The following is a 144,179-nucleotide window of genomic DNA, read 5'->3' as shown; positions in this document are numbered from 1 at the left end:
AATTTTATTTCTATAGAAAAATTTTCAAAAATTTAATTTCTATAGAAAATTTTGCAAAATTTTAGTTCTATTAAAAATTTTGTCAAAATATTATTTCTATTGAAAATTTTGTCAAAATTTTATTTCTATAGAAAATTTTGTCAAAATTTTATTTTTATAGAAAATTCTTGCAAAATTTTGTCAAAATCTTATTTCTATAGAAAATTTTGTCGAAATATTATTTCTGAAAAAAATTTTTTTAATTGTATTTATATTCAAAATCTTTTTCAAATTGTTATTTCTATAAAAAATTTTGTAAAAATTTTATTTCTATAGAAAATTTTGTCTAAATTTTATTTCTAAAGAAAATTTTGCCTATATTTTATTTCTATAGTATATTTTTCAAAAATTGTATTTCTATAGAAAATTTTGCAAAATATTAGTTCTATTAAAAATTTTGTCAAAGTATTATTTCTATTGAAAATTTTGTCAAAATTTTACTTCTATAGAAAATTTTGTCAAAATTTTATTTCTGTAGAAAATTTTGTCAAAATATTATTTTTATAGACAATTTTTGCAAAATTTTGTCAAAATTTTATTTCTATAGAAAATTTTGTCGAAATATTATTTCTGGAAAAAAATTTAAATTGTATTTATATTCAAAATTTTTTCAAATTGTTATTTCTATAAAAAATGTTGTCAAATTTTTTTTCTATAGTAAATTTTGTCAAAATTTGATTTTTATAGAAAATTTTGTCAAAATTTTATTTCTATAGAAAATTTTGTCAAAATTTTATTTCTATAGAAAATTTTGTTAAAATTTTATTTCTATAGAAAATTTTGTCAAAATTTTATTTCTGTAGAAAATTTTGTCAAAATATTATTTTTATAGACAATTTTTGCAAAATTTTGTCAAAATTTTATTTCTATAGAAAATTTTGTCGAAATATTATTTCTGGAAAAAAATTTAAATTGTATTTATATTCAAAATTTTTTCAAATTGTTATTTCTATAAAAAATGTTGTCAAATTTTTTTTCTATAGTAAATTTTGTCAAAATTTGATTTTTATAGAAAATTTTGTCAAAATTTTATTTCTATAGAAAATTTTGTCAAAATTTTATTTCTATAGAAAATTTTGTTAAAATTTTATATCTATAGTAAATTTTGTCAAAATTTGATTTCTATTTAAAATTTTGTCAAAATTTTATTTCTATAGAAAATTTTGTCAAAATTTTATTTCTATAGTAAATTTTGTCGAAATCTTATTTCTATAGAAAATTTTGTAAAAATTCTATTTCTATAGAAAATTTTGTCAAAATTCTATTTCTATAGAAAATTTTGTCAAAATTTTATTTCTATAGAAAATATTGTCAAAATTTATTTTTATAGAAAATTGTCTCAAAAATTTTATTTCTATAGAAAATTTTCTCAAAAATTTTATTTCTATAGAAAATTTTGCAAAATTTTACTTCTATTAAAAATTTTGTCAAAATATCATTTTTATTGAAAATTTTTCAAAATTTTATTTCCATAGAAAATATTGTTAATATGTAATTTCTATATAAAAATTTGTCAAAATTTTAGTTCTATAGAAAATTTTGTCAAACTTTTATTTCCATAGAAAATTTTTGAAAATTTTATTTCTATTGAAAATTTTGTCAAAATATTATTTCTGAAAAAAATTTTGTTAAAATTTTATTTATATTAAACATTTGGTCAACATTTTATTTCAATAGAAGATTTTGTCAAAATTTATATCTATAAGAAATTTTGTCAAATTTTTTATCTATAATTTTAAATTATAGATAAAAATTAAATTTTATCAATATTTTACATCTACAGAATATTTTTGTCAAACTTCTATTTCTATAGAAAATTTTGTCATATATTTTTCCTATAGAAAATTGAAGTACCTATTAGTGGGAGAGGAATACAAAATCTACCAAAATTTAACCAATCTACACAACAGTTAAAAATCTAAAAATTTTGGTAGTATTCTGCCAAATGTGGCAACTGTGAATGTGATACAGGACAGTATGCGTTAAGCATACAAATCATGAAGTTGAGGAGAACACTACAAAAAAATTTGGTATGGGATATGAGACCATCCAATAATGGTTATAGCCATTAGCCTTTGAAACAAATTAAGCATTTATATATTTTATGTCCCCATTCTACCAATAGATGGCAATAGTTGCAGCTATCACGGTCCGCTAGATAGTTCTAAAAAATTATTAAGTCCGATTTATGTGACGATATCTATTGGAATAATAATGAATTTATTTTTACTACGTCTAATATATAAAAAAAATTATTTCAAAAAATGTATGTTTTCGATTTCCATTCCATTTTAAATAAAAACATATGCACTAACTTATAATACCCTGTTCCACAGTGTGGCGCAGGGTATAAAAATAATTTACATGTCGACGACATTAAAAACAGTAACATTTGCCGGCTCTTTAAACCAAGCAAAAAAGAATAACCGCATTCAGAGATCCTCCAATTTGATGGCATTGGTATTCCATGACAACGACAGAAGGTGACACATGCCAATATGCGTTAAGAATACAAATCATGGGGCCAAGTGAAACATCAGAAAGAAAAACGAACGGCTTATTCCAATGGTATCTCCACCATTGGAGTTATGTTTATGGCAAATATTTCGAATTTCTGATATTTTCGTTTTTTTTTTTTTTTTTGAATATTTTTATTTTTGCTTCCTGCCCGATGTCGTATGGTCGCGTGTCATATAAATATCAGGCACACTCTTAGGATATTGCCAAGCACCAAGTGCCCCTCGTCACTTTGCCATCGTCATCATGACCAATATTTGACCATCATTGTTGTACATAAAGGTTGGCATGACAGTTTGTTGGTTTATTTTTTAGCCCCCTTGTTAACTAAAATCACTTTGGGAGGAGTGAGTAAAAATGCTAATGGGAATAATATGTAAACGCAACGCGTTTCCATGTTTGCCTTTTAGAGCGTGTATGAAAGTCAAATACATCAATGAAACCCAGTCCAAGTGACTCCCTCTTTTGTCCACAAAAAAAATTTTTTTGTTCGTTTTTTTTTTTTTTGCAACAAACGTTTAAACTTGTTACGTGCAACATATTCACGAAATCACCTCAACCGATAAAGAAAAAGTCCATGGCTAACATGAAAAATATTCGATATACAAATTGCCAACGACTTTAACCCATGGATGTTTCGGGATATTTGTTATTTTTTTGCCTGTCCTAACAAAATTGTTTTACGATATTCGAAAGCAGCGAAATTTACGACAGACTAATATCAAGCTAACCTGGAGCACATATTGTCTTCGTATTGTAAGGTGAAATAATCTAGGAGATAGTATAACACTAGGAAACATTCATATTCGTATTCGTAAAATTCATATTTTCGGATTGATATTTTTCTTATTTGAGATCTACATAAAAAAAAAAACCTGCAAATATTAACAAATTTTGGATATCCATAAAGCGATGGATGTCCGTCCGTGCATAGCTACATAGAGTTTTCCAGAAAAGAAACAAGCTTCCAAAAAAAACTAATTTGGATCCCTAATTGGTGATCCAGAAAGAGGGAAAGTTTTGATCATCTTTGATGAATTTTATATGGATTTATCATAAGACTGAAATATCTCCTTTTTTGGGTCCGACAAAATAAAGCGCTATAATATTTAAATTTTTGTTTTATTTTTATACCCTGCTCCACACTGTGGAACAGGGTATTATAAGTTAGTGCATATGTTTGCAACACCCAGAAGGAGACGAGATAGACACATGGTGTCTTTGGCAAAAATGCTCAGGGTGGGCTCCTGAGTCGATATAGCGATGTCCGTCTGTCCGTCTGTCCGTCTGTCCGTGAACACATTTTTGTAATCAAAGTCTAGGTCGCAGTTTTAGTCCAATCGACTTCAAATTTGGCACAAGTATGTGCTTTGGCTCAGAATAGATCCCTATTGATTTTGGAAGAAATCGGTTCAGATTTAGATATAGCTCCCATATATATATTTCGCCCGATATGGACTTCTATGGCCCCAGAAGCCAGAGTTTTATCCTAATTTGCTTAAAATTTTGTACAAGAATAACAATTAGTATTATAGCCAAGTATGCCAAATTTTATCGAAATCGGTTCAGATTTAGATATAGCTCCCATATATATCTTTCGCCCGATATGGACTAATACGGTCCCAGAAGCCAGAGTTTTACCCCAATTTGGTTGAAATTTTGCACAGGGAGTAGAATTAGCATTGTAGCTATGCGTGCCAAATTTGGTTGAAATCGGTTCAGATTTAGATATAGCTACCATATATAGCTTTCACCCGATTTACACTCATATGACCACAGAGGCCAATTTTTTGCTCCGATTTAGTTGAAATTTTGCACAGGGAGTAGAATTAGCATTGTAGCTATGCGTGCCAAATTTGGTTGAAATCGGTTCAGATTTAGATATAGCTCCAATATATAGCTTTCGGCCGATGTACACTCATATGACCACAGAGGCCAATTTTTAGCTCCGATTTAGTTAAAATTTTGCACAGGGGGTAGAATTAACATTGTAGCTATGCGTGCCAAATTTGGTTGAAATCGGTTCAGATTTAGGTATATCTCCCATATATAGCTTTCGCCCGGTTTACACTCATATGACCACAGAGGCCAATTTTTAACTCCGATTTAGTTGAAATTTTGCACAGGGAGTAGAATTACCATTGTTGCTATGCGTGCCAAATTTGGTTGAAATCGGTTCAGATTTAGATATAGCTCCCATATATAGCTTTCGCCCGATTTACACTCATATGACCACAGAGGCCAATTTTTAACTCTGATTTAGTTGAAATTTTGCACAGGGAGTAATTTTCCTATACTTCTAATACATATAAATCATAAATAAACTTTTTCGAAGTTTCCTTATAATTGCTTCAGATTTAAACGTTTCCTATATTTATACCCTGCTCCACACTGTGGAGCACCCTAGTGCATTAGCCTACTTAAATTTTGAGTCTATAGATTTTGTAGAAGTCTATCAAATTCTTCCAGATCGAGTGATATTTAAATGTATATATTTGGGATAAACCTTTATACATAGCCTCCAACACATTTGACGGATGTGATATGGTATCGAAAATTTAGATCTACAAAGTGGTGCAGGGTATAATATAGTCGGCACCGCCCGACTTTAGACTTTCTTACTTGTTTTTTTTAATTTATTGTTTAAAGGCAAAAAAAGCAAATCAGTTAAAATTTGCTCGCATTGGCATAGCACCTTCTTGAGATGATCGACTTTATTTACACTGACTTAGGCTCACTTAGACTAATCAGCCCTTTTTGGTATCATAGGTGGTTAACTTCTCTCTTACCAATGAGTGCTGCCAGATTCTATGTTTAGCTCAATGACAAAGGTCCTCCTTTTTTGTAGCCGAATCCGATCCATGGTTGCCACTGTTGGTAGAATGGTCGATTTTTTTATTGTATGGTAGTTTGGTAGAATTTTTGATGTTTTGGTAGATTTTGCAAAATATTCCTCTCTAATTGAGAGATTTCACAAATTTTCTATTAAAATAAAATTTTGAAAAAATTTTCTCTAGGAATAAAATTTTGACAAAATTCTCTCTAGAAATAAAATTTTGACAAAAATTTCCATAGAAAAAACAATCGACGAAATTTTTTCTAGAAAAATATTTTGAACAAATTTCCAAAAAAATATCGACGAAATTTTCTATAGAAAAAAATTTTCTATAGAAAAAAATACTCATCAAATGTTCTATCGAAACCAAATTTTGACAAAAATTTTCTACCGAAATAAAATTTTGACAAAAATTTTCTCTAGTAATAAAATTTTGACAAAATTTTCTATAGGATACAATTTTGATAAAAGTTTCTATAAAAAATGACAATTTTTTCTATAGAAAACAAGTAAGGAAAGTCTAAAGTCGGGCGGGGCCGACTATATTATACCCTGCACCACTTTGTAGATCTAAATGTTCGATACCATATCACATCCGTTAAATGTGTTGGGGGCTATATATAAAGGTTTGTCCATAATACATACATTTAAATATCACTCGATCTGGACAGAATTTGATAGACTTCTACAAAATCTATAGACTCAAAATTTAAGTCGGCTAATGCACTAGGGTGGAACACAATGTTAGTAAAAAAATATGGGAAACGTTTAAATCTGAAGCAATTTTAAGGAAACTTCGAAAAAGTTTATTTATGATTTATCGCTCGATATATATGTATTAGAAGTTTAGGAAAATTAGAGTCATTTTTACAACTTTTCGACTAAGCAGCGGCGATTTTACATGGAAAATTTTGGTATTTTGACCATTTTTGTCGAAATCAGAAAAACATATATATGGGAGCTATATCTAAATCTGAACCGATTTCAACCAAATTTGTCACGCATAGCACCAATGCTAATTACTCCCTGTGCAAAATTTCAACTAAATCAGAGTTAAAAATTGGCCTCTGTGGTCATATGAGTGTAAATCGGGCGAAAGCTATATATGGGAGCTATATCTAAATCTGAACCGATTTCAACCAAAGTTGGCACGCATAGCAACAATGGTAATTCTACTCCCTGTGCAAAATTTCAACTAAATCGGAGTTAAAAATTGGCCTCTGTGGTCATATGAGTGTAAACCGGGCGAAAGCTATATATGGGAGATATACCTAAATCTGAACCGATTTCAACCAAATTTGGCACGCATAGCTACAATGTTAATTCTACCCCCTGTGCAAAATTTTAACTAAATCGGAGCAAAAAATTGGCCTCTGTGGTCATATGAGTGTACATCGGCCGAAAGCTATATATTGGAGCTATATCTAAATCTGAACCGATTTCAACCAAATTTGGCACGCATAGCTACAATGCTAATTCTACTCCCTGTGCAAAATTTCAACTAAATCGGAGCAAAAAATTGGCCTCTGTGGTCATATGAGTGTAAATCGGGTGAAAGCTATATATGGTAGCTATATCTAAATCTGAACCGATTTCAACCAAATTTGGCACGCATAGCTACAATGCTAATTCTACTCCCTGTGCAAAATTTCAACCAAATTGGGGTAAAACTCTGGCTTCTGGGACCGTATTAGTCCATATCGGGCGAAAGATATATATGGGAGCTATATCTAAATCTGAACCGATTTCGATAAAATTTGGCATACTTGGCTATAATACTAATTGTTATTCTTGTACAAAATTTTAAGCAAATTAGGATAAAACTCTGGCTTCTGGGGCCATAGAAGTCCATATCGGGCGAAATATATATATGGGAGCTATATCTAAATCTGAACCGATTTCTTCCAAAATCAATAGGGATCTATTCTGAGCCAAAGCACATACTTGTGCCAAATTTGAAGTCGATTGGACTAAAACTGCGACCTAGACTTTGATTACAAAAATGTGTTCACGGACAGACGGACAGACGGACAGACGGACAGACGGACATCGCTATATCGACTCAGGAGCCCACCCTGAGCATTTTTGCCAAAGACACCATGTGTCTATCTCGTCTCCTTCTGGGTGTTGCAAACATATGCACTAACTTATAATACCCTGTTCCACAGTGTGGAGCAGGGTATAAAAAGTTGAGAAAACTTTCTATAGAAATAAATCTTGACCATAATTTCTATAGAAAATTTTCTAGAAATAAAATTTTGACAAAATTTGCTATAGAAAAAGATATTGACTATATTTTCCATAGAAATAACAAAACTTTAACAAACTTTTCTGTTGAAAAAAATTTTTTTAATTTTTCTATAAAAATAAATCTTTACAAAATTTTCTATCGAAAAAAATCTTTGGACACAAATTTTCATCCAAATAAAATTTTGAAAAAATTTTCTATGGAACTAAAATTTTGAAAAAATTTTCTATAAGAATAAAATTTTAATATTTTGTTTGTTCATAAACTGAACAATTCGGAATAGTTTTTTGTTGGGGAAAACAAAATTCGGTAGCTGGCCACATTCATGCTAGAGAAGCAACTCCCAGACCCTTTCCAATCTACCTTTGTTTGTTAGTCGATAAGCTCTTGCACTTTGTGGAACTGCAATGGGTTTAGCCCAAGCTCATTTTTCAGCACACGAACAAATGTTCTAATATTGCGGCATGGGATTTGATCAAATCAGGCCTATGCTTTTTATATCATTTCCAGTGGTTTTAGGGGTTACGTTTATGAGCAAAACAGAAGAGTTATTGACATTTAAATGTTTGGAGGGCTCTAACCATAGCCACTTGCACTGAAAAAAATATTTACGTGATATTAAAGATTATTAAAGATTACAACCTCAATTTTAGGATGCGCAATTTACATACTATTAAGGACAATTTTCTTTAAAATAATGAAATTTTAATTAAAAGAAAGTTTATAATCTTTGCTTAAAAATGTTTTTCATTAAATTGAGGACACATATTTTGGAAATTTATGTCCCTTCGTTAAAGTTGCATGTCTTTAAACTAAGGCAAATTTTCCTTAAAGTAAAAAAAAACATTTTTGATCTAAAAAAATCGTCCTTAAATTAACTGAAATATTGAATTTTTAGATTTAAGATAAAAACGGATGGCTAAGACCTATTTTGAGGATTTAGCATCTTTGGTGTAAAGTTTTTTTGGAATCAAGAAAAAAATTTTTACTTCGAAGATCCGTTCTAATTTGGATTTTTAAATTGGCATTTATTTGTACGTGAATATCTTTATTAATATACCGGAAAAATAGAATGAAAATTCGATAAATGAGATCGATATCCTAATTTTAATTTTATAGATCCTAGATTTAAAGCCACAAAAAATTTCCTTATTTTAAGGAACCTGCATCTTTGGCTCGGAATCAATACCAAAATCCTTAAAGGAAGGTCAAAATCTTTGGATCCAAGTAAACTTTTGTTTGAGTGTGTGGTCTTCAAGCCATACATAAAACAATCACACTATCACTCCTGAATTCCATCACGTTTAAATTTATTCTGAATGCAATAGATCAAAATGCTTTTGTAAGCTTGGAAACAATAGATTGAACTGTAATTGGAATAAAAATATCTTTGATGTCAAAACACCGGTTTAGAAATGGTAGCAACTGAAAGGAATTCGTTGCAATACGTACCAGCCACTCTATCCACAAAATTCCAAAACTCCCCAAAATCAACCAAATCCATTATTTGTCTCTTTATTCCTTGTATTTTGAATGTTACAAATTTTCATATAACTCCTTCAGTTTATCTCCCATACATTGCCACTACAGTAAATAATTCACACTTTATTTTTTATTGGTGATAATTAATGGATCTACCTAAAGCAACCAGCAAGCGAGCAAGCAAATCTCAAACCCAATTGAGCCTGACAACACTCAATGGTAAATGGTTTCTTGTTTGGATCCTTTTGATCTTTACAATTCATCAGCGGCAGAAATGGACTTGGACTCATAAAATAGAAATGCTCAACTCACACGCTATACTCGTACCTCTAGCACCATAATAATGATTGGCCAAGAATAAGAAAAAGGATCGGACTTGTTGTGCGACTTTATGTGGGGTAATAGATTCACCACCTCCTTCTGCTCAAGGTGCTAGTCATCGAGATGTAAACAAGAGGACTATGCTATTTGATTGTGGATGGCGTATGCTCGAGGAGTACTCGTATTGTAAACGCTTGGACAATCGGAATGACTAAATAAAATTTACAGCCTGCCGCCTTTCAAATACAAATACGAAGGAGTCTATAGGGAAACTCTCAGTCCAATGGATATGGAGTAGTTCAGTTCAGTTGAGTTGAGTGGAGTTGATTGCAATTAAATTATTGCTTAGATTGACACGCGCTTTATCCACCACCTCTCAGCCATTATGGAAAAAATATTTGGTGTGGATGTGCGCGCATGGTCATTTGGATATGAACATGGATTCATGAACTAGCCATGAATACTATGTGGCATTATTTTAATTTATCCAGCCAACTTATCGAGACTCCATAGCTGAAGTTATAGGTGTATCGAATGCGAGAGAAGTTACTGTGTTTTCGAAGCCATAATTAAATTAAATTTAATTTAAAGGTTTTATTCAATTACATATATGAGACTGTTGACTCTCTCACGTCAAGAGAAAATCCGTATTTACCGTTATTGTATGTATAGTTTCATGAATTTTATGAAAGATACCATGTATATTATTAAAATGTTCATAATTTAAGTATTTACGAAATTTTATATGTAGGTTCATCTGCTTTTCGGAAAAATTAACAAGTTTATGAACAAATTCGTATTTTATTTTTTTTTACAAAAGAATTTTGATCTATTGCATTGAGAAAAAAAAAGTTATTTATGATGAATTCAAGCGTGATATTATGATGCCTTTATATTTAGCTAAAAAGTGACTCTCGTTAGAGCCCTTCTGCATTTAAATGCATGTGCGCCTGAGGCATTTTGGAGAGTAAGATATGGAGTCGATCATCTCAAGACCGAGCTTTGACGGTAATGGGGAAAATACCGTAAATAAAATGTTGAAAAATTTTTTATATAAATAAAATTGTTACAAAATTTTCTTTAGAAATAAAATTTTGACAAAATTTTCTATAGAAATAAAATTTGACAAAATTTTCTATAAAAATTACATTTTGACATAATTTCTATAGAAATAAAATTTTGACAAAATTTTCTATTAAAAAAAAAATTGACAAAATTTTCTATAGAAATAAAATTTTGAAAAAAAATTATAGAAAAAAAATTAACAAAATTTTGTAAGAAATAAAATTTTCTATAAAAATGAAATTTTCTATAGTAATAAAATTTTGACAAAATTTTCTATAAAAATGAAATTTTCTATAGTAATAAAATTTTGACAAAATTTTCATAGAAATAAAACTTTTACAAAAATTTTCTATAGAAATAAAATTTTGAAAAAATTTTTTATTTTCTAAAATGAATTTTTCTATAGAAATAAAATTTTCTATAAAAATGAATTTTTCTATAGAAATAGAATTTTATCAAAATGTTCTATAGAAATAAAACGTTGACAACATTTTCTATTAAAATAAAATTTTGACAAAATTTTCTATAAAAATAAAATTTTGACAAAAATTTTTTTAGAAATAATATTTTGACAAAATTTTCTATAGAAAAAAAAATTTTGACAAAAGTTTCTATAGAAAAAAATTTGACAAAATTTTCTATAGAAATAAAATTTTGACAAAATTTTCTATAGAAAGGAATTTTTTTAAAAAATTTTCTATAGAAAGAAAATTTTGACAAAATTTTCTATAGGAAAATTTTGGCAAAATATTCTATAGAAATAAAATTTTAACAAAAGTTTCTATAAAAATGAAATTTTTACAAAATTTTCTATGGAAAGGAAATTTTAACAAACATTTTAAAGAAATAAAAATTTGACAAAATTTTCTATAGAAATAAAATTTTGACAAAATTTTCTATAGAAAGGAATTTTTAACAAAATTTCCTATAGAAAGAAAATTTTGACAAAATTTCCTATAAACATAAAATTTTGGCAAAATTTTCTATAGAAATAAAATTTTGACAAAATGTTCTATAGAAATAAAATTTTGACAAAATTTTTTAAATGTGTCTATAGAAATAAAATTTTTTCAATAGAAATAAAATTTTGACAAAATCTTCTATAAATCAAAATTTTGGCAAAATTTTCTATAAAAATAAAATTTTGACAAACTTTTTTAAAACAACAAAAAACTTTCTGTAGAAATAAATTTTTGAGAAAATTTTCTATAGAAATATAATTTTGAAAAATTTTCAATGGAAATAACATTTTAACATAATATCTATAGAAATAAAATGTTGACAAAAATTTTCTACAAAATTAAATTTTGACAAAATTTTCTATAGAAAAAAAATTTACAAAATTTTCTAAAGAAATAAAATGTTAGCAAAGTTTTCTCTATAAATAAATTTCAGACAAAATTTTCTATACAAATAACATTTTCACAAAGTTTTCTATAACAACAAAACTTTGACAAAATTTTCTATATAAATAAAATGTTGACAAAATTTTCTATAGAAAAAAAATTTTGACAAAATGTTCTATAGAATTAAAATGTTGACAAAATTTTCTATAGAAATAAAATTTTTGAAAAAATTTTCTATACAAATAAAATTTTGACAAAATTTTTTATAGAAATAAAATTTTGACAAAATTTTCTATAAAAACCAAAATTTTGACAAAATTTTCTATAAAAATAATATTTTGAAAAATTTTTCAATAAAAATGAAATTTTTTATAAAAATAAAATTTTGACAAAATTTTTTAAAACTATATTTGCTTAGTTCGGCTTGAGGTCATGTGAATAAAAGCAGATGTTGTTGTTTTTTGAGTTGTATTTTTATATTTAAAATTTTCCAATATTTCGAGACATCTCCGATGATCGTCTTCAGGGAAATTACTTTAAACAAAAAGAAAAAACATTTAACACATTAACAAAAAAATATATCATTACATGAAAAACACAGATAATTACATTTAAATTTAAAGAACAGTGAACTTCTTTACAAGGGAGTATATTTACAACTAAAAGCTAATCTGTCTTTCTATATTTTTGTACAATATTTCTATAAATATGTGCACAATGGTCCGTATCAGTCTTAAAATTCATTCGTCTTTCTGCAGGTACATTTATAATATGTAGCATCTCCAGAGTAAATCTCCTTTTATAATTGGTTTCTTGCGTCAAAATATCTACGTCCTTAAAGTTTGGTTTGTGTCCTGTTAAAGTGCAATGTGCTGCAAGTGCCGTCTTTTGCTCCAAGGGCTTATCAGTGGCTTTCTGATCAGATTTATGCCCTGAGAGTCTAGTTTTTAATTTGGTTTTCGTTGTACCAATATATAATTTTTGGCAAGTATCAGAGTCATTTCCATTGCATTTGATCTTATATACTACGTTTGACTTGTCTTCTTTCTTAATTTTGGATTTTGTCTTGCTGAAGAATTGATTTACTGTATTATGAGTCCTTTGTGCAATTTGAAATTTGTCCTTATTTAGCATGTTAGATGATTTGAATCTTTCCGAGAATTGGGGGACATATGTCAAGGGTTTATAAATTTTGGGTTCAATTTCGTCATGTTTGATATGTTGTTGTTCTTTTACATGTTGTATTAGGTCGTCAATCGTCTTATTCGGGAAATCATTTAATCGCAATATGGTCCTTATCTTATCTTCGTTGTCCTTATGAAATATTTTGTCGCTGATATCGTGTACTCTTCTTATAAAATTTGTAGCCGTATTCATTATAACTCGTCTAGGATGTTTGGAGTTGAAATTTATCAATCGTCCTGTGGCTGTTGGCTGTTGGCTTTTGATACCAGTTAATTTTTATTCCATTTCTGTGCCTTAGAATTATGGTATCTAAGTATGGTAACTTGTTGTCCTCTTCTGTTTCCATCGTAAATTGAATTTGTCTATCAAAGGCATTTAAAGCTGATAAAGTGGCCTGAACGTCATTTTTATTCAAAATACAGAACAGATCATCTACATATTTTGTCATTATTTTTGGTTTAATAGTCAATTTTTCCAATACTGAGTCCAAGAGTACTTCCATTACAATATCGGCGATAATAGGTGAAGCTGGTGATCCCATTGGCATTCCTTTACGTTGCTCATACACCTTGTTATCATATACAAAATATCTTGAGTCCTTTATACAAAAAGTTAACATTTCTATAAAAATATCCATCGGTATCTTCGTATAGTCCTTTATTTCGTCCCATTTTTCTTTTATAATCTTAATCGCCAAATTTACTGGAATGCTTGGAAAAAGAGATACTACGTCAAACGAGATCATTGTTTCATTGTCCTCAATCTTAATATTACTGGTTTTATTCTTAAATTCAATTGCGTCCTTTACATTATATTTGGAATCTTTCGTCAAATTTTCAAAATATTTACAATATTTTTTGATAGTTCATAAGAGGGGGAATTTATTGAAGAACATATCGGTCTTACAGGGACTCCTTCCTTATGTATCTTCGGAAGTCCATAAATTCGAGGGGCGTTAGCAGTTTTACATATCAATTTTAATTTTTCGTTGGTGTCAATGATGTTCATTCTGAATAATTTTTCCACCAGTTTGTTATTTTTGGTTTGTAGTGTTGATGTCGGATCTCTTTTTAAGCGTCTATATGTACAAATATCTCTTAAAATATTTTTCATCTTTATTTCATAATCGTCTTTATAGGGGGAAAAACCGTAGCGATGTATAAAGACGATTATGAAATAAAGATGAAAAATATTTTAAGAGATATTTGTACATATAGACGCTTAAAAAGATTTATAAACCCTTGACATATGTCCCCCAATTCTCGGAAAGATTCAAATCATCTAACATGCTAAATAAGGACAAATTTCAAATTGCACAAAGGACGCATAATACAGTAAATCAATTCTTCAGCAAGACAAAATCCAAAATTAAGAAAGAAGACAAGTCAAACGTAGTATATAAGATCAAATGCAATGGAAATGACTCTGATACTTGCCAAAAATTATATATTGGTACAACGAAAACCAAATTAAAAACTAGACTCTCAGGGCATAAATCTGATCAGAAAGCCACTGATAAGCCCTTGGAGCAAAAGACGGCACTTGCAGCACATTGCACTTTAACAGGACACAAACCAAACTTTAAGGACGTAGATATTTTGACGCAAGAAACCAATTATAAAAGGAGATTTACTCTGGAGATGCTACATATTATAAATGTACCTGCAGAAAGACGAATGAATTTTAAGACTGATACGGACCATTGTGCACATATTTATAGAAATATTGTACAAAAATATAGAAAGACAGATTAGCTTTTAGTTGTAAATATACTCCCTTGTAAAGAAGTTCACTGTTCTTTAAATTTAAATGTAATTATCTGTGTTTTTCATGTAATGATATATTTTTTTGTTAATGTGTTAAATGTTTTTTCTTTTTGTTTAAAGTAATTTCCCTGAAGACGAGCATCGGAGATGTCTCGAAATATTGGAAAATTTTAAATATAAAAATACAACTCAAAAAACAACAACATCTGTTTTTATTCACATGACCTCAAGCCGAACTAAGCAAATATAATTAAAAGTTTAAAGGTTAACTAATTAAAACTACAATTTTTTAAAACAACAAAAAGTTTTCTGTAGAAACAAATTTTTGAGAAAATTTTCTATAGAATATAATTTTGAAACATTTTCTATGGAAATAACATTTTAACATTTTAAATTTTCTAACATTTTTAATTTTCTAGAGAAATGAAATTTTCTATAGAAATAAAATTTTAATAAAATTTTCTATAGAAATAAAATGTTGACAAAAATTTTCTACAAAATTAAATTTTGACAAAATTTTCTGAAGAAAAAAAATTTTACAAAATTTTGTATAGAAAACAATTTTACAAAATTTTCTAAAGAAATACAATTTTATCAAAGTTTTCTATATAAATAAATTTGAGACAAAATTTTCTATACAAATGAAATTTTCACAAAATTTTCTATAACAACAAAATTTTGAAAAAATTTTCTATAGAAATAAAATTTTGACGAAATTTTCTATAGAAATAAAATTTTGACAAAATTTTCTATAGAAATAAAATTTTGACAAAATTAAAAAATTAAAAAAATTTGAATTAAAATGATAACAATATTTTCTAAAGAAATAAAATTTTGACAAAATTTTCTATAGAAGTAAAATTTTGACAAAATTTTCTATAAAAATAAAATTTTGACCAAATTTTCAATAAAAATGAAATTTTGACAAAATTTTCAATAAAAATGAAATTTTCTATAGAAATAAAATTTTGACAAAATTTTTTAAAACAACAAAAAGTTTTCTGTAGAAATAAATTTTTGAGAAAATTTTGTATAGAAATATAATTTTGAAAAATTTTCTATGGAAATAACATTTTAACATAATTTCTATAGAAATAAAATGTTGACAACATTTTCTATGGAAATAAATTTTTAATAAAATTTTCTATAGAAATACAATTTTAATAAAATAAAAAAATAGAAATTAAATGTTGACAAAAATTTTCTACAAAATTAAATTTTAATAATACAATTATTTTTCGAGCTTTATGAACAGATATAGATTAAGGAACATGGTTAATAGAGCCATTGAAAAGAAAACGCCAGATACAAATCTATACACGCCTGGACTGTACATGTTTCGGTTCGGGCGAATGAACCTTTCCACAGCCTTTAGTATAGATCTGGCTGGGAGAGATAACTCAATTTTGGGCCCTTTATGCTAACTCCTTATGGAGAAAACATTTGGGAATTTTCCTCTTACAAATTGAATCATCTTTTCTCCCACTGTACATCATCTTTTCATATAACTTACAAGTCCCTTAATCTTATTTTTATTTCGTTTTGTTACATAGTAATGCAACAACACGAAGTAACATTTTGACAAAATTTTCTATAGAAAAAATTTTTTTCAAAATTTTCTAAAGAAATACTATTTTAGCAAAGTTTCGTATATAAATAAATTTTAGACAAAATTTTCTATACAAATAAAATTTTTACAAAATTTTCTATAACAAAAAAAGAATTTTGACAAGTTTTCAATAGAAATAAAATTTTGACAAAATTTTCTATAGAAATAAAATGTTGGCAAAATTTTCTATAGAAATAAAATTTTGGCAAAATTTTCTATAGAAATAAAATTTTGAAAAAAAATTCCATAGAAATAAAATTTTGACAAAATTATCTATAGAAATAAAATTTTGACAAAATTTTCTATAGAAATAAAATTTTGACAAAATTTTCTATAGAAATAAAATTTTGAGAAAATTTTCCATAGAAATAATATTTTGACAAAATTTTCTCTATGGACAATGTTGACGAAATTTTCTATAGAAATAACATAAAATTTTGATAAAATGTTCTATAGAAATAAAATTTTGACAAAAATTTTTATAGAAATAAAATTGTTACAAAATTTTCTATAGAAATAAAATTTTTACAAAATTTTCTATAGACAAAATAAGATTTTTTTATTGGGTAGTTTTTGGGTAAAAGTTTCCCAATATTTTGATAGAACCCCTGTTCGGGTTCTAGCATTTCCCTCTTGGTTTCGCTTCCTATTTTTCCTTCCGTTATAATCGTGAAATAAATTCGGAACTTCGATGCCATCGTTAAACGCTTTTAAGACCACTGTCTGCGCTTTGATATCGATAGCAGGATCAGCAGTTTGGACACAGTGGTTGGTCGACTGGTCAAGTCAAATTATTTGCTCATAGTTGGAGCATTTTATCGTTTCATAGAATTCCCAAATGGAATGATCTCGGTGTCGTAAAGGTGTTGGCGAGACAATGCAAATCGAAGTGCAGTTGGAGAGCCATCGTTGATTGTGGTGGCAGTGTGATAGGGTTGGGTGCGAAATGCACTAAATCGAAAGTGTGATTTAAATAAATTATATAAGTTGTGGTGGTGGTCAGCAAGCCAGTAAAGGCCTATATGGAGTCCAACAAAAAAAAAAAAACGACTCCCATTCGCCATTCATCCAGGGTCTGGCACAGCAGTCACACACAGCGTTGGAATTTATGCAGGAACTAATGGTGGTTAAATTGCAACAACACCAAGTCATAATAATGCCAAGCTTCCATACAACAACAACAAAGGCAAAAAGGTGCCACAGTGCAACATATGTTGGAGCATATGTTCATCGCTTGATCAACAACAAAGGATTGCCAGGTTGGAGAGCGGCAGCAAAAATCAATAATTAATACGCGGTCGAATTGGCCAGTTGAACTTGTTGTTGTAGATCACAACTACTACTGCTGGGCTCACGCTGTTGCATGCCACAACATGTTGCATTTCGATTGGTAATAAAATTGTGTCCGTCCATCCGTATGGGGTCTTTTGGGATTTGCTATTTGGTAAAACCGTGTTCTGTTTTTTTGTTATCCCTGTGGCTTTGCTGATAATGATGGAGGTGTTATGGCCATGATTCACCCACCGTATCAACTTTAAATTCGCGTAATTTAATTTCTTTTAAGCGATACTTTTAGATGCCATTATTTTTGTGGTTGTCGGAGAAGGTTTGCTGTTGTTGTTGGTGGTGGTGTGGTATTGTCGACATTAAGGATTCCAACAACCAACATGAACTTAAGATTTGACAAAAGGACAGTTTTTATTTTTGAAATAGTCATACGTGGGGTGATGGAAGCAACGGAGTTCTTAACAACACTGAAAAGGCCTTATACATATGCAAAAGGGCCCTTGGGATGGGCTTGACCATAAGTAAATCTCAGAAAAAGGTGAAGAACATTAAATCAGGTATTCTATGAGTATGTTTAGTAATTGATATGGACGTTAATGATGATGAACGGATAGGATGTTAGTATGATGTTACCTATTGTGATATGTATCTATGCCATGGGAATTAGGTACTAAAATGTATCCCCTATATATTCCGATCTAGGGGAGCAACAAAAATGAATTGTGGGAAATCATTTTTTATACCCTCCATACACAACGAAATATTGGTTCCAGACCCCATACATAATATATATTCTGGCACGTGGAGAAATACTGGATCGATCTAGCGATGTCCGTCTGTCTGTTGAATTCAAGTTAACTTCCCAACGAAACAAGCTATCGACTTGAAACTTTACACAAGTTCTTGACGTAGGTAGAAAACTTTTATTTCTATAGAACATTTTGTCAAAATTTTATTTCTATAGAAAATTTTGTCAAAATTTTATATCTATAGAAAATTTTGTCAAAACTTTATTTCTATAGAACATTTTGTCAAAATTTTATTTCTATAGAAAATTTTGTCAAAATGTTATTTTTTTAGAAAATTTTGTCAAAATTTTAGTTCTATAGAAAGTTTGCTCAAAATTTAATTTCTAAAGAATATTTTGCCAAAATTTTATTTCTATAGAAAATTTTGGCAAAATTTTATTTCTATAGAAAATTTTGGCAAAATTTTATTTCTATAGAAAATTTTGTCAAAATTTTATTTCTATAGAATTTTTTGTCAAAATTGTATTTCTATAGAAAATTTTGTCAAAATTTTATTTTTTTAGAAAATTTTGTCAAAATTTTATTTCTATAGAAAATTTTATCAATATTTTAGTTCTATAGAAAATTTGCTCAAATTTTTATTTCTATAAAAAATTTATCAAAACTTTATTTCTATAGAATATTTTGTCAAAATTTTATTTCTATAGAAAATTTTGTCAACATTTTATTTCTTTAGAAAATTTTGTCAAAATTTTATTTCTATAGACAATTTGCTCAAAATTTTATTTCTATAGAAAATTTTAACAAAATTTTAGTTCTATAGACAATTTGCTCAAATTTTTATTTCTATAGAAAATTTTGTCAAAATTTTATTTCTATAGAAAAATTTATCAAAATTTTATTTCTATAGAAAATTTGGTCACACTTTTTTCTTTGCATTTTTGTTTTAAACTTTCTTTCTATAGAAAATTTGCTCAAAATTTTGTTTCTTTAGAAAATTTCGTCAAAACTTTATTTCTATAGAAAATGTTGTCAAATTTTATTTCTATAGAAGATTTTGTCAACATTTTATTTCTTTAGAAAATTTTTTCAAAATTTTATTTCTATAGACAATTTGCTCAAAATTTAAATTCTATAGAAAATTTGCTCAAAATTTTATTTCTATAGAAAAGTTGCTAAAAATTTTATTTCTATAGAAAATTTTGTCAAAACTTTATTTCTATAGAATATTTTGTCAAAATTTTATTTCTGTAGAAAATTTTGTCAACATTTTATTTCTTTAGAAAATTTTGTCAAAAATTTTTTTCTATAGAAAATTTTGTCAATATGTTAGTTCTGTAGAAAATTTGTTCATAATTTTATTTCTATAGAATTTTTTGTCAAAATTTTATTTCTATAGAAAATTTGATCAAAACTTTATTTCTATAGAATATTTTGTCAAAATTTTATTTCTATAAAAAATTTTGTCAAAATTTTATTTCTATAAAAAAATTTATCAAAATTTTATTTCTATAGAAAATTTTGTCACACTTTTTTCTTTGAATTTTTGTTTTAAATTTTCCTTCTATAGAAAATTTGGTCAAAATTTCATTAGAAAATTTTGTCAAAGTTTTATTTATATAAAAAATTTGCTCAACATTTTATTTCTTTAGAAAATTTCGTCAAAACTTTAGTTCTATGGAAAATATTGTCAAATTTTATTTCTATAGAAGATTTTGTCAAAATTTTATTTCTATAGAAAAATTTGTCAAAATTTTATTTCTATAGAAAATTTTGGCAAAATTTTAGTTCCATAGAAAATTTGCTCAAAATTTTATTTCTATAGAAAATTTTGTCAAAACTTTATTTCTATAGCAAATGTTTTCAAGATTTTATTTCTATAGAAAATTTTGTCAAAATTTTATTCCTATATAAAAAATTTGTCAAACATTTATTTTTATAGATTTACTTGTTTATAGAAAAATTAATCAATTTTTTCATAGATAATTTTGTCAAAATTGTATTTCTTCAGAAAATTTGTAGAAGTACTATATAAAAATTTTGTCACAATTTTATTTCTATAAAAAAATTTTGTCAAAGTTTTATTTCTGTATTAAAATGTTGTCAAAATTTTATTTCTATATACAAAATTTTCCAAAATTTTATTTCTATAAAAAATGTTGTCAAAATTTAATTTGTATACAAAATTTTATTTCTATATAAAAATTTTATCAAACTTTTATTTCTATATAAAATTTTTGTCAAAATTTTATTCTGTACAAAAATTTTGTCAACATTTTGTTTTGTACCAAAAATTTGTCAACAGTTTATTCCAATAGAAAATTTTGCCTAAATTTTATTTCTATAGAAAATTGTGTCAAAAATTTATTTCTATAGAAAATTGTGTCAAAATTTTATTTTTATATAAAAATTTAGTCAAAATTTTATTTCTATATAAAAATTTTGTCAAAATTTCATTTCTATATACAAACTTTGTCAACATTTATTTCTATAGAAAATTTTGTCAAAATTCTATTTCTATATAAAATTTTTTCGCAATCACACTAAGAGAGAAAAATACAAAAGGAACAATACTTGAGTACAGAGAGTGAGAGAGAGAAAAAGTGAGCAAAAAATTGTTTACAAGAAGGTATTGCATTAAATGCAACGAGGTCGACGAATGGCAAACATACAGAAAAGGTGTCAGAAAACATCTTGTCGGAATGCATCTAACAAGAAATTCGTATTTTTAGCAGCAGCTAATGGACTACGACATGTTTTACCATGCTTGATGACATGAATGGGCGCGGGCTAACCTTCTTCTTCTTTCTTCCCCAACCACTTGGATTAGCGATATATAATTTTGTTTCCTCTCTGTCGTAGCTTTTATTGTTAATGTCTTTTTCTTTGTTTTTTTTTACATTATCTCCTTGTGGTGGAGAGTTAGTGAGTGTTTGTTTTCGTGTTTTGTGATACTGTTATTGTTGTTATTATTGTTTTCGTTTGTTGTTTTTGTGATTTCTCCTTGTATTCCTTAAAGGGTTGACTATCGAAGATTGTGTGTTATTGCTGCTGATTGTTTTACCTTGTAGTTGAGTTGTTGCCCGTTGGCTTTTGGATGTTGTTGGCCAACATGTTGTCTATAGCTGTTAACTGATGTTGCTGTTATAACAAACATTGTTTATGTGCTGCATTTTGTGGGGTGTTTGTTTGTTTTTTCAATGGCCACTACTTGCGCATTTGTGATGAATTAAAATTCTTTATTGGATCTTGGCTTTTAGTGATTAAAAGCAAAAAAAAAAAAAAATAACAAAACAAAAAACTGGAAAAAAAATATTTTTACTTATTTTACGTTAAATAAGTTAGAAATTATTTCGCATAATTATTTATTACTAGCGTAACCCGGCCCGCTTCGCTGCGCATTCCGAAGCATATTTGTAGGAACAATTTGCGTTAACTTAGTCAACCATATCCTTCGTGCTGAAAACAAATTCGAAAATACGGAGGATATTCATATGTAAAACGGTTCGTCTTAATAAATGTCTGGGAGAGGGTGTACCCTTTCCTCCAAATTTTTTAAATAATGTTCTGTATTCAAGTAGTTGGACAATCTTCTATATTTCTTGAGAATTTTAAGTGTGGTTTGTCAAGGAAAGGTATCCTTCTCCTCAAAATTAAGCACTATATTATAATAACATACTAAGAATTACTGTTTCCAATCCAATAAATCGGAAAAAGCAAAAGTAGTAAAAAAGTTTACCACATTAACCCTCTATGTTGGCTGCCAATTTCATGTAAATTTAAGTTCGTTACTAAAAAGAAGTCTGGCAGAAGCCTGTGCAAAAATCATAAAATTATGTACCGAGTTCCCATTTATGGACAACCCTCTACTTTCAATTTAAGAAAAAAAAAAACGGACAAAAGGGAACCCTCTCCCCACCTTCACTCCACACCGACCTGATATCGGAATTATAAGCCTAAAGGGGCGGCCTCTCTTCCGTCCAAATATCACAAAGTCAGGTATCAACTATTAATATCGTAACCTCTCCCCAGTCCTCTGTAAATTTCAAGTAACTCGGTAAAGTTTAATTGTTTCTCTGTATGTACTTAAGAGAACCCGATGTCTCCCTATGCCCCTTTGTTTTTATTAAAAAATCAGGAACCTGATATAAATTTCATTTTTGATTTTTGTCTAGATGCCAACCCCAACATTCAATGAAAATTTCAAGCAAATCGCATAATTTTGTTCCAAGTTTAAAAAAGTAGGGCAAGGGCGAGGTCCCTCTCCCCGTCGACATATGAAATCATCAGGTATCCGATATTAAGTAAATAACCTCACCGCATGTTCTCTGTAAATCTCAGATAATTTTGAGAATTTTAGTTTTTTTCACTGTACTTTAAAAAATGTCGAACAAAGGGGAGGTCCCCCTCCGCCACCAAATATCGAAATATAAAGTAGCGGATCTTTGTCTAGATGCCAACCCCAACCTTCAATGAAAATTTCAAGCAAATCGGTCAACTTTGGTCCAAATTTCAAAAAGTCCGACAAAGGGGAGGTCCCCCTCCGCGACCAGGTGTCAAAAAATGAGGTTCCCTATTTTCACTACATGAACGCCCCCTACGATCTCTGGAAGTTTCAAGTAAATCGGTTCAGCCGTTTCGTAGCCAACTCGGACCATACAAACAAACAAAAAGTCGTTTAAGGGGAGGTACCCCCTCCCGATCAAATTTCGAAAAAAAAATGTTTGCCGTAGTTTAAACATATATATTTTAATTGTTTTCTTAATTATTGTTATGGTGAAAACTTAATTTTTTTTTCACTGACAAAAAAGGAAATTTTCATGGCGATAATGAAAATGGTCATTTTTAGTACGATTTTTCAATTTATAAATAATAAATCATTGCAATAACGAAAATGTGCACTGTATTTACGAAATTATTTCTTTGGCTCAATTTTAATGAAAAATTTTGTTAATATTATCGGGCTGGTATTAGTCGGCCCATGCAATATAAAACAACAAGTAAGGAAAGTCTAAAGTCGGGCGGGGCCGACTATATTATACCCTGCACCACTTTGTAGGTCTAAATTTTCGATACCATATGACATCCGTCAAATGTGTTGGCGGCTATATAAAGGTTTGTCCCAAATACATACATTTAAATATCACTCGATTTGGACAGAATTTGATAGACTTCTACAAAATCTATAGACTCAAAATTTAAGTCGGCTAGGGTGGAACACAATGTTAGTAAAAAATGTGGGAAACATTTAAATATGAAGTAATTTTAAGGAAACTTCGCAAAAGTTTATTTATGATTTATCGCTCGATATGTATGCATTAGAAGTTAAGGAAAATTAGAGTCATTTTTACAACTTTTCGACTAAGCAGTGGCGATTTTACAAGGAAAATGTTGGCATTTTGACCATTTTTGTCCAAATCAGAAAAACATATATATGGGAGCTATATCTAAATCTAAACCGATTTCAACCAAATTTGGCACGCATAGCTACAATGCTAATTCTACTCCTTGTGCTAAATTTCAAATTAATCGGAGCAAAAAATTGGCCTCTGTTGTCATATGAGTGTAAATCGGGCGAAAGCTAATTATGGGAGCTATATCTACATCTGAACCGATGTTGACCATATTTGGCACATACAATAGTATCGTGAAATGTACTGCTTGTGCAATATTTGAAGTAAGTTAGGGCAAAACTCTGGCTTTTGAGACCATATAAGTCCAAATCGGGCGAAAGAAATATATGTGAGCTATATCTAAATCTGAACCCATTTTAACAAAATTTGACACGCTTAACGATACTATTAAACGTACCCCTTGTGCAAAATTTGAAGCAAATCACGGCAAAACTCTGGCTTTTGTGGCCATATAAGTTCAAATCGGACGAAAGATATATATGGGAGCTATATCTAAATTTGAACCGATTTCAATCAAATTTACCAAGCATTGGTAGAATGTCAATTCTACCCTCTGTGCAAAATTTCACGAAGATCGGTAGTAAACTTTGGCCTCTGTGGTCATATGAGTCTAAAGCGGACGAAAGATATATATGGGAGCTATATCTAAATCTGAACCGATTTGGCTGTTATTTTGCAAGATTTTCGAGATTCATAAAACATTTGGATGTACGGTATTTCAAGAAAATCGGTTGATAAACACGCTAACTATGACCACATCGGTGATAAATATATATGGCAGCTATATCTAAATCTGAACCGATTTTTTCCATAACCAATAGCGATTATCTCTGTCCCAAGAAACGGCCCTATGCTAAATGTGAGAACGATCGGACTAAAATTGCGAGCTGTACTTTGTGCACAAAATTACATATACAGACAGACGGACGGACAGACAGACAGACAGACAGACAGACGGACATCGCTAAATCGACTCAGAATTTAATTCTAAGCCGATCGGTATACTAAAAGATGGGTCTATGACCACTATTTCTTGGCGTTACATACAAATGCACAAACTTATTATACCCTGTACCACAGTAGTGGTGAAGGGTATAATTATTATAATCACGGTTGTCACAGTTGGTAGAATTCTAATAAAAATGGTAGATTGAAGCTTTGGTAAATTTTGCAAATATAGAAAAATATTTCTAAATATTTTATCTATAGAAATATTTTTCTATAGAATTAAAATTTTGAATAAAAAATTGTACAGAAATAAAATTTTTATAAACATTTCTATAGATATAAAATTTTGACAAAGTTTTTATAGAAATAAAATTTTTATGGAACTAAAATTACGACAAATATTTTATATAGAAATAAAGTTTGATAACATTTTTATATAAACACAATTTGTATATAGAAAATTTTTTTGACAAAATTTTTGAAAAAAAAAATTCTATAGAAATAAATTGTTGACAAAATTTTTGAAAAAAATTTCTACAGAAATAAATTGTTGACAAAATTTTCTATAGAAATAATATTTTGACAATTTTTTTCCATTGAAAAGAAAAAAAAATCTTCACAACATTTTTTATATAAATAAAATTTTGACAAAATTTCCTATAGAAATGAAATTTTGACAAAATTTTCTATAGAAATAAAATTTTGACAAAATTTCTTATAGAAATAAAATTTTGACAAAATTTTTTATAGAAATAAAATTTTGACAAAATTTTTTATAGAAATAAAATTTTGACAAAATGTTCTATAGAAAGGAAATGTTGACAAAATTTTCTATAGAAATAAAATTTTGAAAAAATCTATATATATAAAATTCAATCTATTGTTTGTATGTACCGAGTTGGCTCCGAAACGGCTGAACCGATTTACTTGAAACTTTCAGAGATCGTAGGGGGCGTTCATGTGGTGAAAATAGGGTACCTCATTGTTTGACTCCTGGTCGCGGAGGGGGACCTCCCCTTTGTCGGATTTTTTGAAAATTGGACCAAAGTTGACCGATTTGCTTGAAATTTTCATTGAAGATTGGGGTTGGCATCTAGACAAAGATCCGCTACTTTTTATTTCGATATTTGGTGGCGGAGGGGGGCCTCCCCTTTGTTCGACTTTTTTTTAAGTACAGTGAAAAAACTAAAATTCTCCAAAATATCTGAGATTTACAGAGAACATGCGGTGAGGTTATGGAATTAATATGGGGTACCTGATGGTTTCATATGTGGACGGGGAGGGGGACCTCCCCCTTGCCCTACTTTTTTAAACTTGGAACAAAATTATGCGATTTGCTTGAAATTTTCATTGAATGTTGGGGTTGGCATCTAGACAAAAATCAGGTACATTATTTTTCGATATTTGGTCGGGGAGGGAGACCACCCCTTTGCCCGAATTTTTTTGTTTGAAAGTACAAACAAAACTAAGCTCCCCCGACTGAAATTTTATGGTTTTTTAATAAAAATAAAAGGGCATAGGGAGACATCCGCTTCTCTTGAGTACATACAGAGAAACAATTAAACTTTTACCGAGTTACTTGAAATTTACAGAGGACTGGGGAGAGGTTACGATATTAATAGTTGATACCTGATTTTGTGATATTTGTACGGAAGAGAGGCCGCCCTTTTAGGCTTATAATTTGCTTGACATATTCTGGGACGTTTACAAAAGGTACGCTACATCTCTTTTCGATATTTAGTCGGGGAGGAGGTCCTCCTCTATAACTGCAAAAAACAAAAACAATAATTCTTAAGTTTTCTTGAAATTTACATAGGCAGTGGGGGAAGGTTATGAACGAAGAGGCAACCTTCCTTGCCCCACACTTGAAGGAAAGTTTCAAGAATTTTCAGGGAAGGTTAGGGGTGCTATTCACTACGGTGTTTGTCGAAAGTGACGTCTTTTTAAAACAATAGAGCAAAATTTAACATCGCCGATCTACTTGAAATTTACAGGGAACGTGGGAGGAGGTGATTAAATTTAGACATGATTTTTAAATTAGTATATGATTTTTCGATATCTGGTTGGGGAAGGGCAACATTTAAATAAACTTTGTCGATTTACTTCGATAGAATTTATAGGGACCATTGAGTAGTTGCGAAATTAATATAGGGTACGTGATAGTCCGATATCAGGTCGGAGTGGAGCGATGGTGGGGGGAGGGTTCCCTTCTGTCCGTTTTTTTTTTTTCTTAAATTGAAAGTAGAGGGTTGTCCGTAAATGGGAACTCGGAACATAATTTTATGATTTTTGCACAGGCTTCTGCCAGACTTTTTTTAGTAAAGAACTTAAATTTACATGAAATTGGCAGCCAACGTAGAGGGTGCATCATTTTCCAACATTTTGGCAAATGTTAATGTGGTAAAATTTTTTACTATTTGTGCTTTTTCCGATTTATTGGATGGGAAACAGTAATTCTTTGTATGTTATTATAATATAGTGCTTAATTTTCAGATATGTTGAGGAGAAGGATACCTTTCCTTGACAAACCACAAATAGAAATAAAATTTTGACAAAATTTTCTATCAAAGTAAAATGTTGACAACATTTTCTATATAAATAAAATTTTGAAAAAAATATTCTATAGAAATAAAATTTTCTATAGAAATATAATGTTAACAAAATTTCCTATAGAAGTAAAATGTTGACAAAATTTCCTATAGAAATAAAGTTTTGACAAAATTTGCTATAGAAATAAAATTTTGACAACATTTTCTATAGAAATAAAATTTTGACAAAATTTCCTATAGAAATAAAATTTTGACAAAATTTCCTATAGAAATAAAATTTTGACAAAATTTCCTATAGAAATAAAATTTTGACAAAATTTCCTATAGAAATAAAATTTTGACAAAATTTTCTATAGAAATAAAATTTAGACAAAATTTTCTATAGAAATAAAATTTTGACAACATTTCCTATAGAAATAAAATTGTGACAAAATTTTCTATAGAAATAAAATTTAGACAAAATTTTTTATAGAAATAAAATTTAACAAAATTTTCTATAAAAATAAAATGTTGACAAAATTTTCAATAGAAATAAAATTTTGACAAAATTGTCTATAAAAATAAAATTTTGACAAATTTTTCTATAGAAGTAAAATTTTGACAAAATTTTCTTTAAAAATAAAATTTTGACAAAATTTCCTTTAAAAATAAAATTTTGACAAAATTTCCTATAGAAATAAAATCTTGACAACATTTGCTATAGAAATAAAATTTTGACAAAATTTTCTATAGAAATAAAATTTTAAAAAAAATTTCTATAGAAATAAAATGTTGACAAAATTTTCTATATAAATAAAATTTTGACAAAATTTCTTATAGAAATAAAATTTTGACAAAATTTCCTATAGAAATAAAATTTTAACAAAATTTCCTATAGAAATAAAATTTTGACAAAATTCCCTATAGAATTAAAATTTTGACAAAATTTTCTATAGAAATAAAATTTAGACAAAATTTTCTATAGAAATAAAATTTTGACAAAATTTCCTATAGAAATAAAATTGTGACAAAATTTTCTATAGAAATAAAACTTTAACAAAATTTTCTATAGAAATACAATTTTGACAAATTTTTCTATAGAAAGGAAATGTTGACAAAATTTTCTATAGAAATAAAATTTTGAAAAAAAAAATTCTATACAAATAAAATAGAAATATATAGAAATAATAAAATTTTGACAAAATTTTCTATAGAAATAAAATTTTGAAAAAAATTTCTATACAAATAAAATTTTCACAAAATTTTCTATAGAAATGAAATGTTGACAAAATTTTCTATAGAAATGAAATGTTGACAAAATTTTCTATAGAAATAAATTTTTGACGAAATTCTCTATAGAAATAAAATGTTGACAAATTTTTTTATTGAAAAAAACTGTTTACGAAATTTTTGTATAAAAATAAAATGATAACAAAATTTTCTATAGAAATAAAATTATGACAAAATATTCTATCGAAATAAAATATTTACAAAATTGTCAATAGAAATAAAATTGTGACAAAATTTCCAATAGAATAAAAATTTTAATAAAATCTCCTATAGAAATAAAATTTTGACAAAACTTCCTAAAAAACTAAAATTTTGACAAAACGTAAAATTTGAAATACATATGACAAAATTTTCTAAGGAAATAAAATTTCATGCGTTTTGTTTTGTTACTGTTGGTTTTGTTCTTTAAGCATTGTTGTTGTTTTTTGATTTCAGCTTAACAACAACAATGCTTAAAGAACAAAACCAATAATAACAAGACAAATCGAATGAAAAAAGAGGACGCACGCTCAAAATAAACCCAGCCAACCGCACTCAAATCGATGATTTGACAGTGGCATAGGAAAAGAGATATGTTTGTACGAATTTATTTCGCCATAAGCCGGCTATCATGCAAAACCTTTTTTCGGAAGGTTCAAGTGTGGTTCATTGTTTGGTTTAATGAACTACTTGAATTTATTTTGATAATTGGTTGATAGTTTTGCTGCAAGTAGAGGATGCTGACGAGGAATGTGGTAATTTCGAAACGTGCGTCCATCCAACCATCTTGCAGTCTATAGGGCTTTGCCCAAATAAATTTGACAAACATTATTTTCCTCTATTGGTTAAGCTACACTTGTAGTTTAGTCAATGCATGTTTGCAATGCAAGCTGAAATAAAAAACAATAGAAATACAATTTTGACAAAATTTTCTATAGAAATTTTCACAAAATTTTCTATAGAAATAAAACTTTGTCAAAATGTTTTAAAGAAGTTAAATTTTGACAACATTTGCTATAGTAATAAGATTTTGTCAAAATTTTCTATAAATTCTATTCTATTTTTTCATCGAGTTGCAAGGTAACATCCTTATAACAGTTAAAATTCCACACATTTACCATTAAAGCGATATTTATACACCGAAGAAATAAATAAACTTTTAAAATAAATTTATAAAACATTTTTTTTTAAGAAAGAATTTTTCGTTTTCATACCAACCACAAAAATTTTATCAAAAACTTCAAAATAAGATTTTTTAAATATTTGTTACATTTTTGGTACAATTTTCTCGAAATTCTGGTAGATTATCTTTGGCGCGAGTGGCAACCGTGAACATAATGCTCTCAGAACATGCTTGAGGTGATCATATTCGTCCCTTCTAAAAATTCAATTCAAAGAAATTTCATAAATTTTATTTCTTAGATATAAGGATTACCCCTGGAGGACATTTTTTCACCACTGATTATTTCTTTTCCCCTCATTTGGAATGCAAACTTCTGATTCATCATCACCATGACATCATTTTTTTCTCTCCTTTGACAAATCATCGACAGTATCACCTATAATATGTCATCACAATCACACCAAAATGGTTGATATCTAAAAATCTATCAGACTTTATACGAAATGGTATGCACGAATCATTAATTAAATTGTTACCTTCATTTGTATCCTTGGATGATCCTCTTCATTTCGATACAAGACAAAGGTGTAAGAACACAGATAGTCTACCACAAAATTGTGAATAACAAAGAATGTCAGAGATTTAAATTTTTATTTCGGAAATAAATGTGTTTCACGATTTGTTCTGCATTTGGGCAAAGAGCCACAAATAAAAAAAAAAAATTGGGAACCTTAGGTATTTGGTATGGGCCTTAAAATATTCCCAAAAATAAAATAAATATAAAAAAGAAAGAAACATTAACTCACACATGCCTGGTCATATAAGCTAACCTTCTAGACATCGTTTCCATCTCGCTCTCTAAGAGGACATAAGACGATAAGGTAACTGATTGATGGCTAACAGATGAAATTTCTTTGTTTCAATAAATTTTCTTAAATTTATTACAAATTGTGTGTGTGTGGCACGGAAGAGGTTGAGGTGACAACAATCCCCCGGAATGACCCTTCCGCTGACCGTCGACTCTATAAAAAATGAATGGTAGGGGGTGATAGGAGGGCTATGGTCTTTATGGAGTCTAGTTGATGAAACTTATCCGTATGTGCTACTTTACGGATGAGCTTTACTTTGTATCTGACTGATAGTTAATGTCACAGTTCCATTCATGTCAATGATTTTAAGATTCCCAAATGGGTCTGTAAACAAACCACATCGCAAACAATCACAGAAAATATGGAATTGAAAATGGATGACGCCAGAGATCCACAGATCAACATCCATATGAAATGAAACGACAGACGACTAAGATGTGTTGATGATGGTGATTAGTTTGGTCATTCTTCCGGTAAACAGAAGTGTCAGTTGGCCAATAAATAAAAAGATAATTCCTCCATGGTATCAAGTCTAAGTGGATGGCCAAGTGATTTCTAGCATTGCCTGAATGGAAAAAGACTTGGAGTAAATGGCAAATTAGAAGAACTCAAAATTGACCCAAAGTCACAATTATTGTCTGCCATAAACAAAATCATATTCTCAATATAAACAAAAATTTAAAAAAATTAAATTTTTTGGACCAACGAGGGTGGTGTGTATGGTTTGGGAATCAAGGAAAATAGTCAGATGATAAAGTTTTCTCGATTTCCTAATTCAACTGATATTAGTACTCAGCAAGGGACTTTTTAAAATTAGGAATAAGGTTCTTAGGGTCAAAGAAAAAATCCATGGTACTCCAATTGTACCTTGGCAAGCTGGGAATTGCGATCAGATGAATGCCCTTTTTTTAATTAATTAGCCCTTAAATGTGCACTGTGTCTTTTAAGATACAATCAGAAAAAATTCTTACGTCTTAAAATTTTGATCGAATACTATGAAATCAAGTTTGTTGTATCATGGCCCTATTTTTAAAAATATGTTTTTCCCAAAAATTTTTAGTACTTTTGAGTAATCTGCAGTCAAAATTTGAAATCAAATTTTGACCAAAAATTCAAATAACTACAAATTTTAAGTTAAATAATATTTACCAGATTTGAAAGTAATGTTGGTAAAAGAAAACTTTGTAATGTAAAAATATCTCTATTCTCCACATAAATCAAATCGTTTATTTATAAATATAAACTTTACAGTGTGCATGTATTTTTTAAGATACAACCATTATTATTATTATAATTTTTTTTTTTTCAAAAAACACATAATTTTGCAGATGTTCTTTTCTACCATTTTGCATATTATATATTTGTTCGGAAAAATCCGTAATCTTGTATTTAGGGGTTAAGGACAATTTTCCTCAGTTCAAAGACATACGACTTTAACAGAGAGACTCAAATTTCCAAAATGTGTGTCCTAAATTTAATAAAAAACAAGTATATACAGCAGTAAGTTCGGCCGGGCCGAACCTTAAATACCCACCACCATGAACCAAATATTAGGGTTTCCTTTGAAATTTCAGGAGGGCTTGAGGACTTGGGGATACTTCCCGAAGATAAATTTAAAGATTTCACTTATGAGGACTATATCAGATTCTGGATTTATAAGAACCATTTTTGTTTGAGTTTTAGAGGAATCATTAACAAGAAAATAAGTGTGCAAGAAAATTATAAAATAACGTCTTGATTTGAAATCTTAAATCTGTAGAAGTAAAATCTGGAAATTTTACATAGAGTTTCAAGCAATTTTCATGATCAGTGCGCCTTCTACATCCTCAAGAAGTGAAGTCGGTTTATATGGAGGCATTACCAAATGGACCGATAGAAACTTAATCCGATACACGTTTTTGTGAGTCTAAAATACCAGAATATTTACAATTTCAGGCAAATCGGATAAAAACTACGGTTTCTACAAACCCAAAGAGTTAATCGGGAGATCTTTCTTATGGGGGCTATACTAAAATATGGACCGATACTCACCGTTTTCGGCACACTTCTTTATGGCCCGAAAATACCTCTAGATTTCCAATTTCAGGAAAATTGGATAAAAACTTCAGATTCTAGAAGCCCAAGAAGTAAAATCGGGATTTCGGTCTATATGGGGGTTATACCAAAACATGGACCGATACTCACCATTTGTGGCACACCTCTTTATAGTCCTAAAATACCTATAAATTTCCAATTTCAGGCAAATTGTATATAAACTACGTATTCTAGAAGCCCAAGAAGTAAAATCGGGAAATCGGTCTATATGGGGGCTATACCAAAATATGGACCGATACTCACCATTTTCGGCACACCTCTTTATGGACCTAAAATACCTCTAGATTTCTAATTTTGGACAAATTGGATAAAAACTACGATTTCTATAATCCCAAGACCCCAAATCGGGAGGTCGTTTTATATGGGGACCATACCAAAACATAGGCCGATACTCACAATTTTTGGCACACGTATTTGTGGTCCTACAATACCTCTAGATTTCCAATTTCAGGTAAATTGAATAAAAACTGCGGTTTCTATAAGCCCAAGAAGTAAAATCGGGAGATCGGTCTATATGGGGGCTATACCAAAATATGGACCGATACTCACTATTTTTGGCACACGTATTTGTGGTCCTACAATACCTCTAGATTTCCAATTTCAGACAAATTGGATAAAAACTACGGTTTCTATAAGCCCAAGACCCCAAATCGGGAGGTCGTTTTATATGGGGACCATACCAAAACATGGACCGATACTCACAATTTTTGGCACACGTATTTGTGGTCCTACAATACTTCTAGATTTCCAATTTCAGGTAAATTGAATAAAAACTGCGGTTTCTATAAGCCCAAGAAGTAAAATCGGGAAATCGGTCTATATGGGGGCTATACCAAAATGTGGACCGATACTCACCATTTTCGGCACACCTCTTTATGGTCCTAAAGTACCTCTAGATTTCTAATTTTGGACAAATTGGATAAAAACTACGATTTCTATAAGCCCAAGACCCCAAATCGGGAGGTCGTTTTATATGGGGACCATACCAAAACATAGGCCGATACTCACAATTTTTGGCACACGTATTTGTGGTCCTACAATACCTCTAGATTTCCAATTTCAGGTAAATTGAATAAAAACTGCGGTTTCTATAAGCCCAAGAAGTAAAATCGGGAGATCGGTCTATATGGGGGCTATACCAAAATATGGACCGATACTCACAATTTTTGGCAGACGTATTTGTGGTCCTACAGTACCTCTAAATTTCCAATTTCAAGTAAATTGAATAAAAACTGCGGTTTCTATAAGCCCAAGAAGTAAAATCGGGAGATCGGTCTATATGGGGGCTATACCAAAACATGGACCGATACTCACCATTTTTGGCACACCTCTTTATGGTCATAAAATACCTCTAGATTTCAAATTTCAGGCAAATTGGATAAAAACTACGATTTCTATAAGCCCAAGACCCCAAATCGGGAGGTCGGTTTATATGGGGACTATATCAAAACCTGGACCGATGTAGCCCATCTTCGAACTTAACCTGCCTGCAGACAAAAGACGAGTTTGTGCAAAATTTCAGCACGATTGCTTCATTATTGAAGACTGTAGCGTGATTACAACAGACAGACAGACAGACGGACAGACGGACATCGTTATATCGTCTTAGAATTTCTCCCTGATCAAGAATATATATACTTTATATAGTCGGAAATCGATATTTCGATGTGTTACAAACGGAATGACAAACTTATTATACCCCCATCACCATTCTATGGTGGTGGGTATAACAAGTATGTACGGCCGTAAGTTCGGCCAGGCCGAAGCTTCCCAGCAAAAACTAGGTAACCACATCTCATTACAATTGACATTACCAGGAGTAAAGCTGTCATTACACGTTGCATTACATTGCGGCGAGTTATAATGACTAACTTGTAATGACAAAAATAAATACTTCTCGGTAATTTTCGAATTGTTATTCTCAAATTTTTAGGCAGTTGTAGTTAATATAATTATTCACATAATCGAGCACTTACATAAAAAATCATAAAGAATATGTAATGTAACGGTAATTCTGAAGATTTTTCCGTTAGGAATTTTTTATCACAAATATTTCATAATAATTGTGTTTAATGACATTATCATATTATGCTTTAAATAAATGCTTTCTTATACCTCATTCACATTACACTTCCAAAATGCGTTTAAACTAAATTTCAAATGTCATGAACCTTATGTGAATTGGCTATTAGATATATTGTATCGTAATTCACGAATCCAACTACCTTAAACAACCTACATTTATTTCTATTTTAAGTGTGAAATTAATTTGAGTGTAATCTTATTTAGATTATTTATTAGAATTTTTGTTTATTTATACAATATTCGTTTCTATTCAAGTAGTTCTCCTATTACAGCACCACTCGCCATATTTTGATCCATTGTAATCGGCGATAGAAATCAATATTTTCGAGATTTGGTTGCCTGAGACAATAAGTGGCTATTTTGCAAGTTTTGGTGTATCTACGAATAAGTCATTACATATTAGGTGATTATATGCTTTAAATGCACTACTTATTTTATGGCCGATAGTATGCCTGGGAAGAAGTACTTCCCTCCTAGGACATACGTATGTAAATGTAATCCGAAGCGATGCCAATTAATAAGTGGTTATTAATTTTTAAATAGGCTTACCTACAAGATTACCGGGTAATGAGAGTTTTTGCTGGGTTATGTACCCTCCACCATGGATTGCGTAGAAACTTCTTCTAAACACTGCCATCCACAATCGAATTACTTAAGTTGCGGTAACGCTTGCCGATGGCAAGGTATCTTAAAACCTCCTAACACCGTCTTCTAAATTGTATGTAAGTCCATACGTGCTTATATTAAATCAAAAAAGATCGATCAAATACGTATATAATTCAGTTTGACAAAATTTTCTATAGACATAAAAAAATTTTAACAAAATTTTCTATAGAAACAAAATTTTCACAAAATTTTCTATAGAACGAAAATTTTGATAAAATTTTCTACAGAAATAAAATTTTAACAAACTTTTCTACAGAAATAAAATTTTAAGAAAAATTTTCTATAGAAATAAAATTTTGACAACATTTTCTATTGAAGTAAAATTTGGAACAAAAAAATCTATAGAAATAAAATTTGAAAAACATTTTCTATAGAAATAAAATTTTGACATAATTTTCTATAGAAATAAAATTTTAACTAAAATTTTCTATAGAAATAAAATTTTAACAAAATTTTCTATAGAAATAAAATTTTGGTAAATTATTTTTGGCTCGAGTGGCAACCATTATGAACCGATATCATATGCTGACACCACGTACCAAATTTCAACCGGATCGGATGAAATTTGCTTCTCTTAGAGGCTCCGAAAGCCAAATCTGGGGATCGATTTATATGGGGGCTATATATAATTATGGACCGATATGGACCAATTCCTGCATGGTTATTGGATACCATATACTAACACCACGTACCAAATTTCAACCGGATCGGATGAATTTTGCTCCTCTAAGAGGCTCCGAAAGCCAAATCTGGGGATCGGCTTTATATGGGGGCTATATATAATTATGGGCCGATGTGGACCAATTTTTGCATGGTCATTAGAGAACATATACCAACACCATGTACCAAATTTCAGCCGGATCGGGTGAAATTTGCTTCTCTTAGAGCAATCGCAAGCCAAATTTGGGGGTCCGTTTATATGGGGGCTATACGTAAAAGTGGACCGATATGGACCAATTTTTGCATGGTTGTTAGAGACCATATACTAACACCATGTACCAAATTTCAGCCGGATCGGATGAAATTTGCTGCTCTTAGAGCAATCGCAAACCAAATTTGGGGATCCGTTTATATGGGGGCTATACGTAAAAGCAGGGCTGTGGAGTCGGAGTCGGAGTCGGAGTCTTGGAGTCGGAGTCTGAAGATTTGGCTGGAGTCGGAGTCGGAGTCGTAAAAATTTTGCTCGACTCCGACTCCGGCTAAACCAAATTTTTTAAAACACTTCACATTTTTGTAACTAAAAAAGTTTTTACGCAAATTAGTTTCCAATGCGTTATGCATTCGATCAATGTACACCACGATTGGAAATAAAAATCAACTTCCAATTACGGCTATCATTTTATGTTTCCTAGAATGTTAGACTAGCAAATGGGCTGGATCGATCCATTTTAAACCCCATATCAATTTATTTGAAATAATTCGAACAATAATTCGAATTTATTGTTTTTAATTTTATTTTAAGGCTATATACCTACACACATATGACAGAAAAAATTGTCAAAGCTGTTTTTTATAGAAAATTTTGTCACTATTGTATTTATATGGAATGTTTTGTCAAAATTTAATTTCTATAAAAAAATTATTCGAAATATTATTACTATAGAAAATTTTTTTCCTATAGAAAATTAAGTCAACATTTATTTCTATAGAAAATAAAAAATAAAACAAGTATATACAGCAGTATGTTCGTCCGGGCCAAATCATAAATACCCACCACCATGAATCAAATATACTAATTTCCTTAGAAAATTTCATGGGGGTTTGATGACAGATCAGTTTAACCAGTTCGCATCCCGAAAATAAATGCAAAGATTTTACCTATCAGATTCCGGATTTATAAGAACTATTTTTGTTTGAGTTTTAAAGGAATCATAAACATATCCTGTAAATGTGCAAGAAAATTAAGAAAAAATACCTTGATTTGAAATCTAAAATCTATAGTACACCAACTGTTTTATGATTACGAGAAGTAATATCTGGCAAATTTACATTTATGGTAAATGCACCTTCTGTACCCTCAATATCTGAAATCGGTCTATATGGAGGCCTTACCAGCGTTGCAACAACGAATTTTTATTTTGGACCAAATTTTTCCAAAATTCGTACCAGGGGACCAGTTTTCTAATTTAAATTAAAATAATTTAAAAGTTACAATTTTTCTAAAATTTTTCTTCGAAAGAAAATTTTTTCAAAATTTTATTTCTATATAAAATGTTGACCTCATTCTATTTCTATCGAAAATTTTGTCCATGTTTTATTGCTATAGAAAATTTGGGCCAAATTTTATTTCAATAGATTTCATTTTAGCCAAAATTTCAATTTAGCCAAAATTTCAATTTAGCCAAAATTTAATTTCTATAGAAAATGTAGCCAAAGTTTAATTCTATTGAAAATTTAGCCAAAATTTAATTTCTGTAAAAAATTTAGCCAAAATTTTATTTCTATTACATATTTAGCAGAAATTTGTACAAAATTTTTGCATAATATTGTATCCCAAAATTTTTTAAGAAGCTTATTTCTATACAAAATGTTGTTAAAATTTTATTTCTATGAAAAATTTGTTAAAATTTTATTTCTATGAAAATTTTGTTAAAATTTTATTTCTATAGAAATTGTTGTCCAAATGTTATTTCTGCATAAAAATTCCATTTGGTCTGACCATCGGACCAACTTCAATAATTTTTTGGGTCTATTTTGGTCAATCGGACTAATGGGGCTACGCCAAAAACATGGAAGGATACGTACAGTATTCAGCACATCTATTGTAGTTCTAGAATATAGATCCCAAAACGGAGGGCCGGTTTATAAGGGGACTATATCAAAAACTGGACCGATGCACAATATATTCGGCACACCTCTTAATGGTCCTAGAATACCTCCAGATTTCAAATTTCAGGCAAATTGGATAAAAACTACGGATTGTAGAAGTCCAAGAAGTAAACTCGTAACATCGGTCTATAAGGGGGCTATATCAAAACTTCGTCCGATAGTGACCATCTTCGGCACGCCTTGTAATGGTCCTATAATACCTCTAGATTTCCAACTTCAGACAAATTTGATAAAAACTACGGATTCTAGAAGCTCAAGAAATAAAATCGGGAGTTCTGTCTATATGGGAGCTATATTAAAACATGGTCCGATAATCACCATTTTCAGCACTCCTCCTTATAGCCCTAGAATACCTCTAGGTTTCCAATTTCTGGCAAATTGGATAAAAACTACGGTTTTTATAAGCCCAAGACCCCAAATCGGGCGATCGGTTGATATGGGAGCTATATCAAAACCTGGACCGATCTAGCTCATCTTCGACATGACAAATTTATTATACCCTTGCCACCATTCTATGGTGGTGGGTATAAAAATATTTTTATGTAGAAAATTTTGTCAAAAATTTATTTCTATAGAAAATTTAGCCAAAATTTTGCTTCTATAGAAAATTGTGCAAAATTTTATTTACACAAAAAATTTTCCAAAATTTCTATTAATAATTTTTTCAAATTTTTTTCCATAGAAATTTGTGCCAAAATTTTGTTACTATAGATTTTTTTATACAAAATATATACAACATTTTATGTCGATAGAAAATTTAGTCAACATTTTATTTTTATAGAAAATGTAGTCTAAATTTTCTTTCTATAGAAAAATTTGCAGCATTTTATTTCTTTAGAAAATTTTGCAAAATTTTATTTACTACACAAAAAATTTTCCAAAAATTTCTATTGATATTTTTTTCAAAATTTTATTTCTATAGAAAATTTTGTCAAAATTTGTTTACTATAGTCTTTTTATAGAAAATTTGGTAAAAATTTATTTATATAGAAAATTTTCTCAAACATTTATTTATATAGAGAATTTAGTTCAAATTTTGTTTCTATAGAAAATTTTGCAAACTTTTATTTACTACACAAAAATTTTTCCAAAATTTCTATATATTTTTTTTTTAAATTTTATTTCTATAAAACAATTTGTCAAAATTTTATTTATGTATCAAATTTTCTAAAATTTTTTTCTTACTGATACTCACTGCTAAGTCGAAAAATGGTAAAAGTGACTCAAATTTTGCTATATAAAAAATTATGAATGTTTCCCAAATATTGCACGAGATTTTGTAGAAGTCTGATTTCAGATTTTATCAAAATGTAGATCTAAATACAAAGTTGTGCAGAGTATGTTACAATCGGCCCGCCCGACTTTAGACTTTGTTTGCATTTTTAATTTTTTGTATAATTGTGTTACGTCCCATAACGTTAGATTTAAATTTTAGGTACAGAGATTTTCTAGAAGTATATACAATTTTGTCTAAATCGATTCAGATTCAAATTCATGCATATGGGAATATAACCCTTTATAATAATTTTCGTCCACAAATACATATACTGTCGGTATCTTCTCATATTATGATGGGTATTTATATCATTATTTTATTTATTAAACATTGCCCTAAATTTGAAATAAAGAGTTTAATTGGTATAAATGCGAAATTAAGACCTTTCTTGCACACATAAATAAATACGATACTTTATATCGATCCATATATATACCCCATATATATCCCCTCAATAGAACTACAAATTAGTGGTACTAAAATGAGATTTAGTTATATTACCCGGAGTCGACTCCGGAGTCGGAGTCGAGCTGATGAAAAATGCTGGAGTCGGAGTCGGAGTCGGAGTCGAGCAAAATTGGCTCGACTCCACAGCCCTGCGTAAAAGTGGACCGATATGGCCCATTTGCAATACCATCCGACCTACATCAATAACAACTATGTACTTGTGCCAAGTTTCAAGTCGATAGCTTGTTTCAAATTCAAATTTTGACAAAATTTTGTTTAGAAATAAATTTTTGACAAAATTTTGTTTAGAAATAAATTTTTGACAAAAATTTCTTTAGAAATAAATTTTTGACAAAATTTTCTTTAGAAATAAATTTTTGACAAAATTTTCTTTAGAAATAAAATTTTGACAAAATTTTCTATAGAAATAGAACTTTGTCACAATTTTCTAAAGAAGTTGAATTTTGACAACATTTTCTATTCTATTTTAGCTTGCAAATATTCGCTTGTCGGAGAGATCAAGTATACAGTAAACAAACTTGTGAATTAAAATAATAAAACATTTCTTTCGAAGATACCCTTTTTTCATACTAACGAAAATTTAAATTCGACCCATCCACTAAAGCCCAGACCTTGTAATTTTTCACACTCACCTCGTTGCACCATAGGAATGCATTTTCATGGTTTGTTTTAGTCAAAATTATGCCTGTAAGTCTGTAGACCTATTCAATGGATGAAGATTGTGATAACATGGCTCTGGCAATGCTATGGTGGTTACGTTTCATCGTTGGTAAATTTATGGAATTTTCATTCATTCATACTTAAAATTGTCTCTTGATGAGCACTCTGGCTCTATGCATGGGGTGGCTCATATAAGCTTAGCATGCTGTAGCATGTTTTAGTTGTTGTCGTCTTGTTGTTGATTCTTAGCCTGCATGGCAACTTGGCAGGCAGACTGCTGTATCTGTTCTGTGTGTGTGTGTGTGCTTGTTTTAGTGCTGATAACAAAATTGAAACAATAAACATTTCCTCTTAAAAAACATACAAATCCACTTAACAGACCACCATCACCACCATCGCCACCATCTTCACCATCATCATCATCGGCAACAGCAGCAGCAGCATCATCATCATTGTCATCAGTGAATGTTTCCAAATATAAATATCTACATATAGTCTATAGAAGATACAATATTTACTCTCCTGTCTCTTGGGCAGCCCTTTTGAGAGATCCTACTCACAATTATGAATGTGTGAGTTATTCCTTGTTTGGGTGAAGAAATGCAATCTCTGGATTTTGGTTTACACCAGAGGCAACAGCAGCTAACAATTGCAACAGCAATAACAGCAATCATCACAGAGACAAAATCAATGTTGTCGACATCGACAACATTTTCAATATCATTGCAATGATGACAATATCGCCAAACAAAAACAAAATCAACCTAGCTAATAGGAGTCTATAACCCATTAGCCTCCTTTGGGTCTTGTCTTTGTCACCATCATTACCAACAAAATTGCTTGTGGTTGCGTTGGTGTTACCAGGATTTAATTTTCCATTACCATAAATTGGGAGAGTATATTTATTTTTTCAATCATTTTCTAACACTTCACAAATGTCTACTTAAACATAAGTCATGAAGTCGAGTTGAGGTAACTTTGATGTACTATAGTCGGTAAGTTCTCAATGTTTCGAAAGCAGTATGGTGATGTAGAGTCCAGGTTTAGAAAAAAATTGGAGACAATTTTACCAAAATAAAATCTTATTTTGCTAACATTTTTTCCTATAGGAAATGTTGTCAAAAATGATATTTAAGCTGAGATCAAAACAACAAATATGATTGAAATACAAACCAAGTGCCCATATGTAATAGGTACTTTTAGATAAATGTGGTATCACAATGGACTGAAAGTCTAAGTGAGCCTGAAACTTAATATGGCTGCCACTTTAACCTAACCTAAGTACAAACCAACAATAACAAAACGAATGAAGTAAGAGAAAGCACGCTCAAAATAAACCCAGCCAACTGCACTCAAATCGATGATTTGAAATTGGCAAAGGAAAACGGAAATGTTTGTACAGATTTATTTCGGCAAAAGCCGACTATCATAAACCTTTTTTTCGGAAGGTTCAAGCGTGGTACACTTTGGGTTTGATGAGCTACCAGAATTTGTTCTGATAATTGGTTGATAGTTTTGCTGCAAGTAGAGGATGCTAATGAGGAATGTGGTAATTCCGAAACGTGCGTCCATCCAACCATCTTGCTATCTATAGGGCTATGCCCAAATAAATTTGACAAACATTCTGTTCCTCTGTTTCTTAAGCTACTCTTGTAGTTTAGTCAACGCAATGGTTTTTAAGCTGAGATCAAAGCAGCAAATATGATTGAAGTACAAACCAACAATAACAAAAAAAAAATATTTTTATAATAGATTTTGTCAAAATTTATTTTTATAAAAAATTTTGTCAATATTTTATTTCTATAGAAAATTCACGAAAATTTAATTTCTATAGAAAATATTGTCAAATTTTATATCTATAGAAAATTTTGTCAAAATTTTATTTCTATAGAAAGTTATGTCAACATTTTATTTCTATAGAAAATTTTGTCAAAATTTTATATCTATAGAAAATATTGTCAAAATTTCTTTCCAAGGAAATTTTTTCAAAATTTTATTATAAAGAAAATTTTAACAAAAATTTGTTTCTGTAGAAAGTTATGTCACCATTTAATTTCTATAGAAAATTTTGTCAAAATTTTATTTCTATAGAAAATTTTCTCAAAATTTCATTTCTATGGAAAATTTTGTCAAAATTTAATTTATAAAGAAGATTTTAACAAAAATGTATTTCTATAACAAATTTTGTCAAAATTTTATTTCAATAGATAATTTTGCTAAAATTTTTATTTCTATGAAAATGTTTGTCAAAATTGTATTTCTATAGAAAAATTGTCAAAATGTTATTTCTGTAGAAAAATTTTGAAGTACCTCTTAGTTGAAGAGCAATATTTTGCAAAATGTACACACAGAAAACAAATTTGTTGTGCCAACCAATTTTTTTGCCAACCGATTTATTTTGTCCCATCTACCATCAGAATATAACCGACAATATTTGTTAGAGCAACCAATTCTTGTCTGGCACAACAATACATAAATTGTTTGGATAACTAAAATTTGAGCACATTAACACTCTAATTGGTAATCCCAACCAATAAAATTTCATTCGTTTGTTAAAATAACTAATTATTTTTTCGGACAACCTTATGAAATTAAGAAACCATCCTTTGAAGTAAGTTTAATTTATATTTAATTTTATTACATATTAATATTTTTTGTATTGATTATTGAGCTAATAAAAATCGTCATCTGTAGAACATTTTTGAACTGGAAAAGAAACTTACTTCACAAAATAGCTAGTTGCGATGTTTGCAAACCAATCTGCATAATTTTCAGGCCCAAGGAGGTCCTCGGCCTATAAGAATTCCTCTAAACCTGTTATCTCCAATTTCATAAATCTTATTGGTGGAGAGTTCTCAAAATATTTTGCTTTTAAAGCCTGAAAGAAAAAAATACCTAACGAAATTTTTTCGTTAATATCCAATTTGGCATGATCGTGGTCTGATGGCAAAATTTGTCTAAAAGTACGCGCCTTACATGATTACATATACCATTCGGTTTGAGTCGCAGAAGTAAAGCCAATGTATCCGAAACACCTACAGAGCTTAGAACGGAATGAAAATGTTTCAGTTGCGGTACTTATAATTACCGGATCGATTTTCAGCGTGACTCTGAACTCAGGCATGGATCATGAAATGTTGTCGTTACATCGGAAGTCGTCACATTTGTTGAGATATCCCTAGAGGGAAGAAGGTAAAGAGTGAGGAGTATTAATTTAATTTGATGTTTAAGTTACTTACCACTTAAGAATTCAGCTACCCAATTTAATAATATACAAAAAATCTCTCAGGCTTGGCCACTCTGAAAACCGGCACCTACCAAACGTGGACGGTTTTCTAACTGGACACCTGCCAAATGTGGACAAAAGTTAGACGACCGTTTGTGTCTTCCATTCACTGTATATGTATAACTCACAGCAATCCTTTATGGACAGAATGTTCTCTAAATTTGTGTAAACGTCATCAAAATATTGAATTGAAATTTAAAGAATTTAAAGTTGATAATTAATTAGGCAAAACACAATATATTTGTTGTTATATATGCATATGTAGCCCATAGCAACCAATTCCCTTTATAACTATCAAATCTGTTAACACAACCAACTTAGTTGTTAAACAGACCTTCAGTTGGGCATGGAAGTATATTGGCAAAAGAAGTCAGTTAGCACAACGGGGTGCAATAAATTGAAATGGTTGCTTACTTCAATATATAAATAACGACCAATACTTGGTCGTGTGTACCAACTTTCGGTCACACCGCTATTATATTGGTTATATAAACTATCTAACAAAAGAAATAACTAACAATTATTCCACACAATTAAAAATTGTGAGTCTCCACTATCAAATTGTTGTCGTAATCGAATTCCAACCAATCAACTGTGGGTGTACCAATGATTCTACCAATATACCAAACAGTAAAAGAATCTACTATTTAAGGTTAATATATAAAGAAAGGTTTTGCTTAGAATATGTTCTTCACTTCCGGTGAAGTTCTTTTTCTTCCAAGTCATAAATTCTAATGCAATGCACAGGATTCGTAAAGCGAGTACTTCCATTCTATGGGAAGCCCTTTTAAAATTCCTTGGATATGATCAAAATTTGCTTTGTATCTGCATCACAAGTACGGTTGCAATTCGAACCAAAAATAATCTACCAAAATTTGAAGAAAATTCTATCCAAAGAACTACCATATAAAAAATCTTATTTTGCAGTTTTTGAACACATCTTTGTGGTTTTAAGTATTTTTAACTTGCACTAACAAGCGAAAATTGCGACTTCTATAAATTGGGAAAATTTATCCACAATAGACTTTGATAGTATGACTTTGTAGAAAATTTTCTCAAAAATGTATATCTATAGAAAATTTTTTCGAATTTTATTTCTATAGAAAATTATGTCAACATCTTATTTCCATAGAAAATTTTGTCAAAAATTTATATCGATTGATAAGTTTGTAAAAACTTTTTTTCTATAGAAAATTTTGTTAAAATTTTATTTCTATAAAAAATTTTATCATAATTTTTAATTCTATAGAAAATTTTATCAAAATTTTATTTCCATAATTTATTATCAAAATTTTATGTCCATATTTGTCACAATTTTATTTCTATAGAAATTTTTGTCAACATTTTTTTTCTTTAGAAAAATTTATCAAAATTTTATTCTATAGAAAATTTTGTAAATTTTTTTTTTCTGTAGAAATATTTGTCAAAATTGTATTTCTATAGAAAAGTTTGTCAAAATTCTATGTCTATTGAAAATTTTATCAAAAATATATAGAAAATTTTATCAAAAATTTTTTCTATAGAAAATTTTGTCAAAATTTTATGTTCAAAGAAAATTTTATCAAATTTTATTTCTAAAAAAACTTTTGTCAAAATTTTTTCTTTAGAAAATTTTGTTAAAATTTCATTTCTATAAAAAATTTTGTCAACAATTTATTTCTATAGAAAATTTGGTAAAAGTTTTATTTTTATAGATAATGTTTGCAAAATTGTGTTTCTATAGAAAATTTTTGTCAACAAAGTATTTCTATAGAAAATTTGGTCAAAATTGTAGTTCCATAGAAAATTCTGTCAAAATTTTATTTCTACCAAAAATTTTATCAAAATTTTATTACTATAAAAAATTTTGTCAAAATTTTATTTCAACAGAAAATTTTTCAAATTTGTATTCGCCACATTTTGTTAAAATGTTATTTCTTTAGAAAATTTTATCAAAATTTTTATTTATATAGAAAATTTTGTCAAAATTTTTTTTCTAAAGAAAATTTTGTGAAGTTTTTTTTAGAAAAATTTTTCAAAGTTTTATTTCTATAAAAAATTTGGTAAAAATTTTATTAATATAAAAAATTTTGTCACAATTTTGTGTCTATTGAAAATTTTGTCAAAATTTTGTTTCTATAGAAAATTTTTGTCAACAAAGTATTTCTATAGAAAATTTGGTCAAAATTGTAGTTCTATAGAAAATTCTGTCAAAATTTTATTTCTATACAAAATTTTATCAAAATTTTATTTCTATGGAAAATTTTGTCAAAATTTTATTACTATAAAAAAATTTTATCAAAATTTTAGAAAATTTTTCAAAATTGTATTCGCCAAATTTTGTTAAAATTTTATTTCTATAAAAAATTTTATCACAATTTTTATTCCTATAGAAAATTTTGTCAACATTTTTTTCTAAAGACAATGTTGTCAAAGTTTTTTTAAAAAATTTTGTCAAAATTTTATATCTACAGAAAATTTTGTCAAAATTTTATTTCAATGGAAAATTTTTTCAAAATTTTATTTCTATAGAAAATTTTGTCAAAATTTTATTTCTGTAGAAAATGTTGTTAAAAAATTTTTGTCAAAATTTTGTTTCTATAGAAAATTTTTGTCAACAATTTATTTCTCTAAAAAATTTTGTAAAAATTTTATTTATATAAAAAATTTTGTCACAATTTTGTTTCTATTGAAAATTTTGTCAAAATTTTGTTTCTATAGAAAATTTTTGTCAACAAAGTATTTCTATAGAAAATTTGGTCAAAATTGTAGTTCTGTAGAAAATTCTGTCAAAATTTTATTTCTAAAAAAAAATTTTATCAAAATTTTATTTCTATGGAAAATTTTGTCAAAATTTTATTACTATGAAAAAATTTTATCAAAATTTTAGAAAATTTTTCAAAATTGTATTCGCCAAATTTTGTTAACATTTTATTTCTATAAAAAATTTTATCACAATTTTTATTTCTATAGAAAATTTTGTCAAAATTTTTTTCTAAAGAAAATGTTGTGAAAGTTTTTTTAAAAAATTTTGTCAAAATTTTATTTCTGCAGAAAATTTTGTCAAAATTTTATTTCAATGGAAAATTTTTTCAAAATTTTATTTCTATAGAAAATTTTGTCAAAATTTTATTTCTGTAGAAAATGTTGTTAAAAAAAATTTTTGTCAAAATTTTGTTTCTATAGAAAATTTTTGTCAACAATTTATTTCTATAAAAAATTTTGTCAAAATTTTGTTTCTATTGAAAATTTTGTCAAAATTTTGTTTCTATAGAAAATTTTTGTCAACAAAGTATTTCTATAGAAAAGTTGGTCAAAATTGTAGTTCTATAGAAAATTCTGTCAATATTTTATTTCTATAAAAAATTTTATCAAAATTTTATTTCTATGGAAAATTTTTCAAAATTATATTCGCCAAATTTTGTCAAAATTTTAGAAAATTTTTCAAAATTGTATTCGCCAACTTTTGTTAAATTTTTTTTCTATAAAAAATTTTATCAAAATTTTTATTTCTATAGAAAATTTTGTCAAATTTTTTTTTAAAGAAAATGTTGTGAAATTTTTTTTGGAAAATTTTGTCAAAATTTTATTTCTGTAGAAAATGTTTTTAAAAAAATTTTTGTCAAAATTTTGTTTCTATAGAATATTTTTGTCAACAATTTATTTCTATACAAAATTTGGTAAACATTTTATTTTTATAGAAAATTTTGTTAAAATGTTATTTCTATAGAAAATTTTGTCAAAATTTTATTTCTGTAAAAAATTTTGTTAAAATTTTATTTGCATAAAAATTTTGTCAAAATTTTTTCTATAGAAAATTGTTGTCAACAATTTATTTCTATAGAAAATTTTGTCAAAATTTTATTTTTATAGAAAATTTTGTCAAAATTTTATTTCTATAAAAAATTTTGTCGAAATTTTATTTCTAAATAAAATATTTAAAAATTTTATTTTATAGAAAAATTTGTCAAAATTTTATTTCTGTAGAAAGTTTTGCCTAATTTTTGGTCTATGTCGGTGGAAATCTAAGATATGGTATGGGTGTAATGGTCCTTTGAAATTGTTGAAATTTCTTTTTATAATTTTCGAAAATGAGAAGAGGCTATTTCAAATTCTACCACTACAAAAAACAGCAGTCATGCCGTTGATTTTTGTTTGTTTATTTGCTTTTTATTACAAGTTGTTGTTTGTGTTGTATATTTGTAGACAATTTATTGATGAGTTTATTGCGCATGCGCGACGCTTGTATTTGTTTTTTTGTTTAACGACTGGCATGGCAGCTAACTGACTTTGGCATCACATCATATGACATCTCATTGAATATGGATGCTATACTCCCTCCACCTCCCTTTGTATATTCATTAAACGGCACACTTCCATACACCCTAAGGATGGAAGGGCTCATTTTCACTTTAGCGCATGATCATCAGCGGCCAGCTCAGTTGCCTTTGGCGTGCGATATTTTTTGAAGGAATTGATTTTGCCTTTTGGGCATCGGTATCTTGTATCTGAATGTTGTTATTAACGTTGTATTATTAAGGTTGTCATTGTCAACATCATCTTTTGGTGGTATCACATCGTTGTTGCTTGCTCTCGGACTCGGTTGTCGTCTTCAGCGTCTTCTGAGCTCCTCATCTTTATTCACTTTCATGGTGGTACATTCTGTTTACCAATGATTATGATGACAATGCTGACTATGATGATTGGGGATACTGGTGGCATGGGTTGTACTAAGTGGAAATTATGTAGAGGACGAAACGAAGGATGAACATCTTTGTTTGTATATTAATGATAATAATGGTTTCTTTGTTTTGTTTCAGAGGATAATTTGGGAGAACATTTTGATAAGTTGTTATCTTGTCCGCATTCCCGCATTGCACACAAAGGGTTATGGGTTCAATTCCAGTTTTCAACCAAACATATAATCGAGCAGCACTCATTAGTAAATTTCACCACCAATGGACTGAGTAGTCTAAGGCTATGGTCACACTAGGCAAATATTTGACCAAAATGAGCGTCAAACAATTTTCCAGAACCATTTTCCAAATATCTGGATATGACTTTTGGAAAATAATCATGCCATGATGTTATATATTCAATATGAGCTAAAAATGTTTGCTGGCTTGTGTGTGGCGGCGGATTCTTTTTTGATTTCTGTCAAATATTTGCCTAATGTGACCATAGCATAAGGCTTTGATCACACCAGGCACATATTTGACCAAAATGAGTTTCAAACTTTTTTTCTGACCATTTTCGAAATATCTGGAAATCCTGTTGCGAATATAATCTGGCCCTGATGTTATATATTCGATATCAGCTAACAATGTTTGCTGATGTGACTGTGGCGACGAATTCTCTCTTTATTTCTGTCAAATATTTTCCCTGAAAAAAAAATATATATATATTGTCATGTGGAACAGAGTATTATAAGTTAGTGCATACGTTTGCAACACCCAGAAGGAGACGATATAGACACATGGTGTCTTTGGCAATATTGCTCTGGCCATGTCCGTCTGCTTGTTAACATATTTTTGTAATCAAAGTCTAGGCCGTAATTTTAGTCCAATGGACACTTGACGATACATCAGCTTAGTACTATCGTCAAGTGAGCTAAATTTTATTGAAATCGGTTCAGATTTCGACATAGCTTCCATATATATGTTTTTCCGATTTGGGCCAAAATTCCCAGATTTTCCTTGAAAAATTTACCACTGCTAAGTCGAAAACATGTAGAAATGAGTCCAATTTTCCTATACTTCTACTACTTATCTATCGACCGATAAATCATAAATACACTTTTGCGAAGTTGTCTCAAAATTTGTCCAGATTTAAATGTTTTCCATATTTTTATACCCTCCACCATAGGATGGGGGGTATATTAACTTTGTCATTCCGTTTGTAACACATAGAAATATTGCTCTAAGACCCCATAAATTATATATATTCTGGGTCGTGGTGGAATTCTGAGTCGATTTAAGCATGCCCGTCAGTCTGTTGAAATCACGCTAATTTCCGAACGAAAAAAGCTATCGACTGAAACTTGGCATAAGTAGTTGATATTAATGTAGGTCGGATGGTATTGTAAATGGGCCATATCGGACCATTTTTACGTATAGCCCCCATATAAGCCGCCCCCAGATTTGGGGTACCTATAGCCAATGGCCAATCACACGAAAATTGGTCCATATCGCCAAAAATAATCTACCAAAATTTTATTTCTATAGAAAATTTTATCAAAATTTTATTTCTATAGAAAATTTTGCCAAATTTTATTTCTATAGAAAATTTTGTCAAAACGTTATTTCTATAGAAAATTTGGTCAACATTTTATTACTATTACTATGTCTATATTTTAATCTATATAGAAAATTTTGTCAAGATTTTATTTCTATAGAAAATTTTGTCAAAATTTTATTTCTATAGAAAATTTTGTCAGAATTGTTTTTCTATAGAAAAGTTTGTCTAAATTTTATTTCTATAGAAAATTTTGCCAAAATTTTATTTCTATAGAAAATTTTGTCAAAATTTTATCTCTATAGAACATTTTGTCTAAATTTTAATCCATATACAAAATTTTGACAAAATTTTATTTCTATAGAAAATTTTGCCAAAATTTCATTTCTATAGAAAGTTTTGTCAAAATTTTATTACTATAGAAAGTTTTGTTTTTCTATAGAAAATTTTGTCAAAATTTTATTTCTATAAAAAATTTTGTCAAAATTTTATTTCTATAGAAAATTTTGTCAAAAATTTATTTCTATAGAAAATTTTGTAAAAATTTTATTTCTATAGAAAATTTTGTTTAAATTTTAATCTATATAGAAAATTTTATCAAAATTTTATTTCTATAGAAAATTTTGTCAAAATTTTATTTCTATAAAAAATTTTGTCAAAATTTTATCTATAGAAAATTTTATCAAAATTTTATTTCTATAGAAAATTTTGTCAAAATTTTATTTCTATAGAAAATTTTGTCAAAATTTTATTTCTATAGAAAATTTTGTCAAAATTTTATTTCTATAGAAAATTTTGTCAAAATTTTATTTCTATAGAAAATTTTGTCAAAATATAATTTCTATAGAAAATTTTGTCAAAATTTTATTTCTATAGAAAATTTTGTCACAATTTTATTTCTATAGAAAATTTTGTCAAAATTTTATTTCTATAGAAAATTTTGTCAAAATTTTATTTCTATAGAAAATTTTGTCAAAATTTTATTTCTATAGAAAATTTTGTCAAAATTTTATTTCTATAGAAAATTTTGTCAAAATTTTCTTTCTATAGAGAATTTTATCAAAATTTTATTTTTATAGAGAATTTTATCAAAATTTTATTTCTATAGAAAATTTTGTCAAAATTTTATTTCTATAGAAAATTTTGTCAAAATTTTCTTTCTATAGAAAATTTTATCAAAATTTTATTTCTATGGAAAATTTTTTCAACATTTTATTTCTATAGAAAATTTGTCAAAATTTTATTTCTATAGAAAGTTTTGTCAAAATTTTATGTCTATACAAATTTTTATCAAAATTTTATTTCTATAGAAAATTTGGTCAAAATTTTATTACTAGAGAAAGTTTTGTCTAAATTTTAATCAATATAGAAAATTTTATCAAAATTTTATTTATATAGAAAATTTTGTCAAAATTTTATTTCTATGGAAAATGTTGTCAAAATTTTATTTCTATAGGAAATTTTGTCAAAATTTTATTTCTATAGAAAATTTTGTTAAAATTTTCGATTGTGAATGACAGTCTTTAGTAGAAGTTTCTACGCAATCCATGGTGGAGGGTACATAAGATTCGGCCTGGTCGAACTTACGGCGGTATATACTTGTTTTACTAAAATTGTGTTCCTCACCAGGGCATTAGCCGACTTAAATTTTAAATCTATAGACTTTGTAGAAATCTAATAAATTTTGTCCAAATCGAGTAAGATTTAAATATATGTATATAGGAACAAATACCTTTATATATATCACCCAACATATTTGACGGATGTGATATGGAATCGAAAATGTGGATCCTCAAAGTGGTGAAGAGTATAATAAAGTCGGCCCCGCCCGACTTTAGACTTTCCTTACTTGCTTTTTACTAACATTGTATTTCGTTCCAGGATGTTAGCCAATTTAAATTGTATGTCTTTAGATTTTTTAGAAGAAATTTGAAGGGATCGAAAAATGTGGGTCTATAAAGTGGAGAAGGGAAAGATATAGTCGGCCCCGGCCGACTTTAGACTTTCCTTACTTGTTTTATATATTCAATTTCAGTTATTTTTTATAACCTCCACCATAGGATAGGGGGTATATTAACTTTGTCATTCCGTTTGTAACACATTGAAATATTGATCTAAGACCCCGTAAAGTGTACATATTCTGGGTCGTGGTGAAATTCTGAGTCGATCTGAGCATGTCCGTCCGTCCGTCCGTCCATCCGTCCATCCGTCTGTTGAAATCACGCTAACTTCCGAACGAAACAAGCTATCGACTTGAAACTTGGCACAAGTAGTTGTTATTGATGTAGGTCGGATGGTATTGCAAATGGGCCATATCGGTCCACTTTTACGTATAGCCCCCATATAAACGGACCCCCACATTTGGCTTGTGAGGCCTCTAAGAGAAGCAAATTTCATCCGATCCAGCTGAAATTTAGTACATGGTGTTAGTATATGGTCTCTAATAACTATGCAAAAATTGGTCCACATCGGTCCATAATTATATATAGCCCCCATATAAACCGATCCCCCAATTTGGCTTGCAGAGCCTCTAAAACCAACAATTTTCATCTGATCTGGCTGAAAGTAGGTACATAGTGTTAGTATATGGTATCTAACAACCATGCAAAAATTGGTCCATATCGGTTCATAATTATATATAGCCCCCATATAAACCGATCCCCCGATTTGGCTTGCGAAGCCTCTAAGAGAAGCAAATTTCATCCGATCCGGCTGAAATTGGTACATGGTGTTAATATATGGTCTCTAACAACCATGCAAAAATTGGTTCACATCGGTCAATAATTATATTAAGCCCCCATATAAACCGATCCCCCGATTTGGCTTGCGGAGCACCTAAGAGAAGCAAATTTCATCCGATCCGGCTGAAATTTGGTACTTGGTGTTAGTATATGGTCTCTAACAACTATGCAAAAATTGGTCCATATCGGTCCATAATTATATATAGCCCCCATATAAACCGATCACCAGATTTGACCTCCGGAGCACCTTGGAAGAGCAAAATTCTTCCCATTCGGTTGAAATTTGGTACGTGATGTTAGTATAGGGTATCCAACAACTATGCAGGAATTGGTTCCTATCAGTCCATAATAATATATAGCTCCCATATAAACCGATCCCCAGATTTGACCTCCGGTGCCTTTTGCAGAACCAAAATTCATCCGATCTGGTTGAAATTTGGTACATGGTGGTAGTATATGATATTTAACAACCATGTGAGTTGAAATTTGTGGATGACAGTCTTTCGTAGAAGTTTCTACGCAATCCATGGTGGAGGGTACATAAAATTCGGCGTGGCCGAACTTACGGCCGTATGTACTTGTTAATTCTTAAACTCCAATTTAAAATATACTTAAAAAAAATTCTTCATTCAAACTCAGAAAAATAAGTCAAAAAAACCGAATACTATTAATTGACAAACAATTAAACTTATAAACTCCCATCAATCTTTACAAAGAAAATAGTCTCGGATCTTCGCAAATAATAGAGGAATTGAGAAGAGCAAGATCCACATCGGAAAGAAAATAATCACAAGAAGAAAATCTTCTTGTAGAAATTACATCTTCAGCATTTTATTTGGGTTCCTTATCAATAATCCTCGATTTTTTTTCTTTTTAGAATAAATCTGGTAATTGTATAAATTAATTCAATATATTCGTCATTTGAGGCTGTGGTATAGCGAGAGCAAAATTGCCTTGACACAATGCATTAGCATCACTTCCCGACTTCTTCAATTGTTTTTTTTTTTTTTAATTTGTTTTATTCTCTATTTCCATATAGCAAACCCATCTGAGCTATGGCCGATGATGGGAAAAAGAAGGAGAAAGTGGACGAACGTTTGGAATTTCTATGGAACTACATAATGAAGACCATGAGACTGAAGCAGGAAAAATGGAATAAAATGATAGCCACCAATGAATATAAGGTAAGTAATGGACCTGTATGAAATATATAAGGTTGGGAAACAACAAATGGCAGAAGGTATTTTAGTAGCATGAAAAATCGAACTCTAAGGATATTTTTGGAATTACAGAAACTGCCCTCTTCCATTTTAAATAAGAAACTTAATTTTTATTGTAAATTCTATTTGTTGCAACTCTTTCTTCCCACCTCATCCCTTACCCTCTCTTATGTAAATAGGAAATCATTACTGGATTCCTTAATGAGCCCTATGAGGAACGTATTATATTTACTCTTAATGCGGCCTCATTGTTGGTACCTTCATATCAATTTCCCGATAAACCTTTAAGTAAAATGGTTTATTTTGTTCGAAGTGAAATGCCAACTACCTTGACCATGGAAAATATGAGAAGTGTAAGTTTAAATTGTGATAGGACTAAAGGGAATTAGCTCACTCATTGGATTCCTATTTCCTCTACTAAAGGCTCTGATGATAGGCGATCTATTGCCAAATGTTTTGGAAAATCTTTCAGCGATATGCGATGATGTAATTTTTCCCCTACTTAATAACCCGGTCAATCAAACCGGTTGGACGTCAGTTATTGTGAATGATATGAAGACCGAATCACAGGATCTATGCAATGGTATTGCTCAGATGAAGGGATTGTCTATAAATCGTACTATACTGCCATTGCCAATATGTATCGAAGAGGTTATGGATGCTGCACCAGCTATAGCCAGGGGGTGAGTTAAGTTTATTGGTCGAAATTTCAAGAGAAAAATATTGTCAAATGGAAAATTTTTTTATTCAAATTTTTATAGAAACTTTTCTGTTTAAAACTACAATGGAAAATTTTTGTTTAGTTGAAATTTTTCAAAATTTCTATAGAAAATTTTATTTTTTTAAATTTTCGAGAATTTTTTTTTCTTAAAATATTTGATAATTTATTTTTCAATTTTCTTTTGAAAATAATTTATCCACATTTTTTTATAGAGAATTACTTATTCCTATATTCTATAGAAACTTTTATATAAGTTTTGTGCAGAAGAATTTTCATTTATATTATTAAAAAAAATTCTTTAAGAAAAACCAAAAATATCAGATTTTGTATGGAAAATATTTTTTCAAAACTGTTTCTATTCAAAATTTCGTTCAATGGATTTATTCATTTAAACTTTTTATTGGAAAATGGTTTTCAAATTTTCTATGGTAAAAAAAAATTTAAATTATATATAGAAACATTTTTGTTAAGATTTTTTATAAAAAAAAATTTTGTTTAGTTTTCTATACATTTTTTTGTTTAATTTGTACAGAAATTTTTTTTTGTTTAAATAGAAATTGTTGTTTAAATAAAAATTATAAATTAATTTTTTGTTTAAGTTGTCTACAGAAATAGTTTTTTTTTTAATTTTTATAGAAATAGAATTTGTTGTTTAAGTTTTCTAAAAATTTTTTTTTAGATTTTCTATAATTAATTTTCTATACAAATTCTTTGTTTAAGTTTTCTCAAAAAAATTGTTGTTTAAATTTTCAATAAACAATTTTTTTCTATAAATATAGAAAAAAAATTGGGTAAATTTGATAATTTATTTTTCAATTTTCTTTTGAAAATAATATATCCACATTTTTTATAGAGAATTACTTATTCCTATATTCTATAGAAAGTTTTATATAAGTTTTGTGCAGAAGAATTTTCATTTATATTCTTAAAAAAAACAAAAAAAAAATTGTTTAAGAAAAACCAAAAAAATCAGATTTTGTATGGAAAATATTTTTTCAAAACTGCTTCTATTCACAATTTGGTTCAAAGGATTTTTTCATTTAAACTTTTTATTGGAAAATTGTTTTCAAATTTTCCATAGTAAAAAAAAATTAAATTATATATAGAAACATTTTTGTTAAGATTTTTTATAAAAAAAAAAAATTTGTTTAGTTTTCTATAAATTTTTTGTTTAATTTGTACAGAAAACTTTTTTTTTTGTTTAAATAGAAATTGTTGTTTAAATAAAAATTATATATTAATTTTTTGTTTAAGTTGTCTACAGAAATAGTTTTTTTTTAGAAATAGACATTTGTTAAAATTTAAATTTAAAAAAATTGCTGTTTAAATTTTCGATAAGAAATTTATTTGCTCCGATTTTGTTTCAATTTTCTTCCAAAAATAATTTATTAAAATTTTTTATTCCAATATTCTATAAAAACTTTGTTATTTAAATTATATTATTTAAATTATATATAGAAAAAATTTGTTAAGATTTTTTATAAAACATTTTTGTTTAATTTTCTATGCATTCTTGTTTTTTGTTTAATTTGTACAGAGAATTTTTGTTTAATTTGAAATTGTTGTTTAAATAAAAATTATAAATATATTTTTTTGTTTAAGTTGTCTATAGAAATAGTTTTTTTATTTTTAATTTTTTATAGAAATAAAATTTTTTGTTTAAGTTTCTAAAAAAAATTTTGTTTAAATTTTCAAAAAGCAATTTTTTCTATAAAAAATTTTTATTTAATTTTTATGGAAATTTATTTAATTAGAATTTCGAAATAGCATTTTTTGTTTATGTTGTCTATAAAAAGAGATTTTGTTTTAAATTTTTTTAGAAATAGAAATTTTTGTTTAAATTTAAAAAAAAAAGCTGTTTAAATTTTCGATAAGAAATGTATTTTCTCCGATTTTGTTTCAATTTTCTTCCAAAAATAATTTTTTAAATTTTTTATTCGAATATTCTATAAAAAGTTTGTTATTTAAATTATATTATTTAAATTATATAGAAAAAAATTTGTTACGATTTTTTATAAAAATGTTTTGTTTTATTTTCTATGCATTTTTTTTTAATTTTTACAGAAAATTTGTTTGTTTTTGTTTAAATAAAAATTATAAATATAATTTTTTGTTTAAGTTTCTAAAAAAAAATTTTGTTTAAATTTTCAAAAAACAATTTTTTCTATAAAAATTTTTTATTTAATTTTATGGAAATTTTTTATTTAATTACAAATTCGAAATAGCATTTTTTGTTTAAGTTGTCTATAAAATGAGATTTTATTTTAATTTTTTATAGAAATAGAAATTTTTGTTTAAATTAAAAAAAAAATTGCTGTTTAAATTTTCGATAAGAAATTTATTTTCTCCGATTTTGTTTCAATTTTCTTCCAAAAATAATTTATTAAAATTTTTTATTCCAATATTCTATAAAAAGTTTGTTATTTAAATTATATTATTTAAATTATATAGAAAAAAATGTTAAGATTTTTTATAAAAATTTTTATTTAATTTTCTATGCATTTTTTTGTTTAATTTGTACAGGGAATTTTTTTGTTTAAATAGAAATTGTTGTTTAAATAAAAATTATAAATATAATTTTTTGTTTAAGTTGTCTATAGAAATAGTTTTTTTTTTATTTTTAATTTTTTATAGAAATATAATTTTTTGTTTAATTTCTCTAAAAAATATTGTTTAAGTTTTCTATAAATAATTTTTTGTTTAAGTTTAAAAAAAATGTTGTTTACATTTTCAATAAAAAAAATTTTTCTATAGAAATTTTAAATAAAAAATTTTTATAGAAAAATTTTTTTTTATTGAAAATTTAAACAACATTTTTTTTTTTTGTTTAATTTTTATGGAAACTTGTTTATTTAATTAGAAATTCAAAATAGCATTTTTTGTTTAAGTTGTCTATAAAAAGAGATTTAGTTGAAAATTTTTTTTATAGAAATAGACATTTTTGTTTAAATTTAAAAATAATATTGCTTTAATTTTCGATAAGAAATTTATTTTCTCCGATTTTGTTTTTAAATTTTATTCCAAAAATAATTTACTAAAATTTTTATTCCAATATTCTATACAAAGTTTGAAAAAGAATTTTTATTTAAATTATCTATAAAATTTTTTCTTCGAGAAAAATAAAAAATATAAGTCAAATTTGGTATAGAAAATATTTTTGCAATATTGTTTCTATTCAAAATTTTTGCAATAGGTTTATTTCATTCAAACTTTTTATAGAAAAATTTGTTTCCATAGATTAACTACTTTTTATAGAAAAATTGTTTTCAAAGTTTTTCTACAAAAAAAAAATTGTTTACAATTTCTATAGAAAACATTTTTTTTCTACAAAAAAAAATGTTTACAATTTCTATAGTAAACATTTTCTTTAAATTTCTATAAAAAATGTTTAATTTTCTACATAATCTTTTTTAGAATTTTTTGTTTATATTTTCTAAAAAAAGCTTGCTGTTCTATAGAAAATTTATTGTTTAAATTTTGTATAGATTTTTTTTGTTTTTTCTATTTAATTTTTTTATAGAAATTATTTTTTGTTTATTTAAATAGAAATAGATTTTTTTTAAGTTTAAGTTAGTCTATAGAAATAGATTTTTTTAGTTTTCTGTGGGAAATTTGTTGTATAGATTTTCAATAGGAAATTTGTTATTTGAATTTTCCATATACAATTTGTTATTTCAATTTTCTATACTTTGTTTTTTTTGTTTTAAATTTTCTATAAAATTTTTATTTTTTAAATTTTTTTGTAGAAAATTTTCATTACAAATTTTCTATAGAAATGTTTGTATGCAAATTTTTAGTTAGTGATAAAATAAACTACCACCGACAAGGATCTGATTTTTGTCCATACTATTAATGACGTCTTGAATATGTCGAAATAAGTAGAAATATGGACAAATCTATGCAAATTTTTATAGAAATTTTTATCTTGTCGAAATTTTTTATTCACATCTTTCTATAGAATTTTGTAAAAAAAAATATTTTTTAAAGCTTTCTACAGAAAATTATTTCTTGAAAATTTCTAAAATAAAAATTATTAAAATTTTCTATAAAAAATGACAATTTTTTATTCAACTTTTTGACAAAATTTTTTTTCTATAGAAAATATTTTTTTTCAAATTTCTCTAGAAAATTGTATTTATTTTTATTTATTTTTTTTAATTTAAAAATTGTCTATAGAAAATTTTTTAATACGTTTATTTTATATTTGTTTATTATTTTAATAAAAAAAAAATTTGATAAAATGATTTTTTTATGAAAATTAATGTTGGAACCTTTTTTCTTCAAATTTTTCTCTTTATGTTTTGTTCAAATTTAATTAAATAGAAATTTACTATTATTTTTATTTTATATTTGTATTCAAAGTTCTTTATAGAGAATACAACTTTGTTATACAAACTTTCTATAAATAAAAACTTAAGAGATTTGTTTTTAAATTTTCGATTAAAATATTAAACAATTTTTATTCAAAATTTGAATAAAAAAAAAATATTTTCTAATTTGCTATAGAAAGTTTTTTATGTTTCTGTCTAACATTTATGATTCGAATTTTCTATAGAAAATTTAATTATTTTTTTTTAATTTTTACGTTTGTTCAAAATTTTGGATAGAAAATTTTTTGGAACATTTTTGTTTAAATTTTCTTTAAAAAAACAAATTGTCCTAGTTTTTCAAAGAAAATTTTTATGTAAAAAAATTCTCCGAGTTTTCAAAAAAAAAAAATCTTTTATGTAAAATCGAGTTTTTGTACATAAAAGATTTTTTTTTTGAAAAGTTTTCTTTGAAAAACTAAGACAATTTGTTTTTTAAAGAAAATTTAAACAAAAATGTTCCAAAAAATTTTCTATCGAGAATTTTGAACAAACGTAAAAATTAAAAAAAAAAAAAAATAATTAAATGTTCTATAGAAAATTCCAATCACAAATGTTAGGCAGAAACATAAAAAACTTTCTATAGCAAATTAGAAAGAGAGTTTTTCAAAAAAAAAAAAAATCTTTTATGTAAAAAAAAACTCGAGTGTTTTTCAAAAAAAAAAAAATCTTTTATGTTTTTTTGTTTTATTTTTTGTTTAGATATTTTTTTTATAGAAAATTTTTGTTCAAATCGTTTATAGAAAATATTTGGCCCTATTGTTTATAAAAAATTGTTTCTTTCCAATTAAAACAAATATTATGTGTTCTTTTCTCATTAGCGATCTTAGCAAAATCAATCACCTGATGAAACATTCTTTAGAATTTATGGTTGTAAAATGGTTAGATTCAGTAGAGAATCTTGTTCATATTAAATCACGAAATGAAATTTTCTCTAAGGAGCCTTTTCCACGGCCAGAACATTTGATCAATTTTTGGGAGACACGTTTGGAAAATCTGGAAAATTTGGCCGATCAGCTAGGAGATAAACGAATAAAAACTATAGGCTTTGTCCTGGAGAAGATACGCTCCATTTTTGAAAGTAGCTATAGGAAAATTGTGGAATTGGTATTGGAAGCTTTGTGTGAAGCCAGAGATATAACCAAATATCTAACACCTTTGGTAGGAGAACGTCTTTTAATTTTTACGCCACTTGACAAAAACCTCATCTAAATATTTCAGAAAAAAATGGTGGACAAATTTGAAACAGCTGACATGGATGAAAATCGCTCGAGTATAAGACCTCTTCTCCTAACCGTAGGCTTGGTTTGGGGTCATTCCAAGTATTTCCATACATTGGAGAATATGGTTTTGCTATTTCAACTTCTCCATAATACCCTAATCGAATGTGCTATGCGAACCATAGAAGCTGATTCAATATTTCAGGGTGATGTGGGTGAGGCTTTCAAGAGAGTACAAACCAATATAGGTCACTTGGAATATTACCGCACGACTTATAAGGAGACACGAGCATCGTTGAAAAAATTCAAAATTGGCACGACATTCAATTCTCAAGACTGGACATGGCATCCGGAGGATATATTTGGACGTTTTGATAAATTCATAGCTCGCTTAGAGATTTTGAAAACACTTTTCCAAACTGGTCAGGATTTTATGAAATTGGAAAAGGTTGTAGTTGGTGGCTTGAAAGGTCGTCAAATAACTCACAACATCGAAAAGATATTGGAAGAGTACAATGGCTACTATCGTGAATGGTCAAATATTCAATACAATCCTCTGGATCCTGATGCTCCAAATTCAACTTTTGATCGAGATCGTGCAGCATTTGAGGAGAAGACGGATGTGTTAGAGGGAAAGTTGGCCTATCAGTTTCAAAAAGCTTTGGAAGATTCCCATGATCTTATGTTGTGTGGAACCCTACTGCTGAGACCCATTATAAAAGCTCATTTGGATCCATTTATGCATATATTGGTCGATGATTTTTTGGAGGAAATTGAAGCTGTTAAAATCGCCTTCAATGCTTTCGAGAAAACCTACAATGAAAAAGGAATTTATGTGAGTAAATTTGATTTTTTGAAGAATATTAGAACTCAATTATCAGATTTCATGTGACATGAGGTGCTAATGTCAATTTGTTTTGGGGAGTGCAAATTAAAAGTCAGGGATTTTTTCAAATGTTTGAAATTTGTAACAGAATCGAAAATCGAAGCACTGTCCTTCGTTATCCGTTTCTTTTTGCCATCCAAATACTGTTCTTCAACAACCTCTGTTAGGTTTTCTGATCGTTATATAATCTAGGGTTTGGCTTTCCTTATTCGATTTTAAGACCTACGGTTTTGACTGATTGTTATACCATCCACGATAGGATGGGGATACATTAACTTTGTCATTCCGTTCGTAACACATCGAAATATTCTTCTAAGACCCCATAAACTTTATATATTCTGGATCGTGGTGAAATTCTAAGTTGATCTAATTCTGAGTCGATGCAAAAATTTATCCATATCGGTCCATAATTATGTATAGCCCCCATATAAATCGATCCCCAGATTTGATTTCCGGAACCTCTTGGAGCAGAAAAATTCATCCGACCATGTCAAAATTTGTCCATATCGGCCTATAGTTATATATAGCCGATCCCCAATTAAACAAAAATTGGTCCATATCGCCAAAATAAACCAAAATTTTGTCAAAATTTTATTGCTATAGAAAATTTTGTCAAAATTTTATTTCTATAGAAATATTTGTCATGATTTTATTTCTATAGGAAATTTTGTAAAAATTTTATTTCTATAGAAAATTTTGTCAAAATTTTATTTCTATAGAAAATTTTGTCAACACTTTGTTTCTGTAGGGAATTTTGTCAACATTTTATTTCTATAGAAAATTTTGTCAACATTTTATTTCTATAGCAAATTTTGTCAACATTTTATTTCTATAGAAAATTTTGTGAAAATTTTATTTCTATAGAAAATTTTGTCAACACTTTATTTCTGTAGGAAATTTTGTCAAAATTTTGTATGTTTTCTATAGAAAAAAAATTTGTTCAATCTATAGTGGTGGGTACATAAGATTGTCAAAAATTTATTTCTATAGAAAATTTTGCCAAAACTTTATTTCTAGTGGAAATTTATATTAAAATTTTATCTCTATAGAAAATTTTGTCAACATTTTATTTCTATAGAAAATTTAGTCAAAATTTTATTTCTATAGAAATATTTGTCAACATTTCATTTCTAGAGGAAATTTTTATTAAAATTGTATTTCTATAAAAAAATTTTGTCAAAATTTTATTTCTATAGAAAGTTTTGTTAAAATTTTATTTCTGTAGAAAATTTTGTTTCTATAGAAATATTTTTCAAGATTTTATTTATATAGGAAATTTTGTCAACATTTTATTTCTGTAGGAAATTTTGTCAGAATTTTATTTCTATAGAAAATTTTGTCAAAATTTTATTTCTATAGAAATATTTGTCAAGATTTTATTTTTACGGAAATGTTGTAAAAATTTTATTTCTATAGAAAATTTCGTCGACATTTTATTTCTATAGACAATTTGGTCAATATTTTACTTCTATAGAAAATTTTGTCAATATTTTTTATACCCTCCACCATAGGATGGGGGTATATTAACTTTGTCATTCCGTTTGTAACACATCGAAATATTGCTCTAAGACCCCATAAAGTATATATATTCTGGGTGGTGGTGAAATTCTGAGTCGATCTAAGCATGTCCGTCCGTCCGTCTGTTGAAATCACTCTATCTTCCGAACGAAACAAGCTATCGACTTGAAACTTGGCACAAGTAGTTGTTATTGATGTAGGTCGGATGGTATTGCAAATGTGCCATATCGGTCCACTTTTACGTATAGCCCCCATATAAACGGACCCCCAAATTTGGCTTGCAATTGCTCTAAGAGAAGCAAATTTCATCCGATCCGGCTGAAATTTGCTACGTGGTGTTGGTATATGGTCTCTAACAATCATGCAAATATTGGTCCATATCGTTCCACTTTTTCGTATAGCCCCCATATAAACGGACCCCCAAATTTGGCTTGCGATCGCTCTAAGAGAAGCAAATTTCATCCGATCCGGCTGAAATTTGGTACATGGTCTCTAACAACCATGCAAAAATTGGTCAACATCGGTCCATAATTATATATAGCCCCCATATAAACCGATCCCCCGATTTGGATTGTGGAGCCTCTAAGAGAAGCAAATTTCATCCGATTCGGCTGAAATTTGGTACATGGTATTGGTATATGTTCTCTAGTGACCATGCAAAAATTGGTCCACATCGGTCCATAATTATATATAGCCCCCATATAAACCGATCCCCCGATTTGGCTTGCGGAGCCTCTAAGAAACGAAAATGTCATCCGATCCGGCTGAAATTTGGTACATGGTGTTGGTATATGTTCTCTAATGACCATGCAAAAATTGGTCCATATCGGTCCATAATTATATATAGCCCCCATATAAATCGATTCCCAGATTTGTCCTCCGGAGCCTCTTGGAGGAGCAAAATTCATCCGATACGGTTGAAATTTGGAACATGATGTTAGAATGTGGTCTATAACAAACACGCAAGAATTGGTCCATATCGGTCCATAATTATATATAGCCCCCATATAAACCGTTCCTCAGATTTGATCTCCGGAGCCTCTTGGAGGAGCAAAATTCATCCGATCCGGTTGAAATTTGCAACGTGGTGTTAGTATAAGGCCGCTAATATCCATGCCAAAATTGGTCCATAACGGTTTATAGTTATATATAGCCGATCCCCAATCACACAAAAATTGGTCCATATCGGTTCATATTCATGGTTGCCACTCGAGCAAAAATAATCTACCAAAATTTTAGTTTTATGGAAAACATTGTCAAAATGTTATTTCTATAGAAAATGTTGTCAAAATTTTATTTCTATAGAAAATTTTGTCAAAATTTTATTTCTATAGAAAATTTTGTAAAAATTTTATTTCTATAGAAAATTTTGTTAAAATTTCTATGGAAATATTTGTCAAAATTTTATTTCTATAAAAAATTTTGTCAACATTTTATTTCGATAGGAACTTTTGTCAAAATTTCATTTCTGTAGAAAAGTTTGTCAAAATTTTATTTCCATCGAAAATTTTATTTCTATAGAAAATTTTGCCAAAATTTCATTTCTATAGAAAATTTTGTCAAAATTTTATTTCGATGGAAAATTTTGTTAAAATTTTACTTCTAAAGAAAATTTTGTAAAAATTTTATTTCTATAGAAAATTTTGTCAAAATTTTATTTCTATAGAAAATTTTGTTAAAATTTTATTTCGATAGGAAATTTTGTCAAAATTTTATTTCTATAGAAAATGTTGTCAACATTTCATTTCTATGGAAAATTTTGTTAAAATTTTATTTCTATTTATATATTTAAAATTTTTTATTTCTATTTAAATATTTGTCAAGATTTTATTTCTATAGGAAATTTGGTCAATATTTTATTTCTATAGAAAATTTGGTCAATATTATATTTGTATAGAAAATTTTGTCAATATTTTATTTCTATAAAGATATTTGTCAAGATTTTATTTCTATAGGAAATTTTGTCAGAATATTATTTCTATAGAACATTTTCTCAAAATTTTATTTCTATAGAAAATTTTGTTAAAATTTTATTTCTATAGAAATATTTGTCAAAATTTGATTTCTATAGGAAATTTTGTCAGAATTTTATTTAAATAGAAAATTTTGTCAAAATTTTATTTTTATAGGAAATTTTGTCAAAATTTCATTTCTATGGAAAATTTTGTCAAAATTTTATTTCTATAGAAAATTTTGTCAAAATTTTATTTCTATAGAAAATTTTGCTAAAATTTTATTTCTGTAGAAAATTTTGTCAAAATTTTGTTTTTATAGAAATATTTGTCGAGATTTTATTTCTAAAGGAAATTTTGTCAAAATTTTATTTCTATAGAAAATTTTGTCAGAATTTTCTATAGAAAATTTTGTCAAAATTTTATCTCTATAGAAAAATTTGTCAAAATTTTATCTCTATAGAAAATTTTGTCAAAATTTTATCTCTATAGAAAATTTTGTCAAAATTTTATGTCTTTAGAGATATTTGGCAAGATTTTATTTCTATAGGAAATTTTGTCAAAATTTTATTTCTATGGTAAATTTTGTCAGAATTTTATTTCTATAGAAAATTTTGTCAAAATTTTATTTCTATAGAAATATTTGTCAAAATTTTATTTCTATAGGAAATTTTGTCAGAAATAAAATTTCTATAGAAAATTTTCTCAAAATTTTATTTCTATAGACAATTTTGTCATGATTTGATTTTTATAGGAAATTTTGTCAAAATTTAATTTCTATAGAAAATTTTGTCAAAATTTTATTTCAATAGAAAATTTTGTCAACATTTTATTTCTATAGAAAATTGTGTCAAAATTTTATTTCTTTTCTATAGAAAAAAAAATTTCAAAATATTCTATATATCTATAGAAAACTTTGTCAAAATTTTGTTTCTATAGGACATTTTGTCAATGTGATAACAGTCTTTAGTAGTATTTTCTGTGCAATCTATGGTAGAGGGTACATAAGATTCGGCTTGGCCGATCTTACGGCCGTATATACTTGTTTTTATTTTTTTTTTCGTTAAATTTTTGAGAAAAGACTCATGATATTTTTCGCATAGTTAATTAGGCTCTTTCTTAGTCATAGAATCAGAGCATATTTTTATTCACCATGCACTTCAACAATTTTATTGTAATTTTATTTTTAGGCTTTACCATCTGATTTATGCCTTCCTCCAATGTCAGGAGCCATTGCCTATTTAAATAAACTAGAACATCGTATAGTATGGATGCATACCGATTATCAGCTCTATGAATATCCGTAAGATTATTATTAAAAAAAATCCACCTCAAAAATATTTCAATTGAAAAATATTTTGCATTCATCCTCAGCCTTTGGGAAGATGAACATGGACGTCATACCCTGTCGTTGTATAATCAAATGACTGGAGAAATTGATAAATTAAGACAAAAAATTCTTAAACATTGGATGGCCCAAATCAACAAGGACATAACCGAAAAAATGGAATTACATTTACTGACAAAGGATGAACAGGGTCGTCTATCGGTGAAATTTACTACAATTTTAAAAAATGCTTTGAAAGACACGAAGTACATGCAACTTATGAAATGTGAAATACCAGATAATGTTAAAGAATTCTATGCCAAAGAAGAGGATCTATGGGTAAGAAGTTTTTCAGCTATAGGGGTGAATGTTTGGTAGACACAGTCTTGCCTATGCCTATGCTCAGATTTTATTATGGAATTAAATCAGCCTGAAACTAGGCAATAATAACATTAGTTTACACTGAAAATGTACATTTGATGAGAGGTGACTTTTTTATGTATTTTGATCTCGAAAAAATATGAGCAATTCACCCACATAAAAATTTATTTTTGGGTGGCTGAGTGGCATTTTTGTGTGTGTGAGTTGCTCATATTTGCATGATTTGACATTGGATTCATTCATTCAATTACTTATAACTTTGACATTTTTCTCTCGATTTTTTTTATACCCTCCACCATAGGATGGGGGTATATTAACTTTGTCATTCCGTTTGTAACACATCGAAATATTGCTCTAAGACCCCATAAAGTATATATATTCTGGGTCGTGGTGAAATTCTGAGTCGATCTGAGCATGTCCGTCCGTCAGTCTGTTGAAATCACGCTAACTTCCGAACGAAACAAGCTATCGACTTGAAACTTGGCACAAGTAGTTGCTATTGATGTAGGTCAGATGGTATTGTAAATGGGCCATATCGGTCCACTTTTACGTATAGCCCCCATATAAACGGACCCCCAAATTGGGCTTGCGATTGCTCTAAGAGAAGCAAATTTCATCCGATCCGGCTGAAATTTGGTTCATGGTGTTAGTATATGGTCTCTAACAATCATGCAAAAATTGGTCCATATCGGTCCACTTTTACGTATAGCCCCCATATAAACGGGCCTCCAAATTAAGCTTGCGATTGCTCTAAGAGAAGCAAATTTCATCCGATCCGGCTGAAATTTGGAACATGGTGTTAGTATATGGTCCCTAACAATCATGCAAAAATTGGTCCACATCGGTCCATAATTATATATAACCCAAATATAAACCGATCCCCAGATTTGGCGTGCGGAGCCTCAAAGAGAAGCAAATTTCATCCGATCCGGCTGAAATTTGGAACATGGTGTTAGAATTTGGTCTCTAACAAACACGCAAAAATTGGTCGATATCGGTCCATAATTATATATAGCCCCCATATAAACCGTTCCCCAGATTTGATCTCCGGAGCCTCTTGGAGGAGCAAAATTCATCCGATCCGGTTGAAATTTGCAACGTGGTGTTAGTATAAGGCCGCTAATAACCATGCCAAAATTGGTCCATATCGGTCTATAGTTATATATAGCCGATCCCCAATCACACAAAAATTGGTCCATATCGGTTCATAATCATGGTTGCCACTCGAGTCAAAAATAATCTACCAAAATTTTATTTTTATAGAAAACATTGTCAAAATGTTATTTTTATAGAAAATTTTGTCAAAATTTTATTTCTATAGAACATTTTTTCCAAATTTTTTTTCTATAGAAATTTTTGTCAAAATTTTATTTGTATAGAAAATTTTGTCAAAATTTTATTTCTATAGAAAATTTTGCCAAAATTTTATTTCTATAGAAAATTTTATTTCAATAGAAAATTTATTTCTATAGAATTTTTTTTCCAAATTTTACTTCTATAGAAAATGTTGTCAACATTTTATGTTGTCAAAATTTTATTTCTATAGAAACTTTAAACTTAATTATATACGTATTTAATGGGCCTTTTCTAGTTTAATATATACACGTGTGGACTAAAGGGTGATACGGTCAAAATTTGGTCAATATAAACTTGACGTATTTCTTTCAATTTTGCATTTAAAAAACCTGAACACCCCTCATTATGAAGGTGTGTGTGTGTAGAATGTTGCTCTTATTTTGATTTTGGAATTCACTCTTCAGTTGTCAAAATGCCGTCCAAGCAAGAAGAGCAGCGTATCAAAATTTTGCTCGCGCATCGCGAAAATCCGAGCTACTCGCACGCAAAGCTAGCAAAATCACTAAAAGTTGCCAAATCAACCGTTACAAATATAATTAAAGTGTTTGGGGAACGTTTGTCGACAGCCAGGAAGTCTGGATCGGGGGGAAATCGAAAACCGGAAGCCGCTGAGACGACAAAGAGAGTTGCCGGTAGTTTCAAGCGAAACCCTAACCTCTCTCTCCGAGATGCCGCAAATAAGCTGGGTGTATCGTCTACAACCGTGCATCGAGCCAAAAAACGAGCCGGACTATCGACTTACAAGAAGGTAGTGACTCCAAATCGCGATGATAAAAAAAATACGACGGCCAAAGCTCGATCCCGGAGGCTGTACACGACGATGCTGACGAAGTTTAACTGCGTGGTAATGGACGACGACACCTACGTCAAAGGCGACTACAAGCAGCTTCCGGGACAGGAGTTTTATACGGCATAAGGAAGGGGACAAGTAGCAGATATTTTCAAGCACATTAAACTGTCAAAGTTCGCAAAGAAATATCTGGCTTGGCAAGCCATCTGTACCTGTGGCTTGAAAAGCAGCATTTTCATAGCTTCCGGGACTGTCAATCAAGAAATTTACGTGAAAGAGTGTTTGAATAAACGTCTGCTGCCTTTCCTGAAGAAACACGGTTGTTCCGTACTGTTTTGGCCGGATTTGGCATCTTGCCATTGCGGTAAAAAGGCCATGGAGTGGTACGCCGCCAACAACGTGCAGGTGGTTCCCAAGGACAAGAACCCTCCCAACACGCCAGAGCTCCGCCCAATTGAGAAATACTGGGCCATTGTCAAGCGGAACCTAAAGAAGACCAAAAAAACTGCTAAGGACGAGCAGCAGTTCAAGGCAAACTGGCTTTCTGCGGCGAAGAAGGTGGACAAGGTGGCTGTACAAAATCTGATGGCAGTTGTCAAGCGTGAGGCCCGGCAATTCGGATTTGGAAAAGCGAAAGCCTAACTGAATATTTTTTCTGAATTTTATACTAATTGAATTTGAAAAATAAATTTAATTTGATTTTTTAAATAAACGATTTCACCGATTTACACGCGTTTTCCGTTGACCAAATTTTGACCGTATCGCCCTTTATGTGGTATATATTACGGTATTAGGAAGTTTTAAGATACTTTGCCATCGGCTTCAGTGGAAGTTTCTACGCAATCCATGGTGGAAGGTACATAAGCTTCGGCCTGGCCGAACTTACGGCCGTATATACTTGTTTCTAGTTGGTCTTATTACTTAGGTTAGAGTATCATCTATACGACCATGAAGAGAGTAAAACATTATTTTTTTTTGAAAATTTGCCCGTTTTGCATCGATAAATGAATAAAATTTTTAATTGACTGTTGTTGAAAATTCAATTAAAATTTTTTTTTGGAAATTATTTGGTGAAATTTTTTTCTTTGTATATGTGTTCCTATAAAAGAATAAAATAAAATTATGTCCAAAATAACTTTAACCATATTTCATCTATTTCTGAATGGTATTTCATTTAATATCAAACTGATTTTCACTTCATTTGCTTAGGAGGCTCGTATCAAACTGGAGCGGATTGCCGAATGGTATAATGATATTAATAGCCGGGCAAAACCTTGCGAAAAGGCCTTAATACAAGCTGAACTTATGCTCTATGAATTATTTATGCAACCTTTGTTGGATACAGTAACATGGAATAATTTTGGTAAGATTTTCTCAACCAATCCCAACCTCAATTTCCATGCAAATTTTGCTTTTCCTCAATTTTCCACAGATCAAAACTTCATTGTGGACGTTTTTACCAAAATCGAATATCTTCACACACGTTTGCTCAAATGTCAATCGAATCTTGAAGACATTAAGAAAAGCATTAACTCTTGGGGTAAACAACCTTTGTATCAACGTAAAGATCGTAATCCCAAGGCTTTATTGGAAACGGAACCACGCATTGATATCCTTACGAATCGTGTAACTCAAGCTAATGATACGGCCGTACTCATCGATCGTTTGATGTATGAAAATGCCCAGCTTTTCTTTGATATACCCAGACGTTTTGAACTTGCCGAAGAAGAGGGTGAAGGTGAGGGAGAAGAAGAAGAAGGAGGAGGAGGAGAAATTAACGCTGACGCTAAACGACCTAAGGACTCAGAGAAAAAATCTAGAAAATCAACACAAGCAATTTCCTCGAAAACACCACGGCGAACTGTAGCCCCATTCCACTCAGAGGAATTTGAGGGAGAAGACGAGGAAGAGGAGGAAGAGATCATTACATCACTTCAACGCTATGAAATGCTTCAGGCTGTTACCGAAGTAGAAAGAGAACTTTTCCGTGACTATGAAAGATATGTGGATGAAGAAATTGCCAAGGAATTATTGGATGCTGTCATTACCAGTATTACCTATTTACGCATGGAAATTGAAAATCGCTATGAACACGATGCTCCAGTCTTCGAAATTCTAATGGAGCTACAGGAACCCCATGTCTGTTATTTTCCCAATTTGGATCCTACTTCGAAGGTGGGTTTTACTTTTCATGTGGAAACTTTATTGGAGGATATGTACCATATGATGGAGATACTACCAAGATGTGCCCAAGATCCACCCGAATTGACAGAGGAAACTAAAGATTTTGGTGGTAAGTGACGAAGATATGATTATGATAAAAGGATAGCTTGTAGTTAGGAAACGTTTAAGAGATGGCCAATAAATGGTCACAGTTTAATTAGGTGGTACTGACCTAATCTTGATTTCCGTTCATCTGGTCCTCTCTTTTTTGTCGCTGTGCCCCAGGTAATCTCTTCCGTCTCGTGGTCAGTCATGGTTGTAACGTCATCACTGATCCCATCTACCTTCGTATTGACCCCGTCGTAAGTTGAGATCGACCAGATTGTGATATTGACACCTTCATTTACATCACAGTCGAAATCAGATTATCTACCTCTTATCGGAGGGTGAAAAGATCCAAACCGCCCCTGAGCCTCTATCTTCTTCATACCGCTTGCCAACAAATATGTAGAGAGACTTTCTTGTCGCATTATCTTCGTCTGCAGGCATCATGTTGCCCATACCTGTAGAAGTTGTGCTTGTAACTGTTTTCTCCACAACAAGCGCCCCCACCTGCATGAAGTCTCGACGTTTCGTGACTAGTAGATGGATCACTGGCCACAGCCACGGGGAATGTCTCATATGGTCGATTCTTGATATTTTAGTAGATTTATATATAAATAAAATTTTGACAAAATTTTCTATAAAAATAGAATTTTAACAAAATTGTCTATAAAAGTAGAATTTTAACAAAATTGTCTATAAAAAAAGAATTTTGACAAAATTGTCTATGAAAATAAAATTTTGACAAAATTTTCTATAAAAATAAAATTTTTACAAAATTTTCTATAGAAATAGAATTTTGACAAAATTTTCTATAAAAATACATTTTTTACAAAATTTTCTATAGAAATAAAGTTTTAGTAAAATTTTCTATTGAAACAAAATTTTTGACAAAATTTCCTATAGAAATAAAATTTTGACAAAATTTTCTATAGAAATAAAATTTTGGGAAAATTTTCTATAGAAATAAAATTTTGGGAAAATTTTCTATAGAAATAAAACTTTGACAAAATTTTCTATAGCAAAAAAACTTTGACTAGCCTTTTTATGGAAATAAACATTTGACAATATTTTCTATAGAAATAAAGTTTTGACAAAATTTTCTATAGAAATAAAGTTTATACAAAATTTTCTATGGAAATAAAATTTTGACAAACTTTCTATGGAAATAAAATATGTCAAAATTTTCTATACAAATACAATGTTGGCAAGTTTTTCTACAGAAATAAAATTTTGACCAAATTTCCTATAGAAATAAACATTTTGACAAAATTTTCTATAGAACTACAAGTTTGAGAAAATATTCTATAGAAATAAAATTTTGACAAAATTTTCTATAGAAAAAAACTTTGACTAGCCTTTCTATGGAAATGACAAAATTTTCTATAGAAATAGAATTTTCACAAAATTTTTTATAAAAATAGAATTTTGACAAAATTTTCTATAAAAAAAATTTTTACAAAATTTTCTATAGAAATAAAGTTTTAGTAAAATTTTCTATTGAAATAAAATTTTTGACAAAATTTCCTATTTAAATAAAATTTTGACAAAATTTTCTATAGAAATAAAATTTGGGAAAATTTTCTACAGAAATAAAATTTTGGCAAAATTTTCTATAGAAATAAAATTTATACAAAATTTTCTATGGAAATAAAATTTTGACAAAATTTCTATGGAAATAAAATTTGGCAAAATTTTCTATACAAATAAAATTTTGGCAAACTTTTCTACAGAAATAAAATTTTGACAAAATATCCTCTAGAAATGAACATTTTGACAAAATTTTCTATAGAAATAAACATTTTGACAAAATTTTCTATAGAACTACAAGTTTGAGAAAATATTTTATAGAAATAAAATTTTGACAAAATTTTCTATAGAAAAAAAAAAGTTTGACTAGCCTTTCTATGGAAATGACAAAATTTTCTATAGAAATAAAATTTTTAAAAAATTTTCTATAAAAATAGAATTTTGACAAAATTTTCTATAGAAATAAAATTTTTACAAAACTTTCTATAGAAATAGAATTTTGACCAAATTTTTTATAAAAATACAATTTTTACAAAATTTTCTATAGAAATAAAGTTTTAGTAAAATTTTCTATTGAAATAAAATTTTTGACAAATTTTTCTTTAGAAATAAAATTTTGACATAATTTTCTATAGAAATAACATTTTTAAATCATTTTCTATAGAAATAGAATTTTGACAAAATTGTCTATAGAAATAAAATTTTTACTAAATTTTCTACAGAAATAGAATTTTGACAAAATTTTCTATAAAAATAAAATTTTTACAAAATTTTTTATAGAAATAAAGTTTTAACAAAATTTTCTTCTTTTCTTTTAAGTCTTATAAAATTTAAGGTACCTATTCATATTCTTAGATATGAGGAAACTTTTTATATCTCTACTCATACTACAAACTATTCCAGAAATGAGCCCATTACGCGTTCGCTTTTTGAATATAATGCTGTAAATGCTAAACTTAATTTAGACTTATCAATGTCTTTGAAAAAATTTAATGAAGTACTAGAATCTTACTACTTTTAGTTTACGAGCTAGTCTGTAAGGATTTTTGTATATCCATAGACTTAAATAAATAAATAAATAAATATTGAAAAAAAATTTTGACAAAATTTCCTATAGAAATAAAATTTTGACAAAATTTTCTTAGAAATAAAATTTGCCAACATTTTCTATAGAAATAAAATTTTGGCAAACTTTTCTATAGAAATAGAATTTATACAAAATTTTTTATGGAAATAAAATTTTGACAAAATTTCTATGGAAGTAAAATTTGGCAAAATTTTCTATACAAATAAAATTTGGGCAAACTTTTCTATAGAAATAAAATTTTGACAATAAAATTTTGGCAAACTTTTCTTCAGAAATAAAATTTTGAAAAAATGTCCTATAGAAATATACATTTTGACAAAATTTTCTATTGAACTACAAGTTTGAGAAAATATTCTATAGAAATAAAATTTTGACAAACTTTTCTCTAGAAAAAAAATTTGACTAGCCTTCCTATGGAAATGACAAAATTTTCTATAGAAATAAAATTTTTAAAAAATTTTCTATAGAAATAAAATTTTTAAAAAATTTTCTATAGAAATAAAATTTTTAAAAAATTTTCTATAGAAATAGAATTTTGACAAAATTGTCTATAGAAATAAAATTTTTACAAAATTTTCTATAGAAATAGAATTTTGACAAAATTTTCTATAAAAATAAAATTTTTACAAAATTTTCTATAGAAATGAAGTTTTAGTAAAATTTTCTATTGAAATAACATTTTTGACAAAATTTCCTATAGAAATAAAATTTTGACAAAATTTTCTATAGAAATAAAATTTGGGAAAATTTTCTATAGAAACAACATTTTGGCAAATTTTTCTATAGAAATAAAATTTTGGCAAAATTTTCTATAGAAATAAAATTTAGAAAAAATTTTCTATGGAAATAAAATATTGACAAAACTTTCTATAGAAATAAAATGTTGACATAATTTTCTGTATAAATAATATTTAGACAAAATTTTCAACAGAAATAAAATTTTGACAAAATTTTCTATGGAAATAAAATTGTTGACAAAATTTTCTATAGAAATAAAATTTTGACAAAATTTTTTCTACAGAAATAAAATGTTGACAAAATTTTTGATTGAAATACAATTTTGACAAAATTGTCTATGGAAATAAAATATTGACAAACTTTTCTATAGAAATAAACTTTAGCAAAATTTTCTATAGAAATAAAATTTTGACAAAATTTTCTATAGAAATAAAATTTTGACAAACATTTCTATAGATATAAAATTTTAACAAAATTTTCTATAGAATTGAAATTTTGACAAAATTTTCTATAAAAAACAAAATTTTTACTGACCTTTCTATAGAAATAAAATTTTGACAAATTATTCTGTGGATATAAAATTTTTGACAAAATTTTCTATAGAAATAAAATTTTGACAAAATTTTCTAAAGAATTGAAATGTTTACATAAATTTTTTATAGAAATAAAATTTTGTTATTTGAGCTTTTACTTTCTTCCTTTATTCTTCAGATGAGATAGCCGATAAAACTGAAATTCATAAACACCGTTCCGATATTTTGACCAAAGTTAAATATGGTTTACAATCAATACGTCAACATACGAAAGCCTTCAGTGAATTCTCCTATCTCTGGCTATGGGATAAGCAACAGTATTTGTCGGAAGTAAAGAAATATGGAAGACCTTTGACACCAAGCGAACGTGATGATGTACTGGATGGAACAAGTGAAATCAAACCCTTAAAGGATGAAAATAATCCTCCATTAAGTGTCTACAGAGAACAGGTAGGGGAGAGTTAAATTAATTATTAAAATTAGTTTGAAATAATTTGTTTGTCATATTTAGTTGGATAAATTTATAGCATTGGAACAACAAATTAAAACTTGGGAAACCTTTCAAGATTTCAATATTTGGTTACGTTTGAACAAGAAAGGCTTTGGGGCTGCTGTCCTCAATCAAGTGGGTAAATGGATAAGCCTCTTTAAATTGGATCTTATAAATCGTGTGAGAAATTCATTGATGGTAGGAATTTTTTTCTCTGTTTTAAGGAGAGAAGTTTATTATTAATTTTTGTTAAAAAAAATATATTTTAGGAACTAGCCCAATTTGTGGATGATGCCAATGTGGCCTTGAAAATGGAAATTACCAAAGATGATTTCGTTGGCCTTATTCAGATTATGTCAGTTCTCAATACCATTGAGGAAAAACAATTTATCTATGATTTTATGTTTGAGCCAATTAAGGAAATTGTGGATCTATTGAAAGTTTACAACTATGAGTTTAAAGATTATGAAATGCTTTTGGTTAGAATTTTCGTTATATTTTTTACATATATATGGAACTAAAGTGTTATCTTTTTAGATAACTGAATTACCAGAAAAATGGGTTAAAGTTAAAAAACTTGCTGTCTCTGTAAAACAAGTCATAGCCCCCATACAATCTTATCAAGTCGATATTATTGAGAAACGCATATTATTATGTGATAATTTGGCAAAAACGTATCGTAAAAAATTCCTTAAAAAGAAGGTAAGCTATACATATGAGATAGAAAAGGAAAATCTATAATATCGATAACACACAAAAATTCAATTTCTACTCCCAGACGAATTTTCTTTGTGGTTTTCTGAAGTTTTCTGAAGTAATTTGTATGTTGATCCGAATTTGTGTTTTTGGGTGAATACAAATACTTCTATAGAAAATTAAAAAAATTTTTTCTTTCTATAGAGAATTTTCACAAAATTTTACTTTATTCGGCAAAATTTTATTTCTATAGAAAATTTAGTCAAAATTTTATTTCTATAGAACATTTTGTCAAAATTAGATTTCTATAGCAAATTTTGTCAAAATTTTATTCTATAAAAAATTTTGTCAAAATTTTATTTCTATAGAAAATTTTGTCGAAATTTTGTTTCTATAGAAAAATTTGTAAAAATTTTATTTCTATAGAAAATTTTTTAAAATTTTTATATATGTAGAAAATTTTATTTCTATAGAAAATTTTCTCAAAATTTTATTTCTATAGAAAATTTTGTCGAAATTTTATTTCTGTAGAAAATTTTGCAAAATTTTATTCCTATAAAAAAATTTTGTCAAAATTTTATTTCTATAGGAAATTTTGTTAAAACTGTATTTCTATAGAAATTTTGTTTCTATAGAAAATTTTGTATCTATAGAAAAATTTGTAAAAAGAAAATTTTCCATAGAAAATTTTGTCAAATTTTATTTCCATAGAAAATTTTGCCAACATTTTATCTCTATAGAACATTTTGTTAAAATTGTATTTCTATAGAAAATTTTGGCAACATGTTATTTCTCTAGAAAATTGTATCAAAGTTTTATTTCTATAGAAAATTTTGTTAAAACTTTATTTCTATAGAAAATATTGTCAAAACTTTATTTCTATAGGAAATTTTGTCAAAATTTGATTTCTATAGAAATTTTTTTCAAAATTGTGTGTATAGAAAATTTTGTCAAAATTTTATTTCTATAGAAAATTTTGTCAAAATTTTATTTCTATAGAAAATTTTGTCAAAATTTTATTTCTATACAAAGTTTTGTCAAAATTTTATTTCTATAGATAATTTTGTCAAAATTTTATTTCTATAGAAAATTTTGTCAAAATTTCATTTCTATAGAAAATTTTGTCAAAATTTCATTTCTATAGAAAATTTTGTCAAAATTTTATTTCCATAGAAAATTTTGCCAAAATTTTATTTCTATAGGAAATTTTGTCAAAATTTCATTTCTATAGAAAATTTTGTCAAAATTTTATTTCTATAGAAATTTTTGACAAAATTTTATTTCTATAGAAAATTTTGCAAAAGTTTATTCCTATAGAATATTTTTACCAAAGGTTTATTATTATAGAAAATTTTGCAAAAATTTATTTCTATAGAAAATTTTGTCAAAATTTTATTTCTACAGAAAATTTTGTCAAAATTTTATTTCTTTGGAAAATTTTGTCAAAATTTTATGTCTATAGAAAATTTTGTCAAAATTTTATTTCTATAGAAAATTTTGTCAAAATTTTATTTCTATAGGAAATTTTGTCAAAATTTCATTTCTATAGAAAATTTTGTCAAAATTTGATTTCTATAGAAAATTTTGTCAAAATTTTATTTCTATAGAAATTTTTGACAAAATTTTATTTCTATAGAAAATTTTGCAAAAGTTTATTTCTATAGAAAATTTTGCAAAAGTTTATTTCTATAGAAAATTTTGTCAAAATTTTATTTCTACAGAAAATTTTGTCAAAATTTTATGTCTATAGAAAATTTTGTCAAAATTTTATTTCTATAGAAAATTTTGTCAAAATTTGATTTCTATAAAAAATTTTGTCAAAATTTTAGTTGTATAGAAAATTTTGTCAAAATTTCATTTCTATAGAAAATTTTTTTTCAAAATTTTATTTCCATAAAAAATTTTGCCAAAATTTTATTTCTATAGGAAATTTTGTCAAAATTTTATTTGTATAGAAAATTTTGTCAAAATTTCATTTCTATAGAAAATTTTGTCAAAATTTTATTTCCATAGAAAATTTTGCCAAAATTTTATTTCTATAGGAAATTTTGTCAAAATTTCATTTCTATAGAAAATTTTGTCAAAATTGTATTTCTGTAGAAAATTTTGTCAACATGATATTTCTCTAGAAAGTTTTATCAATGTTTTATTTCTATAGAAAATTTTGTCAAAATTTTATTTCTACAGAAAATTTTGTTATAATTTTATTTCTATAGAAAATTTTGCAAAAGTTTATTCCTATAGAAAATTTTTATCAAATTTTTGTTTCTATAGAAAATTTTTGTCAAAATTTTATTTCTAAAGAAAATTTTGTCAAAATGTTATTTCAATAGAAAATTTTGTCAAAATTTTAGTTCTATAGAAAATTTTATCAAAATTTCATTGCTATAGAAAATTTTGTCAAAATTTTATTTCCATAGAAAATTTTGCCAAAATTTTATTTCTATAGGAAATTTTGTCAAATTTTTATTTGTATAGAAAATTTTTGTCAAAATTTCATTTCTATAGAAAATTTTGTCACAATTTCATTTCTATAGAAAATTTTGTCAAAATTGTATTTCTGTAGAAAATTTTGTCAACTGTTATTTCTCTGGAAAATTTTATCAATGTTTTATTTCTATAGAAAAATTTGTCAAAACTTTAGTTCTATAGGAAATTTTGTCAAAATTTTATTTCTATAGAAAATTTTATTATAATTTTATTTCTATATAAATTTTTCTCAATTTTTTTTTGTATAGACAATTGTATCAAAATTTTATTTCTATTGAAAATGTTAGCAACTTTTCATGTCTATGGAAAATTTTGCTAAATTGTATTTTTATAGAAAATTTTGCTAAATTTTATTTTTATAGAAAATTTGCCCAAAATTTGATTTTTATAAAAAAATTTTCTCATAATTTATTATTATTATTATTTCTATAGAAAATTTTGTCAAAATTTTATTTCTATAGAAAATTTTCTCATAATTTATTTCTATAAAAAATTTTGTCAAAATTTTATGTCTATTGAAAATGTTCTCAAAATTTTATTTATTATTAATTTGCATGCATTGGTCAGACTAACACAAAAATTTATGGCGCTTTATTGTTTTTCATTACATATCACCCACTCTGTAAGTATATCATACATATAGGCCGATCCCTATATTTAAACATGTCTTCACCACGCTCAAGTAACCCTGAAAAGAAGTATTTAGAAGTTGGTACATGATGACGGTAGTCATCCTTAAGGAACTATACAAAAGTTGGTCGATATCGGTCCATAATAAGACGCCATACAGATTGATGTACATATTTCGTGAAATCTGAAATGTGTTGGTGGTATCACCTACAAGCAAACGCTACAAATTAATTTAATTTTTGAACCTGAATTAGAAAGTTTGCCCTTGTGCCTCGGGAGGTGTTCCCGAAGACACTTATATCTCAAGTTTTGTCCCATTTTGTCCCATTTCAAATTAATTTTTATTTTTCATTATTCTCCTCTCATCTTTTGTTTCAGTTCTTTCATTTCCCTTGCCCCAAGGTCTATGAGCTTATCGATGAAGCAGATTGTGAAATCTCCGAACTGGAAAACCGCCACGCATCTCTTTGTGATTCCGCCAAGTTGTTTGCATTACAAGGTCCTGATTCACAAAACATTGAAAAATGTCGCCGTGATTTGCAGTTAATTAAAATTATGTGGGATTTCAATATATCCATAGAATCCACTGTACAGGATTGGAAAAAAACTCCTTGGAAGAAAATCGATGTTGAAGTCATGGATCAGGAGTGTAAAAAGTTTGGCAGGGAATTAAGGGCCCTGGACAAGGGTATGCGTAATTGGGAACCCTATTTGTACGTAGAGAATTTATTGAAAAATCTAATGACCTCAATGAGGGCAGTAACTGAATTTCAAAATCCTGCCATACGCGAACGTCATTGGGTGGAGTTGGTGCAGACGACCAAAGTCAAATTCCGTATGGATGATTCGACTACACTCAAGGATTTGATCGATTTGAATCTGCACAATTTCGAGGAAGAAGTTAAAACGTTGGTGGACAAAGCTGTCAAAGAAATGGCCATGGAAAAGGTATTGCGTGATATAACGAACACCTGGGCCACAATGGAATTCCAAATGGAGGGACATGAACGAACGGGTACAAAGTTGCTAAAGGCCAGTGAGGAAATGATAGAGACTCTGGAGGAGAATCAAGTGCAGTTACAAAATATGGCCTCTTCGAAATTTGTGGGATACTTCCAGACGGAGGTGACCAATTGGCAACATAAACTCTCTAATGCTGATCAAATTATAGGCTCTTGGTTTGAGGTGCAACGCAAGTGGGTATATTTGGAGAGTATCTTCATAGGATCGGAGGATATACGATCGCAATTGCCAGAGGATTCGAAACGTTTCGATTTTATTGATAAGGAATTTAAGGCCTTGCTGCAACAAATGGGCACAGATCGTAATGTGGTCAGGTCCACAAATAGGGCTGGGAGTAAACTCTATGATCATTTGGAACATTTGCTGAAGTTGTTGCTGCTATGTGAGAAGGCCTTGAATGATTATCTGGAGACCAAACGTTTGGCCTATCCTCGTTTCTATTTTGTCTCCTCGGCTGATTTACTGGATATTCTCTCGAATGGTAACAATCCGAAAATGGTGTGCAAACATTTGACCAAGTTATATGACTCGATGGGCTCTTTGGCTCTTATACCCAACTCGAAAATGGCCCGTGGTATGATAGCCAAGGAACATGAGGAATATGTCCCTTTTCTGGAGAATTGTGATTGTTCGGGCAAAGTTGAGGTTTGGCTTAACCGAGTCACGGACAAAATGAGGGATACCCTAAGAGATCAATTTCGCAGAGCTGTTATCTCTTATGAGGGTAAGCCGCGGCATCAATGGATTTTCGATTGGCCTGCTCAACCGGCATTGGTGACCACTCAGATTTGGTGGACCACTGAAACCAATGAGGCCTTTGCCAAAGTTCAAAAACGCTATGAGAATGCCCTCAAGGATTATAATAAAAAACAAGTGATGCAATTGAATCATCTCATCAATCTATTACTGGGAGATCTAACAGCCGCTGATCGCCAAAAAATCTGTACCATTTGCACCATAGATGTCCATAGTCGTGATGTGGTGGCGAAAATCATCTCGGCCAAAGTGGAAGTGGTCACAGCATTCCAATGGCAATCACAACTACGTCATCGTTGGGATACCAAATACGATGATTGCTTTGCCAATATTTGTGATGCCCAATTCCAATATGATTACGAGTATTTGGGAAATACTCCTCGTTTGGTCATTACACCCCTAACAGATCGTTGCTATATAACTCTAACACAATCCTTGCATTTAATAATGGGTGGAGCTCCCGCTGGCCCAGCGGGAACAGGAAAAACAGAAACCACCAAAGATTTGGGAAGAGCTTTGGGTATGATGGTCTATGTTTTCAATTGTTCCGAACAAATGGACTACAAATCCATTGGCGACATACACAAGGGTCTAGCCCAGACAGGTGCCTGGGGTTGTTTTGATGAATTCAATCGCATTTCGGTTGAAGTTCTATCCGTTGTGGCTGTTCAAGTGAAATGTATCCAAGATGCCATTAAAGCCAAAAAGGTTATGTTCAATTTCTTGGGTGAAATTATTGTCCTGCGTCCCACGGTGGGTATGTTTATTACCATGAACCCCGGCTATGCGGGACGTGCTGAATTGCCGGAGAATCTAAAAGCCCTATATCGGCCTTGTGCCATGGTTGTTCCGGACTTTGCATTAATCAGTGAAATTATGTTGGTAGCTGAAGGTTTCCAGGAGGCCCGATTATTGGCTCGTAAATTTATTGCCTTGTATGAGCTGTGCCGTGAGCTTTTGTCCAAACAGGATCATTATGATTGGGGTTTGCGGGCCATCAAATCTGTTTTGGTAGTCGCTGGCGCTCTAAGGGTAAGTGAGTCATTCAACACATAGTGATAAGGAGAGAAATTGAGAGTGACAGAGAGAGAGAGAGAGAGAGTGAGAAGAAATTATTTCTCACCAACACCCACCAAATTATTATACACATATCATCCGCCGCTTGGACTCGGTTATAGGAAAAACTTCCCATAGCACTACGAAGCCCTTGTTCACATGAGAGAATTTCCCCTATGTGATTTTAGAAATTTCTCATCGACTGGGGATCATTTCCGTATTCCTTTGAATTGCTCGTAGTTTCGGGTTCTTTGGGATTGGGATCTACTATAATCCCGCGTGGTGTATCTATAACAGTTATCCTTCATTAGCAGGCGTCGATTTATCACAGATGTGCTTTCAAAGATTGACGCTAGCTCCGTGTCCCCTACTCTCCTTTCTGTTGTATTGTTTGTCGGAGTATTTATTCGCTATGCCATTTGGAGTGACTCCGAGGATCCCTATTCAAGCAGTGAAGTCTCTGCGATGGTTGATATAAAACCTTATGGGTACTTGTGATCGGACACAGGTCAGAACCTACAAAGCCTATATAATGGTTATGTGAAACAGATCGTTCTCGAAACACTGCCACGGATTCAACGGGACGGGGGTAGTTGTACAATTACCTAATGATGAGGTAACTCTACCAGACTCTCCTCCATTAACAGGTATCGCATTATCCTAGAGCTGCTTCTAAAGATTGGAATTAGCTCCCTATCGTTTACTCTCTTATCAGTTGTATTCTTTGTCGGAGTATTCATTCGGTATTGATCCCAACTTGGATCCGTTATCAATATCCGATAACTTAGTTGCCATTTGGAGTGACTCCAAGGGTCCCCATGCAAGCAGTGGGTACTTGTGGTAAGACCCAGGTTAGCCACTAATGTCAACTTAATGGTTATGTGACACAGAGTTCGTCAAGCCCTGCCATGGGTTTAACGGAACAGTTATGAAATTAGCCTGAAATTTCTTTCCATGAGATGTCAATCCCAGGTACACAGGTAACGGAATGCCACAATTGGGATTACTCTAATCCTACGTGTTGTATCTATACCAGCTTCAAATTCATTAGCTGGTATCGCATTATCCTAGAGCTGCTTCCAAAGATTGAAACTAGCTCCTTATCTGCTACTCTTCCGTCAGTTGTTTGTCGGAGTATTCATTCGGTATCGGTCCCAATTTGGAGCCGTTATCTGTGTCCGAGGGTCCCTATGCAAGCAGTGAGGTCCTCCCGTGAGGGTTGACATAAGACCTTATGGCGTGACCCCGAGGGTCCCAATGCAAGCAGTGAGGTCATCGCGAGGGCTGACACAAGTGTTTAAGGGTACTTGAGGGAGCCACCGTGGTGCAATGGTTAGCATGCCCGCCTTGCATACACAAGGCCGAGGGTTCCATTCCTGCTTCGACCGAACACGAAACAGTTTTTCAGCGGTGGATTATCCCACCTCAGTAATGCTGGTGACAATTCTGAGGGTTTTCAAAGCTTCTCTCAGTGGTTTCACTGCAATGTGGAACGCCGTTCGGACTCGGCTATAAAAAGGAGGTAGCTTGTCATTGAGCTTAACATGGAATCGGGCAGCACTAAAATAAGAGAGAAGTTCACCACAGTACTTGAGGGAGCCACCGTGGTGCAATGGTTAGCATGCCCGCCTTGCATACACAAAGTCGTGGGTTCGATTCCTGCTTCGACCGAATACCAAAAAGTTTTTCAGCGGTGGATTATCCCACCTCAGTAATGCTGGTGACATTTCTGAGGGTTTTCAAAGCGTCTCTCAGTGGTTTCACTGCAATGTGGAACGCCGTTCGGACTCGGCTATAAAAAGGAGGTCCCTTGTCATTGAGCTTAACATGGAATCGGGCAGCACACAGCGATAAGGGAGAAGTTCACCAATGTGGTATCACAATGGACTGAATAGTCGTAAGTAAGCCTGATACATCTAACTGCCACCTAACCTAACCTAAGGGTACTTGAAGTCAGACCCAGGTCAGACACTAATCTGGATGTCGTATCAACAGAACCTGCAATGCCAATTTAATAGTCATATGACACAGAGCGTTCTACAAGCCCTGCCAGAGCTTGAAAGCCATTAGCCTGAAAGCCATAACCATTTCACTCCCAGGTATTCAGGTAACAGAATGCCGCAACTGACGGCCCGTTGCTTCTATTCCGATCCATAGTTCAAATCATAGTCCGTATTCGTGATTCCTTGTCAATACTATTATACCGTGTTTGATTAGGGTGTCAACGGGGGCATCACTCCCCTTAGAGCGCCTATCTATAGGGTATCCTTGCGGGAGGATGCCTACGTAACTGAGCTCAGTCCCATTAAAATTTTCCTCTAGTCGCTTCAAGATTGCATGTACGTAAATTTCCTACACAGAGCTTCAACATCAGTCTCAATCCTCCACATGGCCAGGAACAGTACGGATGCCTCTCTCACCTCCCTTACTAAGGATTGACTTCACTAATCACTATTTGCCTTCCTTCCGTTCTTCTAGCGCGATGATCGTCATCGTCCTGAAGATCAAGTACTGATGAGAGCTTTACGTGATTTCAATATTCCCAAAATTGTCACCGATGATCTCCCTGTGTTTATGGGTCTTATTGGAGATCTCTTCCCAGCTTTGGATGTTCCACGAAAACGTAACCTAGAATTTGAAGCCATCATCAAGAAATCAGCTCTTGACCTAAAACTACAACCCGATGATGGTTTTGTTTTGAAAATTGTGCAACTTGAAGAATTGTTCGCTGTACGTCATTCAGTTTTTGTTATAGGATTTGCTGGGACCGGTAAATCGGAAGTATGGAAAACGTTGAATAGGACCTATGCCAATCAGAAACGAAAGCCTCACTATAATGACATAAATCCCAAGGCAGTTACAAATGATGAACTTTTCGGGGTGGTAAATCAAGCAACTCGTGAATGGAAGGATGGTCTATTCTCCATAACAATGCGTGATCAAGCCAATTTAGGGGGGACCGGGCCAAAATGGATTGTCCTGGATGGTGATATAGATCCCATGTGGATAGAAAGTTTGAATACTGTAATGGATGACAATAAGGTCTTGACTTTGGCCAGTAATGAACGCATTGCGTTGACCAAAGAAATGCGATTGCTATTCGAAATTGCCAACTTGAAATCGGCTACACCAGCCACAGTATCACGGGCTGGTATTCTCTACATTAATCCCCAGGATCTGGGATGGACTCCCTTCATATTGTCGTGGCTGAATACACGCTCCAATCAGTCGGAAGTGGCTACCCTTAATGTGCTCTTCGACAAATATGTTCCACCCATGTTGGATGCCTTCCGGGTGCGATTTAAACGTATTACGCCCATATCAGATATAGCCATGTTGCAAATGACCTGTTTCTTGTTGGGAAGCCTACTGACACCTCAGAATGTTCCAGCGGATTGTCCCAAAGATTGGTATGAAATTTATTTTGTATTCTGTGTGGTCTGGGGTTTCGGTTCCACGCTTTTCCAAGATCAAATCATCGATTGGCGAAACGAGTTCAGCAAATGGTTTATGAATGAATTCAAGGCGGTCAAGTTTCCAGATTCGGGCAATATTTTCTCATTTTATGTTGATCATGAAACGAAAAAATTTCGTCCTTGGACCGATTTGGTTCCCTCCTTTGAATTAGATCCCGATGTCCCGCTACAAGCCAACCTCGTACACACTTCAGAGACCACACGACTACGTTATTTCATGGATGTTCTCATACAAGATAATTATCCTATTATGCTAATTGGAGCTCCTGGTTCTGGAAAGACCATTATCATGAATTCCAAATTGAATAGCTTACCCACTGAGAAATATGCTGTGACCAATGTCCCGTTTAATTTTTACACAACTTCGGAAATGCTTCAGCGTATACTGGAGAAACCTTTGGAGAAAAAAGCCGGCCGCAATTATGGCCCTCAGGGTAATAAACGAATGTTGTATTTTGTTGATGACATGAATATGCCAGAGGTAGATAAATATGGTACGGTCCAACCCCACACATTGATACGTCAATTCATGGATTATCATCATTGGTATGACCGGGTAAAGATGACCTTGCGTGACATTCACAATTGTCAATTTGTCTCTTGTATGAATCCCTCGGCAGGTTCATTTACCATAAATCCAAGGCTACAGCGTCACTTTTGTTCATTTGCTGTCAAGTAAGTAAAAAGTATATAAATAATTGTTTTGGTCCAGGTTCTCCATAGATGTGGAATATATAAGCAAAATATATAAGCAAATATACTGAGTGTCACTTCGTCATATGATGCCCATGTATTCCTATAATCCATGTTCCAATAACTTTGTTGCTTGATCACATTTATTTTATTTGATAAAGTGCCGTTTTGGACCACAAAAACCACCACACTTTATAGGATGAGAGACAAGATTTCTCTACAGATGACGTACATCGCTACATATAGGACATGAGTACCATTTTTCGAGATACCATTGAGGAATCCTTACTCAGGGCCGTTGGGACTAGTCCTAACCCCACACCTAATTCGGGAACGAAGGCGATTCTACAAACGCCTTCCCAGAATCGTATGCGATTTAGCTTTGCAGTGGTTGTTGTTTCTTGAGACACCTTCGTGGTCTGTTGTTGACTCCGATTCTAAGCCCTTAGACAGACATGTTAGGAATTCCGTTGGGTCCTAATCCGACTCTTTATTCTGCAAACCGCTTCGCAGAATTGCAGATGTGGGAAGACATCCTTTGTTCGGATCGACATAGAAGTTCATGGGTACCATTTGTCGAGATACCATTGAGGAATCCTTACTCAGGGCCGTTGGGACTAGTCCTAACCCCACCCCTAATTCGGGAACGAAGGCGATTCTACAGATGCGTTTCCAGAATTGCATGCGATTTAGCTTTGATACTGGAAAAGCAGTGCTTGTTGTTTCTTGAGACACCTTCGTGGTCTGTTGTTGACTCCGATGCTAAGCCCTTAGAGAGACATGTTAGGAATTCCGTTGGGTCCTAATCCGACTCTTTATTATGCAAAACGCTTCGCAGAATTGCAGATGCGGGAAGACATCCGTTGTTCGGAGCGACATAGGAGTTCATGGGTACTGTTTTTCGAAATACAATTGAGGAATCCGTGCCCGAGTTTGTTGGAACAGGTCCTAACATCATTCTTGATTCGGGAACGAAGGTGATTCTCCAGATGCCTTAGCAGAATGGTATGCGATTTAGGTCTGATACTGGAAAAGCAGTGGTTGTTGTTTCTTGAGGCACCTTCGTGGTCTATTTTTGACTCCGATGCTAAGCCCTTAGAGAGACATGTTAGGAATTCCGTTGGGTCCTAATCCGACTCTTAATTCTGCAAAACGCTTCACAGAATTGCAGATCCAGGAAGACATCCATAGGAGTTCATGGATACCGTTTTTCGAGATACCATTGAGGAATTCGTACCCAGGGCCTTTGGAACAAGTCCTCACTCTTAATTCGGGAGCGAAGGTGATTCTGCAGATTCCTTCGGAGAACCGTATGCGAATTAGCATTGATATTGGAAAAGCAGATGTTTTTGCTGACCTTCTTGAGACCCTTCTTTGGTATGTTGTTGGCTCTGATGCTAAGCCCTTAGAGGGACATATTAGGAGTTCCGTTTGGGACAGGTCCTAACCCGACTCTTAAATCTGCAAAATGCTTCGCGGAATTGCAGATCCAGGAAGGCATCCCTAGTTCGGAGCGATTTAGGAGTTCCGTTGGGATAGGTCCCAATCTGACTATCACTTCGTCAACAAAGGCGATTCTGCAGAACCCTTCGCAGTACGCAGATCCGAGAAGACATAATATGAGCAACGGTTTCAGAGCTCGGTCGATTAATCAAACTTGCAATTTCACATTAGGGGCAGTCGTACGTTTTTTAGAGAGCATCAGAGTCAAACAGGTTAAAAGGGTCGCCGATTTGGCGTCAAGGAATCCTGTACGTTCCCATGGTTAGCGAAGTAGCTCTGATGCTGTAAAAGCCGAAACTGTTGCTGGCTGGTTTGCATCATCTCCTTGTGCTATTGTTGACTCTGATGATAAGACGTCTGAGGGACGTATTCGTAGTTCTCATTGCGGAGATTCATGTACGAGAAACTGCTGACACCTTTGGAGACGAATTCACGGCTAATAGAGATATGGAAAATTTTTTAAACTCCAGGGCAAACCAACCAATCAAGAAAAACCGTGGTGAAGTGGTTAGCATGCCCGTCTGTCAAACACAGTTCCGACCATACACACAAGTTTTTCTGCGGTGCATTATACCCTCTCAGTGATGCTGGTGACATTTTCGGAGTGTTTCAAAGCTTCTCTAAGTGGTTTCACAGCAATGTGGAACGCCGTTCGGACTCAGGTATAAAAAGTCGTTGAGCTTAACATCGAATCGGGCAGCACTCAGTATCACCACTGCGGTATCACAATGGACTGAATAGTCTAAGTGAGTGTGAAATATGGGGCTGCCCTATATCTAACCTAAGAAACCCTCAGATTTGTATGGTATACCTTACATTGGTGTGTACAAAATTCACCAGTTTTGTGCGATTCTATTCAATCACAGCATATATTTTGGATACATCCCCAAATTCTAAAAGATGACAATGGCTGCTCTGATTCCAAAGGCTGGTGCTTCTCCAGAGCAATGTTTTAGTTATGGACTGATTTACATTTTGTCTGCGCTTGTGTTAGAGAATAAACGAAGACCAAGCAATTTTAGGCGAAACCTCATTGGTCTTTTTTTGAATCGTCTCCTAAAGGGTGATACGATCAAAATTTGGTCAAGGGAAAACGCGTGTAAATCGGTGAAATCGTTTATTTAAAAAATCAAATTAAATTTCTTTTTCAAGTTCAATTAGTATAAAATTCAGGAAAAATATTCAGTTAGGCTTTCGCTTTTCCAAATCCGAATTGCCGGGCCTCACGCTTTACACCTGCCATCAGATTTTGTACAGCCACCTTGTCCACCTTTTTCGCCATACAAAGCCAGTTTGCTTTGAACTGCTGCTCGTCCTTAGCAGTTTTTTTGGTCTTCTTTAGTTTCCGCTTGACAATAGCCCAGTATTTCTCAATTGGGCGGAGCTCTGGCGTGTTGGGAGGGTTCTTGTTCTTGGGAACCACCTGCACGTTGTTGGCGGCATACCACTCCATGGCCTTTTTACCATAATGGCAAGATGCCAAATCCGGTCAAAACAGTACGGAACAACCGTGTTTCTTCAGGAAAGGCAGCAGACGTTTATTCAAACACTCTTTCACGTAAATTTCTTGGTTGACAGTCCCGGAAGCTATGAAATTTCAAGCCACAGGTACAGATGACTTGCCAAACCAGATATTTCTTTGCGAACTTTGACAGTTTTATGTGCTTGAAAATCTGCTACCTTTCCCCTTCCTTTTGCCGTATAAAACTCTTGTCCCGGAAGCTGCTTGTAGTCGGCTTTGACGTAGGTTTCGTCGTTCATTACCACGCAGTCAAACTTCGTCAGCATCGTCGTGTACAGACTCCGGGATCGCGATTTGGCCGTCGTATTTTGTTTATAATCGCGATTTGGAGTCACTACCTTCTTGTAAGTCGATAGTCCGGCTCGTTTTTTAGCTCGATGCACGGTTGTAGACTATACACCCAGCGTATTTGCGGCATCTCGGAGAGAGAGGTTAGGGTTTCGCTTGAAACTACCGGCAACTCTCGTTGTCGTCTCAGCGGTTTTCGATTTCCCCCCTATCCAGACATCCTGGCTGTCGACAAACGTTCCCCAAACACTTTGATTACATTTGTAACGGTTGATTTGGCAACTTTTAGCGATTTTGCCAGCTTTGTGTGCGAGTAGCTCGGATTTTCGCGATGCGCGAGCAAAATTTTGATACGCCGCTCTTCTTGCTTGGACGGCATTTTGACAACTGAAGAGTGAATTCCAAAATCAAAATAGGAGCAACATTCTACACACACACACCTTCAAAATGAGGGGTGTTCAGGATTTTTAAATGCAAAATTGAAAGAAATACGTCAAGTTTATATTTACCAAATTTTGACCGTATCACCCTTTAACCGCTTTGAGGGACGAATTAATAGTGCCGTTGCTGAGATTAATGTACGAAAGCCTTTTGTTGCCATTGGATCCGAATTCACGTCAAATATAAGCATCGGATTCTGTGGTTCAACTGAAAAAAATATTGAACCGCAGCGCATTGCCACCACACCGGCATTTTCACCACGCCGTCAAAAAGGCCATCAAAGAAATTCTCTGGTTTACCATTTCTGTGAAGAATATTGGTACCCCAGTTTCCGAAGGCCTGGAACATGACAGCCGATTCCAAAACCTGGTACTCCTTTAGAATAGTAATCGAATTCTATTTTGTCTGTGATTGGGAAACTTTGCGAAACATTAATTTTTTAGAGAGTTAGAGAATACGCAGAGGCCTGTCTATTTTGGATGACAACTCTTTGGCTTGTTGAGGAATCAGATGCTAACCATATTGTGGTACATGTTTGGCGTGACCTTTTTTATGAACGAAACCGCGACGGATGAAACAATGATCGTTCACTGTAGTTCGATAGAGACCATCCAAGAAATCCTCCGGTTTGGATGGCATACATGACATTCCTATGAAGAAAATTGATACTCGTACCCATGAGTTTTTGGGAATTTTTTTCAACCACTACTTGGAATTGAAATACTTCCAGACGGTTTGCACGATTACAGCGATTGCACCGATTCCAAAACCAGGTGCTCCTTTAAAGCAGTGATCGAGTTATATACCGAATTCGATTTTGTCTACGGTTAGGAGAAAGAGAATACACAGAAGACCAGTTTATTTTGGATAGGTTAGGCTAGGTTAGGGAGCCACCGTGGTGCAATGGTTAGCATGCCCGCCTTGCATACACAAGGTCGTGGGTTCGATTCCTGCTTCGACCGAACACCAAAAAGTTTTTCAGCGCTGGATTATCCCACCTCAGTAATGCTGGTGACATTTCTGAGGGTTTCAAAATGTCTCTAAGTGGTTTCACTGCAATTTGGAACGCCGTTCGGACTCGGCTATAAAAAGGAGGTCCCTTGTCATTGAGCTTAACACGGAATCGGGCAGCACTCAGTGATAAAGAGAGAAGTTCACCAATGTGGTATCACAATGAACTGAATAGTCTAAGTGAGCCTGATACATCGGGCTGCCACATAACCTAACCTACTGAGATGTATGAAAGAAGCCAATTTGTTGTGTTTGGATCCGGAATCACAACGGATGGTGCCATTGAATCCCAGCGCTTTATCAACGAAATGGCAAAGAGACCATCCAAGAATGCAACCACTCCCTGTATTTTGGATACTTCCCGAAGACCTAGAAGATGGCAGTGGTTGCACCGATTCCAAAACCTGCACCATTTTTTTTAGAGAGTTAGAGAATACACAGAAAACCAAGCAATTTTGGATAACACCTCCAAAATTTTGAAAACAAAATTGGACAAAATTTATATATACCCATAGCCATGTTTAACGAGTTTTCTACACACAGAAAACAAATTTGTTGTGGCAACCAATTTTTTTGCCAACCAAATTATTTGGTTCCGTCTACTATCAGAATTTAACCTACATTATTTGTTACTACAACCAATTGAAATTGGGTATCACATCCATTCCATTTTGTTGTTAGTTAGGACAACCAACAATTGTCTGGCATAGCAGTTTGTTAGATTTTTGGAACAACCAATATTTTACAATTTACTTTACACCAAAAATTAAATGCAATAAATTATTCGTTAATATATTTATTGTTTATTTGCAACTAATTATATAATTCTTGAAATAAATTTACCCACGGTTTGTACCCTGTACCACTCTTTGGTCAGACGATAATAATTTCAATTTGCGTGCCTACTTGAATTATTAGTTCTTGGTTCCAGGTTGTATTCACTCATCGGTTTTGATTCACATCCTGAGTTGATTGGCTTTAGCTGGCCGTATATTTGTTTCTCGTAAGACAGAAGTCGCATTTCTCCATCTATTCTAATGAAGTTCGGAACAAGGATCCAATTTTGGGGTTGTTCCTATAACTAAGAACCATGAACATTTTATAACAATTTCTCCCGTCGAACACTTACCTGTATTTTCATTTGCAAATATTTGTGTTTTCTAGAATAATTTGCTCCAACTAAAGAATGTGGTCTTGTTGACTGTTCCTATTATCAAATTTCGGTTTTTTACCGGCCATTACATGATGGGTGAACTGAAATTCAATAATTTGTTCATATTACAGACGTTTTGAATAATTCTTTTACCTTGCCTTTATTGGTGTCCGAACTTGAGGTACGAAAGCGTTAATCATCTTGGCGTTGCTTAAAAGTTGGACTCTCTCACAAAGTCAGAGTTAGGCTGTTTGGCTTTAACACTAACTTTTTGATGAGCATTACCTTTGGTATAGGAAGGACCATCTAACGAATTCACCTTCAATCCTTTTAATAAAGTTGGTCATAACTGTGCGCAAGCTCCTGGATTTTCCATAATTTCCCAACTTTCTCAAGCAATAAACTATTGGGAATTTTCCTTGCCTTCAATAAATATTCGAAACATGACACTTTTTCCAAATAAATGTTGCAGCAACATGTCCCACTAACAACTACCAAATTTGTTATCACAACCAATTTTTTATAGTACAAACTTTCTGTCGGTTTCCGAGACAATTTTAAAAAATAAATCTGGTAACACAACAGTACGGAACAGAATGAAAGTTGATTTTCATTAATAGATTTATAACGACCAATATTTGGTCGTGAGTACTAGGATTTGATTATATTGATATTTTATTGGTTATACCAAATATTAAATAAAAGAAATAACTGACATATGGTTCATACAACTAAAACTATTGGGCCTCAACTATCTTTTTATTGTCGTGATCGAATTTCAACCAAACCTTTCTCTGGGTGTAATAATATTCCCCCCTTTTTTAGTCAACCAAGTTCTGATGCCCTTTTCCATATTCTGAATTCAATTTTGTCGCAACATTTGGAGAATCCCATACACAAATTCAGTAGACCTGTAATCAGTCTTTGTGAGCCCTTAGTCAAAGCGGCCATATATTTACATCAGAAAGTGGCCTCGACCTTCTTACCCACGGCGGTAAAATTTCATTATAACTTCAATTTGAGAGACATTTCCAATATATTCACGGTAAGTAAGAAATTCAAAAGAACTTATAGAATGAAAAACTTCGCTGAAAAGGACTTAGATCTTATATCTTTAGTGGAAAATCCCATGTTTGCGAGGAATTCATTGGCATGAACTTCATTGAATTACGGATGTATTTTTTCTGAGCGTTATTCCAGTGATCATTACTCTGGCCCCTTCCAACTTTTAAGATAATCTCCGAAACCTCTTTCTTTCTCTTTATAGGGAATGCTGTATGCAAATTTCGAGACCTGTCCAAATCCAAATATGCTACTACGCCTCTGGGTCCATGAATGTAATCGAGTCTATAGTGACAAATTGGTGGATAAGAACGACATAAACACATTCAATAAAATCATGCAAGAGACCGTTCGCAAAGGAATCGAAGCATTCAGTGAAGATGTGGTCTTTGGTAAACCTCATATCTATTGTCATTTTGCCAAAGGATTGGCCGATAGCAAATATATGCCGGTGACGGATTGGCCTGGATTAAACAAACTCTTGGAAGAGGCTCAAGAACGCTATAATGATTTTGTGGGAGCCATGAACTTGGTACTCTTCGAAGATGCTATGGCCCATGTTTGTCGCATCAGTCGTATAATGGAATCTTCTAGAGGTTATGCTCTGCTAATTGGAGTTGGTGGTTCGGGTAAACAATCGTTGACACGATTGGCCGCTTTTATATCCTCATTGGATGTCTTCCAAATCCAATTGACCAAAGATTATGGCATCAATGATCTGAAGGCAAATATTGCGTCACTCTATATGAAATGTGGAGTGAAGAACTCTTCAAGTTGCTTCCTTATGACCGATGCTGAAGTGGCAAGAGAACAATTTTTGGTATTGGTCAATGATCTACTGGCCTCTGGAGATATTCATGAACTCTTCCCCGATGATGAGGTGGAGAATATTATCAATGCCGTACGCAACGAAGTGAAGCAATTGGGAATTATGGATAATAAAGAGAATTGCTGGAAATATTTCATAGAAAAGGTTCGTGGATCGTTGAAAGTGGTATTGTGTTTCTCTCCCGTGGGTACTACATTGAGGGTAAGGGCTCGTAATTTTCCTTCTCTGGTCAATTGTACAACCATCGATTGGTTCCATGAATGGCCTCAAGAGGCTTTGGAATCGGTGTCCTTTCGCTTTCTGGAGGAAATTGATGTTCTACCCAAGATTCTGGCCTCTCCGGTATCACGTTTCATGGCCTATGTCCATAAGACCGTCAACGATATCTCCAAGGTATATTTGCTCAATGATAAACGCTACAACTATACAACACCCAAATCCTTTTTGGAGCTCATAAGTCTCTATACCAAGTTACTGAAGGAGAAGGTCCAGGCCAATCAAGATCGTAGAATGCGTTTGCAAAATGGTCTCATCAAACTGGCCAGTTGTTCCAAAGAGGTGGATGGCCTACAAGAAGTTCTCAAAGTCCAGGAAGTTGAATTGAAAATCAAAAATGAAGAAGCCGATCATCTTATCAAAATTGTTAGCTCAGAGAACGAAAAGGTTTCCAAAGAAAGGACCTTTGCCTCGAAGGAAGAGAAAAATGTCCGACAAATCGAAGAGGATGTTACAGCCAAAGCTAAGCTCTGTGAAGAGGATTTCCTGAAGGCCCAACCAGCCCTATTGGCAGCCCAAGAAGCCTTGAATACTTTGAATAAAACCAATCTAACTGAATTGAAGTCCTTTGGATCTCCTCCCGATGCTGTGGTCAATGTCTGTGCAGCCGTATTGGTCCTCTTTGCCCCCAAGGGAAAACTACCAAAAGATCGTAGCTGGAAAGCCTCCCGTCAACTAATGGGCAATGTTGATAAATTCCTTGATAATCTGGTGAACTATGATAAAAAGCATATACATCCCGATATTATAAAAGCTTTACAACCTTATCTGGCCGATCCGGAATTTGATCCGGAAAAGATAAAAGCTAAATCTTTGGCAGCTGCTGGTCTCTGCTCTTGGGTTATAAACATCAATAAATTCTATGATGTTTACTTGGTGGTTGAACCCAAGGAGCGGGCTTTAATGGAGGCCGAGCAGGAATTAAACGATGCTCGAGATAAATTAACGGCCCTCAATAATCGTCTCAATGAATTGGAGGAACAGTTGAATGTATTGCAAATGGAATATGACCAGGCCTTGGCCAAGAAACAAAAATGTCAGGATGAAGCAGATAAGACCGCCTTTACCATTGATTTGGCCAATCGTTTAATTGGTGGTCTGGCTTCGGAAAAAATCCGTTGGACTGAGTCGGTTGAAAGGTGAGGAATTTTGATCAATATCTGGGGAAGGGGGATTTAGATAATTCAGTTGTACCAAGCAGCCTTGTGCGTATCTAATGAACGCTAAAGAACAACTTCTTCCAGACTTTATGGTTAGCTCATTAGTTTCTCCAAGATAGGTAAAAGGGGAGTTCAGATTTTCGCAAGTCCAAATTTCTGGTTCAATTTTTCTGCAGCTAAAACGTAGAACGAAGCAATACTGGTCATAGTATCACTAGTAGAACTGATTGCAGTCCTCATTTTGAACTGTTAACTGAAATATCAGTGGTTGAACTGATGATTCAAATCATCCGAGATTGAACTGATTAATTTATCTTGGCGTTGATGTCCTAAGTCTCAGGGATTTAATTTAGTATGGAGTGTTTGAGTTGTAGATCCAAGTAATAAATAATATATACTCATATAAAGTGTAGGTCGATGTTTTAATCCGTGAACTACATACTAAAATATAATTGGTTGAATTGAAACTGAAGTGTCAGTGATTGAACTGCGGAATCAAATCCGTCGTATTAAACTGTTGGCCTGATCTGCATGTTTGATCATCAATTCAATGTCTCAGTGGTAACGAAGGACGTCGTGGACCAAAGTGTCAGTGGAAGAATTTCATATCAAATCCAGAGTAGTTGAACTGCGTAACTAACTCCGTATGTGAACATCAGTTAAAAGTTTCAGTGATGACTAAGGACGTGACGCCCAAAAGTTTGTGTGGGAGAATTACATATCATAACCAGAGTTACTAACCGATCTTTGTGTAATGAGTACCATACCCGCTTGTCATTTAAAGAGTTATGCGTTCTAATATCAGATTCGACTGAACAGCAAAAAAAAAAAAATCTCCGGCAATTAAACTTCAGATTTTTTCTGTTGTAGCCCCGAGGATGTTTACCTTTGTAGAAATACAGGGAAGAGGAGAAAAGACAAAACAACTACATTAGGTTAGACATCTAATCATCTACATTCACTTCAAGGAAGCGATCTGCCTCTAAAGGATGAGGCCAGAATGAAGTAGATGTCAGGTCTGTTGGATTTTTAGGACACTCAAAACGATATCTCGCGAATGCCGAGAACTTGGCCAAATAATATTAAGTTGATGGGTTCTGAAGTAAGAGGTACCGGATAATAGCTAAGATAACTAGGATCTGGTCTTTTTTGGCAGTCATTTATGGTAGAACACCGTACCGTTAGGAAGACATTGCCTTGGCAACCGCTGCCGTGTGCACGGTTTCCAATAAAGCTCTTATTCCCTCATCACTGTCATCTCCGATCAGGTGATTAATCGATTACAGGTCTTTTCTGCAATCGTAGAGGACGGCCTTGGGTCAATAGTCTAGGAAGCAATCGGGCTGCCACTTTAACCTAGGATGAAGCCCTTCGGGATGTGGCATGGTTTGGTTGGTTTGTACCTATGCATTTTATCAGATGCTAGTGGGTAAGGAGGTGACGGAGTTGCCTCTGCCAGAGCATTTTGGGTTCATGTTTCAGATGGTGTCTTGGAGTGCTATCCGCAGTATTCTGCACCGTTTGAAGATTTCTCTATTGGGTCTCTCTAATGCTGGGAGTTTAAACGGAAGCCGCAGAAACGATAAGAGTACGACCAATTGACTCTTCGGTTTTTTTTAGTAGTTTTTAGGATCTCGTTTGTACTCCCAAATTTGTTAGTAATTCCGAAGGATTTTCAGAGAGGAGTAGACTGTCACATGTCACACCAAGAATCTTAGGTTAGGCAGCCCGATATTTCAGGATCACTTAGACCATTGTGATAACACAGTGCTTCTATTTTAAGCTCAATGACAACGGATTTCTTGTTTATAGCCGAGACCGAACTGCGTTGCAAATTGCAGTGAAACTACTTAGAGAGGTTTTGAAACACTCAGAAAGCGATGGACTATCGCCTCTCAGTAATGCTGCTGACTACTAAGAGGCGATAGTCCACCGCTGAAAAACTTATTGGTGCTTAGTCGAAACTGGGATTGAACTCCGTGGGTGTATGCATGGCGGGCATACTAACTGTTGCACCATGGTGGTTCCCAACCTGCAGTTCTTGCATGTGGAAATACTCTGGACGTGCATGGGGATATCAATTTCCTGAGTGCCGTCGAGTTTGCGTCACAAAGTTTCAGATTCCTGCTGGAGCAATGAAGTCCTTATGCGCAGGGAGCTGTCTCTACCTGATTCAACTATGGAACAATTGTCCGCATAGGTCATTAGATGAACATCCGTATGTAAAAGATGAGCTTCGGAGTCTTTGTCTAATTTGCCCCAAACTCCCTGACTTCATGTAAAGGGTGATACGGTCAAAATTTGGTCAAGGGAAAACGCGTGTAAATCGGTGAAATCGTTTATTTAAAAAATCAAATTAAATTTCTTTTTCAAGTTCAATTAGTATAAAATTCAGGAAAAATATTCAGTTAGGCTTTCGCTTTTCCAAATCCGAATTGCCGGGCCTCACGCTTGACACCTGCCATCAGATTTTGTACAGCCACTTTGTCCACCTTCTTCGCCGCAGAAAGCCAGTTTGCCTTGAACTGCTGCTCGTCCTTAGCAGTTTTTTTGGTCTTCTTTAGGTTCCGCTTGACACCTGCCATCAGATTTTGTACAGCCACCTTGTCCACCTTCTTCGCCGCAGAAAGCCAGTTTGCCTTGAACTGCTGCTCGTCCTTAGCAGTTTTTTTGGTCTTCTTTAGGTTCCGCTTGACAATAGCCCAGTATTTCTCAATTGGGCGGAGCTCTGGTGTGTTGGGAGAGTTCTTGTCCTTGGCAACCACCTGCACGTTGTTGGCGGCGTACCAATCCATGGCCTTTTTACCGTAATGGCAAGATGCCAAATCCGGCCAAAACAGTACGTAACAGCCGTGGTTCTTCAGGAAAGGCAGCAGACGTTTATTCAAACACTCTTTCACGTAAATTTCTTGGTTGACAGTCCCGGAAGCTATGAAGATGCTGCTTTTCAAGCCACAGGTACAGATGGCTTGCCAAACTAGATATTTCTTTGCGAACTTTGACAGTTTTATGTGCTTGAAAATATCTGCTACCTTTCCCCTTCCTTTTTGCCGTATAAAACTCCTGTCCCGGAAGCTGCTTGTAGTCGGCTTTGACGTAGGTTTCGTCGTCCATTACCACGCAGTCAAACTTCGTCAGCATCGTCGTGTACACCCTACGGGATCGCGCTTTGGCCGTCGTATTTTGTTTATCATCGCGATTTGGAGTCACTACCTTCTTGTAAGTCGATAGTCCGGCTCGTTTTTTGGCTCGATGCACGGTTGTAGACGATACACCCAGCTTATTTGCGGCATCTCGGAGAGAGAGGTTAGGGTTTCGCTTGAAACTACCGGCAACTCTTTTGGTCGTCTCAGCGGCTTCCGGTTTTCGATTTCCCCCCCGATCCAGACTTCCTGGCTGTCGACAAACGTTCCCCAAACACTTTAATTACATTTGTAACGCTTGATTTGGCAACTTTTAGCGATTTTGCCAGCTTTGCGTGCGAGTAGCTCGGATTTTCGCAATGCGCGAGCAAAATTTTGATACACTGCTCTTCTTGCTTTGACGGCATTTTGACAACTGAAGAGTGAATTCCAAAATCAAAATAGGAGCAACATTCTAAACACACACACCTTCAAAATGGGCGGTGTTCAGGTTTTTAAACGCAAAATTGAAAGAAATACGTCAAGTTTATATTGACCAAATTTTGACCGTATCACCCTTTAGGTGAAGATTCTCTACTCCAAGAAGATTATATCTGTATCGTGAGAAAGCAGAGTAGTGACATATGTAATAGCCACATTCCTTATATGGATTAAAAACAGTCGCTCATATTCGGCACAGGAGTATCCTCAACTATTGGTGCCCGAAATGCCACGTTCCGATTCATTCCAATTCCTTTTAGTCTTTCAAATTATTTGTGCTTGTTCATTTTTACTCTCAACAGTCAGCTCCATCTATTCAGAGAGTAATTCAAATACTTCGGTTTTGGTCTGAGGCTTCGTTCACTATAACCTCTAGGTTGGCGACCAACAGCAAATTAGATGAAGTGCTATCCGAAGTCATGAGTAAGTAGAACAGGATATTGAGAGCCATCGTACTGCTATGGTTATAATTGTCCTCTAACCACACAAAGGGTTACGGGCACCTATTCCAGTTGTGAATACCAATAAATAGAAAATTTTGTCAAAATTTTATTTCTATAGAAAATTTTGTCAAAATTTTATTTCTATAGAAAATTTTGTCAAAATTTTATATCTATAGAAAATTTTGTCAAAATTTTATTTCTATAGAAAATTGTGTCAAAATTTTATTTCTATAGAAAATTGCGTCAAAATTTAATTTCTATGAAAATTTTGTCAAAATTTTATTTCTATAGAAAATTTGTGAGGTATCTCTCAGAGAGGAGTATTCTGTGACATCCCTGATCTCACCTCAATACTTGATTTTTAATTTTTTCACCCATTCACTAATGATCAAATTTTTGTTTTATTTTACAGTTTACGCAATAGTCACGAAACCTTGCCTGGGGATATACTCCTCATAGCTTGCTTTATATCTTATGTGGGCTGCTTCACCCGAGTTTATCGCACTGAATTACAAACCAAAATGTGGCAGCCTGCCTTTAAGGCTATTGAGGTACTAGCAGAATAGCCCTAAATATCGTAGTAGCATAACAACTCTCTGCATTTCAGCCTCGTATTCCCTCAAGTGAGGGATCAGATCCATTCGAAATGATATGTGATGATGCCCAGATAGCTGAATGGAATAACCAGGGTCTACCCAGTGATCGTATGTCGGCAGAAAATGCAGCTATTCTAGTACATTCCGAACGTTATCCTTTAATGATAGATCCACAATTGTAAGGGAAATCGTAGTTCCTTTCGATCATTCAAATTTATTTCGATTTTCTTCTCCTCTATAGGCAAGGCATTAAATGGGTTAAGGAGAAATACAAAAATAACATTGTGGTATTACGTCTATCGCAAAAAGGCTATTTGGATAAAATCGAACAGGCTGTTAGTAATGGCAATGTTCTACTCTTGGAAAATATTGGAGAAAATATCGATGCGGTGTTGAATCCTCTTTTGGGACGTATGCTAATCAAAAAGGGAACCTGTTTGAAAATGGGCGATCGTGAAATTGATTTCAATCCCATGTTTCGTTTAATTTTACACACGAAATTGGCAAATCCTCATTACAAACCAGAAATGCAGGCTCAAACGACCTTAATCAATTTTACGGTTACGCGAGATGGTTTGGAAGATCAATTGTTGGCCGAGGTGGTAAAAGCAGAACGCCCTGATTTGGAAGTTTTGAGATCACGTCTTACTCAACAACAAAATCAATTTAAGATTACCTTGAAGTTCTTGGAGGATGATCTATTGCAGCGGTTGTCGTCGGCTGGAGAAAATGTCCTCGAAGATGTTTCTTTGGTTATGAATCTGGAAAAGACGAAAAAGACTGCCGATGAAATTGAAATCAAAGTGGCAGAGGCCAAAGTCACAGCCTTGCAAATAGATACGGCCCGCGAAGCTTATAGACCAGCCTCGGAGAGGGCTTCCATTATCTATTTCATACTAAATGAGCTATTCAAAATTAATCCCATTTATCAATTTTCCCTAAAAGCTTTCACTGTTGTCTTTGGCAATGCCATAGCAAAGGCCCCAACTGCCGAAAAGCTAAAGGAGAGAGTAGAAAATCTCATAGATTCGATTACCTACTGCAGTTTTATGTATACTTCGCGGGGCCTTTTCGAGGCTGATAAATTGATTTTCCTTACCCAATTGTGCATACAGATTCTGGTCAATGCTGGTGAGGTGGAACCAGCCGAATTGGATTTCTTATTGCGGTTCCCCTATATGGTCAATGTCAGTTCCAGTTTAGCTTTCCTCAATAATGTGGCCTGGGGTGGCATAAAGGCCTTGAGTAATTTACCTGCTTTCCGAAATCTCGATAAAGACATCGAGGGTACCCATAAACGTTGGAAAAAGTTCATTGACTCTGAATGCCCTGAAAGAGAAAAATTCCCTGGTGAATGGAGAAGCAAGTCGGCCATACAAAGACTTTGCATGATGCGTTGTATACGTCCCGATCGTATGTCCTATTCCATGAAGGTTTTCATAGAAGAGAAACTGGGCTCTAAGTACATTGATGCACGATCATTGGAATTTGCCCGGACCTTTGAGGAATCAAGTCCTGAGACCCATTTGTTTTTTGTCCTCTCCCCCGGAGTGGATCCTCTCAAGGATGTTGAAAAATTGGGCAAGATTTTGGGCTTTTGTGGAGACAATGAAAATTTCCATAGTGTCTCTTTGGGTCAGGGTCAGGAGATTGTTGCAGAAAATGCCATAGAAATAGCATCGCGTAAGGGTCATTGGGTGGTTTTACAAAACATCCATTTGGTGGCTCGTTGGTTACCTTCGTTGGAAAAGAAAATGGAAGCTTCTTTGGTTGAGGTTCATCCCAACTATCGATTATTCTTAAGTGCTGAACCCGCGGCCGATCCGGCTTATCACATTCTACCCCAAGGTATTCTGGAATCGGCCATAAAGATTACCAATGAACCACCCACCGGTATGCAGGCCAACATTCACAAGGCTTTGGACAATTTCAGTGATGAGACATTGGAAATGTGTTCCAAGGAGACGGAATTTAAGGCCATACTATTTTCCCTCTGCTATTTTCATGCTGTGGTGGCGGAACGAAGAAAGTTTGGGGCCCAGGGTTGGAATCGGGTGTATCCTTTCAATGTTGGCGATCTCACCATTAGCGTCTATGTCCTCTACAATTATCTCGAAGCCAATAGCCGTGTCCCCTGGGAAGATCTGCGTTATCTTTTCGGTGAAATTATGTACGGAGGCCACATCACCGATGATCGCGATCGTCGTCTGTGTCGCACTTATTTGGAGGAATTCATGCAACCCGAATTGATCGATGGAGAATTGCAATTTTGTCCTGGCTTCCCAGCCCCGGGCATTTTGAAATATGCCGGCTATCATGACTATATCGATGAAAAACTTCCCCCCGAAAGTCCCAATCTGTATGGCCTACATTCAAATGCGGAAATTGGATTTCTCACCACTGTCTCCGAACGTCTATTTCGTGTTGTCTTTGAGTTACAACCTCGTCTTGCGGGAGCCTCTGATGCTGCAGGTGGTGATGCTCTCTCACAGGATGATGTAGTCAAGGGTATGCTCGAGGATTTGATCGATAAAATCCCCTCACCTTTCAATATAGCCGAACTGATGGCTCGAGTAGAGGATCGTAATCCCTATATTTTGGTGGCATTCCAGGAATGTGAGCGCATGAATATTTTAATGGCTGAATTGAAACGATCGTTACATGAATTAGAATTGGGCCTCAAGGGTGAACTGACCATCTCCTCCATTATGGAAGATTTGATGACATCGCTTTTTATGGATCAAGTTCCTGAATCCTGGACCAAGTTGGCTTATCCCAGCACATTAGGTTTGCAATCTTGGTTTGCTGATTTACAATTACGTTTGCGTGAATTAGAAGGTTGGGTTGCCGATTTCCGATTACCTTCTTCGGCCTGGTTGGGTGGGTTCTTTAATCCACAAAGTTTTTTAACTGCCATTATGCAGCAAACGGCTCGTAAGAATGAATGGCCTTTGGATCGTATGTGTCTGAATACGGATGTGACGAAGAAATTCAAGGATGAAATATCGTAAGTGCGAATAGGTTTATGTTAATATTTTGGGGCGTCTTCATTTGAATATAAAATCTTTTGAGTCCGATGAGACCATTGTATCAATCAACTTCTCTCTCTCTCTTTGTATGTTCGATTTATGTTCCATGTTTCCTTTATATTTTTTCTGTAAATTGTGCTTCTACTCAGCACCTGTTTGAACTTATTGCTATGAGTCGTTTTTCTTTCTTCATGTAGCCCGACTCATTCCTATATTTTGTTTTACAGAATTTGTCCAAGGTTCAGTCCTATATCCCAGACCATTTCTGTGTTCTGATGTAATTTTGTATTCCCGATGTCTAACCAGCAATTCTATCTACGATAGCTTATCTCCCGGTGTATTATCCTGATTGAGGTTAAAGTGACAGCCCGGTTTATTTCAATCTCACTTACACTATTCAGACCATTGCGATACAGTCTCTATTCTATTCTTCCCTTCGCTTTGCCAGTAATTTTTCAGCATTTATGACCTTAAGTGCCCTACACTTCTTCAGATATGTTAACCCAATTTTCTCTGTCCCTCTCTCTCTCTCTGTAACAACTTCTCCGACACATCGCCTCTAATCATTAGCCCCTTCTGGACCCTCTGGCGGACAAGGTTCCATTTATATATTGTTCCGACCTGTTCCGGATACTCTAACCACTTTCGCATGTTTATTGTATCTCGTTGATGCTTCTAAATACTTTGCTTAACGTTTTACCAATTCCAACTGCCAATTTCTTCTCCTTACTGTATATCCTAGATTGTAAATTCATTCCCATGTCCAATGTCATTGCCCAGTTATTGAACTAATTTAATTTTATTCCAATTGGTCTGTTTCTCAACTTTTCTGTTATCAATGACTACTGGCCGATTCTACGTTTAGCTCAATGACAAGGGACCTCTTTTATGGCCGAGTTCGAAGGGCGTTTCACATTGCGGTGATGCGGCTACAAAAAGGAAGTCCATTGTCATTGAGGTAGACATCGAATCGGGCAGCACTCATTGATAGGAGAGAATTTTGCCACTTGTTCTATTACAATGGACTGACTACTCTAAGTGAGCCTGAAAAAGTGATATACCATTATACCTAACCTATGGAAAGGATATTGGAATATATCAACAACGTTGACAGAGACATAATGAGGAAAAACTGAAGGATAATAACAAGTCCCATGACTGACACTAATCAAATGTCTCTATTAAAATTCTGTAATCTAATAAGGATGTCGGTTGTCAGTTGGTACCAAAAATAGTAGATTTTTTTCTATTTAGTAGATAAATAAAATTTTGGAAAAAGTTGAAAAAAATTGAGACATTTTTCTATAGAAATAAAATTTTGAGCAAAAAATCGATAAAAATAAAATTTTAAAAAAATTTTCTGTAGAAATAAATTTTGACAAAATTTTCTATGAAAATAAAATTTTGACAATATTTTCTGTGAAAATTAAATTTTCACAAAATTTTCTATAGAAATAAATTTTGACAAAAGTTTCTATAAAAATTGAATTTTGAAAAAATTTTCTGAAGCAACCAAATTTGCACAAAAATTTTTTTATAGAAATAAAATTTTGACAAAATTTTCTATAGAAATAAAGTTTTAACAAAATTTTCTATAGAAATAAAATTTTGACAAAAACTTCTATAAAAATAACATTTTCTATAGAAATAAAATTTTGACAAATTTTTCTATAAAAATAAAATTTTGAGCAAATTTTCTATAGAAATAAAATTTGGACAAATTTTTCTATAGAAATACAATTTTGAGCAAAAAATTGTAAGCACTGCTGAAAAATAAACTTTGGAGATTAAAGAATTCAAATTTGAAATGAAAAGTAGAAAAGGAACCCTTTTGAAATATGTATGGGATAGAGAAAATAAAAATTTAATTTGTGTTAAGAAATTGAAAATAAAAGATAGTTTCTTTGAAAAGTCTTATAAAAATCGATAGAAATAAAATTTGGACAAATTTTCCTATAGAAATAAAATTTTGACCAAAAAACGATAGAAATAAAATTTTTACAAAATTTTCTATGAAAATAAAATTTTCACAAAATTCTCTATAGAAATAAAATTCTGACAAAATTTTCAATAGAAATAAAATGTTGAGCAAATTTTTATAGAAATAAAATTTTGAGCAAAAATCGATAGAAATAACATGTTGAGAAAATTTTGTATAGAAATAAAATGTTCACGAAATTTTCTAAGAAAATTAAGTTTTCACAAAATTCTCTATAGAAATAAAATTTTGACAAATTTTTCTATAGAAATAAAATTTTGAGCAAAATCGATAGAAAATAACATGTTGAGAAAATTTTCTATAGAAATAAAATTTTGACAAAATTTTCTATAAAAAAAAAAATTTTGGCAAAATTTTCTACAGAAATAAAATTTTGAGCAAATTTTCTACAGAAATAAAATTAAACAAATTTTTCTAAAGAAATAAAATTTTTATAATTTTTTACCTCATCATCTCGGCTATAGGTCTATAAATTAAACTTGAAATTGTTGGTTTCTTGATTTTTTATTTTCCGATATTTCGGTTGACTTCGTCAGAACCGTTTTCAAGGCTACAAATTACAAAATTGTACAAAAATTAATTACAAAATTCACAAAATAAAATCAAAATATTTATTTTACTTTAAATTTTCTCCGCTATCTTGTTACTTCGCTGTCTGTTTTTCTACTTTCTCTTGTGTTTTTGTATCGTATGCCGATATATTCTCGCGTAGACCTATAGCCGAGATTATGAGATAAAAATCATAAAAATTAAAATAAAAAGGTCAACAATATCAACAACAAATAAAATTTTGACAAAACTTTCTATCGAAATAAAAATTTTGAAAAAATTTTCTATAGAAAAAAATTTTAAGCAAATTTTCTATAGAAATAAAATGTTGACAAAATTTTCTATAGAACTAAAATTTTGACAAAATTTTCTATAGAAATAAAATTTTGAGTAAAAATCGATAGTTGAGAAAATTTTCTATAAAAATAAAATTTTGACAAAATTTTCTATAGAAATAAAATTCTGACAAAATTTTCTATAGAAATAAAATTTTGACAAGATTTGCTATAGTCATAAATTTTTGACAGAATTTTCTATAGAAATAAAAATTTGAAGCAAATTTTCTATAGAAATAAAATTTTCACAAAATTTTCTATAGAAATATATTTCTGACAAAATTTTCTATAGAAATAAAATTTTGACAAAATTTTCTATAGAAATAAAATTTTGGGAAAATTTTCTGTAGAAATGAAATTTTGACTAAATTTTCTATAGAAATAAAAATTTGGAAAAAATTTTTTATAGAAATAAAAAGTTAAGCAAATTTTCTATAGAAATAATATTAGACAAATTTTTCTATAGAAATAAAATTTTGACAAATTTTCTTTAGAAATAAAATTTTGACAAATTTTCTTTAGAAATAAAATTTTGGCAACATTTTCTATGGAAATAAAATTGTGGCAAAATTTTCTATAGAAATAAAATTTTGACAAAATGTTCTATAGAAATAAAAATTTTGAAAAAAATTTCTATAGAAATAAAATTTTAAGCAAATTTTCTATAGAAATAAAATTAGACTAATTTTTCTTTAGAAATAAAATTTTGACAAATTTTTCTATAGAAATTTTGAGCAAGTTTTCTACAGAAATAAAATCTTGACAAAGTTTTTTATAGGAATAAAGTTTTAACAAATTTTCTACGTGTATAAAATTTTGACAAAATTTGTTATAGACATAGTTTTTTCGTATATTGTTGTTTATTGTGGGTTTGATTTGATCTCAGCTTTAAAACCATTGTGTTGAGTAAACTACAAGAGTAGCTTATCCAACAGAGGAAAAAAATGTCAAATTTATTTGGCAAAGCCCTATAGACTGCAAGATGGTTGGATGGACGCACGTTTCTGAATTACCACATTCCTCATCAGCATCCTCTACTTGCAGCAAAACTATCAACCGATAATCAGAATAAATTCAGTTGCCTGGGTTTATTTTGAGCGTGCTTCCTCTTACTTCATTCGTGTTTTGTTTTTTATTGTGGGTTTGTATTTCAATCATATTTGTGGGTTGAAGTACAAACCCACAATAAAAACACTCAAAATAAACCCAGCCAACTGCACTCAAATCGATGATTTGATTGTGGCAAAGGAAAAAGAGAAATGTTTGTATGAATTTATTTCGGTATACGCCGGCTATCATAAACCTTTTTTCGGAAGGTTCAAGTGTGGTTCACCATGGGTTTAGTGAACTGCCTGAATTTATTCTGATAATTGGTTGATAGTTTTGCTGCAAGTAGAGGATGCTGATGAGGAATGTGGTAATTTCGAAACGAGCGTCCATCCAACCATCTTGCAGTCCAAATAAATTTGACAAACATTATTTTCTTCTGTTGGTTAAGCTACTCTTGTAGTTTAGTCAACACAATGGTTCTAAAGCTGAGATCAAAACAACATATTTTTTTGGTAGATTTGTAATAAGATTTTCTTCAAATTTCGGTAGTTTTTTTCTTGGCACGAGTGGTAACCGTGGTTACCATACATTGTTAAAGATCAAGCCTTGCCAGTTTCTATTTTTCTCCTCTATGTTAGGGCCACCAAAATGTAAACATTATTAAAAATTGAGTTGAGTGAAAAAGTCCCTACGTGGTGCCCTTACGTCCCTACAAGACACTAAATATTAGAAAAAAAACTACATGTAGGGAATTTCCCCTCCTTTCGGCAACGCTGTCTAAGATTTAATTTTTAATTTTACGCTTAACTCTTGTTCCCTTAATAAATGCGATATTCCAAAAACATTTATTTTCAGAGCTGCTCCCCGTGAAGGTGCCTACATTAATGGTCTTTTTATGGAGGGTGCCCGTTGGGATATGCAAATGAATTCCATAGCCGATGCATTTCACAAAGAATTATTCCCAGCAATGCCAGTGATTTTTGTCAAAGCTGTACAAAAGGATAAACAGGATACAAAAAGTATATATGAATGTCCTGTTTATAAAATTCGGTGGGTAAAAAATTCATCATTAATATAAGCTGATGGCCTCAGTTGTCAATGCTTTTTATATCTTTATACTAATATTATATTTACTATAAATTTAGTATCAACTATAAATATAAATAAATAATAATTTTGATAACACTTGCTAAAAGAGCAAAAATAAATTTTCAAATTTGTCTTTAAGGATATATGTCAAATACTTTATACTTTCTTCTTATTTTCCCTCTCTCATTGACAGACAACGTGGTCCCACTTTTGTTTGGACATTCAATTTGAAGACCAAGGAAAAGGCTGGCAAATGGACATTGGCGGGTGTTTGTCTGTTATTACAAATTTAAAACTCGTGTATTCAGTAGCTCTCAGTATGTCTCTTTATTTCTCACTCATAATGTAGTCTCTTACTCAAAAACAATAAACGTACATTCATATGCAGAGAGTCAAACACACAAATTTTTATATATACAATAACAACATTTAGAACCACCCACACTCCCACACTATTAATATGGAGCCATAGCCCATTATTTGTCAATAGTTAAATATGGTCCTTAGATACTCATGGCCTCTCTTGTTAATACTAAATACATGTATGTGTGTCTACGTGCATTAATAAAGAAGTCCATACAAATGTTCTTTAATTCTTACTTATTGTTAGTAGGGTAATTTTGTTTTTGTAAAATAAAATCTTAAAACAGCAAATAATTGATTGATTTATTGAATAAACTAAGCAATTATTCATGCCGGTGCAACACAAAAAAAACCCGAACCCGAAAATTAAATTATTTGTGAAAGTATTACATAAAAATTATGATGATATTAAATAGCAATCAATATGACATTATTTTCTGCAAAAATTGTAATCAATCATCTATGATGCACACCTTAAATTGGTTGGTGGTCTCTCTGCCTGCTGCCTTGTGTCAACAATCCCTTTTTTGTATCTTCTTCCATAATATAGTGGAATTTTAAAGACTTCATTCAAATTTTCTATGGCAACAAAGCCCACCCACAATTTAAGAAAAAAAAACGTCTTAGGTCATTGGGGTCAATTTTAGCTACTCATAATTATGATTGTAGATAAACTCTTGATGGTAACAAACAAAGGATCCCCCCAAATGACAAAGACCATATCAATGGAGCAGAAGAAGAAAAAAAACCTGCCATCTCAGTGTATTACTAAGATTTCTACGAACTATTTTGTTGTCTTTATAGGTGGGCATATGTACGCTTCGCTTATTCAAAATGCCGCCAAAGCAAAGACAACAACCATAAAAAAATATGGGCGGTTTAGAAGGCAAATTTGTTGATGGTGCTTTTGGGGTGGGGCTTTGGAGGGTAATAGGACAAAGCGCCGCATTTGAGCTGAGCAGTTGTTAAAAAGTTGTAAAAAAAACGGGGAACAAACCTAAAGGTTTGGGACAAAAAACAGCAAAATACGTTTGGACCTTCGTTGTGAGTTTTTATTGAAATTTTGCATCCCCCCGCAGTAGTCATCTTCATTTCTACAAAAACCTACAAAGTTTCGACAAAGCCTTCTTTTCGCCAGCATTTGGTAGTGCCATTGACAAACAAACGATCAGAAAGAAAAATAAAAACCCTATCAGTTATGCCCCCCGTTCCAGTTGGTTTTAGATCTTTGGCAGAATACTCGAAGTACTCTTCCAATGAATTATTACCTCGAGCACACCTTAAAGCGCACCAAAAGGTAACACATTCGGCATGACTCCTTACCCCTCTTCCGGAGCCATTCAATTCTCTCATAACAATATAATTCTTCTTTGATTTTATTTTCCTCCTCCCTTATTGGAGTTTGTTTTTTTTTCTTCATTGGCATTGTTTCCAGTGCCATGGATAGGTTACCAAGAGCGCCAACTGGAATATTCCGAGTTATAGATGGATATCTTTGCCATCATAGCCAAGGGTGCGTGAAGTGACACTAAATAATTTTGATATTTTAGTGTGAGGTAGAAATACAGTTGGTTGAAACTTGATTTTAACCTCACTTATACAGGGTAGCTGACATGTATTGCAACCAACTTGGGGTTGGCATCATTTCCAGCTGACTGATTAATTCCAGCACAAGACCTTTTATTGTCTTCGGTCGCTTCCCGCTCTTTATTAATCGATTGCTGGTTCAAAATAAATGGAAATTACATAATACTGTCCTAGAGGCAGTATTGAAATACTGGGTAGACAAACATTTCGAACGCAAACCAATGGGACTCACGATTGCTACTTGCGCTAAAAGTAATCTACCAAATTTGAAGCTATTTTAGCCAAAATCTACCAAATTTAAAAAAAAAAATCAAAATTGATTTCTATATAAAATTTTGTCAAAATATTATTTCCACAGAAAATTTTGTCAAAATTTTATTTCTATACAAAATTTTGTCCGAATTTTATTTCTATAGAAAACTTTATAAAAATATTGTTTATATATAAAATTTTGTCAAAATTTTATTTCTTTAGAAAATTTTATCACAATATTGTTAGTATATAAAATATTTTCAAACTTCAATTTCTATAGAAAATTTTGTCAAAATTTAAAATTTTCTCAAAATTTAAAATTTTCTAAAAATTTTCTTTCTATCGAAAATCTTGTAAAAAATTTAATTTCTATTTTTGTCAAAATTTAACTTCCATAGAAAATTTTGTCATAATTTTATTTCTTTCGAAAATATTGTCAACATTTTATTTCTATAGACAATTTTGCTAAAATTTTATTTCTATAGAAAATTTTGTCAAAATTTCATTTCTGTAGAAAATTTCTCAAAATTTTATTTCTATAGAAAACTTTGTCAAAATTTTATTTCTAAGAAAATATTGTGAAAATTTTATTTCTATAGAAAATTTTGTCAAAATTGTATTTTTCAGAAATTTTTGTCAAAATTGTTTTCTATAGAAATTTTAATAAAAATTTTATTTCTATAGAAACTTTTATTATTATTTTTTTTTTTCTATAAATTTTTTTTTCAAACTTTTATTGCCATAGAAAATTTTGTCAACTTTTACTTCTATAGAGTAATTTACACAAAGTGTATTTCTATCGAAAATTTCGTCAAAAATTTAACATCTATAGAAAATTTTGTCAAAATTTAATTTCTATAGAAAATATTGTGAAAATTTTATTTCGATAGAACATTTTGTCAAAATTTTATTTCGTCAGAAACTCTAGTCAAAATTTTCTTTCTGTAGAAAATTTTGTCAAAATTTTATTTCTATAGAAAATTTTGTCAAAATATTATATATGTTATAGAGGTTAGGTTTGGTGGCAGCCCGATGTGTCAGGCTCACTGAAACTATTCAATCCATTGTGATACCACAGTGGTGAACTTCTCTCTTATCACTGAGTGCTGCCCGATACCATGTTAAGAGTCCGAACGGCGTTCCACATTGCAGTGAAAGAGAAGTTTTGAAACACTCAGAAATGTTACCAACATTACTGAGGTGGGATAATCCACCGCTGAAAAATTTTTGGTGTTCGGTCGAAGGAGGAATCGAACCCACGACCTTGTTTATGCAAGGCGGGCATTTTATGTCCATAGAAAATTTTGTAAAATTTTTATTCTATCGAAAATTTTGTCAAAATTTTATTCTATCGAAAATTTTGTCAAATTTTTATTCTATCGAAAATTTTATTTCTAACGAAAATTTTGTCAAAATTTTATTTCTATAGAAAATTTTGTCAAAATTTTATTTCTATAGAAAATTTGTGTATGCAAGGCGGGCATTTTATCTCCATAGAAAATTTTGTTAAATTTTTATTCTATCGAAAATTTTGTCAAATTTTTATTCTATCGAAAATTTTGTCAAAATTTTATTTCTAAAGAAAATTTTGTCAAAATTTTATTTCTATAGAAAATTTTGTCAAAATTTTATTTCTATAGAAACTTTTATTAAAATTGTTTCTATAAAAACTGAGTCAAAATTATATATCTATAGAAAATTTTGTCAACATTTTACTTCTATAAAAAATTTTGTCAACATTTTATTTCTATAGAAAATTTTGTCAACATTGTATTTCTATAGAAATTTTAGCCAAAATATTCTTTATGTGGAAAATTTTGTCAAAATTTTATTTCTTTAGAAACTTAAGTCAAAATATTGTTTCTGTAGAAAATTTTGTCAAAATTTTATTTCTAAAGAAAATTTTCTCGAATTTTTTTTATCTATAGAAAATTTTATAAAAGTTTTTTTTTTTTTTTTATAAAAAAAATTGTGTCAAAATTTCTATTTCTGTAGAAAGTTTTTTTAAAATTTTATTTCTATAGAGTAATTTACCAAAATTTTTTTTCTTTATAAAATTTTGTCAAAAATTTAATTCTATAGAAAATTTTGTTAACATTTTATTTCTTTAGAAAATGTTGTCAACATTTTATTTCTTTAGAAAATTTTGTCAAAATGTTATTTCTTTAGAAAATTTTGTCAAAATTTTATTTCTTTAGAAAATTTTGTGAAAATTTTATTTCTATAGAATATTTTGTGAAAATTTTATTTCTTTAGAATATTTTGTCAAAATTTTATTTCTATCGAAAATTTTGTAAAAAATTTATTTCTATAGAAAATTTTGTCAACATTTTATGTTTATAGAAAATTTTGTCAAAATTTTGATTTTATAGAAAAGTTTATTCCAAAATATTACTTTTTTCGAACATTTTGTCAAAATTATATTTCTGTAAAAAATTGGTCAATATTTTATTTCTATAGAAAATTTTATCAAAATTTTATTTCTATAGAAAATTTTATCAACATTTTATTTCTATAGAAAATTTTGTCAAAATTTTATTTCTATAGAAACTTTTATTAAAATTGTTTCTATAAAAAATTGAGTCAAAATTGTATTTCTATAGAAAAATTTGTCAACATTTGACTTCCATAGAGAATTTTGTCAACATTTTATTTCTATAGAAAATTTTGTTAAAATTTTATTTCTATAGAAAATTTTGTCATTTTTTTTTTATAGAAAAGTTTTCAAAATTTTGTTTTTATAGAAAAGTTTATTCCAAAGTATTACTTTTTTCGAAAATTTTGCCAAAAATTATGTTTCTGTAAAAAACTTGGTCGATATTTTATTTTTATAGAAAATTTTATCAAAATTTTATTTCTATAGAAAATTTTGTAAAATTTTATTTCGATAGAAAATTTTGTCAAACTTTTATTTCATTCGTTTTGTTTTGTTATTGTTGGGTTTGTTCTTTAAGCATTGTTGTTGATTTTTGATTTCTGCTTAAAATCATACATTGATTAAACTACAAGTGTATCTTAACCAACAGAGGAAAAGAATGTTTGTGAAATTTATTTGGGCAAAGCCTTATAGACTGCAAGATGGTTGGATGTACAGCTGTTTCGGAATTACCACATTCCTCATCAGCATCCTCTACTTGCAGCAAAACTATCAACCAATTATCAGAATAAATTCGGGTAATTCACTCAACCCAACGTGAGCTACACTTGAACCTCCCGAAAAAGGGTTTGATAGTCGGCTACTGCCTAAACAAATTTGCCAGCATATCTCTTTTCCTTTGCCAAACTCAAATCATCGGTTTGTATGTATTTGGCTGGGTTTGTTTTTGAGCGTGCTTCCTCTATCTTCATTCGTTTTGTTTGTTATTGTTGGCTTCTCTTCAATCGTTATTGTTGTTTTTTTTTTTTTTGATCTCAGCTTAAAGCCATGCATTGACTAAACTACAAGTGTAGCTTAACCAAAAGAGGAAAAGAATGTTTGTCAAATTTATTTGGGCAAAGCCCAAATGGTTGGATGGACGCACGTTTCGGAATTACCACATTCCTCCTCAGCATCCTCTACTTGCAGCAAAACTATCAACCAATTATCAGAATAAATTCAGGCAGTTCACTAAACCCAAAAGTGAACCACACTCGAACCTTCCGAAAAAAGGTTTTACATGATAGCCGGCTTATGCCGAAATAAATTCGTGGCATGGGAAAAGAGATATGTTTGTACGAATTTATTTCGGCATAAGCTGGCTATCATACAAAACCTTTTTTCGGAAGGTTCTCTAAAGAAACTTAAGTCAAAATTTTCTTTCTGTAGAAAATTTTGTCAAAATTTTTTTTTTCTATAGAAAATTTTCTCGATTTTTTTTTCTATAAAAAAATTGTGTCAACATTTTTATTTCTGTAGAAAGTTTTTTCAAAATTTTATTTCTATATAATAATTTACCAAAATTTTATATCTATTGAAATTTTTGTCAAAAATTTAATTCTATAGAAAATTTTGTCAACATTGCAATAGAAAATTCTGTCAAAATTTTATTTCTATAAAAAATTTTGTCAAAATTTTATTTTTATAGAAAATTTTGTCAAAATTTTGATTTTATAGAATAGTTTATTCCAAAATCTTATGGTCAATATTTTATTTCTATAGAAAATTTTGTCAACATTTTATTTCTATAGAAACTTTTATTAAAATTGTTTCTATAAAAAATTGAGTCAAAATTATATTTTTATAGAAAGTTTTGTCAACATTTTACTTCCATAGAGAATTTTGTCAACATTTTATTTCTATAGAAAATTTTGTCAAAATTTTATTTCTATAGAAAATTTTGTCAAAATTTTATTTTTATAGAAAATTTTTCAAAATTTTGTTTTTATAGAAAAGTTTATTCCAAAATATTACTTTTTTCGAAAATTTAGTCAAAACTATATTTCTGTAAAAAATTGGATCGATATTTTATTTTTATAGAAAATTTTATCAAAATTTTATTTCTATTGAAACTTTTGTCAAAATTGTATTTCTATAGAAAATTTTGTCAAAATTTTTTCTTATAGAATAGTTTATTCCAAAATATTACTTAATTCGAAAATTTTGTCAAAATGTTATTTCTATAAAAAATTTGGTCAATATTTTATTTCTATAAAAAATTTGGTCAATATTTTATTTCTATAGAAAATTTTATCAAAATGTTATTTCTATAGAAAATTTTGTCAAAATTTTATTTCAAAAGTGTCGACTATCTTAAGGCCCCCGTTTTCTCTGGTAATGGGCCAAAATACCGCAGATCCACTTTCGTGCATCGCATGAACATTTGAAGGTCATAACACGTGCCAAATACTGCAACTCGAACAAAGGCATAGTCGTGATGAAAATTTGTCGTTATCTCAATGAAAAGATTGGATTGTCTACACACTACGCTGCAATGGTTAAAAAAAGTCGGCACCTTAGAATCTAACCACTCATCCTAATTTCTTTCCCTAAGGCTGTATTCACAAATTGATGACTGGGTGAATGCGCCTAAGTGCCAGAGGGCATTTGTTACAGCGCCAAAGTATTCCGGCTATATGATTTCTTTTGACTTTTCCCCAAATTCACATATTCCTCTTGTGCTTCTTTTTAGGTGGTTTTCTTTCCTCCAACTGAAACTGTTCTGTTCGTGGGTGGGTAGAATAAACGCCCAAGTGCCTTTTTTCTGGCTTCGCAAACACACAGCCAAACAGTAAGAAATTACCAAAAAGTCATCCCATAACGCTTAGCAACTCTCAAGTATTTCAATACTTTAAATATTTCGTAGTTCTAATATGATGTATGTCCGTCCATCAGTGAGTAGAAAAAAAACGCATATATTTTGTCAGACGAAAATCCATTTGTACATGCGGAGACACACCAAGGGACAAACGAATTTCCAAAAAAAAAAGAAAAAATTGGAAATATCGTCTAGTAAGATTCAATTGAATGGTGTGGTATGAAATTTTTCGTATGGGGATTGTTTTGTGCCGTTGTGTACTCTAAGGACGCTTAAATGTTTCGTCTTTAGCGATGTCGTTATACGTCCATCATTGTTTGCTCATAACTTGGAGTTCAATAGCGAAAGCCGCAGGCCATTTGCCAAACCTTATGTTCCGATGCACCTCCACTCCACTCCACGAAATCCAGCATATCGAGCCTCACTAAAGGAAGTCTTTTTGAATCGCCCACGTTTTGAACTTGCCTCTTGGGATATACAATATTCGTACTTATGTATGTTGACTAACACAAAATTGTAAATATCTTTGGAGATGAGATGAAATATTTTTTACTATGGATTTTTTCTATAACCGTGGGGTAGCTTTAAGAGTTTTCGAAATTATTTACTTATGGGACTACGTAGCCATAAAGTCTTAAATTTTCTTTGCCAAGATCCTTTTTTTATACATATACCGGTAGAACAATTATTTATTTAACTTATTGAACCGAATAACCGGTTACACGGTTACTTAAGCCACGTATGCTCTACCATTTATGAAGTGTTGTAAGAGATGTAGCTAAATTCGAGTTTAGCCTATTATTTTGAATGTCCCGAATGTTATGAACTTTTATCTATTTCCTAGGAGGTTTGTATTGATCCATAGCCCTTAGCACATCCTCCCAACTTAGCGCCACAATTCATTCATCTATCCATTAAATATAAAAATTGTGGTTTGATTCGTTTATGCGTTGTGGTTTTTCAATAAAAACAATGAACTAAACCGCAAAAACAATAAAAACTGAGTTTAGTCAAAGTATCAGGAACGTATCAGCACATTAATGTAGGAGGGGTTATTCAAGACATAGACCAATTTTAGCTAGGCTGACTACAGCCCCTCTATAATACAGTAACAATATGTAATGGAAAATCATATAACTATGTTTCCGAAATCTGGAGGGAGTCTAAAATAATCCCTGCACCCAGAGGTCTTTGTACGCTTATGACCCTAGATGCGAGAATTTCATTTCTTGGGGTGAAAAGGAAGCAAATGCTGATGTCTTTTATATAGCTGCTTTCCCGGTTATAGAACGAAATCGAAGGTGCATATGAATCCTAAATCTCTCATTATTCATTTTCGCCCACCACGAGCTTCAGTGTTGCCAGAAGTAGGGGAAATCATGTAGGCTTTTTTCTTGTAGGGACATAGGGTCACAATGTAGGAACTTTTTCACACAACACAATTTTCTAATAATTTTTAATTTGTGGGCTCTAGAGGAAAAAATTAGAAACCGGAGAGGCTTGATCTTTAACAATGTGTGGTAACCACGGTTACCACTCGTCCCAAAAAAATCTTCCAAAATTTGAAGAAAATCTTACCACAAATCCACCAAACAAATATTCCTATAGAAAATTTTTCAAAACTTATTTCTATAGAAAATTTTGTCAACATTTTATTCCTGTAGAAAATATTGTCAAAATTTTATTTCTATAGAAATTTTGTTAAAAATTTTATTCCTGTAGCAAATATTGTCAAAATTTATTCCTATAGAAAATTTTGTCAAAATCTTATTTCTATAGAAAATTTTGTCAAAATTTTATTTCCATAGAAAATTTTTTCAAAATTTTATTTCTATAGACATTTTTCTCAAAATTTTATTTCTTTAGATAATTTTGCCAAAATTTTATTCTTGTAGAAAATCTTCTAAAAAATGTATTTCTATATAAAATTTTGATAAAATGTAATTCCTGTAGAAAATTTTCTCAAAATTTTATTTTTATAGAAAATTTTGTAAAAATTTTATTCCTGTAGCAAATTTTGTCAAAATTTAATTCCTGTAGAAAATTTTCTCAAATTTTTATTTTTATAGAAAATTTTGTAAAATTTTTATACCTGTAGAAAATGTCAAAATTTTATTCCTGTAGAAAATTTTGTAAAAATGTTATTTCTATAGAAAATTTTGTCAAAATTTAATTTCTATAGAAAATTTTGTAAACATTTTATTTCTATAGAAAAATTTTTAAAAATTTTATTTCTGGAGAAAATTTTGTAAAATTTTTATTTTTATAAACAATTTTGTCAAAATTGTATTTCTATAAATAATTTTGTCAAAATTTTATTTCTATAGAAAATTTTTTGTCAAGATTTTCTTTTTATTGAAAATTTTGTCAAAATTTTATTTTTATAGAAAATTTTGTCAAAATTTTATTTTTATAGAAAATTTTGTCAACATCTTATTCCTGAAAAAAAAATTTATCAAAATTTTATTTCTATAGAAAATTTTGTCAAAATGTTATTCTTGTAGAAAATTTTCTTAAAAATTTATTTCTATAGAAAATTTTGTTAAAAATTTTATTTCTATAGAAAATTGTGTCAAAATTTTTTTTCTATAGAAAATTTTGTCAAAATTTTATTTTTATAGAAAATTTTTCTCAATATTTTTTTTCTTGTAGAAAATATTGTCAAATATTTTATGCCTCTAGAAAATTTTGTCAAAATTTTAGTCTTGTAGAAAATTTTGTTAAACATTTTATTTCTATAGAAAATTTTGTCAAAATTTTATTTCCATAGAAATTTTTTTTCAAAATTTTATTTCTATAAAACATTTTGTCAATATTTTATTTCTAGAGAAAATTTGACCAAATTTTTTTTCTTTATAAAAAATATTGTCAAATATTTTATATCTATAGAAAATTTTGTCAAAATTTTAGTCCTGTAGAAAATTTTGTCAAAATTTTATTCCTGTAGAAAATTTTGTCAAAATCTTATTTCTATAGAAAATTTGTCAACATTTTATTTCTATAGAAAATGTTGTCAAAATTTTTTTTTTAGAAAATTTTTTAAAATATTATCTCCATAGAAAATTTTGTTAAAAAATATGTTTCTATAGAAAATTTTATGAAAATTTTATTTCTATAAAAAATTTTTGCCAAAATTTTATTTATGTAGAAACTTTTGTCAAAGTTTTATATCTATAGTAAATTTTGTCAAAATTTTATTTCTATAGAAAATTTTGTCAAGATTTTATTCCTGTAGAAAATTTTGTCAAAATCTATTACTATAGAAAATTTTGTGAAAATTTTAGTCTTGTAGAAAATTTTATTTCTATTGAAAATTTCCTAAAAAAATTATTTCTATAGAAAATTTCCTAAAAAAATTATTTCTGTAGAAGATTTTGTAGAAATAGTTCTATAGAAAATTTTGTTAAAAATTTTATTTCTATAGAAAATTGTGTCAAAATTTTATTTTTATAGAAAATTTTGTCAAATTTTTATTTTTATAGAAAATTCTTTCAAAATTTTATTCCTGTAGAAAATATTGTCAAAATTTTATTACTGTAGAAAATTTTGTTAAAAATTTTATTCCTGTAGAAAATTTTGTCAAAATCTTATTTCTATAGAAAATTTTGTGATAATTTTAGTCTTGTAGAAAATTTTATCAAACTTTTATTTCTATAGAAAATTTTGTCAACATTTTATTCTTGTAGAAATTTTTTAAAAAATTTTTCTATAGAAAATTTTGTAGAAATAGTTCTATAGAAAATTTTGTTAAAAATTTTATTTCTATGGAAAATTGTGTCAAAATTTTATTTCTATAGAAAATTTTGTCAAAATTTAATTCTTGAAGAAAATTTTGTCAAAATTTAATTCCTGTAGAAAATTTTCTCAAAATTTTATTCCTGTAGGAAATATTGTCAAAAATGTTATGTCTATAGAAAATTTTGCCAAAATTTTAGTCTTGTAGAAAATTTTGTTAAAAATTTTATTTCTATAGAAAATTTTGTCAAAATTTTATTTCCATTTTTATTTTTCAAAATTATATTTCTATAAAACATTTTGTCGATATTTTATTTCTATAGAAAATTTGACAAAATTTTATTTCTATATAAAAAATCTTGTCCAAATTGAATATCTATAGAAAATGTTGTCAAAATTTTATATCCATAGAAAATTTTGTCAAAATTTTATATCTATAGAAAATTTTGTCAAAATTTTATATCTATAGAAAATTATATACCTATAGAAAATTTTGTCAAAATTTTAGTCCTGTAGAAAATTTTGTCAAAGTTTAATTCCTTTAGAATGTTTTGTCAAAATTTTATTCCTGTAGAAAATTTTGTCAAAATCTTATTTCTATAGAAAATTTTGTCAACAATTTATTTCTATAGAAAATTTTGTCAAAACTTTTTATTTTAGAAAATTTTTTAAAATATTATTTCCATAGAAAATTTTGTTAAAAAATATGTTTCTATAGAAAATTTTATGAAAATTATATTTCTATAAAAATTTTTTGCCAAAATTTTATTTATGTAGAAACTTTTGTCAAAGTTTTATATCTATAGTAAATTTTGTCAAAATTTTATTTCTATAGAAAATTTTGTCAAGATTTTATTCCTGTAGAAAATTTTGTCAAAATCTATTACTATAGAAAATTTTGTGAAAATTTTAGTCTTGTAGAAAATTTTATTTCTATAGAAAATTTCCTAAAAAAATTATTTCTATAGAAAATTTCCTAAAAAAATTATTTCTATAGAAGATTTTGTAGAAATAGTTCTATAGAAAATTTTGTTAAAAATTTTATTTCTATAGAAAATTGTGACAACATTTTATTTTTATAGAAAATGTTGTCAAATTTTTATTTTTATAGAAAATTCTTTCAAAATTTTATTCCTGTAGAAAATATTGTCAAAATTTTATTACTGTAGAAAATTTTGTTAAAAATTTTATTCCTGTAGAAAATTTTGTCAAAATCTTATTTCTATAGAAAATTTTGTGATAATTTTAGTCTTGTAGAAAATTTTATCAAACTTTTATTTCTATAGAAAATTTTGTCAAAATTTTATTCTTGTAGAAAATTTTTTAAAAAATTTTTCTATAGAAAATTTTGTAGAAATAGTTCTATAGAAAATTTTGTTAAAAATTTTATTTCTATGGAAAATTGTGTCAAAATTTTATTTCTATAGAAAATTTTGTCAAAATTTAATTCTTGAAGAAAATTTTGTCAAAATTTAATTCCTGTAGAAATTTTTCTCAAAATTTTATTCCTGTAGGAAATATTGTCAAAAATTTTATGTCTATAGAAAATTTTGCCAAAATTTTAGTCTTGTAGAAAATTTTGTTAAAAATTTTATTTCTATAGAAAATTTTGTCAAAATTTTATTTCCATTTTTATTTTTCAAAATTATATTTCTATAAAACATTTTGTCGATATTTTATTTCTATAGAAAATTTGACCAAATTTTATTTCTATATAAAAAATCTTGTCCAAATTGTATATCTATAGAAAATTTTGTTAAAATTTTATATCTATAGAAAATTTTGTCAAAATTTTATTCCGGTTGAAAATTTTGTCAAAATCTTATTTCTATAGAAAAATTTTCCAAAATTTTTTTTTATAAAATATTTTGTCAACATTTTATTTCTATAGAAAATTTTGTCAAAATTTTATTTCTATAGAAATTTTTTTCAAAATTTTTGTTTGTAGAAAATTTTGTTAAATTTTGTTAAAATTTTATTTCTATAAAAAATTTTGTCAAAATTTTAGTTCTGTAGAAACGTTTGTCAAAATTGTATTTCTATAGTAAATTTTGTCAAAATTTTATTTCTATAGAAAATTTTGTCAAAATTTTATTTCTTCGTATAGAAAATTTTTATTTCTATGGAGTTTTTTGCCAAAATTTTATTTAAACAATAATTTTTTTCAAAATTTCACTTCCATGGATTTTTTATAGAAACTTTTTCCAAAATTTTATTTCTTTATAAACTTTTTCCAAATTTTTATTTCTATAGAGATTTAATCTACATAACACAAACATAAAAAAATTTACTATTTTTGGTAGAAGTCTACCAACTGTAGCAACCGTTGTGGTAATAGAAATTTATTTGTACGTAATATATAATAATATAGCACATAGAACTATTTTTGTTTTGTACATTTTGTTTAAATTTAACGAAAAAATATTGTAGGAGAAATCCAAGGGAAATTTTTTTGGGAATGTAGGGATCTCTTTTTCTCCTCGTAGGGTAAACCGAATATTTTCCTTGGCAACACTGCAGATCTTGGCCTATGATCTATTTTACACTAACTGATGTCTTCCATGTCGCTGATTCCTCAGATATAAAACGGAATCGAAGGACCACATGAATCCCAAAACTCTTATTACTTATTTCCACTCCCTCTGAGCTACGCCTATGATCTATTATGCACTGAGTATAAGACATCACCGGTGGTGATAGTAAGTATACCATTCATATTCCTTAACCATTCATGGAGAATATTTGCGTGTTTTTTTACAATTTTTTCACAAAGCTTGGTGGGTTATCTGACTAAGGGCTCGGCTCTTCAGGATGACTAACTCATACTGTCAAAGTTCGACAATGAAGTTAAGCATCAACATCACAGTGTCGTCATCCTTAAGTTTGAGAGAGATTCGTTCTGACGATTTTCTGATGAAGAGTCCTATGGTTAAGCCCTCTCCTCGTCTTGTTTTTTTTGTTTGTGCTGCATGTGGCATGCACCACACGCGCGTTTCCTTATGCGCATGCGGTTAAGTCAAGTTTGCCCTTATACCACCTCCGCATTTTCGGTTTTTTTCATTCGCTTTTGCTGGCTGGAACGCCACATGCCTTTGGTGGGATCGATCTATGGCCTTATGCATCATCCTATACATCCAGCGTCTTGGCAGTAAGAGATTTACAACCATAGACCACAAAAAGGGGCGAAGGCGTCAGCAATGACAGCTACAATGGAGACCGTTTGTTGACGTTATCTTTGGAAACTATTATGCTTTTTGTCTCAGCGATCATCCGAGACACCACCACCCGCCACATCATCATCACCAAAGACTCCACAAGGTTTTTTTTGCACTATAAAAAAAAGTCATCCTTTTCATCAAAGCTAAGGCTTGCTATAGGATTTTCTGCCTCCTCCTTTACCTCCATTGTTGAGCTAGTATTTGTCCTCCTTGGCTGCAGATTATCGACGCTTTGCAGTGTTCATTCCTAGTTCTCACTTCTTCTTTGACAAAACAAAAAGAAAAAAAAGAGACCTAAACCTATCTTTATAGCCAGTCAACGTGTCTAATGATCCGATTTGTTGGTATCAGGTTACCTACCAACACCAGAAAGAAAGCAAAATGACAACAAACCGAAAAAAAACTCCAACGGAGATTCTTGGCTACAAAAAAACTACGCCCACATCCGGCACTTAAACTTCAACTCGCTAATGTAGACAAGCGTGTATATCATTGGCATTTATGGCAAACGATTTAGAATCAAATTTCTTGGCTTTTATGCTGCGGGTTGGCAATGGGCATTATCACCATTGAGAGCTATACCATGTCAAACCCCATGTGATTGTCGCAACCACAAATCCACAAGAGTCTTGAAGAATGAGCCCGAATAAATGAATGAATGGAAAGCAAAACCAAGAACAAAAAACAAAAAACGAAAGATTTCCTTTGTTGGCACAACACATTTCATTAAATGTCAACCGCCGCCTTTTGATTAAAGACCCCTTTTTTCACGCATTTCCTATGACTTTGATGGTGATGTTTGGGCGGATAGCTTTGAGAAAGCACCTGAGAAATTATCAGAGAAATTCCATTGATGTTGTTTTTTTTTTTCATTTAATGTGGGAAGTGTTAATTTAGCTTAGAAGAGGAAAATTTAAACACAGATTGTGTTTTTTCTGCTGGGAAATTTTCCTTGACTGTAATGGAAGAGGAATTTTTGAAAAAATAAAAATTTCCACTTATTCTGAAAAAATATAAACATTAGGAAAACATGTACAAAAGCCGTTGCTCTTTTCGAAAAATTTATTGTATTTAGAGACTGGCTGATGTGTATTGCAAACAATTTCAGATTGTCATCATTTACAGACCTATCGTCTTATAACAGAGCCTACAAAAGCATTGTGTTCCATTGAATTCTGAATAAATGAAAAACCCCAAGTGGCTACCTTAAGAGCCCTGTAGCATTTTGGTTAGGTAGATTCAGGTTGCCCATTTTAATGTCGGTTGACATACACCCATACTGAAAACTATTATCGTGAGGCCAAAGATTTCATGTCCTTAAAATACGAATCCGAATTTTGCTTAGCAATTTCTTTGATATAAAGTTTTTCGATAAACTTTTCATGGAAGTCGTTTTCTCCTTATAGTTAAGTGATTCGACCTAAAGTTTGACTAAGGTCAATTTGGCTTTGGCTTGACTACAAAGAAAAAAATTTACAAATAGGAGATTTTTTTCAACACATTATTTTAAAGACTTTATTACTTGAAACATAGGATAATTTCTACTTGTAGTCGACTCTAATCACAATTGCCACAGTTTGTAAAATTCTACCAAAAATGGCAGATATTTCACTGTTTGGTAGATTGGTAGAATCTTTTATGTTTTGGTAGATTTTTCTATAGAAGTAAAAATTTGACAAAATTTTCTATAAAAATAAAATTTTATTTCTATAGAAAATAGAAATAACAAGTATATACGGCCGTAAGTTCGGCCAGGCCGAAGCTTATGTACCCTCCATCATGGATTGCGTAGAAACTTCTTCTAAACACTGCCATCCAGAATCGAATTACTTAAGTTGCGGTAACGCTTGCCGATGGCAAGGTATCTTAAAACCTCCTAACACCATCTTCTAAATTGTATGTAAGTCCATACGTGGTATATATTAAATCAAAAAAGATCGATCCAATACGTATATAATTCAGTTTGACAAAGTAGACATAAAATTTTGACAAAATTTTCTATAGAAATAAAATTTTCACAAAATTTTCTATAGAAATAAAAATTTTGACAAAATTTTCTATAGAAAGAAAATTTTGACAAAAAATTTCTACAGAAATAAAATTTTAACAAAATTTTCTATAGAAATAAAATTTTCTATAGAAATAAAATCTTGGTAGATTATTTTTGGCTCGAGTGGCAACCATGATTATGAACCGAATAAAATTTGAACAAAATTTTCTATAGAAATAAAATTTTGACAACATTTTCTATAGAAATAAAATTTTGACAATGATGAAAATTTTATTATGAACCGAATAAAATTTTAACAAAATTTTCTCTAGAAATAAAATTTTGACAACATTTTCTATAGAAATAAAATTTTGGTAGATTATTTTTGGCTCTAGTGGCAACCATGATTATGAACCGATATGGACCAATTTTTGTGTGATTGGACCAATTTTGGTATGGATGTTAGCGACCATATTCTAACACCACGTTCCTAATTTGCTCCTCCAAGAGGCTCCGGAGGTCAAATGTGGAGAACGTTTTATATGGGGGCTATATATAATTATGCACCGATATGGGCCAATTCTGGCGCGGTTGTTAAAGATCATATACTAACACCATGTTCCAAATTACAACCGGATTGGATGAAATTTGCTTCTCTTGGAGACTTCGCAAGCCAAATCTGGGGATCGGTTTATATAGGGGCTAAATATAATTATGAACCGATGTGGACCAATTTTTGGCATGGTTGTTAGAGACCATATACCAATATCATGTATCAAATTTCAGGCGGATCGGATGAAATTTGCTTCTCTTTGAGGCTCCGCAACCCAAATCTGGGATCGGTTTATATGGGGGCTATATATAATTATGGACCGATGTGGACCAATTTTTGCACGGTTGTTAGAGACCATATACCAACACCATGTACCAAATTTCAGCCGGATCGGATGAAATATGCTTCTCTTAGAGGCTCCACAAGCCAAATCTGGGGATCGGTTTATATGGGGGCTATATATAATTATGGACCGATGTGGACCAATTTTTGCATGGTTGTTAGAGACCATATACCAACACCATGTACCAAATTTCAGCCGGATCGGATGAAATATGCTTCTCTTAGAGGCTCCACAAGCCAAATCTGGGGATCGGTTTATATGGGGGCTATATATAATTATGGACCGATGTGGACCAATTTTTGCATGGTTGTTAGAGACCATATACCAACACCATATACCAAATTTCAGCCGGATCGGATGACCTATATCGATAACAACTACTTGTGCCAAGTTTCAAGTCGATAGCTTGTTTCGTTCGGAAGTTAGCGTGATTTCAACAGACGGACGGACGGACGGACATGCTTAGATCGACTCAGAATTTCACCACGACCCAGAATATATATACTTTATGGGGTCTTAGAGCAATATTTCGATGTGTTACAAACGGAATGACAAAGTTAATATACCCCCATCCTATGATGGAGGGTATAAAAATTTGACAAATTCAGGCTAACATAAAAATCTACTTTTTATGTTAGCTTGATATCAAAGTGTAATTTAACCCTGTCAATGACACACGCATTCTGAAGTGACCGGTCCTTGTCATAATTTTTGACCACAACTGGGGCCGGTCCATAAACATCAGGGATTGATCCATTTGTGCGTAGAGTATAGACTTTAATTCTTTTTATCCTATGGAAAATCGTGTCAAAATTTTATTTCGCTAAAAAACTTTGTCAAAATTTTATTTATATTGAAAAATTGTAAAAATTATATATATTTTGTCAAAATTTGATTTCTATAGAAAATTTTGTAAAATTTGTATTTGTATTGAAAATTTTGTCAAAATTTATTCCTATTTATTTCTATAGAAAATTTAGTCAAAAATTTATTTCTATAGAAAATTTGATCAAAATTTTATTTCTGTAGAATATTTTGTCAAAATTTAATATCTATAGAAAATTATGTCGAAATTTTATTTCTATAAAATCTTATTATTTATTTATTTCTATAAATTTGTTGTCAAAATTTTATTTCTGTAGAAAATTTTATTTCTATATAATATTTTGTCAAAATTTTATATCTATAGAACATTTTGCCAAAATTTTGGTTTGTCAAAATTTATTTCTATAGAAAATTTTGTCAACATTTTATTTAAATTGAAAATTTTGTCAACATTTGTTTCCTATAGAAAGTCTTGTCAAAATTTTATTACTCTAGAAAGTTTTGCCAAAATTTTATTTCTATAGAACATTTTATTTCTATAAAATTTTTTGTCAAAATTTCATTTCTATATTCAATTTGCCAAAATTTTGAATTCTATAGAAAATTTTGTCAACATTTTATTTCTATTAAAAATTTGTCAAAATTTTATATCTATAAAAATAATTGTCAAAATTTTATTTCTTGTGAAAATTTTGTCAAAATTTCCTTTCAATAGAAAAATTTGTCAACATTTTTTTTCTATTAAAAATATTCCCAAAATTTTATTTCTATAGAAAATTTTATAAAAGTTTTATTTCTATAGAAAAAATGGTCAAAATTTTATTTCTATAGAAAATTTTATCAATTTGAAATCAATTTAATTTGAAAATTTTGTAAAATTTTTTTCTATAGAAAATTTTGACAAAACTTTATTTTGTCAACATTTATTTCTATAGAAAATTTTGTCAACATTTTACTTAAATTGAAAATTTTGTCAAATTTTTTTTTCTTTAGAAAGTCTTGTCAAAATTTTATATCTCTAGAAAGTTTTGCCAAAATTTTATTTCTATAAAAAATTTTGTCAAAATTTCATTTCTATATCTCATTTGCCAAAATTTTAATTCTATTTGTCAAAATTTTATATCTATAAAAATAATTCATTCGTTTTGTTTGTTATTGTTGGCTTCTCTTCAATCGTTATTGTTGTTTTTTGATCTCAGCTTAATGGCATGCATTGACTAAACTACAAGTGTAGCTTAACCAACAGAGGAAAAGTATGCTTGTCAAATTTATTTGGGCAAAGCCCTATAGACTGCAAGATGGTTGGATGTACAGCTGTTTCGGAATTACCACATTCCTCATCAGCATCCTCTACTTGCAGCAAAACTATCAACCAATTATCAGAATAAATTCGGGTAATTCACTCAACCCAACGTGAACTACACTTGAACCTCCCGAAAAAGGGTTTGATAGTCGGCTACTGCCTAAACAAATTTGCCAGCATATTTGTATGTATTTGGCTGGGTTTGTTTTTGAGCGTGCTTCCTCTATCTTCATTCGTTTTGTTTGTTATTGTTGGCTTCTCTTCAATCGTTATTGTTGTTTTTTTGATCTCAGCTTAAAGCCATGCATTGACTAAACTACAAGTGTAGCTTAACCAACAGAGGAAAAGTATGCTTGTCAAATTTGTTTAGGCAGTAGCCGACTATCAAACCCTTTTTCGGGAGGTTCAAGTGTAGTTCACGTTGGGTTGAGTGAATTACCCGAATTTATTCTGATAATTGGTTGTTAGTTTTGCTGCAAGTAGAGGATGCTGATGAGGAATGTGGTAATTCCGAAACAGCTGTACATCCAACCATCTTGCAGTCTATAGGGCTTTGCCCAAATATATTTGACAAGCATACTTGTCCTCTGTTGGTTAAGCTACACTTGTAGTTTAGTCAATGCATGGCTTTAAGCTGAGATCAAAAAACAAAAAAAAAAAACAACTATAAAAATTATTGTCAAAATTTTATTTTTATAGAAAGTTTTGTCAAAATTTTATTTGTCAAAATTTTATTTCTTTTGAAAATTTTGTCAAAATTTCCTTTCAATAGAAAAATTTGTCAACATTTTATTCTATTAAAAATATAGAAAATTTGGTAAAAGTTTTATTTCTATAGAAAAATTTGTCAAAATTTTATTTCTATAGAAAATTTTATCAACATTTTATTTAAATTGAAAATTTTGTACAAATTTTTTTCTATAGAAAATTTTGACAAAACTTTATTTTGTCAAAATATAATATCTATAGAAAATTTTGCCAAAACTTTATTTTGTCAACATTTATTTCTATAGAAAATTTTGTCAACATTTTATATAAGTTGAAAATTTTGTCAAATTTTTCTTTTCTTTGGAAAGTCTTGTCAAAATTTTATTTCTCTAGAAAATTGTGCCAAAATTTAATGTCTACAGAATATTTTATTTCTATAAAAAATGTTGTCAAAATTTAATTTCTATAGAAAATTTTGCCAAAATTTTAATTTTATAGAAAATTTTGTCAACATTTTATTTCTATTAAAAATTTGTCAAAATTTTATTTCTATAAAAATATTTGTCAAAATTTTATTTTTATAGAAAGTTTTGTACAAATTTTATTTCTATAGAAAATTTTGTGATAATTTCATTTTGTAGAAATTTTTGTCAAAATTTTATTTCTATAGAAAAATTAGTCGAAATTTTATTTCTATAAAAAAATTGTATTTATTGCTATAGAAAATTAAGTCAAAAATTTATTTCTATAGAAAATTTTGTCAAAGTTTTATTTCTATAGAAAATTTTGTCACCAGTTTATTTCTATAGAAAAATTTGTCAAAATTTTATTTCTGTAGAAAGTGTTGTCAAAATTTGATTTTTCCAAAATTTTATTTCTAGAAAATTTTTTTAAAAGATTTAATTTCTATAGAAAACTTTGTCAAAATTTTATTTGTATAGAAAATATTGCCAGAGCTGCATTTCTATAGAAAATTTAGCAAAGTTTTATATCTATAAAAAATCTTGCCAAAATGTTATTTCTATAGAAAATCTTGTCAAAATTTTATTTTTATAGAAAGTTTTGTACAAATTTTATTTCTATAGAAAATTTTGTGATAATTTCATTTTGTAGAAATTTTTGTCAAAATTTTATTTCTATAGAAAAATTAGTCGAAATTTTATTTCTATAAAAAAATTGTATTTATTGCTATAGAAAATTAAGTCAAAAATTTATTTCTATAGAAAATTTTGTCAAAGTTTTATTTCTATAGAAAATTTTGTCACCAGTTTATTTCTATAGAAAAATTTGTCAAAATTTTATTTCTGTAGAAAGTGTTGTCAAAATTTGATTTTTCCAAAATTTTATTTCTAGAAAATTTTTTTAAAAGATTTAATTTCTATAGAAAACTTTGTCAAAATTTTATTTGTATAGAAAATATTGCCAGAGCTGCATTTCTATAGAAAATTTAGCAAAGTTTTATATCTATAAAAAATCTTGCCAAAATGTTATTTCTCTAGAAAATCTTGTCAAAATTTTATATCTATAGAAAATTTTGTCAAAATTTTACACCTATAGAAAACTTTGTCAAAATTTTATTTCTATAGAAAATTTTGGCAAAGTTTTTACTATAGGAAATTTGGTCAAAATTTTATTTCTAAAGAAAATTTGGTCAAAATTTTATTTCTATTGAAAATATTGTCAAAATTTTATTTCTATAGAAAAATTTGTCAAATTTTTATTTCTATAAGAAATTTTTGTCAACATTTTATTCCTATAGACATTTTTGTCAACATTGTATTTCTATAAAAAGCATTGTCAAAATGTTATTTCTAACAAAAATTGTGTCAAGATTTTACTACTATAAAAAATTTCGTCAAAATTTCATTTCTATCGAAAATTTTGTCAAAATTTTAATTCTATAGAAAAGTTTGTCAAAATATTAATTCTATAGAAAATTTTGTCAACATTTTATTTCTATTAAAAATTTGTCAAAATTTTATATCTATAGAAATATTTGTCCAAATTTTATTTCTATAGAAAGTGCTGTCCATATTTTATTTGTCAAAATTTTATTTTTATTGAAAAATTTGTCTAAATTTTCTTTCTATAGAAAAATTTGTCAAAATTTCATTTCTATAGAATATTTTCCCAAAATTTTATTTCTATAGGAAATTTTGTCAAAATTTTATTTCTGTTGAACATTTAGTCAACATTTTATTTCTTTTAAAATTTTTCCCAAAAATTTTATTTATATAGAAAATTTTGTCAACATTTTATTTCTATTAAAAATTTGTCAAAATTTTATATCTATAAAAATAATTGTCAAAATTTTATTTTTATAGAAAGTTTTGTCAAAATTTTAGTTGTCAAAATTTTATTTCTTTTGAAAATTTTGTCAAAATTTCCTTTCAATAGAAAAATTTGTCAACATTTTATTTCTATTAAAAATTTTCCCAAAATTTTATTTCTATAGAAAATTTTGTAAAAGTTTTATTTCTATAGAAAAATTTGTCAAAATTTTATTTCTATAGAAAATTTTATCAACATTTTATTTAAATTTAAAATTTTTAAAATTTTTTTTCTATAGAAAATTTTGCCAAAACTTCATTTTGTCAAAATTTATTTCTATAGAAAATTTTGCCAAAACTTTATTTTGTCAACATTTATTTCTATAGAAAATTTTGTCAACATTTTATTTAAATTGAAAATTTTGTCAAATTTTTTTTTTTTCTTTAGAAAGCCTTTTCAAAATTCTATTTCTCTAGGAAATTTTGCCAAAATTTTATTTATATAGAACATTTTATTTCTATAAAAAAATTTTGTCAAAATTTAATTTCTATAGAAAATTTTACCAAAATTTTAATTTTATAGAAAATTTTGTCAACATTTTATTTCTATTAAAAATTTGTCAAAATTTTATATCTATAAAAATATTTGTCAAAATTTTATTTTTATAGGAAGTTTTGTCCAAATTTTATTTCTATAGAAAATTTTGTGAAAATTTCATTTTGTAGAAATTTTTGTCAAAATTTTATTTCTATAGAAAAATTTTTCGAAATTTTATTTCTATAAAAAAAATTGTATTTATTGCTGTAGAAAATTTAGTCAGAAATTTATTTCTATAGAAAATTTTGTCAAAGTTTTATTTTATAGAAAATTTTTTCAATAGTTTATTTCTATAGAAAAATTTGTCAATATTTTATTTCTGTAGAAAGTGTTGTCAAAATTTGATTTTTTCAAAATTTTATTTCTAGAAAATTTTTTTAAAAGATTTAATTTCTATAGAAAACTTTGTCAAAATTTTAATTGTATAGAAAATATTGTCAGAAATGCATTTCTATAGAAAATTTAGCAAAGTTTTGTATCTATAAAAAATCTTGCCAAAATGTTATTTATCTAGAAAATCTTGTCAAAATTTTATTTCTATAAATAACTTTGTAAAAACTTTTTTTTTCTATAGAAAATTTGTATATTGTATATTGTATTTCTATAAAAAATATTGTCAAAATTGTGTTCCTATCAAAAATTGTGTCAAGATTTTATTTCTATAAAAAATTTCGTCAAAATTTCATTTCTATAGAAAATTTTTTCAAAATGTCATTTCTATCGAAAATTTTGTCAAAATTTTATTTCTATAGAAAATTTTGTCAAAATTTTATTTCTATAGAAAATTTTGTCAAAATTTTATTTCTATAGAAAATTATGTCAGAAATTTATTTCTATAGAAAATTTTGTCAACATTTTATTTCTATAGACAATTTTGTTAAAATTTTATTTCTATTTCTATAGAAAATTTTGTCTTATGTGGGAAGTGCTAATTAAGCTTAGAATAGGAAAATTGGAACACAGATTGTGTTTTTTCTTCTTTCATCCAACAAAAGCTGGGAAATTTTCCTTGACTTTAATGGAAGAGAAATTTTTGATAAAATCTAAATTTCCACATACACGGAAAATACATAAACATTGGGAAAACAGGAAAACCTGTCAATGTTGCAATTTCAGGTTATTATCACTTAAAAACTCATCTAACAGCTGACAGATTCATTCCAGTGATAGCTCAATTTATTATTTACACGCTTTAAAATGTATTGTGTTAAATTGAATTCAGAAATAAGGTTATTCATAACGCAATTCAAGCTAACTAAATTATATTTCTATACAAAATTTTGTCAAAAATTTTATTTATATTTAAACTTTTGTCAAATTTTTATTTCTCTAAAAAATTTTGTCAAAGTTTTATTTCTATAGAAACTTTTGTCAAAATTTTCTTTCTATGCAAACAAATTTTGTCAAAATTTTATATCTATAGAAAATTTGGTCAAAATTTTATTTCTATAGAGAATTTTGTGAAAGTTTTACATCTATAGAAAAATGTTGTCAAAATTTTATTTCTATTGAATTTTTTTTTTTTTTAATTTTATTTCTACAGAAAATTTTGTCAAAATTTGATATCTATAGAAAATTTTGTCAAAATTTTATTTCTATAGAAAATTTTGTCAAAGTTTTACATCTATTGAAAAATATTGTCAACATTTTATTTCTATTTGAATTTTTTTTTTAATTTTATTTCTATAGAAAATTTTGTAAAAATTTTATTTTTATAGAAAATTTGGTTAAAATTTTATTTTTATTCTATTAAAAACCTTTCCCATATGCATCACATACATTTCTGTTCTTTTCCTTACTTACATCTCAAATCAACATATTTAAATTTAAACCCATATTTCAAAGATTTTTTATCACTTAAATCATTCTGCCTTTAGCCACACCTCTCTACTCTAGTTTGCATCTGCCAACAATGACATCCATCTCACATGGAGGGCACAAGTGTAATATGTGACTGGATAATAATATTTACCAGATGAAAGTAATATTTGCATACAATTTAAACTTTTTTTGTTTTGGTTTCCACTACAATCCAAGCCAATCTACGAAAAAATCACTTTGTTGTCGCAATTCTTATTGCGACCTAATAGCAAAGTGGGCGCAATTTAGAGGAAGTTACTCAGAGATATGGTCTATACTGTTACTGATACAGAGATAACAAGGCAGAGATTAAACACCGCAGGATATTTGAATCGGATACAAACGCCAAAATAGCCTTTTTTGAGTTCACAGAACAAAACTCAACGTTCCACAATCAAAAATAACGAATTTAAAATCCAAACAAAAGGGAGTAAATCTCCCTTTTGTTTGGAATTGGAATGATACTCAAAATCAAAAAAGAGCGATAGAGAGAGAGAGAGAGAGAGAGCAGGTTTGATTATTTCCAGTTTGATGGTTGTTTTTCAACGAATTTTATTTAATTATCACAACTGGGTGGGATATCATGGTATGGACGGACAGACATTGATTCCACACATTTTGATTTTGATAACTCTGCAAAAATGGAAATCACTGTTAAGTGCTGATATCCGACATAAAGCAGCCACATAGGAAATGGGAACGCCCTTAAAATAACAAAAAAAAAAAAAAAAAAAAAAAACAACAAATTTACCCTTAACATCTGGGCAAATGCCTTGGCAAACAAAGAGGGATGAAAGGCAATTTATATGAAAAATAAAAAAAATAATAGGACAAACAAGATACTTAACTGGGATGTCAGGGGATGGGATATTTACTGGTGTTGAAGTATGACAATAATTTAAGCCCATCATCAACCAACCAACTGCCTTCTCTAGTTAATATCCCATAACAATTTGGAATGATGAAATAATTTTTCCTGTCATTACCAACAGAAATTGGCTGTTGATTATGTCCTTCATTGTTGCCGTCCTCCCCAGTAGGTCTTGTTTGAAATCGTCCAAGCATGAAATGTCCTTAAAATGATAGCCCAATACTGGTGATGTGATGTTTCTATGCTAGTCACATAATAGACAACTTTTTTCTCTCTTGCCCTTAATTAATATAAGAAGTTTCCCTTTTTTGGTGTGCTGATTAGAGGTCGTTTTTCAAGTTTGTGGTTAAAGGTAAAATGGCGGTAGACCCTTGTCTTATGTTCCGGTATGGGATTATCCTATACTGTGAACAAAGCTAGCTGTTATTTTACTCATAATTGAGTCTGTTTATTGGGGTGGTACGTATGATTAATTCTGGTATTCCCTATCATTCGGTTTGGACCTACCATTTATCCTCACTCGGTTTACAACCACATTTGCCACATTTCATAGGATTCCGACCGAAATAGTCAATTTTTTTTGTGTTTGGCGTTTTTATAGATTTGTATATTCCCTACCAGCTTTAACCCTTAAATGCACACGATCATCGATTCCTCCAAAAAAATATATATAATATGCAAAATGGTAAAGAAGAACATCCGTATACCACATTTTGTTGAAAAAAAAATTTATGTGTTTTTTTGAAAAAAAAAAAATATGTGGTTGTATCTTCAAAAATACAGTGCGCATTAAACTAAGTTTTTATTTACAAATAAACAATTTGATTTTAGTAGAGAATATAGACTTTTTTTACACTACTCAGTTTTTTACCAGCATTACTTTCATCTCTGGTAAATATTATTTAACTTCCAATTTGTAGTTTTTTGAATTTTTTGTCAGAAGTACGTCAAATTTTCCGGAAAGCATATTTTTTCAAATAGCAGTATAATGTACTAAAGTCAACAAACTTGACTTTACAGAATTAGCTGGGCCTATATATGGGTTATTTTTTTTTACTACAACATATATTTTGGACGAAAATTAGGATGATGTATATTATTTACGCTGCAATTTCCATAATAACAGGTTGGCCGATAAGCCCCCGGTCTGACACATAGATGGCGTCGCTAGTATTAAATGCATATTATACCCTGCGCCACACTGTGGAACAGGGTATTATAAGTTAGTACATATGTTTGTAACACCCAGAAGGAGACGAGATAGACACATGGTGTCCTTGGCAATAATGCTCAGGGTGGGTCCCTGAGTCGATATAACCATGTCCGTCTGTCCGTCCGTCTGTCTTTGAACACATTTTTGTGATCAAAGTCTAGGTCGAAATTTAAGTCCAATCGCCTTCAAATTTGGCACATGTTCCTAATTTGGGTCAGAATAGAACCCTATTGATTTTGGAAGAAATCGGTTCAGATTTAGATATAGCTCCCATATATATCTTTCGCCCGATAAGCACTAATATGGACCCAGCAGCCAGAGTTTTACACCGATTTGCTTGAAATTTTGTACAAACATAACACTTAGCCAAGTGTGCAAAATTTGATTGAGATCGGTTCAGATTTAGATATAGCTCCCATATATATCTTTCGCCCGATATGGACTTATATGGCCCCAGAAGCCAGATTTTTGGCCGAATTTGGTTGAAATTTTGCACTAGGAGTACAATTAGTAGTATAGTCAAGTGTGCAAAATTTGGTTGAAATCGTTTCAGATTTAGATATAGCTCCCATATATATCTTTCGCCCGATATGGACTAATATGGTCGTTAAAGCCAGAGTGTTGGCCCAATTTGGTTGAAATTTTGCACAGGGAGTAGATTTAGCATTATAGCTATGCGTGCCAAATTCGGTTGAAATCGATTTAGATTTAGATATAGCTCCCATATATATCTTTCGCCCGATATGCACTTATATGGCACCAGAAGCCAGAGTTTTGGCCCAATTTGGTTGAAATTTTGCACTAGGAGTACAATTAGTAATATAGTCATGTGTGCCACATTTGATTGAAATCGGTTCAGATTTAGATATAGCTCCCATATATATTTTTCGCCCGATATGCACTTATATGGACCCAGAAGCCAGAGTTTTATCCCGATTAGCTTCAAATTTTGCACAAGGAGTACAATTAGTAGTATAGTCATGTGTGCCAAATTTGATTGAAATCGGTTCAGATTTAGATATAGCTCCCATATATATGTTTCGCCCAATATGGACTATTATGGTCCTACATTCAAAAAAAAAAGTTTACTTAGATCCAAAGATTTCGACCTTCCTTTAAGGATTTTGGTATTGATTCCGAGCCAAAGATGCGGCTTCTTTAAAATAAACACATTTTTATGGACCTCCCTGGCTTTAAATCTAGGATCAATAAAATGAAAATTGGATACAGATCTCATCTAACGAATTTTTATACTCTGTTTGCGATATATTATTAAAGGTATTCATGTACAAACAAATTCCAGTTTCAAAATCCAAATTATGCCAAGTACCTCAAAGTAAAAACTGCTAAAAAAACTTTAAACCAAAGAGCCAATCCTTAAAATAAGTCTTACCCTATATTTGAAGCATTTTTATCTTAAATTTAAACATTCATTATGTCAGTTGAGTTAAAGTCGATTTCTTTAAATTAAAAATGGTTTTATTTATTTTAAGGAACATTTGCCTTACTTCGAAGATCTACAGCTTCAACAGAGGGACGCAAAATTTCAAGATTTGTGTCCTAAATTTAACGAAAAAAAATGTTGATGCAAGGAGAAAAAAAACTTTCTTTTAATTAAAATGTCATTATTTTAAAGAATTTTGTCCTTAGCATTGCGTAAATTTCGAGTCCTAAAATTTAAGTTGCATAATCTTCCATAGTAGGTCAATATTTTTTTCAGTGTAGAAGCCAGAGTTTTGGTGCAATTTGGTTTAAATTTTGCACACGAAGTACAATTCGTAGTATAGTTATGTGCGCCAAATTTTATTGAAATCGGTACAGATTTGGATATAGCTCCCATATATATCGTTCGCCCGATTTAAACTCGTATGACCACAGTGGCCAATCTTTTACTCCGATTTAATTGAAATTTTGCACAGACTTTAGAATTAGCATTGTAGCTATGCGTGCCAAATTTGGTTGAAATCGGTTCAGATTTAGATATAGCTCCCATATATATGTTTTTCTGATTTCGACAAAAATGGTCAAAATACCAACATTTTCCTTGTAAAATCGCCACTGCTTAGTCGAAAAGTTGTAAAAATGACTCTAATTTTCCTAAACTTATAATACATAAAGGGTGATACGGTCAAAATTTGGTCAATATAAACTTGACGTATTTCTTTCAATTTTGCATTTAAAAAACCTGAACATACCTCATTTTGAAGGTGTGTGTGTGTAGAATGTTGCTCCTATTTTGATTTTGGAATTCACTCTTCAGTTGTCAAAATGCCGTCCAAGCAAGAAGAGCAGCGTATCAAAATTTTGCTCGCGCATCGCGAAAATCCGAGCTACTCGCACGCAAAGCTGGCAAAATCGCTAAAAGTTGCCAAATCAACCGTTACAAATGTAATTAAAGTGTTTGGGGAACGTTTGTCGACAGCCAGGAAGTCTGGATCGGGGGGGAAATCGAAAACCGGAAGCCGCTGAGACGACAAAAAGAGTTGCCGGTAGTTTCAAGCGAAACCCTAACCTCTCTCTCCGAGATGCCGCAAATAAGCTGGGTGTATCGTCTACAACCGTGCATCGAGCCAAAAAACGAGCCGGACTATCGACTTACAAGAAGGTAGTGACTCCAAATCGCGATGATAAACAAAATACGACGGCCAAAGCGCGATCCCGGAGGCTGTACACGACGATGCTGACGAAGTTTGACTGCGTGGTAATGGACGATGAAACCTACGTCAAAGCCGACTACAAGCAGGAGTTATATACGGCAAAAGGAAGGGGAAAGGTAGCAGATATTTTCAAGCGCATAAAACTTTCAAAGTTCGCAAAGAAATATCTGGTTTGGCAAGCCATCTGTACCTGTGGCTTGAAAAGCAACATTTTCATAGCTTCCGGGACTGTCAACCAAGAAATTTACGTGAAAGAGTGTTTGTTGCTGCCTTTCCTGAAGAAACACGGTTGTTCCGTACTGTTTTGGCCGGATTTGGCATCTTTCCATTACGGTAAAAAGGCCATGGAGTGGTACGCCGCTAACAACGTGCAGGTGGTTCCCAAGGACAAGAACCCTCCCAACACGCCAGATCTCCGTCCAATTGAGAAATACTGGGCTATTGTCAAGCGGAACCTAAAGTAGACCAAAAAAACTGCTAAGGACAACCAGCAGTTCAAGGCAAACTGGCTTTCTGCGGCGAAGAAGGTGGACAAGGTGGCTGTACAAAATCTGATGGCAGGTGTCAAGCGTGAGGCCCGGCAATTCGGATTTGGAAAAGCGAAAGCCTAACTGAATATTTTTCCTGAATTTTATACTAATTGAACTTGAACAAGTATATACGGCCGTAAGTTCGGCCAGGCCGAAGCTTATGTACCCTCCATCATGGATTGCGTAGAAACTTCTTCTAAAAACTGCCAATCAGAATCGATTACTTAAGTTGCGGAAACGCTTGCCGATGGCAAGGTATCTTAAAACCTCCTAACACCATCTTCTAAATTGTATGTAAGTCCATACGTGGTATATATTAAATCAAAAAAGATCGATCCAATACGTATATAATTCAGTTTGACAAAGTAGACATAAAATTTTTACAAAATTTTCTTCAGAAATAAAATTTAAAAAAAAAATTTCTATAGAAATAAAATTTTGACAAAATTTTCTATAGAAATAAAAATTTTGACAAAATTTTCTATAGGAAGAAAATTTTCACAAAAATTTCTACAGAAATAAAATTTTAACAAAATTTTCAATAGAAATAAACTTTTGACAAAATTTTCTATAGAAATAAAATCTTGGTAGATTATTTTTGGCTCGAGTGGCAACCATGATTATGAACCGAATAAAATTTGAACAAAATTTTCTATAGAAATAAAATTTTGACAAAATTTTCTATAGAAATAAAATTTTGACAATGATGAAAATTTTATTATGAACCGAATAAAATTTTAACAAAATTTTCTCTAGAAATAAAATTTTGGTAGATTATTTTTGGCTCTAGTGGCAACCATGATTATGAACCGATATGGACCAATTTTTGTGTGATTGGACCAATTTTGGTATGGTTGTTAGCGACCATATACTAACACCACGTTCCTAATTTGAACCGGATCGGATGAATTTTGCTCCACCCATAGGCTCCGGAGGTCAAATCTGGAAAACGTTTTATATGGGGGCTATGTGTATATAATTATGGACCGATATGGACCAATTCTGCCACGGTTGTTAAAGATCATATACTAACACCATGTTCCAAATTACAACCGGATTGGATGAAATTTGCTTCTCTTGGAGACTTCGCAAGCCAAATCTGGGGATCGGTTTATATGGGGGCTATATATAATTATGAACCGATGTGGACCAATTTTTGCATGGTTGTTAGAGACCATATACCAATATCATGTACCAAATTTCAGGCGGATCGGATGAAATTTGGTTCTCTTTGAGGCTCCGCAACCCAAATCGGGGGATCGGTTTATATGGGCGCTATATATAATTATGGACCGATGTGGACCAATTTTTGCACGGTTGTTAGAGACCATATACCAACATCATGTAACAAATTTCAGCCGGATCGGATGAAATTTCTTCTCTTTGAGGCTCCGCAAGCCAAATCTGGGGATCGGTTTATATGGGCGCTATATATAATTATGGACCGATGTGGACCAATTTTTGCACGGTTGTTGGAGATAATATACCAATACCATGTACCAAATTTCAGCCGGATCGGATGCAATTTGCTTCTCTTTGAGGCTTCGCAAGCCAAATCTGGAGATCGGTTTATATGGGGTCTATATATAATTATGGACCGATGTGGACCAATTTTTGCATGGTTGTTAGAGACCATATACCAACATCATGTACCAAATTTCAGCCGGATCGGATGAAATTTCTTCTCTTTGAGGCTCCGCAAGCCAAATCTGGGGATCGGTTTATATGGGGTCTATATATAATTATGGACCGATGTGGACCAATTTTTGCATGATGGTTAGAGACCATATACCAACACCATGTACCAAATTTCAGCCGGATCGGATGAAATATGCTTATGTTAGAGGCTCCACAAGCCAAATCTGAGGGTCCCTTTATATGGGGGCTATACGTAAAAGTGGACCATTTTCAATACCATCCGACCGACATCGATAACAACTACTTGTGGCAAGTTTCAAGTCGATAGCTTGTTTTGTTCGGAAGTTAGCGTGATTTCAACAGACGGACGGACGGACGGACGGACATGCTTAGATCGACTCAGAATTTCACCACGACCCAGAATGTATATACTTTATGGGGTCTTAGAGCAATATTTCGATGTGTTACAAACGGAATGACAAAGTTAATATACCCCCATCCTATGATGGAGGGTATAAAAAGAAATTTAATTTGATTTTTTAAATAAACGATTTCACCGATTTACACGCGTTTTCCCTTGACCAAATTTTGACCGTATCACCCTTTATGACTGAGTGCTGCCCGATTCTATATTTTGTCCAATGACAATGGACTTCCCTTTTTTAGCCGAGTGCGAACGGCTACGTGGTGAAACCACGTAGGAAAGCATTGCAACACTAGGAAATGTCACCAGCATTACCGAGAAGATATAATAGACCGTTGAAATTTTTTTTTGGTGTTTGGTCGAAATCGGGGATTGAATCCATGATCCTCCATATGCAGGGCGGGCATGCTAACCATTGCATCACGTTGTTTTCCGATTGAACCCGTGACACATGGTGGTTTGTGTACCCGACTTGCACATCAAGAACACCCTCTTATGATTGGAGGTGTACTAGAAGGAAAGAGGAGTTTTTTTTTCTGAACAACGAAATGTTGTGTATGTACTACATTTCAATAAAATCGGTTTTTTTTATCGAGCCGACCACAGTTATTAGACCCTTACCCGTATTGGCCTAGTATAGAAAAATCGGATGGTCTTATATGTGTATCATTCATCGCAAAATAGAGTAATCCACCCTAAGCCTTAAATGTTATGAAATATGCATGCCGCAATGTTGGGCGCCAAATTGTTGACATTTATGTTTTGGACATAACTCATACATAATTGTTCGTTCGTTACCCAAAAGACATCTGTTCCTAAACAACACAAAAAGGTGGAAAGTATGTTAAAAAAAGATATTGTTGCTGTTGCCAACAACGCCGACAAAAAAAGGAATTGCTTCATATTAGTATTCGCTGAGAGACACTTAAGAAAAAATAAAAGCAATTCAGCTGAATAAAAAAAAGGTAGTCACTACAGAAAACTACAGATGTATAGAGCAACTGGCAAATGGTCTTACTCATATGGGTACGTGTCATTGAGTTTTTTTTTGATAATGTTGGTCTTATCAATGAGATGAGATCAGATTATCTTTTCGTTTACAGAAGAAAGAGCATAGCCAACAACAAAAACAACAACTTAAGATTGAGCCATTCATGTCTTCTCAGTCATATGCGTAAATGCAAAGGCCCCTTGTAATCCATAGATTTATTTGTATGTCTGTCTGTCTCTCTGTGGTTCTGTTGTGTCATAGGCTTGAGAATTAAAAAACAAAAATAAACTCACGTCAAATTAGCTCGTTCTAAGCATTGCGGCCTCTCTGTCTGTCCGTCCATCCGTCCGTTTGTCTTTTAATCTGGCATGAGGACACGATGTGATTGGCGTTGTAATTTGCCGAATTATCCATTGAAATGCCTGAAGTATTCATCATTAATCGCCCATTAACAGAGTGTTAATCCATGTTAGATTACACTCGCACCCTCTCAGCCATCGCTTGCATTGCGTTTGCATCGAAACCAAGCAACAAACGCTTGCCTAGGCAAAAAGAACAATCCATGGCTTTGTCTCCCATTCACTTTTATAACAATCGCTCATCCATCCGTCCTGGCATTTACCATTTGCCTCCATTGATCCCATGATTTGTGTCACATTTTGTTGTCAGCCTTGTTTAATTACAGGCAAATGATGTTTGATTTCCATTCTCTGTGACATTTTCAAAGAAGGAATAGCCAGAAATTAGTGGTGGTGGTGGTGGTTGGTGTGTTATATGTGCCGACAAAGAATCTTGGTTCTCCATATGACCCTGGTCCCTTTTTCTAAATTGGGTATTATTACGAAACGTTTATAGAATGATAATGCGACATTAACTCATAGTGAAAGTTTATTCAAGATGTTCATATTTTTGACGGGCGGCTGCTTGGATGGAAACGGAAATATTTTTTAAGGCGATTATTGTAGGCTCATAGTGAAAATTTCAAATGGAAAATCAATCACAGCTTATATTTGTATTACAAGTTTTAATAATATGGAACATGTCCCAATTACAGAATATGACAGAGATTTTTTTTATTTTTTACCAACAGAAGAAAGGAAGAATGGTAGTTCATGAAAATAATAACAGGCTATCATGATAAAAATTATCAAAAGAAAATCATAGCATCGCCCAATTCATGTTTTCAAGGATGGGAAATGCGTCCTCAAGATCTTAGTTGCCATCCATAATTCAGCAAACAAATTGGAAGTGCTTTCCAAGTCATATAGTTTAATATGTTTTTTCGGAGATAAGCTTATTTTGCACTTCGCAAAAAAGTTTGTATGAAATAGTCCAAAACTTACATTTTCTCATATTCCTTCTCTGGGTGAAAACTTGAGAAGTGGGCCGATACATTTCTTGGTAGATTCAAAATTTCGGACTACATGCAAGGGTTACAATTTATTTGGCAGGATTGGGCAACCCCAGTGTTCCAATCTGCCAACTGACAACTCTCCCGTAAGGCTTGACATTTTTGAGGTTATACGGCCTAGTAAAAAAAGCAGCGCTACAAAAGCAGTTAAATTTTTCTTTTTGGAAAGGAATGAATTAAAAAAAATTCGTTAGAAAAAAAATTGAGAAAATTACCTATGGAAATACAATTTTGAGAAAAATTTCCATAGAAACAAAAAAGGAGACAAGTTTTTTCTATAGAAATAAAATTTTGAGGAAAATTTCTATAGAAAAAAATATTAAGAACATTTTCATGGAAATTAAATTTTGACAAAATTTTCTATAGAAAAAAATTTTTTTAAATTTTCTATAGACAAAAAATTTTAACAAAATTATTTATAGAAATACAATTTTACGAAACTTTCTATTAAAATAAAAAAAGAAAATTTTTATAGAAATACAATTTTGACTAAATATTCTATTGGAATAAAATTTTCACAACATTTTCTATAGAAATAAAATTGTGACAAAAGTTTCTACAAAAATAAAATTGTGACAAAATTTTCAACAAAAATAAAACTTTGAAAAACAATTCAACAAAAATAAAATTCTATAGATATAAAATTTTGACAAAATTTTTCTATTTAAATAAAATTTTGACAAAAATTTTCTATTTAAATAAAATTTTGACAAAATTTTTCTATTTAAATGAAATTTTGAGAACATTTTCTATAAAAATTTTTGACAAGTAAAATTAAAATTTAGACTAAATTGTCTATAGAAATAAAGCTCTTGATAAAAATTTCTATAGAAATAAAATTGCGACAAATTTTTTGAAAAAAGGTTCTCAAGAAGTGAAATTTTGACACAATTTTCTATGGAAACATATTTTTTTACAAAATTTAGTATAGAAATAAACTTTTGACAAACTTTTCTATAGAAATAAAATTTTCCTATAGAAATAAATTTTGATGAAAATTTCTATAGAAAAAAAATATTAAGAAAATTTTCCATGGGAATAAAATTTTGAATAAATTTTCAATAGAAAAAAAGTTTTAACAAAATTATTTATAGAAATGCAATTTTGACAAAATTTTCTATTAAAATAAACAAAATAAAGAAAATTTTTATAGAAATAAAATGTTGACAAAATTTTCTACAAAAATAAAATTGTGACAAAATTTTCAAGAAAAATTAAACTTTGAAAAACAATTCAACAAAAATAAAATTCTAAAGATATAAAATTTTGGCAAAATTTCTCTATTTAAATAAAATTTTGACAAAATTTTTCTATTTAAATATAATTTTGACAAAATTTTTATATTTAAATGAAATTTGGCAATATTTCCTATAAAAATTTTTGACAAGTAAAATTAAAATTTAGACTAAATTATCTATAGAAATAAAGCTCTTGACAAAAATGTCTATAGAAATAAAATTGCGACAAAATTTTCTCTAGAAATTAAATTTTGAAAAAATGTTCTAAAGGAGTGAAATTTTGGCACAA

At 30.3% G+C, this 144,179-nt stretch overlaps 1 protein-coding gene across 1 annotated transcript; it reads left to right on the top strand.

Moving 5' to 3' along the window:
• The first annotated feature begins 53,606 nt into the window (after window positions 1-53,606).
• kl-5 (male fertility factor kl5) lies at window positions 53,607-108,682 on the top strand. Its single transcript, XM_075297469.1, has 23 exons — window positions 53,607-53,806; window positions 53,959-54,103; window positions 54,319-54,492; window positions 54,563-54,822; window positions 60,049-60,388; window positions 60,449-61,282; window positions 65,994-66,106; window positions 66,178-66,469; window positions 69,867-70,020; window positions 70,090-70,950; window positions 74,989-75,260; window positions 75,322-75,498; window positions 75,570-75,779; window positions 75,838-76,002; window positions 79,495-81,927; window positions 84,430-86,102; window positions 92,864-93,083; window positions 93,306-95,344; window positions 99,844-99,982; window positions 100,039-100,205; window positions 100,269-103,034; window positions 107,845-108,039; window positions 108,272-108,682. The coding sequence occupies exons 2-23, from the start codon at window positions 53,975-53,977 to the stop codon at window positions 108,369-108,371; spliced, it is 13,713 nt and encodes a 4,570-aa protein (XP_075153584.1). The 5' UTR covers window positions 53,607-53,806; window positions 53,959-53,974; the 3' UTR covers window positions 108,372-108,682.
• The last annotated feature ends 35,497 nt before the right edge of the window (window positions 108,683-144,179 follow it).

This window comes from Haematobia irritans, chromosome 2 (genome assembly GCF_050003625.1).
Source record: "Haematobia irritans isolate KBUSLIRL chromosome 2, ASM5000362v1, whole genome shotgun sequence".
NCBI lineage: Eukaryota > Metazoa > Arthropoda > Insecta > Diptera > Muscidae > Haematobia > Haematobia irritans.
Note: the sequence above shows the minus strand (reverse complement) of the source record. Positions and strands in the feature narration are given on the sequence as shown.

What these genes read in the sequence shown, in the direction of transcription:
- kl-5 (XM_075297469.1), top strand. Translation starts at nt 53,975, where the DNA reads ATGGCCGATGATGGGAAAAAGAAGGAGAAAGTGGACGAACGTTTGGAA. An exon ending in TAAGTGTCTACAGAGAACAG is followed by an intron (nt 75,261 to 75,321) that starts GTAGGGGAGAGT and finishes TGTCATATTTAG; the next exon opens with TTGGATAAATTTATAGCATT. An exon ending in TAGTCGCTGGCGCTCTAAGG is followed by an intron (nt 81,928 to 84,429) that starts GTAAGTGAGTCA and finishes CCGTTCTTCTAG; the next exon opens with CGCGATGATCGTCATCGTCC.